This window comes from Notothenia rossii, assembly GCF_949606895.1.
Source record: "Notothenia rossii genome assembly, chromosome: 8".
In the NCBI taxonomy this organism is placed as follows: Eukaryota; Metazoa; Chordata; class Actinopteri; order Perciformes; family Nototheniidae; genus Notothenia; species Notothenia rossii.
The window spans coordinates 71107087-71223810 of NC_136906.1; the positions used below are offsets into that span (position 1 = coordinate 71107087).

Sequence of the window (116724 nt, forward strand, 5' to 3'; positions counted from 1 at the left end):
TGGGGGAGGAGGAGGCTGTGGAGGAGGCTGTGGAGGAAGAGGTGGGGGAGGAGGAGGCTGTGGAGGAGGCTGTGGAGGAAGAGGTGGAGGAGGAGTGGGTGGATGAGTTTGAACATAGCTCTGTTCTGATCTTAAAAACGACGAGCAGACCATCCTTGTTGAAGAGGTTCAACGCCTTCGTCAGCGGCCGCCCGAACATCCCAGAGTACATAGTCTACTTCAGTAAAGGTGGACAGGTGGGGGAGGAGGAGGAGGAGGAGGGAGCTGTGTAGGAAGAGGTGGGGGAGGAGGGGGGGGGGGCTGTGGAGGAAGATCAGTTATTAGAACAGTTATTAGATCAGTTATTAGATCAGTTGAGTTATTAGAACAGTTATTAGAGAAGGTAAGGAGTCAATTTTAATGAAATGTAATGTCACTGTATCGGGTTCCCCTGTGTCTCAGGGTTCCCCCGCATTGTGACAGGATTTGGGATCATTAAGCGTTCCCAGATTCTGTCATCATGAAAAAAAGAACACCCCTTCCTTTCTGCTCTGTGGGTTTTGATAATGTGCCACTATGTCAAAAAGTCAAAATCAGGTTTATTGTCAACATGTCTCCATGTGTTATACATACAGAAATCTCCAGATACCGTTTCCCGCAGTCCCACAGTGTGACACATAGAACAAGATACAAAAAGGGCCTAGATAAACGGGGTATAAAACTAAGTAATAGTATTAATAAGTGTTGGTTAATAATATATCATTTTAAAAACACAATCCACAGAGCATGAATTGACATTAATGCAAGTATTTTTTGTGCAAAATAGAAAACATTTCAAAGCACAGTTTCAGTGCAGTAGTAGCGGAGATGGGTAGAAAAGTGACTGGTAATGGATGAGGGAAGGTTGTGTGTGTATGTGTATGTGGGGGGAGGGGTTAAAGTCCAGGACCATTTGGGGCAGGGGGGAAAGGTGGGAGGCAGGGTGGAGAGGTCAGCGGAGAGATGTCAGAGGGGGAGGGGAGATGTCAGAGGGGGGAGGGAGGGAAAGAGAGGGAGGGAATGTGAATTCATGTTTTTAAAGCTTTCCACTAATTAACTGTTTACAATGAGAGTTCAAATGGCATTTATGTTTATTCTGAAAAGTATCGCAAAAATAAAAATAATTATTGAATTTATTGGAAGTGTAATATATTTATTGTATATTTTTGTTCTTATGTATGATATTTTCTCCATTATATACAACTATGTTAGTGATCTATTTTATGAAATAAGTGACAGAGCACTGGAGCTCTGTGATTGGATCATCTCTCGTCCAATCACAGAGCACTGGAGCTCTGTGATTGGATCATCTCGTTATTATGGTGGGACTTTTTCCTTTTTTAAATTGAATAATTACAGACTTTTACTTTGAAGTTCTTGATCTTTGCTTTTTTCGTTCTATAATAGAGTCGGGTTACACACACACACACACACACACACACACACACACACACACACACACACACACACACACACACACACACACACACACACACACACACACACACACACACACACACACACACACACACACACACACACACACACACACACACACACACACACACACACACACACACACCTTTTTTTGCCTGGTTTTCTCTTTGTTTCCTCTCTGAAAACCACACCTGGACATCAGCAGGAGAGGACTCTTTAAAGTAGAGACACTACATACTGATATACACCTGAACATCAGCAGGAGAGGACTCTTTAAAGTAGAGACACTACATACTGATATACACCTGAACATCAGCAGGAGAGGACTCTTTAAAATAGAGACACTACATACTGATATACACCTGAACATCAGCAGGAGAGGACTCTTTAAAATAGAGACACTACATACTGATATACACCTGAACATCAGCAGGAGAGGACTCTTTAATGTAGAGACACTACCTACTGATATACACCTGAACATCAGCAGGAGAGGACCCTTTAAAGTAGAGACACTACATACTGATTTACACCTGAACATCAGCAGGAGAGGACTCTTTAAAGTAGAGACACTACATACTGATACACACCTGAACATCAGCAGGAGAGGACTCTTTAAAGTAGAGACACTACATACTGTTACACATCTGAGCATCAGCAGGAGAGCACTCTTTAAAGTAGAGACACTACATACTGATATACACCTGAACATCAGCAGGAGAGGACTCTTTAAAGTAGAGACACTACATACTGATATACACCTGAACATCAGCAGGAGAGGACTCTTTAATGTAGAGACACTACCTACTGATATACACCTGAACATCAGCAGGAGAGGACCCTTTAAAGTAGAGACACTACATACTGATTTACACCTGAACATCAGCAGGAGAGGACTCTTTAAAGTAGAGACACTACATACTGATACACACCTGAACATCAGCAGGAGAGGACTCTTTAATGTAGAGACACTACATACTGTTACACATCTGAGCATCAGCAGGAGAGCACTCTTTAAAGTAGAGACACTACATACTGATATACACCTGAACATCAGCAGGAGAGGACTCTTTAAAGTAGAGACACTACATACTGATATACACCTGAGCATCAGCAGGAGAGGACTCTTTAAAGTAGAGACACTACATACTGATATACACCTGAACATCAGCAGGAGAGGACTCTTTAAAGTAGAGACACTACATACTGATATACACCTGAACATCAGCAGGAGAGGACTCTTTAAAGTAGAGACACTACATACTGATATACACCTGAACATCAGCAGGAGAGGACTCTTCCTGCGTCAGAAATCCGTCTTTTTCGGTGCAGCAAAACAGCAGCGGTTATTTTTTTTATTTTTTTTTTATTCTTTATTTATTTGGGGTCACATTATAGTATAGTATAGTTTTTCAAATCGTATATTTTTAGAGACCCGAAAGCAGCAGCGGTTCTTTAAAGGCTTAGCTTGGCCCTAGATTCATAAACACAAGTATAATATTAATGTTCAGAAAAGGTGTGGTGAATGGACTGAACAAATCGCTGTACATACCGATCAGGCAGAGAGGAGAGAGTTTCATGCTCAAAAACAAAACGTGACTACACGTAAGTATGATGGAGAATTTGCGGAACTTTACCTGAAGCCAGCTATTCTCCTACAACATACCTACGCCGGTGGCGGAAGCAAAACACGGCAAGAGCAGAAGTGGGTAGGTCTGGGCACCAACGAACAAGAGGCCGCCAGCTAGAAGCCTCTGCCCCTTTATAGGGTGCCCCCTTGGAGGTAATAGGCTTAGAAGAATATGCCTTACAACAGCATTTACTACTCATCCTGCTACATTAAGATGATTGATGGCTACTGCCATATTTGCATAATTATCCTCTGAACCTTGACAAGTGCATGTTTTAGGCTGGGCACGAAATCTCCCCCCCCCCCCTACTTATAAAATAGCACTTTACCTCTGCTTACACCTATATGCCATTTTATATGCTGTGAGCTTATTATCGAGCCTTCATTGTAAGAGTCTCGGGTATACTGTATGTGCGTATTCCACTGTAGCGCCCCATACATTAATTGGAAACCCTAGTTTGTACATGTTCAATACATTTGTAACACTGTACACATGAACGTTTCTTTTTTCGGTTCACCAAAAAAAAAAAAAAATCTCACTCCAAGCTGAACTCAAATGTTGGCAGCCCTAATAAACAGTGATCACCACAGACTTCACATTTCCTGTGGAAATATGACAGTGTTTAAAGTCTCTAAAACAATACATGTAAAGAAATGACAAAATGAGAGAAACACGATGGACGTTCGCCGGGGAAACAGAATTTGACGGATAGCAGAATAAGCGCTAACACAGCCTACAGACTTGCTATACATCGCCAAAAATTGAACAAACAGTACCTGGACTGTAAGCAGGAAGAGATACACTTTGTATACAGTTATGCACATTTGAAGTTCTGGTTTTTAAACTTAGTGAACATTTCCAAGTATTTGAGGGTTGTCTTGCTCCATTGGCTGTGAATGTTAAGGTTTGTTGTGTTTCCTAAAGGTGGAAGTGAGGACACTCAAAAACATCCAATCACGTTTTAGTATGTCTCAAGTAGGCGGGGCTTATCAATGGGGCAATAATAACTTCAGAATGTATTTCATTTAGCACCTAACACAACTTATCATTTTGTTTATTATACAAGATATCATTTCTACATATGTTGATGATTCTCTGCATTTTGTGGGAGTTATGAGGGTACTGGTTGACACAAAACCTGCTTTTACAGTTGACCACAGAAGATGCAACACATTGATAAAAGAGCCTATGAATAAATGTTGCTTTTATTTTTTTTGTATTTGTTTATTTTTCAAAATACGTGAGTCATTATTGTCATCCATCAATATAAAAGGCAGTACAGTACAGATAAAACTGGTGCAAATGACAAAATGTAAACACTTCAGAAAATATTCAGAGGTTAGACAGAATAATTGCCCCAGAGGAGATCTGCTTTCGGCGTGTTGAGTCGGTGCTTCTTCGCTCTGCAAAACAAGTAAAGATTACCAGCTGCACATCCAGATCGACTACATTTGATCAGACTCAATCACTTACCCCTTTTTACACCTGCAGGTCTTGAGTAGCTCTGACCTGGAGGATGCACGCACTGGCCTCTGCAGGAACCATCTGCCTGGCTGCTCGTGTCACAAATCACTGCATCACAGTGGACATAGATCTGTGGACAGACAGGATGATTTATTACATAGGGCTACATGCAGCAGTGGCCAAAAGACTCCTGATTTGGATTTACAAGTCTTACCTGGTCTTTCAGAACCTCGTCATCTTTAGTGAACGTGAACATCTTTACAGAGAAGCGCTTGATGTGGGACGGGACTAAAACTCTGGAGTCACTCACAACGGGATGGAAAACTGTTGCATAGCTGTCATCGCGATTCTCACAGCTAGTGAAGGAATTTGAAAGTTAAAATAAAGCTGCCATTAAATGAAATTAGAATGCTTTTTAGTGGATCATTAAGACAGTGTTTACACAACTCACTTCTGACCAAAGGTCTCAGTCGAGAACATGTAGTAGTTAGTTTTGCACAACCTTACCTGTCCACAATGATGTCCCAGCTTGGCAGAGATGTCCGATCTTCATAAAGGGTTGCCCAACAGTTCTCAGCAATGAGTTCCAAGTGCGGGTCGGTAGAATGCATCAGCTCCACCTCAAAATACAGAGGCTGCCGCAGATATTTCACCACTGGATAATCCTCTGCTTGGTAGAAGAGCTCGTAGGATGGATCTGCAGAAGAAGAGTCCCGTTAGAGAAAGGAGGCCTGGACATTTACAGTGTTTTGTATGCATGAACAAGATGTTGTAAAATTCCACCATGCCTTGGGCTAGCCTCATCTGCACCATCAGCTGCCCGGCGCCGATCTCTGCAGCGGGCTCATAGGTTCTTGGTTTAGCGCTGAAGGCAACAGTCCGAGTCTCATTGACCACATAGAAGCAGGAAATGGTTTGCCTATTAGGGGAAAAATAAAATATATAAACGCATACATTGAAGGTGTTCATCTCCAATTATACAGAATCAAATATTTTACCTGTAATCAGGATCAACTGGTGATGTGTTGGCTGCTCCTTTGGCGTTGTTGTAAGACAGGCGGATCTCATTTTCATACATCATGTAGTTGTCAAAGAACTATTTAACAAAAACGCATTAACATTTGACAAAAAGCCCTTTTGATATTTAAATGTGATTCACACTCACCGTTCTGGTGGTTCCACAGGTATCCACACTGAAGGAGAAATATGCAAAGCGATCGTCGCTGAACTGTGGTGTGCAGGACTGGTCCTTTAGCGTCAGCTGACTTGGCTCCAGATTACGAGTCGATTCAACCTTCACAGCCACAGCGGTCATTGTGCCATTGGGGTGGCACTCTGGAGGAAGAAGCAGGCAATGTGTAAAGCAACAAAAATCCATCAATTAAAGCAGCAAATATACTTAGATGTCACATCTTACCAGTTGCTTTTAAGGGGAAGTAGCAAGCCAGATAGAGATCAGCAAGCACCCAGTCGTTTGCACGATCCAACAGAAGCAGGTCAATTCTGGATTTGACTGATTCTGCAGTGAGCAGCTGTGGAAAAGAAAGTAAAGTTGGCCAATGCAGAAGATCTATGGTGGGATGTTGTAGTTTTGACATACCTCGAAAACAGCGTCCTTGGCAGTGTATGGCAGAATGAGGCTGAGGTGTGTGCCGTTCTCATAGAAATTGTAGTCTTCAGCCATCTCAGCCGTCAGCTCTCGAGGTCCAACGATAGCCTTGAAATTAGAGCCGTGACTCCCGAACTTCACGCTGATGTGAAACTGGTTCTGGTCACAGGTGCCAGCCATGATGGGTAGCACTAAAGCAGCAAAACATGCATTATCCATTTGATTGTGTAGCTTTTACTCCAATATGTTTGCTTATGATAAAGATATTGTCAAAAGCTAATTCAATATGATCTCACCAACATCCTGCAGAGAGGCCTGCAAGTCGACCGGGAGCGCAAACGGAGTTTCTTCAGGCAGGATGATCAACCCAAAGATCAGAGGGAGGAAGTAGGATGTAACCATGCGCTCAGGATTCTGCAACAAATGAAATAAAATCTCAGCAACACTCAAAATATGCTGGTACAAAGTGATATTTTGTATCTTGTCACATACATGTTTTAAGACAACATCAGCATCAAAGGGCACTTGAAGAGAGAAAATCTTGGAGCCATTAGCCAAGCTGTGTTCCTGGACTGTGAAGCCTTTGGCATTGCTCTCCTCAACAGTGAGGACCCCGGTGGAGAAGGTGATGTTCCTCAGCTCAACGTCATGGAGGAAGGTTCCCAAGAGAACGCTGAACACTCGAGTCTCTGGGACAGTGTCTGAGGAACAGAAAGTGGCAGGTTTACAAATTCTAAACCTGCCTGAACGTTGATAAAGAACAATTGAGTAGTTGGATTGAGTGCTATTTAAAAGTGCTCTTTGTAAACAAAAGTGGATTTTGTACTTGGCTTCAAATCCCATCCAAATACTCCATTTTGCAAAAACTGAAGACCTTATTTAATGGGTTTAGCAGTCTTTAGGATATATCCGAGCAAGCATGAGTTCAAATGTTAAGCCAATTTAGCTCTTTTTTTGTTGCCACTTTTTTCATACTCTTACCATCCTGGACTTGGGGAGGTTGAGGCATCAGAGGGGTCATGATGGGGAACAAAACCTTGTATCTGGTATCATCTTGGGTGTCATCTTCCCTCCACAGTACCTCTAGCATGGGCTCCACGAAGTAGGTGGTGTGGTACTGGTCATCTGGGGCATGGCTCTGCAATAATTCATGACATTTCAATAAAACATGCAAATGCACTAGTGACTCTTGCATTTCTAATCTAGAGATTTCCCCCAACCTTGTAGTAACCATCAGGCGAGCCCACTGGGATCTCGACGACGATGTGGAAGTCTGTGGTGCTCAGTGTGTACCCCCGTGCGACCATCTGAGATCTATCAAGCCTCTGCCCGTTGATGCCCATGTGCATTTCTGAGACTGTAATGCTGCCGTCCAACAGAGGAGTCACACGGCGAGGTACGTGCCAAGAGATCATATCCTCGGTGAAGAGGACGCCACCTGTTAATGACAAAATGGAGCTGTTGAGGTTAACTGTGCAACTATTAAGCTTACTGTGAAGGCAATATGTTGCTCAGGACTCACCTTTGGGACAAGCAGCTGCCAAGTTCACTACATTCAGACCCTCTGGTGCCATGTAGTAGGTGCTCACCCTGAAAACTTCCATGGGGACTCCAGCCACCTAAAGAGAGGAGAGGTTTAATATAATTGACAAGGAGGGAAAGGAAAGAAACACTGTATAGGAGTGTGTTGCTTACATCCTCTGAATAAGTCTCTGCTGTATTGTACGGGCTTCGCATAACCAGACGACTAGAGGTAGTTTTGGCAGCGTAGCCGGATTGTTCAGCCTCTTGCAGCACCATGGCCACTGGTTCTGGGGTGTAAAACGTCATCTTCCAGATGCCTTGTGATGCACCAGAGGCCTACAGGAAAGAACAAATAATAATTAAATCCTCATTGGTGTAGGGAGGAATTAATCTGTAGTATCTGAACAGTTTAATGCAACATACTTCAGGATTGGCGTTGAGCTTGTCGTCTTCAACATCCCGAGTCTGACCCTTAGCTTCAGCGTCAAGGTTAGCCATGTGGTGCGAAACCTAAAAAAGGAAATGGTGGTTTTAGCATTTGTTTCCATACACACAAGACGGTGGAATCATCAATGTAAAGATGACCTACTTCCATGTAGTTCCTGTCGCAGAGGATCTCCCTGGAGGCCCAGCGAGTGTAGCTGCAAGTCTGATACACGTCATGACTGACCACGTCTGATGGATTCTCGCCGTACATCTGGAGTCTCAAGCCAACGTTAAATGTAGCATCATCCTATAAATATAACAAATTAAGAGAAAATCCCTAATATTCTTTGGTTCCAGCTTTTTTGTCATTGAAAATGTAATATCCTTGCCTTCAGGGACACATTTGAAGTCTAAATGGATATTTGTGTATGTAACAAATGAGTCAAGAAAGTACCTAGTAGATGAATACAGTTTTAAGTGGAGCAGTGTTAACATTTTAGGGATGTACCAAACAAAAAAGGGAAATGTACTTTGTGTCTTTTAAGGGTAAGGGGTTAAAAATTAAATTCAGGGAAACACAAACATGGGAGCTTGTTGAGCCATTAATTCAGTCACTCGGGACAGAATTAGCACATGTGGCCCCAACTAAATTTGGTAGAAAATGACATTGAATGCTGTTAAACCACTTTAGCTCAAAACAAACCTTGTTGTCCACAAAGCAGCCCATCAGGGAGGTGTAGATTCTGGTGTTACCCCACGGGTCAGACTCCATGCTGTATCCACACTGAGCAGCCATGCTAGGTGTCAACAAAATGTGCTTGGTGCCATCTGAGGGGAGAGAATAAGCTTTGTCAGGGAGCCCTTTCCTCAGTGATGAACCAATCAGCTCATTATTAGCAGTGTAAGTACTTACTGATAGCCTCCACTTCAAGCTGGTTTCCCACTGCTAAAGCCTTGTCCAACGACAGTCTCATTACATTTGCGGCACAGTCAGACCTTAACCCACTGCCTGTTAAAAGAAAAGGCTTGTGAGGAGAATTTAAACCGACTTAATATGCTGTATAAAATGACTTCATGAGAATTGAAGCTTACTTGATTGTGAATTTAGCTTCACATTAGGCCTGGCTTGACCCAAGATGATAGCTGCAGCCATCCATAACAAGCTTGAACACATAAAACACATCATTTTGAGACAATTAAGTATACACATAGAAAGAAATCTACAAGAAATGTAACTTACATGTTCCCAAGCCTCAGCATGGTGCAGTTTGTAAGCAGCAAAACCCAAAACTACAAGAATACAGTCAGTATCAGAGTGTGTCAATGTCCAGCACACCTTCCAACAAAAACACAAGTCTAAAAGGAAGGGGACTGGATGATTAACTGAGACATCAGCAGTTGCTTTATATTCCACTTAACGACAAAGCACAGGTGAGGCTTGTTAAGGATTCTCCACGCACGCACGCACGCACACACACACACACACACACACACACACACACACACACACACACACACACACACAGGGGGAGGTGATGTATGCCTAGTTTATTAAGAACATATTTTAAAAACATATGTATGGAAAGGAAAAACACACATTCTTCAGTAGTGTCAAAAAAGTATTTATTGTTCAGCAAAAGTAGATTTGTATTTGATATTATACATATATTACATTTTTATATTTCAAGAAGCAACAAAATAATCCACAATTAATAATAAATTCCACTTTTCCTTAAAACCACATATGCTTTTGTGGATTTTTGCCTTTGAGCCTCTTTATTATGACTGTAATCTAATATTTGATTATTGTTTGTGCAAATTCTCAAACCTCCTTGCAAGATGATGCACTAACATTTATTACAGACAGTAAAACCCGAGCTCATCGTTCTACCCGGGTCGATCAGTCTGCTCTGTCCAATTATGCAATGATATATGTTCAGGCCATAACAATATGTTCCAACTGGAAGAGTGTTGAGTCAGTGCAGAAGAAGGAATAATCAATGCTCTGCTTAACAAAAACCATATCAAAATGTTGCACCCATCCCTGTGGGATTTCTACTTGGTTTCATAGGTTCTAACTGAATGTTTTTGCAGCAATAGTTTTATTTTCATTGTTTCTGTTCCTTGTGTAGGTTATTTTTTATGTGGTTTGTGTTTACTTTAAGGTTCATCTTCATTCTGATATCTTTAATCAAATGGTTCATGTTCAGATCAAATACAATTCCAATTTTCTATACGATAGCTGTACATTATTGTAAATAATTTGAAAAAACTTGACCGATTTTTTTCTTCAAGCCAACAGATTTCAGGAATTATAAAAAGGTAAATTCTATAGTTTATGGAGTTGTCAGTATCCCCTGTCTATCTTGTGCTGCTGGTCCAGAAGTGTCTGTTTCAGGCTCACTTTGGCATCTTCAAAATCTGGATTCATCTTCAATACTTGTTTGAAGTCACTCTTGGTGTCATCGAAAAAACTTGTAAGACATTACAAATGTTAATAGATAAATGTCATGATATGTAAAGTATTGCCAAACTAGCTCATTAAGAGTCAGCAGTTTGTACACAGCTCCATCTGGTGTTAAAAGAAGAACATACCAACTGACTCAAACACAAATGAACCCATCTAATGCTGCGATCACACCACAACACAGTTAATGACAGATGTTATAAATCTATATTAAAAGAGAGCTGGTTGACTTTTCAAGAAAGAGTCACTGCCAAAAGGTATTCTGCTAAAACAACCAACAGGAAGCTTGTGGAAAGGCTATTTAAAGAAAGCTTAGTTTCTAAAGTTCACTGAGCCAGTGCTGTGCTTTTTTGATTTATTGTTTTACCAATCTATGTAGCCTATCTACTGTACCACAATGTGACTCCAAATCAATGCAGCATTGTATTAATACACCTCTTTTTTATAGGATTTTAGTCGACCTATTCTATTTTATTTTGTTTCCTTTCTGGCATCATGTGAAGCATTGTCCCCCCAAAGCAAACCAGATATTAATCCTACACTGGACAAATATGATATTGAAGCCAATGAACATTGCAGCCAATAAAGAAACTGCATAGTTGTCATGACTGTGTGGGAAACTTCTGAAGCAATTGGAGTCGGGACTCAGAGAGACACGAGGAGAGCTTGAGCTTTGATGGCAAACACTGACGGTTTATTTGGAGCTTCTGCCAGAGAATTCACAAGACATGTCACGGGCCACGATCTGACCACACGGTTGAGATGCAACAATCAATTCTGAAGAACTCTGCCCCATATTTAGCTAGTTCAGAGAGAATAATCAACATTCTTCAATAGATAGACGAAACCAGCCCGGTATCAAGGCAAGACGTGAACATGTGAGGATTTACCATGCTGGTATGAGGTGTGATTAGTGGCAAAGAACAGATAACTAAGATGACTGAGCGGAGAACTAACGTGTCAACGTGCGCCAACGCCTCCATCAATTTTGAATGGGTTGAAGTAGAATACCGGCGACGTCACGACAATGTCAGACGTCACGGCGACGTCGTAGTTTGGAGAGTGTTACACACACACACACACACACACAATGTTTGTATTTAGTCTCCTGATTTTAAATGCCCTAGTATGGTTTTGTCACCATTTCCATAGCCCACCAAAAATATTTTCCACCAGCCGCCACTGGATACGGCCCACTCTTCACATGTCTCTGCTGTCGAGCCATTCGCATTGAAATGTTGGACGACCTGTCCGCAGATAGCTTCATTATTGGCCTGCGTTGCTTTATTGCCATAAGAGGAGCAGCGCGTCAGATAAGATCTGACCAAGGAACTAACTTTATGGGAGCCAAAATGAGCCAACTCAAGCTCTTAAGCAACTGGATGTTAACCGTCTTAACACATTCTTAGCTGAGAAGCAATGTGATTTCGTCATGAACACTCCGCATGCAAGCCATGCAGGAGAATGTTCTTCGTTTTGACAGCGAAGCAGTTAGGCAACGTCTTCGTGAGCTGCTTAACAAAGACTATGCTCGCTCTATCTACGGTTCCACAGCCACACCCTCAAGTCCACGCTCCAACTCCAGCCATCACTCTGTGTGCTCCATCGTAGCCGCCAAAAGGGCAGACGCTGCAGCAGAGTTAGCAGCGAAGGAAGCAGAGTATGAATTGCTGTTGGAAGAGGAACAACTAAAAGGGAAGGATTCAACTCCTAGAGGAGCAACAAAGGAGAGAACTTGAAGCTCAGAGACGTGAGTTGGAAAGATTGAAGGCAGAAAAGAATATAAGAGCTGCACGAGCTAGACTTGTAATCTATGACCAGGAAGTAATGCAGGAACATGTCTATTCTTCTGATATCGACCGTAGAGAACAACATGTATTTCCACAGCAATATGTGAATACAGCTGTCATCCAGCAGCCCACTAATGTTGCAGTGACAACATCAACTCCACAGACAGATGTGACTTACTTGGCTCAAGCAGTCCATGATAGCATTTCTCTGAACAGGCTCCCAATACCAGAGCCAGGTGGCTGTATTCACTGGTGACCCGATCCATTTCATTGAGTGCAAGGCTTCATTCACATCACTCATAGACAAAAGGAACATTTCTTCAGCTGATAAACTGCACTATCTGAGAAAGTATGTAGGAGGTCCAGCCCGAATAATTCTTGATGGCATCTTCTTCAGAAGTGATGAGGAAGCCTATAAGGATGCATGGAGCCGTCTCAACCAAAGGTAGGGTCAGCCCTATTGCGCTGCCCCTTTAAGAGGGCCTGCAAAGGGTTTTGCACTGTTTGTCCATAAACGCTTGCCGTAGTTTCCTGTTTCTGACTGTCTATGGAGCACATGGGTTTCCTGTCAACAAAATCCTTGCTCAAGTCCTAGGGTCTTTATGTCTTTTTACAAAATGGAAATGAAAATGGAACTTAATCAGTAAACATCCAAAACTGAGCTGCTGTCTCCTGGGTGTTTATTTCCGTGTTAAGCTATCTGCCAAGCCTGCAATCCAAAAAGTATTCTTGCAAGGGCAGAATAGTAAAAAGACACCACACCTGTAGGATTTGCCACAGAAGATGGGATACCAGTAGAAACAACCGCATTCTTCTGTCATCAAAGCTACAGTCACATGATGGCAGACAACAATGATGATTGGGAAACATGATCCCAATGCTCCAACACCTCACGTTCAAGCCGCATGTCCTCAGTCGACACCATGGCAGCTAGATCTCATGCAAAAGCAGAGGCTGCACGTGTCCAGGCCTCTTTTGCACAAAGAGAAGCTGACATGATTAAAGCACAGGCATCTATTGATGCTGAAGCTACAAGAAAGAGAGCGGAGCTCTGTGCGCCTACGACTTCCCAGGACTATGACAGTACATCCCACCTTCCACGTCAGTAATATTGATAAAAGCCAGTGGCCCCGTCTCAGGTAGACTATTTTCATTTCCTCTGTCTCACCGGAAGTTGATTTGTCTGCGCCATCTTGAGTACCGTCCCATGGCTCTTATTTCTGCCGGAGGAGCGAGGAGCGAGGAGCGATAATGGAGGAGCGATAACCGAGGAACCACCAGACCATCCTCCGATGAAATCCTCAGATACTCGCCCCGCCCCCTTACTGTGTATCGCTCACTGATTGGACGATGCAGCGCATGCACTGATCTGATGCTTCTTGTCATGAGAGCCGTTTCCCAGCGGAATGAAGAAAATACATGAAACTCACGAGAGTCACTCCTCAGTTTATACCTTGTTTTGTTTCAATTAATGTATAATTTAGTTACAAATATGTGATATATCTGAACAAAAAAGTGGTCAAAATTAATTGTATTAATTTGTTGGAAACATTTTCATGATCGCTTTTTTCGTTTTACATTTTCATTTATTGTCATTTCCATTCAGTCAGTAAGTGCTATTAAAATGTTAATGAGCTACAATCCACACAAACAAAGTGTGCAATCCAATGAATGTTAATCTAACTGGGTTTTGATAGATAACATAACATTCTCTCAATTATTTTATTTCTATTGTGCACTCTAATCAATATTAATCAAACTATTGTTCGTTTATACATTTTAAGAATGGCATTTATCTTTTTTGAGAATGTGTTCTTATTTTATTTTATTTATTGGGGTCTACAACAGATGATACAAATGTTTGTGTCAGTAAATGTGTAGGCGGGGGTGTTTGTGAAAACAACGGGGACAGAGCATGGACAGAGCTGTCACTTCACTACCCGATCTGTCCCCCTGCCCGATCGGTACTGCGCATGTGCGAGATGGAGAGCTCCGGACGGCAACCCAAGATGGACACTTGACACAGTGGCTTTTAGCAAATCTCAAAAAGACAACGAGAGAGAGATGAGTTATTGTTATTACAACGTGACTTAACTATTATTTAACAACTCTTTTTATTGGGTTCTTTTATTTGGGGTTAAGTACATTGTCAGAATAAGTGAGAAATTAATGTAACTTCTGTTAGACAGCCATATGCCATAAATGTTTGTAAACATTCACAGTAAATATTTATTCAGTATAATAGCTGTAAAAAATAAATCATTATTATATTAATATTGACAATAACGACCGACCGTCGGGGTAGCATTTGCTTGGCATTTCCGGTTATTTCTCCACTGGTTAACATGGGTTAACAATACCGTGTAATTGTCACGTTTGATGGGACGAAATTGTGACATCTTCACGTCTCCCATGGTAAATCGTCACATGTTCACGTCTTGCTGTGATACCGGGTTGCCCAGAAGAAAGCACAGTGTGGTAATCCTTCATATCATAATAGCATTCTCTCTTAAAGCTGAAGCATTTAGTGGGATATTTCAGATAAATCATGTCATTATTTTATATTTTTGGTGTCCAAAACAATTGACAATAATGATATTATTTTGCTTATAGAAAATATAACCATAGAAAATAAAAATAGTGCTATCAAACTCATCTTCACCAATGTTTATTGTGTATCTTTTGGGGAAATCAAGTAATGTGGAGAGTGTCAACATTACTGTACAACAAATAACCAATAAATTAAAGGATGTTGAGATATAAGGTGTTGGATTTTTTACAAAATAATAGGCGCTTTCACACCGGACTACTTTTCCCCGTACTTTTCCCTTTTAGTTCCGATAGTTCCTGGGATTTTACATTCACACCAAAAAGAGAACTTAGTTCATGAGAACTTTTACCCCCTTTTCAGTCCCTGCTAGAGAGCAGGTACTTTCCTGGGGAGAAAAAGGTTCCAATTTCTGAATTGCAAACCACGCCCCGTAAAAGGGAGCGGTGGAGATGAGGAGGTGTCGGCGTTCTGCCGATTTACTCGGAAGACTTCAGTACAAGCTGCTGGGAGTCCCACCTGAGCAGTGGGTTGTGGCTCTGCTTCAGGCTGTGGTTCCCGAGAGTCTAATACCCCTTTCACACCAACGCGGTTCCAGGGCCACTTCGGAGCTGGAGCTTGAAAAGCACCGTTTTTTCCTGTTCACACCGCAGCGGAGCCGCCTCTAAGCTCCAGAATTCGATTTGTTTCAAGCACCAAAAAGTTGTCGGTCTAGTGCAGGGGTAGCCAACGCGGTGCCCGCGGGCACTAAGTCGCCCGCAGGGGGGAAATTGGTCGCCCGCGTGCATGTTCTAAAAATAGCACAAGTCACCATGGAGCTCCGTCGAAAAAAATTATTGAATACATTTTTATTTTTAAAATGACAATATTGAATATAACATTTTAAAAGCACACATTTTGTATGTACATATGTAAGTGAAATGGAGATTTGGTGCGTGAAATCGAACTCTGAACCCAGATAGGTTCAGAGTTGAACTCCACGCACCAAATCTCCGTTCCACCTTTAGCTGAGACAAGCTAGCATGAGCAGCTACGATCATGGGCCTCATCTCACACACACACACACACACACACACACACACACACACACACACACACACACACACACACACACACACACACACACACACACACACACACACACACACACACACACACACACACACACACACACACACACACACACACACACACACACACACACACACACACACACACACACACACACACACACACAGCAGTGGTGAGGATCTCAGCCTGCCACTGACGTTCAACCAGAAAACATCAGCTGTTAGCAGTTAGCAAACAGAGATCACAGCTCCTCGTATCTGTTCAGAAACTGGACAAAAGTTAAACAAGTACAAACCACAGACTGTCTGTGTCATGGCGAATACAGTCGCTGGTTTATTTATGTCTGTAGGCCGTTGTTATGAGTGTGGAATGAACATACAGTATACAACGTTAGCTTAGCCTGGTCGACCCAATCTCCATTCAGAAAACAAGCATTTTAAAAGGTTTTTCCCCTGCCGTCTTGTCTGCAGACTTGTCAAGCATGAATTCATGGTTTTTACTAACCGGTATCAGTATGTTGTTACTTCGGCATCATTTAGAAACGTGTATTACAATTTAATCACGGTAAAATATGTTCATTTTGTTGTAGTTGTAGCTCCCGAGCCAGCGCGTCTTGTTTGAATGATGCGAGTAAACACAGCTGGCAGCAGCGGTGAAACTCGAGCGATTAGAGCGAAGTCGCGTCCGGTGTGAACGCTGCATTACAACGACCCCTGATAGATCTCGCGAGAATGTGTATAAATATAGATACATTTTCATAACAAAACAATGGGGTTGCTATAGCAATGGTAAATCATTGTTAATAATTATTGTGAGGAATAATTAACATTAACATGTGATCAGACAGTCCTTCACATACAGTAAATTAATATGTATTCTGATTATTATTAATAATAATATTATCATTAAAGGTGAACCGTGCAATTATGTTATTCAGGAAGTTTGTATCAAACAAGTAGCCCTTCGTATTACTCTGTACCCTTGAAGTAGCCCTCGGTGACAAAAAGGTTGGTGACCCCTGGTCTAGTGTGATTGCGCAAGCACGGGTGCCAGCAGGGACTGTGTTGTTAGCATCTGGTGCTAGCTGCACTAACGGACATAAGGAGCTGTTTGTTCCACAATACGCTGGAGAGGAGAGTCCTCTCCTGTCAGACTGAGAGGCTCAGTGAGCTAAACAAGGACTCTCTCAGTGTTTAGATAGTTAACTTTAGTGTAAGTTATCTCAGCGGGTCTCAAACGGTTTGGTCACAAATTATTCAAAAGATTATTTCCGAGGCACAGCTTCATATGATCATTATTGTTGTACAAAAAATTAAGAGAATAAATTAAAAACAGGTATGAAATACTGTATGACAGTAAAACAAGAATACAGTTTAAAAGGGGAATGATTTGTAAAATATCCAAAACGAAAAAGTAAATCTGTTTACAGTTCTGTTTCATATGGGTGTTGAGAGATGTATCCATAGATCTCTTAATGTTGCTCTCTAAGTGCAACAGATTGATGCATTTAACTTCAATATTAAAAAAAGATCTTCCGCCCCTAGAGGAGGTGAGGTCTGCCCGCCCCATTTTTGCGCTTTACCCCTGCTTACACCTATATGCCGTGAGCTGATTATCGAGCCTTCCTTGTAACCGCCACAGGTACACTGTGTATGGGCGTGTGGAGTGTTGCAGTAGAAAGTTCCACTGAAGCGCCTGGTACCTTAATGGGAAAACCCCACATGTTTGAGCAACCTCTATGAAACGTCAAGCTACCCCACAGCACCCCCTAAAGAAAATCTCTGGCCCAACCACTGTGGGCTAAGCCCCAAATTCTTCCAGGTCCAGGAAACGCCCCTGCTACAAAAAAAAAAGTAAGTGTATTATCCTCCCTGTTATTCCGATATGCTTCAAAATGTAAAGTGTTCTTCCTTGGTTCATCTTACACTCTGACACCAAGTTTCATTTATATCTGACAGGTAGTTTTTCTGTAATCCTGCAGACAGACACCCTGACCTCCTTGTTTCATGCAGTTTTAATTGTGTCTTGTTGCCCCGATGATTATGTCAATGATCTGGGAATATGTACAAATGTAAATGCATACAGAAACCTGCCCTTTAATCATTAAAGCAGGCATTAAATGTAAATACATAATTATCTAGGAGGTGATTCATATATCTAAGTAGTAGTCATTTTAAAACAATCACAGAGGCTTTAACAAATCTATGAATACTTTTGGATGGGAAAAAGTGTGTTGTGCCATTTCTTGTCCTTTTGTATGCAAAATATTATTAAATGAGCTTGGAGAACTAATCTAAAGTGCATGAGAGTCATAGGGATTGATTAAACTGCTCCACAGGGATTTCCCCAAATTAAATGCTAATTGATTGAATCGAGCCAATTAAAGCAGGCCTGCCTGATAGCTGCACACAGCAGAGTTTAATCTCTCTGTAGAGTCTTTGTAAACTGCCTCCAGTTTCATCACTACACGAAAACTAAATGATAATAAGTGAAGAACACTTCTGGAGGTCGCTCGTTTAATTTCAGTATCTCGTGTCTCTACTTTAAAGAGTCCTCTCCTGCTGTTGTTCAGGTGTATATCAGTATGTAGTGTCTCTACTTTAAAGAGTCCTCTCCTGCTGATGTTCAAGTGTACATCAGTATGTAGTGCCTCTACTTTAAAGAGTCCTCTCCTGCTGATGTTCAGGTGTACATCAGTATGTAGTGCCTCTAGTTTAAAGAGTCCTGTCCTGCTGATGTCCAGGTGTATACCAGTAGGCCTATGTAGTGTCTCTACTATATATAGTCTTCTCCTGCTGATGTCCAGGTGTATACCAGTAGGCCTATGTAATGTCTCTACTATATATAGTCCTCTCCTGCTGATGTTCAGGTGTATATCAGTATGTAGTGTCTCTACTTTAAACTGAGAGACACTGAATGCCTATGCACCACCGTAGAACCGGGCCTGGCTCAGTACTTTAACTTCCTGTGTTTAGGGATCAATAAAGTATTTTTTATTGATGTTTACATTTCTTAATATGATTTGAACAAAACAGCGTTGCCAGGCAACAGCACGGTCAGCTGCTGTCAATCACTCCTTATCTAGAATGGAACCTTCAGACTGGTGACCTCATCACTGGCTTTGGTCTCTGAGATGGAACCTTCAGAATGATGACCTCACCACTGGCTTTGGTCTCTGAGAATATACAGAGTCTGTGAGAGTCTGCAGAGTCTACAGGTATATCTGAGAGACAGGTCATCACAGCATGAGCAGCAGAAACAGGGTTTGTGGTCAGCAAACATTAGGATACTTTCACGTATAGTTTAGTCAGGTCATATTCACAGGTGAACAACACTTAGTCAATTCACTAGACCTTAAAGTCCAAGAAGTACATTTAGCCCCTGTTAGCTAAACAGCAGCTCATTCATAGAGATGGAGGACAACAGAGAGCAGCTGGCGGTCAGTTCTTCAGATATTCCATCAGATGTTCCTTCAGAAGTTCCTCTGAAGAAAGATCAGCCTCCAGTGAAACCAAAGGGCTGCAAAGTACATGAGTTTATGATCCAGCTTCTGAAGAAACAGGTTCAGGACGGGAAGCTGGAGCTGGAGAGGAGTTTAAGAAGAAAGAATGAGGAGAATATGCAGGACCAGGCCTCTCAGACGGAGGAGGAAGACCTGAAGGACGAGAAGGAGGAGAAGATGCAGGAACAGGCCTCTAAGAAGGAGGAGAAGAGAGTCTTAACCAATGAGGAGCTGAACAAGAAATATTTAGAGCTCCTCAAGTGGTGCCAAAAGACCAAAAGAGAGATGGACGCTTTGCTAGAGGAGAACCAGGACCTCACAGAACCTAAAGAACCTTGTGAGGAAGTAAAGGATGGAGAAATAGATGCGTTGCTAAAGGAGAACCAGGATCTCACTGAACCTTGTGAGGAAGTCAAGGATGGAGAGATAGATGCTTTGCTAAAGGAGAACCAGGATCTCACAGAACTTAAAGAACCTTGTAAGGAAGTCAAGGATGGAGATATAGAAGCTTCACTAAAGGAGAACCAGGATCTCACCGAACCTAAAGAACCTTGTGAGGAAGTCAAGGATGGAGAGATAGATGCTTTGCTAAAGGAGAACCAGGAACTCACAGAACCTAAAGAACCTTGTGAGGAAGTCAAGGATGGAGAGATAGATGCTTTGCTAAAGGAGAACCAGGATCTCACCGAACCTAAAGAACCTTGTGAGGAAGTCAAGGATGGAGAGATAGATACTTTATTAAAGGAGAACCAGGATCTCACAGAACCTAAAGAACCTTGTGAGGAAGTCAAGGATGGAGAGATAGATGCTTTGCTCGAGGAGAACCAGGATCTCACCGAACCTAAAGAACCTTGTGAGGAAGTCAAGGATGGAGAGATAGATGCTTTGCTAAAGGAGAACCAGGATCTCACAGAACCTAAAGAACCTTGTGAGGAAGTAAAGGATGGAGAAATAGATGCGTTGCTAAAGGAGAACCAGGATCTCACAGAACCTAAAGAACCTTTTGAGGAAGTCAAGGATGGAAAGATAGATGCGTTGCTAGAGGAGAACCAGGAACTCACTGAACTTAAAGAACCTTTTGAGGAAATAAAGGATGGAGATATAGAAGCTTCACTAAAGGAGAACCAGGATCTCACAGAACCTAAAGAACCTTGTGAGGAAGTAAAGGATGGAGGGATAGATGCTTTGCTAAAGGAGAACCAGGATCTTAAAGAACAGAAGGAACATTTTGAGGAAGTAAATGTTTGTATGGAGATTGAGCGGAACATCTTGAGGGATGACTTGGAGAACCTGAACCTGAGATGGGTAAAGGATGGAGAGATAGATGCTTTGCTCGAGGAGAACCAGGATCTCACAGAACCTAAAGAACCTTGTGAGGAAGTAAATGATGGAGAGATAGATGCTTTGCTAAAGGAGAACCAGGATCTCCCAGAACCTAAAGAACCTTGTGAGGAAGTCAAGGATGGAGAGATAGATGCTTTGCTCGAGGAGAACCAGGATCTCACAGAACCTAAAGAACCTTGTGAGGAAGTAAATGATGGAGAGATAGAAGCTTCACTAAAGGAGAACCAGGATCTCACAGAACCTAAAGAACCTTGTGAGGAAGTAAAGGATGGAGAGATAGATGCTTTGCTAAAGGAGAACCAGGATCTCACAGAACCTAAAGAACCTTGTGAGGAACTCAATGATGGAGAGATAGATGCTTTGCTCGAGGAGAACCAGGATCTCACAGAACCTAAAGAACCTTGTGAGGAAGTAAAGGATGGAGAGATAGATGCTTTGCTAGAGGAGAACCAGGATCTCACAGAACCTAAAGAACCTTGTGAGGAAGTAAAGGATGGAGAGATAGATGCTTTGCTAGAGGAGAACCAGAATCTCACAGAACCTAAAGAACCTTGTGAGGAAGTAAAGGATGGAGAGATAGATGCTTTGCTCAAGGAGAACCAGGATCTCACCGAACCTAAAGAACCTTGTGAGGAAGTAAAGGATGTAGAGATAGATGCTTTGCTAAAGGAGAACCAGGACCTGACAGAACCTAAAGAACCTTGTGAGGAAGTAAAGGATGGAGGGATAGATGCTTTGCTAAAGGAGAACCAGGGTCTCACAGAACCTAAAGAACCTTGTGAGGAAGTAAAGGATGGAGGGATAGATGCTTTGCTAAAGGAGAACCAGGGTCTCACAGAACCTAAAGAACCTTGTGAGGAAGTAAAGGATGGAGAGATAGATGCTTTGCTAAAGGAGAACCAGGATCTCAAAGAACAGAAAGAACCTTGTGAGGAAGTAAAGGATGGAGAGATAGATGCTTTGCTCGAGGAGAACCAGGATCTCACAGAACCTAAAGAACCTTGTGAGGAAGTAAAGGATGGAGAGATAGATGCTTTGCTAAAGGAGAACCAGGGTCTCACAGAACCTAAAGAACCTCACGAGGAAGTAAATGATGGAGAGATAGATGCTTTGCTAGAGGAGAACCAGGATCTCACAGAACCTAAAGAACCTTGTGAGGAAGTAAAGGATGGAGAGATAGATGCTTTGCTCAAGGAGAACCAGGATCTCACCGAACCTAAAGAACCTTGTGAGGAAGTAAAGGATGTAGAGATAGATGCTTTGCTAAAGGAGAACCAGGACCTCACAGAACCTAAAGAACCTTGTGAGGAAGTAAAGGATGGAGGGATAGATGCTTTGCTAAAGGAGAACCAGGGTCTCACAGAACCTAAAGAACCTTGTGAGGAAGTAAAGGATGGAGGGATAGATGCTTTGCTAAAGGAGAACCAGGGTCTCACAGAACCTAAAGAACCTTGTGAGGAAGTAAAGGATGGAGAGATAGATGCTTTGCTAAAGGAGAACCAGGATCTCAAAGAACAGAAAGAACCTTGTGAGGAAGTAAAGGATGGAGAGATAGATGCTTTGCTCGAGGAGAACCAGGATCTCACAGAACCTAAAGAACCTTGTGAGGAAGTAAAGGATGGAGAGATAGATGCTTTGCTAAAGGAGAACCAGGGTCTCACAGAACCTAAAGAACCTCACGAGGAAGTAAATGATGGAGAGATAGATGCTTTGCTAGAGGAGAACCAGGATCTCACAGAACCTAAAGAACCTTGTGAGGAAGTAAAGGATGGAGAGATAGATGCTTTGCTTAAGGAGAACCAGGATCTCACTGAACCTAAAGAACCTTGTGAGGAAGTAAAGGATGGAGAGATAGATGCTTTGCTAGAGGAGAACCAGGATCTCACAGAACCTAAAGAACCTTATGAGGAAGTAAAAGATGGAGAGATAGATGCTTTGCTAAAGGAGAACCAGGATCTCACAGAACTTAAAGAACCTTATGAGGAAGTAAATGATGGAGAGATAGATGCTTTGCTAAAGGAGAACCAGGATCTCACAGAACCTAAAGAACCTTGTGAGGAAGTAAAGGATGGAGAGAGAGATGCTTTGCTAAAGGAGAACCAGGATCTCAAAGAACAGAAGGAACCTTGTGAGGAAGTAAAGGATGGAGAGATAGATGCTTTGCTAAAGGAGAACCAGGATCTCACAGAACCTAAAGAACCTTGTGAGGAAGTAAAGGATGGAGAGATAGATGCTTTGCTAGAGGAGAACCAGGATCTCACAGAACCTAAAGAACCTTATGAGGAAGTAAAAGATGGAGAGATAGATGCTTTGCTAAAGGAGAACCAGGATCTCACAGAACTTAAAGAACCTTATGAGGAAGTAAATGATGGAGAGATAGATGCTTTGCTAAAGGAGAACCAGGATCTCACAGAACCTAAAGAACCTTGTGAGGAAGTAAAGGATGGAGAGATAGATGCTTTGCTAAAGGAGAACCAGGATCTCACCGAACCTAAAGAACCTTTTGAGGAAGTAAAGGATGGAGAGAGAGATGCTTTGCTAAAGGAGAACCAGGATCTCAAAGAACAGAAGGAACCTTGTGAGGAAGTAAAGGATGGAGAGATAGATGCTTTGCTAAAGGAGAACCAGGATCTCACAGAACCTAAAGAACCTTGTGAGGAAGTAAAGGATGTAGAGATAGATGCTTTGCTAAAGGAGAACCAGGATCTCACAGAACCTAAAGAACATTGTGAGGAAGTAAAGGATGGAGAGATAGATGCTTTGCTAAAGGAGAACCAGGATCTCACAGAACCTAAAGAACCTTGTGAGGAAGTAAAGGATGGAGGGATAGATGCTTTGCTAAAGGAGAACCAGGATCTTAAAGAACAGAAGGAACATTTTGAGGGAGTAAATGTTTGTATGGAGATTGAGCGGAACATCTTGAGGGATGACTTGGAGAACCTGAACCTGAGATATGGAAATCTCCTGAAGACGCAGATGAAGCATGAAGCAGAGATGGACATCTTGAGAAAGGAGAACCAGGATCTGAGAGAACTGAAGGAACCGTGTGCTGACGACAAGGATGTGGAGATCGTCACTTTGTTGAGGATCAACAGAAAGCTCCATGTGGAGAATGAGGAGAAGGATCTGGAGATCGCCCGCCTGCGAGAGGAGATCCGGACGCTGAATCTACGATGTGGGGTGGAGGAGGAAGAGGAGGGGGAGGAGGAAGAAGAAGAGGAGGAAGAGGAGGGGGCTGTGGAGGAAGAGGTGGGGGAGGAGGAGGCTGTGGAGGAGGCTGTGGAGGAACAGGTGGGGGAGGAGGAGGCTGTGGAGGAGGCTGTGGAGGAAGAGGTGGGGGAGGAGGAGGCTGTGGAGGAGGCTGTGGAGGAAGAGGTGGAGGAGGAGTGGGTGGATGAGTTTGAACATAGCTCTGTTCTGATCTTAAAAACGACGAGCAGACCATCCTTGTTGAAGAGGTTCAACGCCTTCGTCAGCGGCCGCCCGAACATCCCAGAGTACATAGTCTACTTCAGTAAAGGTGGACAGGTGGGGGAGGAGGAGGAGGAGGAGGGAGCTGTGTAGGAAGAGGTGGGGGAGGAGGGGGGGGGGGGGCTGTGGAGGAAGATCAGTTATTAGAACAGTTATTAGATCAGTTATTAGATCAGTTGAGTTATTAGAACAGTTATTAGAGAAGGTAAGGAGTCAATTTTAATGAAATGTGGTCTGAAAACCACACCTGAACATCAGCAGGAGAGGACTCTTTAAAATAGAGACACTACATACTGATATACACCTGAACATCAGCAGGAGAGGACTCTTTAAAATAGAGACACTACATACTGATATACACCTGAACATCAGCAGGAGAGGACTCTTTAATGTAGAGACACTACCTACTGATATACACCTGAACATCAGCAGGAGAGGACTCTTTAAAGTAGAGACACTACATACTGTTACACATCTGAGCATCAGCAGGAGAGCACTCTTTAAAGTAGAGACACTACATACTGATATACACCTGAACATCAGCAGGAGAGGACTCTTTAAAGTAGAGACACTACATACTGATATACACCTGAACATCAGCAGGAGAGGACTCTTCCTGCGTCAGAAACCCGTCTTTTTCGGTGCAGCAAAACAGCAGCGGTTATTTTTTTATTTTTTTTGTATTCTTTATTTATTTGGGGTCCCATTATAGTATAGTATAGTTTTTCAAATCGTATATTTTTAGAGACCCGAAAGCAGCAGCGGTTCTTTAAAGGCTTAGCTTGGCCCTAGATTCATAAACACAAGTATAATATTAATGTTCAGAAAAGGTGTGGTGAATGGACTGAACAAATCGCTGTACATACCGATCAGGCAGAGAGGAGAGAGTTTCATGCTCAAAAACAAAACGTGACTACACGTAAGTATGATGGAGAATTTGCGGAACTTTACCTGAAGCCAGCTATTCTCCTACAACATACCTACGCCGGTGGCGGAAGCAAAACACGGCAAGAGCGGAAGTGGGTAGGTCTGGGCACCAACGAACAAGAGGCCGCCAGCTAGAAGCCTCTGCCCCTTTATAGGGTGCCCCCCTGGCGGTAATAGGCTTAGAAGAATATGCCTTACAACAGCATTTACTACTCATCCTGCTACATTAAGATGATTGATGGCTACTGCCATATTTGCATAATTATCCTCTGAACCTTGACAAGTGCATGTTTCAGGCTGGGCACGAAATCTCCCCCCCCCCCCCCCCACTTATAAAATAGCACTTTACCTCTGCTCTCTATATGCCATTTTATATGCTTTGAGCTGATTATCGAGCCTTCATTGTAAGAGTCTCGGGTATACTGTATGTGCGTATTCCACTGTAACGCCCCATACATTAATTGGAAACCCTAGTTTGTACATGTTCAATACATTTGTAACACTGTACACATGAACGTTTCTTTTTTCGGTTCACCAAAAAAATAAAAAAAATCTCACTCCAAGCTGAACTCAAATGTTGGCAGCCCTAATAAACAGTGATCACCACAGACTTCACATTTCCTGTGGAAATATGACAGTGTTTAAAGTCTCTAAAACAATACATGTAATGAAATGACAAAATGAGAGAAACACGATGGACGTTCGCCGGGGAAACAGAATTTGACGGATAGCAGAATAAGCTCTAACACAGCCTACAGACTTGCTATACATCTCCAAACATTGAACAAACAGTACCTGGACTGTAAGCAGGAAGAGATACACTTTGTATACAGTTGTTATGCACATTTGAAGTTCTGGTTTTTAAACTTAGTGAACATTTCCAAGTATTTGAGGGTTGTCTTGCTCCATTGGCTGTGAATGTTAAGGTTTGTTGTGTTTCCTAAAGGTGGAAGTGAGGACACTCAAAAACATCCAATCACGTTTTAGTGCGTCTCAAGTAGGCGGGGCTTATCAATGGGGCAATAATAACTTCAGAATGTATTTCATTTAGCACCCAACACAATTTATCATTTTGAGTTTTGTTTATTATACAAGATGTATTTTCTACATATGTTGATGATTCTCTGCATTTCTGGGAGTTATGAGGGTACTGGTTGACACAGAACCTGCTTTTACTAATTTGTCATTTCCTATTGACCACAGAAGATGCAACACATTGATAAAAGAGACTATATGAATCAATGTGGCTTTTATCTTTTTTTGTATTTGTTTATTTTTCAAAATACGTGAGTCATTGTCATCCATCAATATAAAAGGCAATACAGTACATTCATTGATAAAACTGGTGCAAATGACAAAATGTAAACACTTCAGAAAATATTCAAAGGTTAGACAGAATAATTGCCCCAGAGGAGATCTGCTTTCGGCGTGTTGAGTCGGTGCTTCTTCGCTCTGCAAAACAAGTAAAGATTACCAGCTGCACATCCAGATCGACTACATTTGAGCAGACTCGATCACTTACCCCTTTTTACACCTGCAGGTCTTGAGTAGCTCTGACCTGGAGGATGCACACACTGGCCTCTGCAGGAACCATCTGCCTGGCTGCTCGTGTCACAAATCACTGCCTCACAGTGGACATAGATCTGTGGACAGACAGGATGATTTATTACACAGGGCTACATGCAGCAGTGGCCAAAAGACTCCTGATTTGGATTTACAAGTCTTACCTGGTCTTTCAGAACCTCGTCATCTTTAGTGAACGTGAACATCTTTACAGAGAAGCGCTTGATGTGGGACGGGACTAAAACTCTGGAGTCACTCACAACGGGATGGAAAACTGTTGCATAGCTGTCATCGCGATTCTCACAGCTAGTGAAGGAATTTGAAAGTTAAAATAAAGCTGCCATTAAATGAAATTAGAATGCTTTTTAGTGGATCATTAAGACAGTGTTTACACAACTCACTTCTGACCAAAGGTCTCAGTCGAGAACATGTAGTAGTTAGTTTTGCACAACATTACCTGTCCACAATGATGTCCCAGCTTGGCAGAGATGTCCTATCTTCATAAAGGGTTGCCCAACAGTTCTCAGCAATGAGTTCCAAGTGCGGGTCGGTAGAATGCATCAGCTCCACCTCAAAATACAGAGGCTGCTGCAGATATTTCACCACTGGATAATCCTCTGCTTGGTAGAAGAGCTCGTAGGATGGATCTGCAGGAGAAGAGTCCCGTTAGAGAAAGGAGGCCTGGACATTTACAGTGTTTTGTATGCATGAACAAGATGTTGTAAAATTCCACCATGCCTTGGGCTAGCCTCATCTGCACCATCAGCTGCCCGGCACCAATCTCTGCAGTGGGCTCAAAGGTTCTTGGTTTAGCGCTGAAGGCAACAGTCTGAGTCTCATTGACCACATAGAAGCAGGAAATGGTTTGCCTATTAGGGGAAAAATGAAATATATAAACGCATACATTGAAGGTGTTCATCTCCAAGTATACAGAATCAAATATTTTACCTGTAATCAGGATCAACTGGTGATGTGTTGGCTGCTCCTTTGGCGTTGTTGTAAGACAGGCGGATCTCATTTTCATACATCATGTAGTTGTCAAAGAACTATTTAACAAAAACGCATTAACATTTGACAAAAAGCCCTTTTGATATTTAAATGTGATTCACACTCACCGTTCTGGTGGTTCCACAGGTATCCACACTGAAGGAGAAATATGCAAAGCGATCGTCGCTGAACTGTGGTGTGCAGGACTGGTCTTTTAGCGTCAGCTGACTTGGCTCCAGATTACGAGTAGATTCAACCTTTACGGCCACAGCGGTCATTGTGCCATTGGGGTGGCACTCTGGAGGAAGAAGCAGGCAATGTGTAAAGCAACAAAAATCCATCAATTAAAGCAGCAAATATACTTACATGTCACATCTTACCAGTTGCTTTTAAGGGGAAGTAGCAAGCCAGATAGAGATCAGCAAGCACCCAGTCGTTTGTACGATCCAACAGAAGCAGGTCAATTCTGGATTTGACTGATTCTGCTGTGAGCAGCTGTGGAAAAGAAAGTCAAGTTGGCCAATGCAGACGATCTATGGTGGGATGTTGTAGTTTTGACATACCTCGAAAACAGCGTCCTTGGCAGTGTATGGCAGAATGAGGCTGAGGTGTGTGCCGTTCTCATAGAAATTGTAGTCTTCAGCCATTTCAGCCGTCAGCTCTCGAGGTCCAACGATAGCCTTGAAATTAGAGCCGTGACTCCCGAACTTCACGCTGATGTGAAACTGGTTCTGGTCACAGGTGCCAGCCATGATGGGTAGCACTAAAGCAGCAAAACATGAATTATCCATTTGATTGTGTAGCTTTTACTCCAATATGTTTGCTTATGATAAAGATAATGTCAAAAGCAAATTCAATATGATCTCACCAACATCCTGCAGAGAGGCCTGCAAGTCGACCGGGAGAGCAAAAGGAGTTTCTTCAGGCAGGATGATCAACCCAAAGATCAGAGGGAGGAAGTAGGATGTAACCATGCGCTCAGGATTCTGCAACAAATGAAATAAAAGCTCAGCAACACTGAAAATATGCTGGTACAAAGTGATATTTTGAATCTATAATGTCACATACATGTTTTAAGACAACATCGGCATCAAAGGGCACTTGAAGAGAGAAAATCTTGGAGCCATTAGCCAAGCTGTGTTCCTGGACTGTGAAGCCTTTGGCATTGCTCTCCTCAACAGTGAGGACCCCGGTGGAGAAGGTGATGTTCCTCAGCTCAACGTCATGGAGGAAGGTTCCCAAGAGAACGCTGAACACCCGAGTCTCTGGGACAGTGTCTGAGGAACAGAAAGTGGCAGGTTTACAAATTCTAAACCAGCCTCAACATTGATAGAGAAACATTGAGTAGTTGGCTTGAGTGCTATTTAAAAGATCTCTTTGTAAGCAAAAGTGGATTTTGTACTTGGCTTCAAATCCCGTCCAAATACACCATTTTGCAAAAACTGAAGACTTTATTTAATGGGTTTAGCAGTCTTTAGGATATATCCGAGCAAGCACGAGTTCAAATGTTAAGCCAATTTAGCTCTTTTTTGTTGCCACATTTTTTTTTCATACTCTTACCATCCTGGACTTGGGGAGGTTGAGGCATCAGAGGGGTCATGATGGGGAACAAAACCTTGTATCTGGTATCATCTTGGGTGTCATCTTCCCTCCACAGTACCTCTAGCATGGGCTCCACGAAGTAGGTGATGTGGTACTGGTCATCTGGGGCATGGCTCTGCAATAATTCATGGCTTTTCAATAAAACATGCAAATGCACTAATGACTCTTGCGTTTCTCATCTAGAGATTTCCCTCAACCTTGTAGTAACCATCAGGCGAGCCCACTGGGATCTCGACGACGATGTGGAAGTCTGTGGTGCTCAGTGTGTACCCCCGTGCGACCATCTGAGATCTATCAAGCCTCTGCCCGTTGATGCCCATGTGCATTTCTGAGATTGTAATGCTGCCGTCCAACAGAGGAGTCACATGGCGAGGTACGTGCCAAGAGATCATATCCTCGGTGAAGAGGACGCCACCTGTTAATTACAAAATGGCGCCGTTGAAGTTAACTGTGCAACTATTAAGCTTACTGTGAAGGCAATATGTTGCTCAGGACTCACCTTTGGGACAAGCAGCTGCCAAGTTCACTACATTCAGACCCTGTGGTGCCTTGTAGTAGGCGCTCACCCTGAAAACTTCCATGGGGATTCCAGCCACCTAAAGAGAGGAGAGGTTTAATATAATTGACGAGGGAAAGGAAAGAAACACTCTAGAGGAGTGTGTTGCTTACATCCTCTGAATAAGTCTCTGCTGTATTGTACGGGCTTCGCATAACCAGACGACTAGAGGTAGTTTTGGCAGCGTAGCCGGCTTGTTCAGCCTCTTGCAGCACCATGGTCACTGGTTCTGGGGTGTAAAACGTCATCTTCCAGATACCTTGTGATGCACCAGAGGCCTACAGGAAAGAAAAAATAATAATTAAATCCTCATTGGTGTAGGGAGGAATTAAACTGTAGTATCTGAACAGTTTAATTCAACATACTTCAAGATTGGCGTTGAGCTTGTCATCTTTACCATCCCGAGTCTGACCCTTAGCTTCAGCATCAAGGTTAGCCATGTGGTGCGAAACCTAAAACAGAAAATGGTGGTTTTAGCATTTGTTTCCATACACACAAGACGGTGGAATCATCAATGTAAAGATGACCTACTTCCATGTAGTTCCTGTCACAGAAGATTTCCCTGGAGGCCCAGCGAGTGTAGCTGCAAGTCTGATACACGTCATGACTGACCACGTCTGATGGATTCTCGCCGTACATCTGGAGTCTCAAGCCAACGTTAAATGTAGCATCATCCTATAATATATAACAAATTAAGAGAAAATCCCTAATATTCTTTGGTTTCAGCTTTTTTGTCATTGAAAATGTAATATCCTTGCCTTCAGGGACACATTTGAAGTCTAAATGGATATTTGTGTATGTAACAAATGAGTCAAGAAAGTACCTAGCAGATGAATACAGTTTTAAGTGGAGCAGTGTTAACATTTTAGGGATGTACCAAACAAAAAAGGGAAATGTACTTTGTGTATTTTAAGGGTAAGGGGTTAAAAATTAAATTCAGGGAAACACAAAAATGGGAGTAACCACTTTAGCTCAAAACAAACCTTGTTGTCCACAAAGCAGCCCATCAGGGAGGTGTAGATTCTGGTATTACCCCACGGGTCAGACTCCATGCTGTATCCACACTGAGCAGCCATGCTAGGTGGCAACAAAATGTGCTTGGTGCCATCTGAGGGGAGAGAATAAGCTTTGTCAGGGAGCCCTTTCCTCAGTGATGAACCAATCAGCTCATTATTAGCAGTTTAAGTACTTACTGATAGCCTCCACCTCAAGCTGGTTTCCCATTGCTAAAGCCTTGTCCAACGACAGTCTCATTACATTTGCGGCACAGTCAGACCTTAACCCACTGCCTGTTAAAAGAAAAGGTTTGTGAGGAGAATTTAAACCGACTTAATATGCTGTATAAAATGACTTAATGAGAATTGAAGCTTACTTGATTGTGAATTTAGCTTCACATTAGGCCTGGCTTGACCCAAGATGATAGCTGCTGCCATCCATAACAAGCTTGAACACATAAAACACATCATTTAGAGACAATTAAGTATACACATAGAAAGACATTTACAATAAATGTAACTTACATGTTCCCAAGCCTCAGCATGGTGCCGTTTGTAAGCAGCAAAACCCAAAACTACAAGAATACAGTCAGTATCAGAGCTTGGCAAATGTCCAGCACACCTTCCAACAAAAACACAAGTCTAAAAGGAAGGGGACTGGATGATTAACTGAGACATCAGCAGCTGCTTTATATTCCACTTAACGACAAAGCACAGGTGAGGCTTGTTAAGGATTCTCCACACACACACACACACACACACACACACACACACACACACACACACACACACACACACACACACACACACACACACACACACACACACACACACACACACACACACACACACACACACACACACAGGGTGAGCTGATGTATGCCTAGTTTATTAAGAACATATTGTAAAAACATATGTATGGAAAGGAAAAACACACATTCTTCAGTCGTGTAAAAAAATATTTATTGTTCAGCAAAAGTAGATTTGTATTTGATATTATACATATATTACATTTTTATATTTCAAGAAGCAACAAAAATAATCCGCAGTTAATAACAAATTAAACTTTTCCTTAAAACCACATGTTCATTTGTTGATTTTTGCCTTTGAGTCTCTTTATTATGACTGTAATCTAACATTTGATTATTGTTTGTGCATATTCTCAAACCTCCTTGCAAGATAATGCACTAACATTTATTACAGACAGTAAAACCCGAGCTTATCGTTTCACCCGGGTCGATTAGTCTGCTCTGTCCAATTATGCAATGATATATGTTCAGGCCATAACAATATGTTCCAACTGGAAGAGTTGAGTCAGTGCAGGAGAAGGAATAATCAATGCTCTGCTTAACAAAAACCATATCAAAATGTTGCACCCATCCCTGTGGGATTTCTACTTGGTTTCATAGGTTCTAACTGAATGTTTTTGCAGCAATAGTTTTATTTTCATTGTTTCTGTTCCTTGTGTAGGTTATTTTTTATGTGGTTTGTGTTTACTTTAAGGCTCATCTTCATTCTGATATCTTTAATCAAAGGGTTCATGTTCAGATCAAATACGATTCTAATTTTTGATACGATAGCTGTACATTATTGGAAATAATTTGACAAAACTTGACCGATTGTTTCTTCAAGCCAACAGATTTCAGGATTTATAAAAAGGTAAATTCTATAGTTTATGGAGTTGTCAGTATCCCCTGTCTATCTTGTGCTGCTGGTCCAGAAGTGTCTGTTTCAGGCTCACTTTGGCATCTTCAAAATCTGGATTCATCTTCAATACTTGTTGGAAGTCACTCTTGGCGTCATCGAAAAAACCTGTAAGACATTAAAAATGTTAATAGATAAAAATGTCATGATATGTAATGTACTGCCAAACTAGCTCATTAAGAGTCAGCAGTTTTAAGTTATGGGCATCATGAGAACAAGTGAGTACACAGCTCCATCTGGTGTTAAAAGAAGAACATACCAACTGACTCAAACACACATTAACCCATCAAATGCTGGGATCACACCACAACACAGTTAATGACAGATGTTATAAATCTATATTAAAAGAGAGCTGGTAGACTTCTCAAGAAAGAGTCACTGCCACAAGGTATTCTGCTAAAACAACCAACAGGAAGCTTGTGGAAAGGCTATTTAAAGAAAGCTTAGTTTCTATAGTTCACTGAGCCAGTGCTGTGCTTTTTTGATTGATCATTTTACCAATCTATGTATCTACTGTACCACAATGTGACCATGTGACTCCAAATCAATGCAGCATTGTATTAATACATCTCTTTTTTATAGGATTTTAGTCGACCTATTCTATTTAATTTTGTCTCCTTTCTGGCATCATGTGAAGCATTGTCCCCCCAAAGCAAACCAGATATTAATCCTACACTGGACAAATATGATATTGAAGCCAATGAACATTGCAGCCAATAAAGAAACTGCATAGTTGTCATGACTGTGCGGGAAACTTCTGAAGCAATTGGAGTCGGGACTCAGAGAGACACGAGGAGAGCTTGAGCTTTGATGGCAAACACTGATGGTTTATTTGGAGCTTCGGCCAGAGAATTCACAAGACATGTCACGGGCCACGATCTGACCACACGGTTGAGATGCCACAATCAATTCTGAAGAAATCTACCCCAGACCCATGTATTTAGCTAGTTCAGAGAGAATAATCAACATTCTTCAATGCAGTTTGGTTTTCGTGCTCACCACTCAACTGAGACAGCTAACTGTGTCTTTGTGGAAAAGGTTAAATCTATGTTGGACACGAGCCCATATGTAGGTGCTGTCTTCCTTAATCTCAGGAAGGCTTTTGACACTGTTGACCACCAAGTGCTCCTTACAAAGCTGACGTATTTCAATTTTTCGGCAGATTCAACACAGTGGGTTGAGTCTTACTTATCGAACAGAAAACAGTCTGTTTTGGTCAACGGTACCAAATCCCCCTATCTTGTCAACCCTGTTGGGGTTCCACAAGGTTCCATTCTTGGACCATTACTGTTTTCTCTGTACATTAATGACTTGCCTAATGTATGTCCTGATTTGAATGTACAAATGTATGCCGATGATGCGGTCATCTTTGTACAGTGGAAAAATACTGAACAAATATCATCCTTTCTCTCAAATGCATTGGACAAGGTTCGACACTGGCTGAACAACATTTGCTTACAGTTAAATGCAAAAAAAACAGTATGCATGATGTTCAGTAAACGACCAGTCAAAATCGAAGGATCCAATGTGTTTTTAAACGGAGCAGAATTGGAACTAGTCCCCCACTTCAAGTATCTTGGAGTCATACTGGACTCAAACTTGACTTTTAAGAAACATATCAAGAAAGTATCCAATACCGTTAAATTCAATTTGAAACAAATCAGACTTTTCTTAACTGTCAATGCTGCAAAGTCAAACCTCCACTGTATGATTCCATCCCACATTGAATACTGTTTTACAAACTGGTCGTTTGCTTGTGCTACAAACCTGAAACCAATAGAACAGCTGTACAAGAGAGCTATCAAAGTGTTTGACAGAAAGCCAAATTCATACCACCACTGTACCATCCTTTAAAAACACAATTTCTTGAGTTTTGACGATTTAAAGTCTTTTAAAAGTATGTGTTTTTTTTATAAATGTTTACATTCCCTTAGGGGAATTCATCCACAAAAAACACAATGGATGCTTCATAGGTCAGAAACCAGAGGAGACTGTGAAGTCCACCATAGACGGACCACTTTTGGACAAAATGTCCTCTCCTTTAAAGGCAGCTCATTCTGGAATAGCCTCCCAACTGAGTTACGGGATTGTCCCACTCTCAATAGCTTTAAAGGTCAACGAAAAGAATGATTGAGAAATAAACAGACGTGCAGTCACCGCTAAAAAACAGATAAAGTAATTATCGTAGGTGACTTTAATATTCATGTTGACGATGATAAAAATAGCCTTACTGTTGCATTTAACTCTATATTAGATTCTGTTGGTTTCTGTCAGAGTGTAAATAAACCAACCCACTGCTATAATCACACTCTCGACCTTGTTCTGACTTATGGTATTGAAATTGAGCAACTATTAGTCGAACCGCATAATCCTACTTTATCTGACCATTTCTTAGTAACTTTTGAAGTACTGTTACTAGACTACAAAGCATTAGTCAAAAGCTCCTACAGCAGAAACCTATCTGTTAGTGCTATAGCCAAATTTAAGGAAGAGATTCCACCAATACTTAACTTGATAGCATGTCTGCATGTAAGGGAGGAAACTTATACAAAATGTACACCACCCCAAATTGATCATGTTGTTGATAGTGCTACAGATGCGCTGCGAATAAAATTAGACTCTGTTGCTCCTTTGAAAAAGAAGAAAATAAAACAACATAGATTAGCTCCATGGCATAATGCAGAAACCCGCAAAATAAAGCAAAAGTCGAGACAACTTGAAAGGATATGGCGTTCGACTAAACTTGGTGAATCTCGTTTAATTTGGCATATTACTCTCAATGAATATAAGAAAGCACTGCGTAAAGCGAGAGCAGCATACTACTCTTCATTAATAGATGAGAATAAGAATAATGCAAGATTTATTTTCAGCACTGTAGCCAGGCTGACAGAGAGCCACAGCTCGACTGAGCCTTCTATTCCCATAGCACTCAGTAGTAATGATTTTATGTGCTTTTTTAACGATAAAATTGTTACTCTTTGAAACAAAATCAATGACCTCTTGCCTTTGACCAGTATAGTATTATCAACAGCTCCCGGAAACGTAAGTTCTAATATTACACTAGATAGTAAACTAGAATGCTTTTCAGCCATAAACCTTGAACAATTAAATTAAATGATTCTCTCTTCTAAACCATCAACGTGTATCTTAGACCCGATTCCAACTAAGCTGTTAAAATACGTTTTTCCCTTAATTAGCACTTCTTTATTAAATATTATGAATATGTCTTTATTATCAGGCTATGTTCCACAATCATTCAAAGTAGCAGTGATAAAACTGCTTCTTAAAAAGCACAACCTCGATCCAGAGGTTTTAGCCAACTATAGACCTATTTCTAATCTTCCGTTCCTCTCAAAAATTCTTGAGAAAGCAGTCGCAAAACAGCTGTGTGATTACTTAAAAAACTATGATTTATTTGAAGATTTTCAGTCTGGCTTTAGAACACAACATAGCACAGAGACAGCTCTGGTTAAAGTCACAAATGACATTCTAATAGCCTCAGACAAGGGACTTGTCTCTATTCTTGTCTTGCTCGATCTTAGTGCTGCATTTGATACTATCGACCATGATATCCTATTGCAAAGACTAGAGCACTTAGTTGGCATACAGGGAACTGCTTTAGGCTGGTTTAGGTCCTATCTATCTGAACGCTCTCAGTTTGTACGTGTCAACGATGAATCTTCCATGCAAACCAAAGTTAGCCATGGAGTGCCACAGGGCTCAGTGCTTGGACCTATTTTGTTCACACTATATATGCTTCCGTTAGGCAATATTATAAGGAATCATTCTGTAAACTTTCATTGTTATGCGGATGATACTCAACTATATTTATCAATCAAGCCTGATGAAATTAATCATCGAAATAAAATTCAAGACTGCCTCAAGGACTTAAAAACGTGGATGACCTTACATTTTTTTTATGTTAAACACGACCAAAACTGAAGTTATTGTACTTGGCCCGAAGAATCTACGAAACAAATTATCTAAAGATATACTAACTATGGATGGCATTAATTTGGCCCCCAGTGAGACTGTAAGGAATCTTGGTGTTATATTTGATCAGGATTTATCCTTTAACACCCACATAAAATCTATTTCAAGGACCGCCTACTTCCATCTACGTAACATTGCAAAAATCAGGCATATCTTGCCTCAAAACGATGCAGAGAAACTAGTCCATGCATTTGTTACTTCAAGGCTGGATTATTGTAACTCCTTATTATCAGGATGTACCAAGAAGTCAGTCAAGTCGCTTCAGCTGATTAAAAAATGCTGCAGCTCGTGTACTAACCAGAGTTAGGAAAAGGGACCACATTACTCCTGTTCAGGCTGCCTTACACTGGCTCCCTATAGAACACAGGATAGAATTTAAAATTCTTCTTCTCGCCTACAAAGCCCTTAATGGGCAGGCGCCATCTTACCTTAAAGAACTCATTATATCCTACTGTCCTACTGGCATTGCGTTTCAAGAATGCAGGGTTGTTGGTTGTTCCTAGAGTCTCTAAAAGTACAATGGGAGCCAGAGCCTTTTCTTATCAAGCTCCACTTTTGTGGAATCAGCTTCCAGTTTGTGTTCGGGCGGCAGACACCCTATCCGTTTTTAAGAGTGCGCTTAAGACCTTCCTTTTTGATAAAGCTTATAGTTAGGGCTGATTAGATTCAGCCCCTAGTTTTGCTGCTAAAGGCTTAGTTTGTCGGGGGACATCTTACTTCTTCCTTCTCTCTGTCTATACCTGTGTACTCTCATGTTCCGATTAACCCAGCTTCCCCAAATGTCTTTCTTTTTGGTGTCTATATACGCCGGGATCCGGAGTCATGGATGATCCTGCGGTCCTGTGCCATGGATCGCGAGTCCTGGATCTTGAGTCGTGGCTGTGGTCCTGGATCATAAGTCCTGGATGGATATCCTCGTGGATTCATCTTCCTATTATACACACATGCATTTCCAAAAATGTGGACTACCTATGTTGCAAATGTATTATCTTTTCAATTTACACACGGCATCTATTGCACGTCTGTCCGTCCTGGGAGAGGGATCCCTCCTCTGTTGCTCTCCCTGAGGTTTCTCCCATTTTCCCCTTTAAACTGTGGGTTTTCTCTGGAGGTTTTTCCTTGTACGATGTGAGGGTCTAAGGACAGAGGATGTCGTATTGTCATACTGATATTCTGTACAAACTGTGAAGTCCACTGAGACATATGTAACATTTGTGATATTGGGCTATATAAATAAACATTGATTGATTGATTGATTGATTGATTAAATGCACTTTAATAAAGGGGTATCTTCTCTTGCACTTTATGTAGCACTTTATACTGTATGTCGTAGCTGCTATATTGTACTGCCATGTGGTAAATACTTGTGTATGCTGCTCTTGCTCTTTTGAACTTTTTGCATATCATGTATTTTGTTTTAGCTTTGTTTGTAAAATATAATTTTCTTAAATGTTTTATATGAGGGACTGCGGATGGAAATTAGCTCAAATCTAAATCTGGCACTGTTACGCTTGACACATTTGAATGTTTTAAGTGTTCATTACTGTGCATTGTCCCTGCCAAATAAACGATGAAATGAAACAATAGATAGACTAAACAGCTGAGGACACTGAATCACATTTGTTGTCGCTTATGGCTTGGGGTCATCAACACCCAGAGAAGGATGTGCTCCAGGTGTCCCACAGCAATAACTATCTCTGACAGAGAGTTGCCCCGTCATAAACTGGCAAAATCAACAATACGATAGGGCAGCCCCTCCTTATGGGAGATAACGGCTGCTCAATGTTGGTCAATTATTCCCCAACAATGACAATATTCATATAAAAGGTAATTGAATTCTACAAAGAGGTGTGTATCCTTCTCGTCTAGTTATGTTGTACAATGCTGCATTGATTTGGGGTCAATAGGTCACATTATATGGAAGCCATTTGTTGAAAGATTTGTTTTATATTCATATAAAAAAAATAAGAGGGACTAAAATCCACCAGAAAGGGCAGTAGAAAAGCACATGTTGCCGGCTTGAAGTCTGGGAAGAGAAGGGAAGAAGAGAAAGGAGGGAACACAGTAGGTACACAGGAGGTACAGTCAACATGTGTGTCCGTGCGGAACAATACCCCCAACCTGTAGTTCCATGAATGAATTTTGATAAACAGTGATCACTACACAAGCCCCCCCAGAATTCAGAACATGGACACAATCCTCGCGTTCGGGAGGAAGCACCACAGGGGCCGAGGAGGGTGGGGCCGCAGGCGAGGGTCGGGCCATGGAACGGGCTGTCGGAAGGAGGCCACAGGAGAGAGCAGGGGCCCAACGAGGGCGAGGGCATCCCCACCGGGGGGTGGGCCATGGAACGGGCCGTCGTAAGGGGGCCCCGGTAGGCGTCGAGGGGAACGAAGAAAACATCCGCCAGCCGTAGTAAGCTGGGTCGCTGAGCTGCGACGTGCGGACGGGCGTGAATATCCAGGTAGTCCCCAGCAGGGAGGAGCGCAACCCGGCCGCAGGCGAGCGTGCAGCAACGGCGGGCACAAAATCCCCGGGAGGCAGAAGCAGTCTCCCCGGGAGGCAGGAGCAGTCTCCCCAGGAGGTAGGAGCCGTGGACAGGCCAAACGGGGTCCAGAAGTGCGCCACCCAGGCGCCAATGAAGGCGTGGGCGAGGTCCGAAGCTGTTGCCGAGGCGAAGGAAGAGGCCAGACAGGGTCCCGAAGCACGCCACCCATGGGCCGATGAAAATGTGAGCGATGTCCGAAACCGCCTTCGAGGTGGTGAAAAAGCGAGAGGGTCCACACGAGGCCGACCAGACATGATCGAACCTCATCTCAGGCACCAAGGAAAAGCTCAAAAAGGTTGTCCTGTCCACGATCAAAAAAGAAGTGGGCGAAATTGCGAGAGTATCCACACGACTTGGGCGAATCTCCTCTCCGGCACCACCAAAAAGAGTTAAGTCAGATGTTAACAGATGGACAATGTCAGCCGTTATCCGCTAGCCGTTAGCTCTCACTCATCGTTAGCTGCTAGCCGTTAGTCGTCGTTGTTAGCCGTTAGCCGTTGTTGTTGGCCATTAGCTGTTAGCTGTTGTTAGCCGTTAGGTGTTATTGTCAGCCGTCGTTGTTAGACGGAAGTAAGCTGCAAGTCGGTAGCCGTTATTCGATGTTGTCAGCCCTGGAGTCTCTGCTAGGCGGCGTGCCTCTACCAGGGAAGGTGCCGCTGCGTGTCGGGGCCAGCACCTCAGGGGTAAAACGCAGAGCGGCCAGGAAGAACCGGTCAGCTCCTTCGGCTAAAGCGCGGGGCTCAACACTAGCCGTGTTAGCAGGCACTGTCTGGACATGCAGCCGCATGTCTGGAAGAAACAGTCCCGTGAACAAGAAGTCGGGTTCTTTCGTACCTAGCAGGTCGCGTATCGTCTCCACGTGGTTGGAAGGCTTACTGTCTCCCAGTGCCGAAACGATGTGGGAATGGCGAGCGACGTCCCCGGCCATTCCGCAGAGGACGCACCGGGCCTCAGTCCGTGTGCATGAGGCAGCCACGGACGTCTCCAAATATCCCCGGCAGTTTGATAAAAACGGCGTTTCTAGCCCTTTTCGGTCCAGTCTTGGAAACTTCTGCAAGACTTGTCAAGGTCACCAGTGTAGTGCAGAGAGAAGAGAGTCGGAGGTGGTGCATCGAAGGTGCAAAGTTGGCTTTGAGCAGCAGAAAAGCACATATTGCCGGCTTGAAGTCCGACACAACTTATAATTTTGTTTATTATACAAGATATAATTTCTACATATGTTGATGATTCTCTGCATTTTGTTGGAGTTATGAGGGTAGTGGTTGACACAAAACCTGCTTTTACAATTGACCACAGAAGATGCAACACATTGATAAAAGAGACTATGAATAAATGTGGCTTTTATTTTTTTGTATTCGTTTATTTTTCAAAATACGTGAGTCGTTATCGTCATCCATCAATATAAAAGGCAGTACATTCATAGATAAAACTGTTCCCCTGGTCCTGGAGCCAAACAATGAATAAATATACATAAGGTGCAAACGACAAAATGTAAACACTTCAGAAAATATTCAGAGGTTAGACAGAATAATTGCCCCAGAGGAGATCTGCTTTCGGCGTGTTGAGTCGGTGCTTCTTCGCTCTGCAAAACAAGTAAAGATTACCAGCTGCACATCCAGATCGACTACATTTGATCAGACTCGATCACTTACCCCTTTTTACACCTGCAGGTCTTGAGTAGCTCTGACCTGGAGGATGCACACACTGGCCTCTGCAGGAACCATCTGCCTGGCTGCTCGTGTCACAAATCACTGCATCACAGTGGACATAGATCTGTGGACAGACAGGATGATTTATTACACAGGGCTACATGCAGCAGTGGCCAAAAGACTCCTGATTTGGATTTACAAGTCTTACCTGGTCTTTCAGAACCTCGTCATCTTTAGTGAAAGTGAACATCTTTACAGAGAAGCGCTTGATGTGGGACGGGACTAAAACTCTGGAGTCACTCACAACGGGATGGAAAACTGTGGCATAGCTGTCATCGCGATTCTCACAGCTAGTGAAGGAATTTGAAAGTTAAAATAAAGCTGCCATTAAATGAAATTAGAATGCTTTTTAGTGGATCATTAAGACAGTGTTTACACAACTCACTTCTGGCCAAAGGTCTCAGTCGAGAACATGTAGTAGTTAGTTTTGCACAACATTACCTGTCCACAATGATGTCCCAGCTTGGCAGAGATGTCCGATCTTCATAAAGGGTTGCCCAACAGTTCTCAGCAATGAGTTCCAAGTGCGGGTCGGCAGAATGCATCAGCTCCACCTCAAAATACAGAGGCTGCCGCAGATATTTCACCACTGGATAATCCTCTGCTTGGTAGAAGAGCTCGTAGGATGGATCTGCAGGAGAAGAGTCCCGTTAGAGAAAGGAGGCCTGGACATTTACAGTGTTTTGTATGCATGAACAAGATGTTGTAAAATTCCACCATGCCTTGGGCTAGCCTCATCTGCACCATCAGCTGCCCGGCGCCGATCTCTGCAGCGGGCTCAAAGGTTCTTGGTTTAGCGCTGAAGGCAACAGTCCGAGTCTCATTGACCACATAGAAGCAGGAAATGGTTTGCCTATTAGGGGAAAAATAAAATATATAAACGCATATATTGAAGGTGTTCCATCTCCAATTATACAGAATCAAATATTTTACCTATAATCAGGATCAACTGGTGATGTGTTGGCTGCTCCTTTGGCGTTGTTGTAAGACAGGCGGATCTCATTTTCATACATCATGTAGTTGTCAAAGAACTATTTAACAAAAACGCATTAACATTTGACAAAAAGCCCTTTTGATATTTAAATGTGATTCACACTCACCGTTCTGGTGGTTCCACAGGTATCCACACTGAAGGAGAAATATGCAAAGCGATCGTCGCTGAACTGTGGTGTGCAGGACTGGTCCTTTAGCGTCAGCTGACTTGGCTCCAGATTACGAGTAGATTCAACCTTTACGGCCACAGCGGTCATTGTGCCATTGGGGTGGCACTCTGGAGGAAGAAGCAGGCAATGTGTAAAGCAACAAAAATCCATCAATTAAAGCAGCAAATATACTTAGATGTCACATCTTACCAGTTGCTTTTAAGGGGAAGTAGCAAGCCAGATAGAGATCAGCAAGCACCCAGTCGTTTGTACGATCCAACAGAAGCAGGTCAATTCTGGATTTGACTGATTCTGCAGTGAGCAGCTGTGGAAAAGAAAGTAAAGTTGGCCAATGCAGACGATCTATGGTGGGATGTTGTAGTTTTGACATACCTCGAAAACAGCGTCCTTGGCAGTGTATGGCAGAATGAGGCTAAGGTGTGTGCCGTTCTCATAGAAATTGTAGTCTTCAGCCATTTCAGCCGTCAGCTCTCGAGGTCCAACGATAGCCTTGAAATTAGAGCCGTGACTCCCGAACTTCACGCTGATGTGAAACTGGTTCTGGTCACAGGTGCCAGCCATGATGGGTAGCACTAAAGCAGCAAAACATGAATTATCCATCTGATTGTGTAGCTTTTACTCCAGTATGTTTGCTTATGATAAAGATATTGTCAAAAGCAAATTCAATATGATCTCACCAACATCCTGCAGTGAGGCCTGCAAGTCGACCGGGAGAGCAAAAGGAGTTTCTTCAGGCAGGATGATCAACCCAAAGATCAGAGGGAGGAAGTAGGATGTAACCATGCGCTCAGGATTCTGCAACAAATGAAATAAAAGCTCAGCAACACTGAATATATGCTGGTACAAAGTGATATTTTGAATCTATAATGTCACATACATGTTTTAAGACAACATCGGCATCAAAGGGCACTTGAAGAGAGAAGCTCTTGGCGCCATTAGCCAAGCTGTGTTCCTGGACTGTGAAGCCTTTGGCATTGCTCTCCTCAACAGTGAGGACCCCGAAGGAGAAGGTGATGTTCCTCAGCTCAACGTCATGGAGGAAGGTTCCCAAGAGAACGCTGAACACCCGAGTCTCTGGGACAGTGTCTGAGGAACAGAAAGTGGCAGGTTTACAAATTCTAAACCAGCCTCAACATTGATAGAGAAACATTGAGTAGTTGGCTTGAGTGCTATTTAAAAGTGCTCTTTGTAAACAAAAGTGGATTTTGTACTTGGCTTCAAATGCCGTCCAAATACACCATTTTGCAAAAACTGAAGACTTTATTTAATGGGTTTAGCAGTCTTTAGGATATATCCGAGCAAGCACGAGTTCAAATGTTAAGCCAATTTAGCTCTTTTTTGTTGCCACATTTTTTTTCATACTCTTACCATCCTGGACTTGGGGAGGTTGAGGCATCAGAGGGGTCATGATGGGGAACAAAACCTTGTATCTGGTATCATCTTGGGTGTCATCTGCCCTCCACAGTACCTCTAGCATGGGCTCCACGAAGTAGGTGATGTGGTACTGGTCATCTGGGGCATGGCTCTGCAATAATTCATGGCTTTTCAATAAAACATGCAAATGCACTAATGACTCTTGCGTTTCTCCTCTAGAGATTTCCCCCAACCTTGTAGTAACCATCAGGCGAGCCCACTGGGATCTCGACGACGATGTGGAAGTCTGTGGTGCTCAGTGTGTACCCCCGTGCGACCATCTGAGATCTATCAAGCCTCTGCCCGTTGATGCCCATGTGCATTTCTGAGACTGTAATGCTGCCTTCCAACAGAGGAGTCACACGGCGAGGTACGTGCCAAGAGATCATATCCTCGGTGAAGAGGACGCCACCTGTTAATGACAAAATGGAGCTGTTGAGGTTAACTGTGCAACTATTAAGCTTACTGTGAAGGCAATATGTTGCTCAGGACTCACCTTTGGGACAAGCAGCTGCCAAGTTCACTACATTCAGACCCTGTGGTGCCATGTAGTAGGCGCTCACCCTGAAAACTTCCATGGGGATTCCAGCCACCTAAAGAGAGGAGAGGTTTAATATAATTGACAAGGAGGGAAAGGAAAGAAACACTGTATAGGAGTGTGTTGCTTACATCCTCTGAATAAGTCTCTGCTGTATTGTACGGGCTTCGCATAACCAGACGACTAGAGGTAGTTTTGGCAGCGTAGCCGGCTTGTTCAGCCTCTTGCAGCACCATGGCCACTGGTTCTGGGGTGTAAAACGTCATCTTCCAGATACCTTGTGATGCACCAGAGGCCTACAGGAAAGAACAAATAATAATTAAATCCTCATTGGTGTAGGGAGGAATTAAACTGTAGTATCTGAACAGTTTAATTCAACATACTTCAGGATTGGCGTTGAGCTTGTCGTCTTTACCATCCCGAGTCTGACCCTTAGCTTCAGCGTCAAGGTTAGCCATGTGGTGCGAAACCTAAAAAATGAAATGGTGGTTTTAGCATTCGTTTCCATACACACAAGACAGTGGAATCATCAATGTAAAGATGACCTACTTCCATGTAGTTCCTGTCGCAGAGGATCTCCCTGGAGGCCCAGCGAGTGTAGCTGCAAGTCTGATACACGTCATGACTGACCACGTCTGATGGATTCTCGCCGTACATCTGGAGTCTCAAGCCAACGTTAAATGTAGCATCATCCTATAAATATAAAACAAATTAAGAGAAAATCCCTAATATTCTTTGGTTACAGCTTTTTTGTCATTGAAAAATGTAATATCCTTGCCTTCAGGGACACATTTGAAGTCTAAATGGATATTTGTGTATGCAACAAATGAGTCAAGAAAGTACCTAGCAGATGAATACAGTTTTGAGTGGAGCAGTGTTAACATTTTAGGGATGTACCAAACAAAAAAGGGAAATGTACTTCGTGTCTTTTAAGGGTAAAAAATTAAATTTAGGGAAACACAAAAATGGGAGTAACCATGTGCTTGTTGAGCCATTAATTCAGTCACTCGAGACAGAATTAGCACATGTGGCCCCAACTAAAATTTGGTAGAAAATGACATTGAATGCTGCTAAACCACTTTAGCTCAAAACAAACCTTGTTGTCCACAAAGCAGCCCATCAGGGAGGTGTAGATTCTGGTATTACCCCACGAGTCAGACTCCATGCTGTATCCACACTGAGCAGCCATGCTAGGTGTCAACAAAATGTTCTTGGTGCCATCTGAGGGGAGAGAATAAGCTTTGTCAGGGAGCCCTTTCCTCAGTGATGAACCAATCAGCTCATTATTAGCAGTGTAAGTACTTACTGATAGCCTCCACCTCAAGCTGGTTTCCCACTGCTAAAGCCTTGTCCAACGACAGTCTCATTACATTTGCTGCACAGTCAGACCTTAACCCACTGCCTGTTAAAAGAAAAGGCTTGTGAGGAGAATGTAAACCGACTTAATATGCTGTATAAAATGACTTCATGAGAATTGAAGCTTACTTGATTGTGAATTTAGCTTCACATTAGGCCTGGCTTGACCCAAGATGATAGCTGCTGCCATCCATAACAAGCTTGAACACATAAAACACATCATTTTGAGACAATTAAGTATACACATAGAAAGAAATCTACAAGAAATGTAACTTACATGCTCCCAAGCCTCAGCATGGTGCAGTTTGTAAGCAGCAAAACCCAAAACTACAAGAATACAGTCAGTATCAGAGCTTGGCAAATGTCCAGCACACCTTCCAACAAAAACACAAGTCTAAAAGGAAGGGGACTGGATGATTAACTGAGACATCAGCAGCTGCTTTATATTCCACTTAACGACAAAGCACAGGTGAGGCTTGTTAAGGATTCTCCACACACACACGCACGCACGCACGCACACACACACACACACACACACACACACACACACACACACACACACACACACACACACACACACACACACACACACACACACACACACACACACAAACACACACACACACACAGGGTGAGCTGATGTATGCCTAGTTTATTAAGAACATATTTTAAAAACATATGTATGGAAAGGAAAAACACACATTCTTCAGTAGTGTAAAAAAAGTATTTATTGTTCAGCAAAAGTAGATTTGTATTTGATATTATACATATTACATTTTTATATTTCAAGAAGCAACAAAATAATCCACAATTAATAATAAATTCCACTTTTCCTTAAAACCACATATGCTTTTGTGGATTTTTCCTTTGAGCCTCTTTATTATGACTGTAATCTAACATTTGATTATTGTTTGTGCATATTCTCAAACCTCCTTGCAAGATGATGCACTAACATTTATTACAGACAGTAAAACCAGAGCTTATCGTTTCACCCGGGTCGATTAGTCTGCTCTGTCCAATTATGCAATGATATATGTACAGGCCATAACAATATGTTCCAACTGGAAGAGCGTTGTGTCAGTAAAGAAGAAGGAATAATCAATGCTCTGCTTAACAAAAACCATATCAAAATGTTGCACCCATCCCTGTGGGATTTCTACTTGGTTTCATAGGTTCTAACTGAATGTTTTTGCAGCAATAGTTTTATTTTCATTGTTTCTGTTATTTGTGTAGGTTATTTTTTATGTGGTTTGTGTTTACTTTAAGGTTAATCTTAATTCTGATATCTTTAATCAAATGGTTCATGTTCAGATCAAATACGATTCTAATTTTCTATACGATAGCTGTACATTATTGTAAATAATTTGAAAAAACTTGACCGATTTTTTTCTTCAAGCCAACAGATTTCAGGAATTATAAAAAGGTAAATTCTATAGTTTATGGAGTTGTCAGTATCCCCTGTCCATCTTGTGCTGCTGGTCCAGAAGTGTCTGTTTCAGGCTCACTTTGGCATCTTCAAAATCTGGATTCATCTTCAATACTTGTTGGAAGTCACTCTTGGCGTCATCGAAAAAACCTGTAAGACATTAAAAATGTTCATAGATAAAAATCTCATGATATGTAATGTACTGCCAAACTAGCTCATTAAGAGTCAGCAGTTTTAAGTTCTGGGCATCATGAGAACAAGTGAGTACACAGCTCCATCTGGTGTTCAAAGAAGAACACACCAACTGACTCAAACACACATTAACCCATCTAATGCTGGGATCACACCACAACACAGTTAATGACAGATGTTATAGATCTATATTAAAAGACAGCTGGTTGACTTTTCAAGAAAGAGTCACTGCCACAAGGTATTCTGCTAAAATAACAAACAGGAAGCTTGTGGAAAGGCTATTTAAAGAAAGCTTAGTTTCTATAGTTCACTGAGCCAGTGCTGTGCTTTTTTGATTTATCATTTTACCAATCTATGTAGCCTATCTACTGTACCACAATGTGACTCCAAATCAATGCAGCATTGTATTAATACACCTCTTTTTTATAGGATTTTAGTCGACCTATTCTATTTAATTTTGTTTCCTTTCTGGCATCATGTGAAGCATTGTCCCCCCAAAGCAAACCAAATATTAATCCTACACTGGACAAATATGATATTGAAGCCAATGAACACTGCAGCCAATAAAGAAACTGCATAGTTGTCATGACTGTGCGGGAAACTTCTGAAGCAATTGGAGTCGGGACTCAGAGAGACACGAGGAGAGCTTGAGCTTTGATGGCAAACACTGACGGTTTATTTGGAGCTTCGGCCAGAGAATTCACAAGACATGTCACGGGCCACGATCTGACCACACGGTTGAGATGCAACAATCAATTCTGAAGAACTGTGCCCCAGATTTAGCTAGTTCAGAGAGAATAATCAACATTCTTCAAAAGATAGACTAAACCAACCCGGTATCAAGGCAAGACGTGAACATGTGAGGATTTACCATGCTGGTATGAGGTGTGATTAGTGGCAAAGAACAGATAACTAAGCTGACTGAGCGGAGAACTAACGTATCAACGTGCGCCAACGCCTCCATCAATTTTGAATGGGTTGAAGTAGAATACCGGCGACGTCACGACAATGTCAGACGTCACGGCGACGTCGTAGTTTGGAGAGTGTTACAGGCAGGGGCGCCGTAAGGGGGTGAAAGGTTAGGACGATTCTAAGGGCCCATGACTAGCAGGGGGCCCCAAAATGTTTAGAACATTAAGAAAAAAAATGTAAGTACCCTTTCATAAATAATTAACATTAATATAACGTTATATTGCGTAGTAGGCTACTCACTAAACTTACGATTCATTTAACTTATTTTCTTCCAAAAGTTAATTATCCAAAGCCTCTGTACGCCCCCCTCTATTTACATGTAATGGTTTGGTCCTAAGACTCCTGCCTCCAAACGCAGCACTTTTCTAGCAGAGTGAAAGCATGTGACTAAGCTGACATTAAGTAGGCTACTGTTAATATCTTCACAGAAAATTCAGAGGTTTTTCATTTCACTCCTCTTTTAGCTGACATTAAATGCAGGTACATGTTTGTCAGCTATTCATACTAAATCAGTTGTCCCTCCCCCTGGTGCCAGGACCAACATATCCATCTTCAGGCTCAGCAACACTGTCCCCCTATAAGCAGTGGCGGAGCTTGGGGGTGACTGGGAGTGGCCATGGCCACCCCCAGCTGAATCCTGGCCACCCTATTGGCCACCCCAAACACCCTCACCACGGGGTCCAAACAATTTTAGAACATTAATAAAAAAATGTTTAAGTAACCTTTCATCATTCATCAATAATTAACATTAATATAACGTTATATTGATAATGTACTCACTAAACTTACAATTCATTTAACTTATTTTCTTCCAAAAGTTAATTATCCAAAGCCTCTGTACACCCCCCTCTATTTACATGTAATGGTTTGGTCCCGCCTCCGCCTCCTAACGGCACTTTCTAGCATGTGAGCAGGGATGCTAATACTTACGTGTGTGCCATTGCGACAGACAAGACTAGTCTATTCTGAGAGATAGATGTATCCTACTGTATGGGCTGATTGTGCGTTAATCTGTTGGTAATGCCTTGGGGTTCCAGTGGGAGGGATCACTGCGCTCTTCCTCACTCGATTCAGACGAGCGAAGGCGGGAGCTGCGTGATTGTATGTCTTCACTTCTCCCACTCACTATTTCCCCTTTTAAGGTAATTACAGTATACAAAGCACTATACATCTATCAACCCATGTTATATATGTCATCTGTATTACATCACCGTGGTTCGTTGTGAGAGGAAAGTGTGTATTTTGCACTTTGTCGTATTGTTTGAAGGTTCTTGCTAACTCTGGCTAACTTTGTGGTCATTGAAGCTAGCTGCTGTATACCTTGTGGTACCGCTGAATCTGACCGTTTGTCATGTTATTAGCAGCTAAGCTAGGCACTGTTGCATTCACATGTCCATACATATGTTTTTTACCACTGTTAAAGAGCTAAAGATAAAGGAGAATTTAGTCATAATTATTAGTCCTGAAATTTGAGTGTATTCATTGTAAATGTACAAGCTTCATTTTAAAGACGGCTCGATTCAGACGAGTGAAGGCGGGAGCTGTGTGATTGTATGTCTTCACTTCTCTCACTCACTATTTCCCTTTTTAAGGGTACAACACCATGTCTCAATGACTCACAAAGTCAGGCTTTCAAAAAGAAAAGAAAGGAGAGAAAGAAAAGAGAGAGGGACTAAAGGAAGACATTATGTCACCCAGTATTTCAAGAGAAAAGGTGAGTGTGGTCCATGAGTGGTGGAAATTAGTCTGTTAGCTAAGCGTAGTCCATTGTAAATAATATTTTTTATGTTTTTTTTTTTACAAAGCTGACATTAAGTAATGTTAATATCTATATAGAAAATGCAGAGGTTTTTAATTTCACTTTGAAGGAGGTGAGCAGCATTGTGTTGAATTACATGCCACTTAACATATCTGAAGGGAGACTGGAATACAATATATATATATATATATATCAAAACAAAAAGCTAACATCTCATTTCAATTATACATTTCAAATACAGTATTTTCCCACATATTTAAGTTATATTTATTTGGATTGATGCATTCGTGTTGAGAATGTTCCATTCAAAAATGTTATTATTAAAAAGGCATTTACACCAGAAAAGATGACTATTGAGATATATTGTCAGGGATGTTAGTCTTATATGTATGCTCCAGAGGGCAGGACCTATAAACACATACTACCCCAGCCAGGGCTCGACATTATAATTGGCCCGCTGGCCCGGAAGCACTATTTAGACACCCCGGGCCAGCATAACGTACTTTCCACTTGCCCGCTCGGGCCACTAAAAATATTGTTTAAAAAAAAAATGTTTCCTGTGGTATTGGTATTTTGACTATCAATTTAGTTAAATTGTTTCGTTTATCAACGCTACAACATAGCGTTTCGTGAGTCGCTTGTCATTGTTGGGTGAAAAGCAAACAGCTGTTTGCTGCGGAGCGCAGCGCGAGCAGGCTCCCATGAGCGGGAGCGCGCTCCTTCACTACAGACTATCGCGCCACCTAACCATTCGCCAAAAATGTTTTTAATACCAGCGGTAACCGGCCAAGCGCCGGGCAAAAAACAATCTTCAAATAAAAGAAAGTCACCGGAGGAGTTAAAGGAGAGTGACAGGGAGTATGAGAAGAAGAGGGAGAGAACGTTTCAGCCAGCTTGATCGATGGAGTTGGCTTCTATGGTGCAGTGACAAGTCCTAAAACCCTTTTATAATCTATCGATTAGATTTATGATTCGAAAATTATAAAAGTAGGGTAGACATGTGGAGATTATACGGCTGAACAAAACCTGCATTTATCAAACAGGTTCGTTTTCCACAGACTTTATTTCCAGCTATTTTCCAAAACCCTGTGGAGAAGTCCCATTGCTTTTTTGTCGAGGGAACCAGCGGCTTACTTCCTGGTTTTATGACGCATCACTGCACCTCTCAATATGATGCCAATATAAACAAGGTCTTCTGTCGGCTCTGTACATCAATGCCGACCTATGCTGACAAGTAAGTGAAGAGTAGAAAATATAAAAGGTATTGGCTATAGGGAAATGTCCCAGCAGTTTAGGATAATGAAGGTTCTAATCTAATCTACGACATAGCCATTACATTTCTAACTCCTAATGACGGCAGAAAGCGCATTATACAGATAATAATACTCATAATAATAGCAGAAATGTTTTAACAATGACCACAATATAATTATTTTAAGAAAGCAAATATGATCAATTGAGGAAAGTGAGGAAGAACTGATGATTCAAATGTTGTACGACAAGTAGTAATGTAGTTAGCATAAATTACTATTGCAACAAATGTGACAGAGCACTGGAGCTCTGTGATTGGATCATCTCTCGTCCAATCACAGAGCACTGGAGCTCTGTGATTGGATCATCTCGTTATTATGGTGGGACTTTTTCCTTTTTTAAATTGAATAATTACAGACTTTTACTTTGAAGTTCTTGATCTTTGCTTTTTTCGTTCTATAATAGAGCCGGGTCACACACACACACACACACACACACACACACACACACACACACACACACACACACACACACACACACACACACACACACACACACACACACACACACACACAATGTTCGTATTTAGTCTCCTGATTTTAAATGCCCTAGTATGGTTTTGTCACCATTTCCATGGCCCACCAAAAATATTTTCCACCAGCCGCCACTGGATACGGCCCACTCTTCACATGTCTCTGCTGTCGAGCCATTCGCATTGAAATGTTGGACGACCTGTCCGCAGATAGCTTCATTATTGGCCTGCGTTGCTTTATTGCCATAAGAGGAGCAGTGCGTCAGATAAGATCTGACCAAGGAACTAACTTTATGGGAGCCAAAATGAGCTAACTCAAGCTCTTAAGCAACTGGATGTTAACCGTCTTAACACATTCTTAGCTGAGAAGCAATGTAATTTCGTCATGAACACTCCGCATGCAAGCCATGCAGGAGAATGTTCTTCGTTTTGACAGCGAAGCAGTTAGGCAACGTCTTCGTGAGCTGCTTAACAAAGACTATGCTCGCTCTATCTACGGTTCCACAGCCACACCCTCAAGTCCACGCTCCAACTCCAGCCATCACTCTGTGTGCTCCATTGTAGCAGCCAAAAGGGCAGACGCTGCAGCAGAGTTAGCAGCGAAGGAAGCAGAGTATGAATTGCTGTTGGAAGAGGAAAAACTAAAAGGGAAGGATTCAACTCCTAGAGGAGCAACAAAGGAGAGAACTTGAAGCTCAGAGACGTGAGTTGGAAAGATTGAAGGCAGAAAAGAATATAAGAGCTGCACGAACTAGACTTGTAATCTATGACCAGGAAGTAATGCAGGAACGTCTCTATTCTTCTGATATCGACCGTAGAGAACAACATGTATTTCCACAGCAATATGTGAATACAGCTGTCATCCAGCAGCCCACTAATGTTGCAGTGACAACATCAACTCCACAGACAGATGTGACTTACTTGGCTCAAGCAGTCCATGATAGCATTTCTCTGAACAGGCTCCCAATACCAGAGCCAGGTGGCTGTATTCACTGGTGACCCGATCCATTTCATTGAGTGCAAGGCTTCATTCACATCACTCATAGACAAAAGGAACATTTCTTCAGCTGATAAACTGCACTATCTGAGAAAGTATGTAGGAGGTCCAGCCCGGATAATTCTTGATGGCATCTTCTTCAGAAGTGATGAGGAAGCCTATAAGGATGCATGGAGCCGTCTCAACCAAAGGTAGGGTCAGCCCTATTGCGCTGCCCCTTTAAGAGGGCCTGCAAAGGGTTTTGCACTGTTTGTCCATAAACGCTTGCCGTAGTTTCCTGTTTCTGACTGTCTATGGAGCACATGGGTTTCCTGTCAACAAAATCCTTGCTCAAGTCCTAGGGTCTTTATGTCTTTTTACAAAATGGAAATGAAAATGGAACTTAATCAGTAAACATCCAAAACTGAGCTGCTGTCTCCTGGGTGTTTATTTCCGTGTTAAGCTATCTGCCAAGCCTGCAATCCAAAAAGTATTCTTGCAAGGGCAGAATAGTAAAAAGACACCACACCTGTAGGATTTGCCACAGAAGATGGGATACCACTAGAAACAACCGCATTCTTCTGTCATCAAAGCTACAGTCACATGATGGCAGACAACAATGATGATTGGGAAACATGATCACAATGCTCCAACACCTCACGTTCAAGCCGCATGTCCTCAGTCGACACCATGGCAGCTAGATCTCATGCAAAAGCAGAGGCTGCACGTGTCCAGGCCTCTTTTGCACAAAGAGAAGCTGACATGATTAAAGCACAGGCATCTATTGATGCTGAAGCTACAAGAAAGAGAGCGGAGCTCTGTGTGCCTAGGACTTCCCAGGACTATGACAGTACATCCCACCTTCCACGTCAGTAATATTGATAAAAGCCAGTGGCCCCGTCTCAGGTAGACTATTTTCATTTCCTCTGTCTCACCAGAAGTTGATTTGTCTGCGCCATCTTGAGTACCGTCCCATGGCTCTTATTTCTGCCGGAGGAGCGAGGAGCGATAATGGAGGAGCGATAACCGAGGAACCACCAGACCATCCTCCGATGAAATCCTCAGATACTCGCCCCGCCCCCTTACTGTGTATCGCTCACTGATTGGACGATGCAGCGCATGCACTGATCTGATGCTTCTTGTCATGAGAGCCGTTTCCCAGCGGAATGAAGAAAATACATGAAACTCACGAGAGTCACTCCTCAGTTTATACCTTGTTTTGTTTCAATTAATGTATAATTCAGTTACAAATATGTGATATATCTGAACAAAAAAGTGGTCAAAATTAATTGTATTAATTTGTTGGAAACATTTTCATGATCGCTTTTTTCGTTTTACATTTTCATTTATTGTCATTTCCATTCAGTCAGTAAGTGCTATTAAAATGTTAATGAGCTACAATCCACACAAACAAACAAAGTGTGCAATCCAATGAATGTTAATCTAACTGGGTTTTGATAGATAACATAACATTCTCTCAATTATTTTATTTCTATTGTGCACTCTAATCAATATTAATCAAACTATTGTTCGTTTATACATTTTAAGAATGGCATTTATCTTTTTTGAGAATGAGTTCTTATTTTATTTTATTTATTGGGGTCTACAACAGATGATACAAATGTTTGAGTCAGTAAATGTGTAGGCGGGGGTGTTTGTGAAAACAACGGGGACAGAGCATGGACAGAGCTGTCACTTCAATACCCGATCTGTCCGGTTATGGCTAGAAAGGATCCGTCTTGTGTAAAATTCTCGCGAGAGTTTGGCTGAATGTCACGTGGCTGAATGTTTACGTTTGGCAGGCAGCCTTTCAGTTACTATCGTTAACATCAGTGGGCCACAGCAAATGATGATGAGAAGTGAAGGATTATTTGAATTATTTGAAGTATTAAAGTAACGGGGTATGGTAGGAAAGTTAAATCTGGTATATTCATTTTGGTGTCACCTTATATATGTTCATGTGTGTTAAATTTGAAGGGACAAAGTATCTTTTCCCTCCCCCAATATATTGAGGTGAAGTCCTGGTGTGTTGAGAAGAGATGGGAGCATGGGACACCCTTATTTGGAGATAGGGCCGAAACTCTGGAATGTTTCCCTCGTAAAAGAAGGGTGTGCGATTACACATGCTTGGAGCAGATGTGTGTGTGTTTTCATTGAAGTAAATATAAGTGCTACATGATTACTGGTCAACTATACCTCTGTTCTTATTCTTTCATGTGTGGGTACTAAATGGCTACAAACATTGTGGAGAAATTAGCTTAAACATCTTTTATTACTCTATATGAAATGGAAGCAGTTTTTATGACAGGGACGAGAGAGGTGGGGGAGGGAGCGCATTCCGAGGAGTTTCAGCATATCAATTGTCAGGGGAATCGACTTGTTTTCAATAGAGGTGTGTGGTTGGTTACTTGGTATTAATAATAACAGTATGTGTAAAGGAAGCTGGAAATATACAATGTGAAACCTTTTATTTGAAGTAAAGATGTGAACAATAGCTCAAACAAATGGAGGGGCTATAGGACAAATGAGTGTGTTCTCTATATGAGGCCTGTGTGAAGTTTGACTATTTGAAAAGCATCTCTAATACTGCTTAAAAGCATAGGTAATGTGGTCCTCGTTATTATTGATGTGAAAGTAATTAACATGTATTACGTATATTTAGCCAACTATAACAACTATATCTTAAAACATACTTTTAACTTGTGTGTGGCAGCCTGAGGCGGGAAGATGGACTCAGGGACAAAGGTCCATAAAGGAGATGTGTGTGTGCTGGCTACAAGCTGCTGTGTCGCACTGATTGGGTGCGACAGGCCATGTGTTGGTCTCTGCCAATAAGATGACCTCGGGGGGAAAGCCCGCACACACCCCCTCCTGTGTTTTTAGTATGAAACCCTGTGTTTTCCCGGGGGTCGACCTCTTTTTCTTCAGGCTGACCAGGAGGGTAGGACAGGGAGAGAGCAGGAAGTACTTCCTTTGTCTTTGTGTTTGTATGTGTATTTTGGGTTGTTACTGTATATCATTAAAGCAAGATTATTGTTTAACTTGTATTCTGGTGTTTCTTAATCCCTTCCTTTTCCCGAATTCACCCAGCTTATCAAACGACACGCGGAGACGAGGTTGGTTTTCAACATCCTCCAAATCTCAAACAGAAGCTAAACTATCTATTAATTATGTCAATTACAGGGAGTGTGATTGTTGAAATAGGGTGTTAGCGGTCTTGCTGGTGTTCAAAGAAGAATGACAACACTGTAGATCACCAACACTATGGTTTATTTTTTATTCATAGGCAAGTCAACGTTGTCGCAGTAAAAGTCCCAAGATAGTTCCTGGTGCAATAAAATGTTCCCTTGCAGTGTTTTACTATTATGTCTGATGTTTCTCTATTACTATTGCTGCTGCATTAATGTGTATGTTGCATCATGTTACTGCTGTAGATGTGTTTCCGAGCCGCTCCAATTACAACGAGAACGTGACGTCATATTTACACTAGACGGATCCTTTCTAGCCATACCCGATCTGTCCCCCTGCCCGATCGGTACTGCGCATGTGCGAGATGGAGAACTCCGGACGGCAACCCAAGATGGACACTTGACACAGTGGCTTTTAGCAAATCTCAAAAAGACAACGAGAGAGAGATGAGTTATTGTTATTACAACGTGACTTAACTATTATTTAACAACTCTTTTTATTGGGTTCTTTTATTTGGGGTTAAGTACATTGTCAGAATAAGTGAGAAATTAATTTAACTTCTGTTAGACAGCCATATGCCATACATGTTTGCAAACATTCACAGTAAATATGTATTCAGTATAATAGCTGTAAAAAATAAATCATTATTATATTAATATTGACAATAACGACCGACCGTCGGGGTAGCATTTGCTTGGCATTTCCGGTTATTTCTCCACTGGTTAACATGGGTTAACAATACCGTGTAACTGTCACGTTTGAAGGGACGAAATTGTGACATCTTCACATCTCCCATGGTAAATCATCACATGTTCACGTCTTGCCGTGATACCGGGTTGCCCAGAAGAAAGCACAGTGTGGTAATCCCTCATATAATAATAGCATTCTCTCTTAAAGCTGAAGCATTTAGTGGGATATTTCAGATAAATCATGTCATTATTTTATATTTTTGGTGTCCAAAACAATTGACAATAATGATATTATTTTGCTTATAGAAAATATAACCATAGAAAATAAAAATAGTGCTATCAAACTCATCTTCACCAATGTTTATTGTGTATCTTTTGGGGAAATCAAGTAATGTGGAGAGTGTCAACATTACTGTACAAAAAATAACCAATAAATTAAAGGATGTTGAGATATAAGGTGTTGGATTTTTTACAAAATAATAGGCGCTTTCACACCGGACTACTTTTCCCCGTACTTTTCCCTTTTAGTTCCGATAGTTCCTGGGATTTTACATTCACACCAAAAAGAGAACTTAGTTCATGAGAACTTTTACCCCCTTTTCAGTCCCTGCTAGAGAGCAGGTACTTTCCTGGGGAGAAAAAGGTTCCAATTTCTGAATTGCAAACCACGCCCCGTAAAAGGGAGCGGTGGAGATGAGGAGGTGTCGGCGTTCTGCCGATTTACTCGGAAGGCTTCACTACAAGCTGCTGGGAGTCCCACCTGAGCAGTGGGTTGTGGCTCTGCTTCAGGCTGTGGTTCCTGAGAGTCTAATACCCCTTTCACACCAACGCGGTTCCAGGGCCGCTTCGGAGCTGGAGCTTGAAAAGCACCGGTTTTTCCTGTTCACAGCGCAGCGGAGCCGCCTCTAAGCTCCAGAATCCGATTTGTTTCAAGCACCAAAAAGTTGTCGGTCTAGTCTAGTGTGATTGAGCAAGCGAGCGAGAGCAAGCACCGGTGTCAGCAGGGACTGTGTTGTTAGCATCTGGTGCTAGCTGCACTAACGGACATAAGGAGCTGTTTGTTCCACAACAAGCTGGAGAGGAGAGTCCTCTCCTGTCAGACTGAGAGGCTCAGTGAGCTAAACAAGGACTCTCTCAGTGTTTAGATAGTTAACTTTAGTGTAAGTTATCTCAGCGGGTCTCAAACGGTTTGGTCACGAATTATTCAAAATATTATTTCCGAGGCACAGCTTCATATGATCATTATTGTTGTACAAAAAATTAAGAGAATAAATTAAAAACAGGTATGAAATACTGTATGACAGTAAAACAAGAATACAGTTTAAAAGGGGAATGATTTGTAAAATATCATAACGAAAAAGTAAATCTGTTTACAGTTCTGTTTCCCTTGCGCTATACCCTTGCTTACACCTATATGCCGTGAGCTGATTATCGAGCCTTCCTTGTAACCGCCACAGGTACACTGTGTATGGGCGTGTGGAGTGTTGCAGTAGAAAGTTCCACTGAAGCGCCTGGTACCTTAATGGGAAAACCCCACATGTTTGAGCAACCTCTATGAAACGTCAAGCTACCCCACAGCACCCCCTAAAGAAAATCTCTGGCGCAACCACTGTGGGCTAAGCCCCAAATTCTTCCAGGTCCAGGAAACGCCCCTGCTACAAAAAAAAAGTAAGTGTATTATCCTCCCTGTTATTCCGATATGCTTCAAAATGTAAAGTGTTCTTCCTTGGTTCATCTTACACTCTGACATCAAGTTTCATTTATATCTGACAGGTAGTTTTTCTGTAATCCTGCAGAGAGACACCCTGACCTCCTTGTTTCATGCAGTTTTAATTGTGTCTTGTTGCCCCGATGATTATGTCAATGATCTGGGAATATGTACAAATGTAAATGCAGACAGAAACCTGCCCTTTAATAATTAAAGCAGGTGTTAAATGTAAATACATAATTATCTAGGAGGTAATTCATATATCTAAGTAGTAGTCATTTTAAAACAATCACAGAGGCTTTAACAAATCTATGAATGCTTTTGTATGGGAAAAAGTGTGTTGTGCCATTTCTTGTCCTTTTGTATGCAAAATATTATTAAAAGAGCTTGGAGAACTAATCTAAAGTGCATGAGAGTCATAGGGATTGATTAAACTGCTCCACAGGGATTTCCCCAAATTAAATGCTAATTGATTGAATCGAGCCAATTAAAGCAGTCCTGCCTGATCGCTGCACACAGCAGAGTTTAATCTCTCTGTAGAGTCTTTGTAAACTGCCTCCAGTTTCATCACTACACGAAAACTAAATGATAATAAGTGAAGAACACTTCTGGAGGTCGCTCGTTTAATTTCAGTATCTCGTGTCTCTACTTTAAAGAGTCCTCTCCTGCTGATGTTCAGGTGTATATCAGTATGTAGTGTCTCTACTTTAAAGAGTCCTCTCCTGCTGATGTTCAGGTGTACATCAGTATGTAGTGCCTCTAGTTTAAAGAGTCCTGTCCTGCTGATGTCCAGGTGTATACCAGTAGGCCTATGTAGTGTCTCTACTATATATAGTCCTCTCCTGCTGATGTCCAGGTGTATACCAGTAGGCCTATGTAGTGTCTCTACTATATATAGTCCTCTCCTGCTGATGTTCAGGTGTATATCAGTATGTAGTGTCTCTACTTTAAACTGAGAGACACTGAATGCCTATGCACCACCGTAGAACCGGGCCTGGCTCAGTACTTTAACTTCCTGTGTTTAGGGATCAATAAAGTATTTTTTATTGATGTTTACATTTCTTAATATGATTTGAACAAAACAGCGTTGCCAGGCAACAGCACGGTCAGCTGCTGTCAATCACTCCTTATCTAGAATGGAACCTTCAGACTGGTGACCTCATCACTGGCTTTGGTCTCTGAGATGGAACCTTCAGAATGATGACCTCACCACTGGCTTTGGTCTCTGAGAATATACAGAGTCTGTGAGAGTCTGCAGAGTCTACAGGTATATCTGAGAGACAGGTCATCACAGCATGAGCAGCAGAAACAGGGTTTGTGGTCAGCAAACATTAGGATACTTTCACGTATAGTTTAGTCAGGTCATATTCACAGGTGAACAACACTTAGTCAATTCACTAGACCTTAAAGTCCAAGAAGTACATTTAGCCCCTGTTAGCTAAACAGCAGCTCATTCATAGAGATGGAGGACAACAGAGAGCAGCTGGCGGTCAGTTCTTCAGATATTCCATCAGATGTTCCTTCAGATGTTCCTCTGAAGAAAGATCAGCCTCCAGTGAAACCAAAGGGCTGCAAAGTACATGAGTTTATGATCCAGCTTCTGAAGAAACAGGTTCAGGACGGGAAGCTGGAGCTGGAGAGGAGTTTAAGAAGAAAGAAGGAGGAGAATATGCAGGACCAGGCCTCTCAGACGGAGGAGGAAGACCTGAAGGAGGAGAAGGAGGAGAAGATGCAGGAACAGGCCTCTAAGGAGGAGGAGAAGAGAGTCTTAACCAATGAGGAGCTGAACAAGAAATATTTAGAGCTCCTCAAGTGGTGCCAAAAGACCAAAAGAGAGATGGACGCTTTGCTAGAGGAGAACCAGGACCTCACAGAACCTAAAGAACCTTGTGTGGAAGTAAAGGATGGAGAAATAGATGCGTTGCTAAAGGAGAACCAGGATCTCACTGAACCTTGTGAGGAAGTCAAGGATGGAGAGATAGATGCTTTGCTAAAGGAGAACCAGGATCTCACAGAACCTAAAGAACCTTGTGAGGAAGTCAAGGATGGAGAGATAGAAGCTTCACTAAAGGAGAACCAGGATCTCACCGAACCTAAAGAACCTTGTGAGGAAGTCAAGGATGGAGAGATAGATGCTTTGCTAAAGGAGAACCAGGAACTCACAGAACCTAAAGAACCTTGTGAGGAAGTCAAGGATGGAGATATAGAAGCTTCACTAAAGGAGAACCAGGATCTCACCGAACCTAAAGAACCTTGTGAGGAAGTCAAGGATGGAGAGATAGATGCTTTATTAAAGGAGAACCAGGAACTCACAGAATCTAAAGAACCTTGTGAGGAAGTAAAGGATGGAGAGATAGACGCTTTGCTAGAGGAGAACCAGGATCTCACAGAACCTAAAGAACCTTGTGAGGAAGTCAAGGATGGAGAGATAGACGCTTTGCTAAAGGAGAACCAGGATCTCACAGAACCTAAAGAACCTTGTGAGGAAGTCACGGATGGAGAGATAGATGCTTTGCTCGAGGAGAACCAGGATCTCACAGAACCTAAAGAACCTTGTGAGGAAGTAAAGGATGGAGAGATAGATGCTTTGCTCGAGGAGAACCAGGACCTCACAGAACCTAAAGAACCTTGTGAGGAAGTAAAGGATGTAGAGATAGATGCTTTGCTCGAGGAGAACCAGGACCTCACAGAACCTAAAGAACCTTGTGAGGAAGTAAAGGATGGAGAGATAGATGCTTTGCTAGAGGAGAACCAGGATCTCACAGAACCTAAAGAACCTTGTGAGGAAGTAAAGGATGGAGAAATAGATGCGTTGCTAAAGGAGAACCAGGATCTCACAGAACCTAAAGAACCTTTTGAGGAAGTCAAGGATGGAGAGATAGATGCGTTGCTAGAGGAGAACCAGGAACTCACTGAACTTAAAGAACCTTTTGAGGAAGTAAAGGATGGAGATATAGAAGCTTCACTAAAGGAGAACCAGGATCTCACAGAACCTAAAGAACCTTGTGAGGAAGTAAATGATGGAGGGATAGATGCTTTGCTAGAGGAGAACCAGGATCTTAAAGAACAGAAGGAACATTTTGAGGAAGTAAATGTTTGTATGGAGATTGAGCGGAACATCTTTAGGGATGACTTGGAGAACCTGAACCTGAGATGGGTAAAGGATGGAGAGATAGATGCTTTGCTCGAGGAGAACCAGGATCTCACAGAACCTAAAGAACCTTGTGAGGAAGTAAATGATGGAGAGATAGATGCTTTGCTAAAGGAGAACCAGGATCTCACAGAACCTAAAGAACCTTGTGAGGAAGTCAAGGATGGAGAGATAGATGCTTTGCTCGAGGAGAACCAGGATCTCACAGAACCTAAAGAACCTTGTGAGGAAGTAAATGATGGAGAGATAGAAGCTTCACTAAAGGAGAACCAGGATCTCACCGAACCTAAAGAACCTTGTGAGGAAGTAAAGGATGGAGGGATAGATGCTTTGCTAAAGGAGAACCAGGGTCTCACAGAACCTAAAGAACCTTGTGAGGAAGTAAAGGATGGAGAGATAGATGCTTTGCTAGAGGAGAACCAGGGTCTCACAGAACCTAAAGAACCTTGTGAGGAAGTAAAGGATGGAGAGATAGATGCTTTGCTAGAGGAGAACCAGGATCTCACAGAACCTAAAGAACCTTGTGAGGAAGTAAAAGATGGAGAGATAGATGCTTTGCTAAAGGAGAACCAGGATCTCACAGAACTTAAAGAACCTTATGAGGAAGTAAATGATGGAGAGATAGATGCTTTGCTAAAGGAGAACCAGGATCTCACAGAACCTAAAGAACCTTATGAGGAAGTAAAAGATGGAGAGATAGATGCTTTGCTAAAGGAGAACCAGGATCTCACAGAACCTAAAGAACCTTATGAGGAAGTAAAAGATGGAGAGATAGATGCTTTGCTAGAGGAGAACCAGGATCTCACAGAACCTAAAGAACCTTATGAGGAAGTAAAAGATGGAGAGATAGATGCTTTGCTAAAGGAGAACCAGGATCTCACAGAATCTAAAGAACCTTGTGAGGAAGTAAAGGATGGAGAGATAGATGCTTTGCTAAAGGAGAACCAGGATCTCACAGAACCTAAAGAACCTTGTGAGGAAGTAAAGGATGGAGAGATAGATGCTTTTCTAAAGGAGAACCAGGATCTCACAGAACCTAAAGAACCTTGTGAGGAAGTAAAGGATGGAGAGATAGATGCTTTGCAAAAGGAGAACCAGGATCTCACAGAACCTAAAGAACCTTGTGAGGAAGTAAAGGATGGAGGGATAGATGCTTTGCTAAAGGAGAACCAGGATCTTAAAGAACAGAAGGAACATTTTGAGGAAGTAAATGTTTGTATGGAGATTGAGCGGAACATCTTGAGGGATGACTTGGAGAACCTGAACCTGAGATATGGAAATCTCCTGAAGACGCAGATGAAGCATGAAGCAGAGATGGACATCTTGAGAAAGGAGAACCAGGATCTGAGAGAACTGAAGGAACTGTGTGCTGACGACAAGGATGTGGAGATCGTCACTTTGTTGAGGATCAACAGAAAGCTCCATGTGGAGAATGAGGAGAAGGATCTGGAGATCGCCCGCCTGCGAGAGGAGATCCGGACGCTGAATCTACGATGTGGGGTGGAGGAGGAAGAGGAGGGGGAGGAGGAAGAAGAGGAGGAAGAGGAGGGGGCTGTGGAGGAAGAGGTGGGGGAGGAGGAGGCTGTGGAGGAGGCTGTGGAGGAACAGGTGGGGGAGGAGGAGGCTGTGGAGGAAGAGGTGGGGGAGGAGGCTGTGGAGGAGGCTGTGGAGGAAGAGGTGGGGGAGGAGGAGGCTGTGGAGGAGGCTGTGGAGGAGGCTGTGGAGGAAGAGGTGGGGGAGGAGGCTGTGGAGGAAGAGGTGGGGGAGGAGGAGGCTGTGGAGGAGGCTGTGGAGGAAGAGGTGGAGGAGGAGTGGGTGGATGAGTTTGAACATAGCTCTGTTCTGATCTTAAAAACGACGAGCAGACCATCCTTGTTGAAGAGGTTCAACGCCTTCGTCAGCGGCCGCCCGAACATCCCAGAGTACATAGTCTACTTCAGTAAAGGTGGACAGGTGGGGGAGGAGGAGGAGGAGGAGGAGGGAGCTGTGTAGGAAGAGGTGGGGGAGGACGGGGGGGGGGGGGCTGTGGAGGAAGATCAGTTATTAGAACAGTTATTAGATCAGTTATTAGATCAGTTGAGTTATTAGAACAGTTATTAGAGAAGATAAGGAGTCCATTTTAATGAAATGTAATGTCACTGTATCGGGTTCCCCTGTGTCTCAGGGTTCCCCCGCATTGTGACAGGATTTGGGATCATTAAGCGTTCCCAGATTCTGTCATCATGAAAAAAAGAACACCCCTTCCTTTCTGCTCTGTGGGTTTTGATAATGTGCCACTATGTCAAAAAGTCAAAGTCAGGTTTATTGTCAACATGTCTCCATGTGTTATACATACAGAAATCTCCAGATACCGTTTCCCGCAGTCCCACAGTGTGACACATAGAACAAGATACAAAAAGATAAACGGGGTATAAAACTAAGTAATAGTATTAATAAGTGCTGGTTAATAATATAATATTTTAAAAACACAATCCACAGAGCATGAATTGACATTAATGCAAGTATTTTTTGTGCAAAATAGAAAACATTTCAAAGCACAGTTTCAGTGCAGTAGTAGCGGAGATGGGTAGAAAAGTGACTGGTAATGGATGAGGGAAGGTTGTGTGTGTATGTGTATGTGGGGGGAGGGGTTAAAGTCCAGGACCATTTGGGGCAGGGGGGAAAGGTGGGAGGCAGGGTGGAGAGGTCAGCGGAGAGATGTCAGAGGGGGAGGGGAGATGTCAGAGGGGGGAGGGAGGGAAAGAGAGGGAGGGAATGTGAATTCATGTTTTTAAAGCTTTCCACTAATTAACTGTTTACAATGAGAGTTCAAATGGCATTTATGTTTATTCTGAAAAGTATCGCAAAAATAAAAATAATTATTGAATTTATTGGAAGTGTAATATATTTATTGTATATTTTTGTTCTTATGTATGATGTTTTCTCCTTTATATACAACTATGTTAGTGATCTATTTTATGAAATAAGTGACAGAGCACTGGAGCTCTGTGATTGGATCATCTCTCGTCCAATCACAGAGCACTGGAGCTCTGTGATTGGATCATCTCGTTATTATGGTGGGACTTTTTCCTTTTTTAAATTGAATAATTACAGACTTTTACTTTGAAGTTCTTGATCTTTGCTTTTTTCGTTCTATAATAGAGCCGGGTTACACACACACACACACACACACACACACACACACACACACACACACACACACACACACACACACACACACACACACACACACACACACACACACACACACACACACACACACACACACACACACACACACACACACACACCTTTTTTTGCCTGGTTTTCTCTTTGTTTCCTCTCTGAAAACCACACCTGAACATCAGCAGGAGAGGACTCTTTAAAGTAGAGACACTACATACTGATATACACCTGAACATCAGCAGGAGAGGACTCTTTAAAGTAGAGACACTACATACTGATACACACCTGAACATCAGCAGGAGAGGACTCTTTAAAGTAGAGACACTACATACTGTTACACATCTGAGCATCAGCAGGAGAGCACTCTTTAAAGTAGAGACACTACATACTGATATACACCTGAACATCAGCAGGAGAGCACTCTTCCTGCGTCAGAAACCCGTCTTTTTCGGTGCAGCAAAACAGCAGCGGTTATTTATTTTTATTTTTTTAATTATTTATTTATTTGGGGTCACATTATAGTACAAGTACAGTTTTTCAAATCGTATATTTTTAGAGACCTGAAAGCAGCAGCGGTTCTTTAAAGGCTTAGCTTGGCCCTAGATTCATAAACACAAGTATAATATTAATGTTCAGAAAAGGTGTGGTGAATGGACTGAACAAATCGCTGTACATACCGATCAGGCAGAAACGAGAGAGTTTCATGCTCAAAAACAAAACGTGACTACACGTAAGTATGATGGAGAATTTGCGGAACTTTACCTGAAGCCAGCTATTCTCCTACAACATACCTACGCCGGTGGCGGAAGTAAAACACGGCAAGAGCGGAAGTGGGTAGGTCTGGGCACCAACGAACAAGAGGCCGCCAGCTAGAAGCCTCTGCCCCTTTATAGGGTGCCCCCCTGGCGGTAATAGGCTTAGAAGAATATGCCTTACAACAGCATTTACTACTCATCCTGCTACATTAAGATGATTGATGGCTACTGCCATATTTGCATAATTATCCTCTGAACCTTGACAAGTGCATGTTTCAAGCTGGGCTGAAAACATGCACTTGTCCAGTTTTGGATAGTCTGCCGTCGTTACATTCCATTTCAAAGAGCTGTTGACGCTCGGCACTCCAACATCCAATCACAGAGCTTGAGGATTAATCACGGGGTTTGTAAAGCAAAGCGGATGTTGTAGTCCCAAATGATAGCTGAGGATTCTGGGTAATGTAGTGCAGGGCCGTCCCTGGCCAACATGAGGCCCCACACAAAGTTATATGATGAGGCCCTCTGTTTCGAGTGTCGAAGACCGTGCCACGCCACACTAATTTTGCCGCATAAGCGCATAGGTGCGCCGCATTTTCGGCTCAGTTGAGGCACCCTCCGCAAGGTGAGGCCCCCGCCGCGAGGTGAGGCCCCATGCAGTCTGCATGATCGGCCTGTAGGGAGGGACGGCCCTGGTGTAGTGTCTTCGGAAACTCTAGTGTCTAAACTCCGAGAAAACTATTTGTTTCTCCGAATCGAAGGTTAAAAACACAAAAGCATTGTACACAATTTAAACCAATCAATATTGTGTAATTAACAAGGATAGACTGATGTTTTTTAGTAGATGAGTAATGCAGATATCACTGTGTAATCATTTGACACTGAGGGGAATACTTCCGGTTTTATTATGAAAACTTCGAGACCGGAAATATTGTTTTCACCCCGTGAGGGTTGACGCCAACTTTACATGGACGCTGAGGAAGTACACTGTATATACGTCGGCCCAATCCCAAACCGCCCCCTACACCCCTACCCCTACACACTACCCCTCCGTTTTGCACGCTCGCGCAGAGGGTCCGCAACGGCGGTGTGGAGGGGGAGTGGGCTATCAAGCCATCAAACAGCGAGTCTGCATCGGTGCTGACTGGAGACCGGTCTCTACCTGGCCGGTCTCAACGCTGTGTGTCGGTCAGGTAACACGCTGTTTACAAGTAGATCCAGCAAATGTCCACTGATACATTGCGATGTTAACAACCTCATGATAACCTCATATTTTTTTTTTACTTATCGTATACCTGTGTTTAGTCTAGAAACAGGTAAATGTGTGCATTTTATTATAAAGTTGTGTATTGTAGAGCCGATGAAAGGGAGTCGGAGGCGGTGTGTTCAGTATGGAACTCCACACTTTATTATACATTTAAATAGACAAGGTGAGTACACTTGCTGCTACTGCATGTCATGCTAGCCAGAATGACAACTAATCCCGGTACCCTCACTAACGGGTCCGGGCTGCAACACAAACACACGGTGAATTATGTCCTATCACGTGTCACCACACAAGCCCCCCCAGAATTCACTCATACACAAAATCTGTGCGGCGGGGAGGAACAACAAGCCGACCACCCCGACTCCGAAGAACGGGAGCCGGGTAGGCGACCTCTGAAGGGGCGACCGCTGGAAGAAATGGAACCAGAGCCGCAGGCCCCAATCCTGTGACATGGGCCGAGGCCGGGGGGCGGCCCCGTCGCGGAGGTCGAGCCAGCACCACCGGCTGGTCCAAGTCCAGGTGAGCAGCCTTCACCCGGTCCACAGAAACTCGCTCAGCCTTACCACCCCCGTCGACCACAAGGTGTTTGTCCCCACGCTCCAAGGGCCAAGGGGCTGTAGGGGACCCTTGTGCGCGTCATGCCGGATAAACACATGCTCCGCCGAGCGGAGCTCCACGGGAACCTGGGACATCTGAGTTCCGTGCCAAGCAGTGGGGATCGGAGCAAAGGTCTCAGCGGCGTCCTGCAGGAAAGCCCGCTGGGCCGACGCCGACCAGGGAGCCGATGCATTGGGGAGGAAATCCCCCGGAACCCTCAGCGGCTGACCGTATACCAACTCAGCCGTGGAGCAATGCAGATCCTCTTTAGGCGCAGTCCTCAGGCCCAGCATCACCCAAGGCAGCCTGTCGACCTAATTACCGTCCGTAAGGGCCGCCGGCCTTGAGGGCCACCTTCATGGAGCGATGGAACCGCTCACAGAGGCCGTTAGCCTGAGGGTGGTAAGCGGTAGTCCTGTGCAGCTTAACCCCCAAACCACTCGCCATGGCATTCCAGAGCTCGGACGTGAACTGTGAGCCTCTGTCCGAGGAAATGTCTGACGGGGTGCCAAAACGACACACCCACGTCGCAATGAAAGCCCGGGCAATGTCTGCAGCTGATGTTGACACGAGAGGAACCGCCTCCGGCCAACGGGTCGTCCTGTCCACCATGGTAACGAGGTAGGAAAAGCCCTGAGAGGAGGGCAATGGACCAACCAGGTCGATGTTGACGTGGTCAAACCTCCTCTCAGGCACCAGGAAACGCTCCAAAGGGGCCTTCGTATGGCGGTGCACCTTAGCGCGCTGACAAGCCACGCACTCACCAGCCCAAGTCCTCACGTCCTTTTTAAGCCCATGCCAGACGAACTTCGCGGCCACTAAGCGCACTGAAGGCTTAACGCCGGGGTGTGACAGTCCGTGCACTGCCTCGAACACAGAGCGCCTCCAGCTGGCGGGAACGACTGGCCGCAACAAGCACGTGGAGACGTCACACAGAAGGGTAACGCCTGCGTTGCCGAACACAACGTCCTCCAAGCGCAGCCCTGCGCCCTCCACCTTCAGAACCTGGACGCCAGGGTCTGTGACCTGGTCCGCCGCCATGCGAGTATAGTCCAGGCCCAACTGGACGGCTCCGATGATGACTCTGGAGAGGCAATCTGCAACCAGGTTCGACTTGCCAGCCACGTGCTTAATGTCTGTGGTGAACTCCGAGATGCAGGAAAGCTGCCGCTGCTGACGTGCCAACCAAGGCTCCGCCACTTTAGACATGGCGAACGTGAGCGGCTTGTGGTCGACAAACGCCGTAAATTCACGGCCTTCCAGCAAAAAACGGAAGTAATAAAGTCCAAGGAGCTCTCGGTCAAAAGCGCTGTACATGCGTTCTCTGGGCGAGAGCTGGCGGCTGAAAAAGGCGAGTGGCTGCCAAGCGCCCTCCACCCACTGCTCGTGCACCATACCAACAGCGTAGTCCGATGCGTCTTTGGTCATTGAGATGGGAGCCGTGGATGATGGATGCGCCAACATCCGCCTGAGCCAACCTACTTGACACACACACACGCACACACACACACGCACACGCACATGCACACGCACACACACACACACACACACACACACACACACACACACACACACACACACACACACCACACACATATTATTGTGTAGAGTTTTGACAGCATCTATCAAACTAGATTTTTTGCCTTAATGGTCTGTTTTCTAATATTTCTTTGTTTCTGAACCACGTCTGTGTCTGCATATAATGTTCGTATTTAGTCTCCTCAGGGTTCCCGCGGGGTCTTAAAAAGTCTTACATTTAATAATCTGAATGTAAGGCCTTAAAAAGGTCTTAAATATGACCAAAAAAATAAGAAAGGTCTTAAATATGATTTATAAGGTCTTAAAAATGATCGGATTTGAAAGGTACTTCTGTGTTGCGATAGCGTCTAAATGCGTTTTGGGGAAAATGTCCGGACTGCAAAGTAACCAGTACGGTAATAGCCTTTCATTCCCCCCCAACAATTTGTATTGAATTAAATCAACATGGAACCAGTAATCACTAACTTTGTTTCCCCCGGCCCCTTATTGGAGAACACCCAGCTAGTAACCTAGCAACCAAACTTCAGCTTGCGGCAGTCAGAAACTCATGTATCTTCGAATCTACTTACAAAATAATATGGGGAAGTGTCATTTCAACCGTATTTGGTTGGAAAACATCTAATTTAGTGCTTGGTTGAAACCAGTGGAGGGGAACGTGTTTGAAGCCCGCCACACCATTTGCAAAAGAAATAAGCGTTTGTTTTGCTAATGTAGCGTTAGCTAGTGGACCGTTAGCTAGTGCAGCAGCTCCCGCAACAACACCGGGGGACCTCCGGGAGACGTTTGGGTCTACATCAACCCTAAAAGCGGAGGTGCTGTAGACGCTAAATACCGTAGCTAAACACCAATCATACAACAGCAACGATGAAATAGTGTAGCCAATTTAATTTAAGGGGTAATTTCTCAAAATGTTCCCCGTGTGGTTTATTCACCATTACAATAGCTCCACCTGAAATAATTTCCACCAGCCGCCACTGCATGGATCATAAATATATCAGCAATTACACAACATCTTCAATTTCTCTTCACAATATACGTCTCCTTGCAGTATCAATACTAATTTGGCTGACTTTTATATTTGATCCAATTGGTTGATTGGCTATATTTACACCATAACGGTGCAGAGCTGATAGAAAGGGACACCTAGTGGTTAAAGCACATTATTGAATTTTATTATTTTTATTATTAGATATTAATAGGAGACACAGACAGACAAACTAATAAAGCTTTATTCAAACATTAAAGAATACTTTAGGTTAAGGTCTTCTTTTGAGTAAGAAAAAAGCTTTGGGGGTATACATATTAAGCCTGACAAAGTACTAATATATTGCTTTCCTGCAATGTTAACTACTGTATGTTTAGGCACTTATTTTAACTGATATTATACATATGTATTATACTCTTATAAGATGTATGTAGATAGTATAAGAAATGTGCAGAATACAACAGTTTAATGGTGGAGGTATACACACATAATGATAGATGTCTTGTAATGCACTATTGAGGAACCTGCGACTCAAGTTTTTCATCTCCAACCTTGTCAGGTATTGAACATTCAATAAATAAAGAATTATGTCCCTTTCTATCAGCTGTCCACCATTATGGTGTAAATATACCAATATACCGATTGGATCAAATATAAAAGTCAGCCGAATTAGTATTGATACTGCGAGGATACTTATATTGTGAAGAGAAATGGAAGATTTTGTTTAATTTATATATTTATGATCCACGTCACATATTCAGTTTCAGCGGCAGTTATTCCTGTTTGTCTAGAAGTCTTCTCATCAGGGCTCTATAAATAGCGAACTACGGCAGATATGTAATATTTAATGCAGCCGAACCGTGTATTAAAACGCTGTTATGTGATGACCTCCAAAGAGAAAAGCAAGCAAACTCGGAATAAAGTATTATTATTATTTATTTATTTTATTCGGATTTCAACAGGAAGTCCGGTTAACTAAAATGTCCGTGCGGAACAATACCCCAACCCATAGATCCGTGGGTGAATAATGTCAATCACCACATTACACACACCCCTTCACATTTAAATTTAAATTTACATTAAAGTATTTTGTGAGGCCTTAGGGTTGTAGTTGAAGAGTTTGTAAATTATTGCGTTGCCTTGACAATAACAACCGACCGTCGGGGAGCGTTCTCATGGAGTCTATTATCAACGCTATGGGAGGTCTATGGGACGCCCTGCCCGTTGAAAACTGACTCTCAAGGGGTACCTTGTCCGTAATAGTGTGACGGGGAGGGGCCCCGACCGACCGTCAACATGTGACGGGTTGGGAGTTTATGTTTATGTTTATTAAGGATCCCCATTAGCTTTTGCTCTCGACAAAAGCTACTCTTCCTGGGGTCCGACACTTAAAACAATACAACAATAATACAGCAACATTTAGGACATAAGTCCTGACATCATTAACAACATTAAAAACATCACCAATATCATCAACAACATGTGATCAATTAAATTAAATTAGGGTTCACAGCTCACAAGGGTACATGGTCATTAGTAGATGGCCCTTCAATCTCTTCTTGAAAGAGGCTCTGGACTCTATTTCAGCAAGGTAGTTTGGCAATGAGTTCCATTTCTTTATAGCTCTATAAGTCACAGAAGATTTCAGAAGATTTGTCCTGGGTTTAGGTGCCAGTAGATGGCCTGATGTAGCTTGTCTATTCTTATGGTCATGCTCGTCTCTTGTGTAAACTATTCGATCATAAAAATACAGTGGTTTTTTGCTAAATTGGAATTTTTTTAGAAAAGTGATAACACGAGATTGCAGATGTTTCTCAACTGGAAGCCATGATAGCTTTCTATGCAAAACTCCAATATGAGTGTGCTTCGAGTCTGGCAGCCTTGTTTTGAGCTATTTGTAATTTCTGTAAATGTGTTTTTGCTGCTGATGACCATATGACCGGACAGTACTCAAGATGTGACAAAACCAGAGACTGAATGACTTGTTTCAAAGTGGTTGGTGTTACATACTTTGTACATTTTCTCGCCACAGCTATGCTCCTTCCCATTTTAGTTACGATATTGTCAATTTGCTTTGTCCACCGTAAACTAGAATCAAGAACACTGCCAAGCAATTTAGTCTCGTTTACCTGTTCCACTGGCCGACCAGCCAGTGTCAGGCTTAATTGAGGATTGCTGCTTAACATATGTCTGACAATGGTCCGAACACCATTGCTTTTGTTTTTGACACGCTGCAAACGGTGTCCGCCAAAAGTCGAGTCCAGTGTCTGTGTCATTTTTATTTGTTATAGTTTGGGAAGATTGAAAATCGGTAGGGAAAGCCAGCTAAGTCGGTAGGCTGTAGAAACATGTCAAAAGCATTAGACTACCGCCCAAATCGGTAGGGTTGGCAGGTATGCTGCTGTAGATAGCTCCAGGTATATGGTAGCTGCTGTAGATAGCTCCAGGTATATGTTAGCTGCTGCAGATAGCTCCAGGTAGATGTTAGCTGTTGCAGATAGCTCTGGGTAGATGTTAGCTGCTGCAGATAGCTCCAGGTAGATGGTAGCTGCTGTAGATAGCTCCAGGTATATGTTAGCTGCTGCAGATAGCTCCAGGTAGATGGTAGCTGTATATATGGTAGCGGGTATACTGTATGTGCGTATTCCACTGTAGCGCCCCATACATTAATTGGAAACCCTAGTTTGTACATGTTCAATACATTTGTAACACTGTACACATGAACGTTTCTTTTTTCGGTTCACCAAAAAAATAAAAAATCTCACTCCAAGCTGAACTCAAATGTTGGCAGCCCTAATAAACAGTGATCACCACAGGCTTTACATTTCCTGTGGAAATATGACAGTGTTTAAAGTCTCTAAAACAATACATGTAATGAAATGACAAAATGAGAGAAACACGATGGATGTTCGCTTTAACCGGGGAAACAGAATTTGACGGATAGCAGAATAAGCTCTAACACAACCTACAGACTTGCTATACATCGCCAAAAATTGAACAAACAGTACCTGGACTGTAAGCAGGAAGAGATACACTTTGTATACAGTTGTTATGCACATTTGAAGTTCTAGTTTTTAAACTTAGTGAACATTTCCAAGTATTTGAGGGTTGTCTTGCTCCATTGGCTGTGAATGTTAAGGTTTGTTGTGTTTCCTAAAGGTGGAAGTGAGGACACTCAAAAACATCCAATCACGTTTTAGTGCATCTCAAGCAGGCGGGGCTTATCAATGGGGCAATAATAACTTCAGAATGTATTTCATTTAGCACCCAACACAACTTATCATTTTGAGTTTTGTTTATTATACAAGATGTATTTTCTACATATGTTGATGATTCTCTGCATTTTGTGGGAGTTATGAGGGTACTGGTTGACACAGAACCTGCTTTTACTAATTTGTCATTTCCTATTGACCACAGAAGATGCAACACATTGATAAAAGAGACTATATGAATCAATGTGGCTTTTATCTTTTTTTGTATTTGTTTATTTTTCAAAATACGTGAGTCATTGTCATCCATCAATATAAAAGGCAGTACAGTACATTAATTGATAAAACTGGTGCAAACGACAAAATGTAAACACTTCAGAAAATATTCAGAGGTTAGACAGAATAATTGCCCCAGAGGAGATCTGCTTTCGGCGTGTTGAGTCGGTGCTTCTTCGCTCTGCAAAACAAGTAAAGATTACCAGCTGCACATCCAGATCGACTACATTTGATCAGACTCAATCACTCACCCCTTTTTACACCTGCAGGTCTTGAGTAGCTCTGACCTGGAGGATGCACACACTGGCCTCTGCAGGAACCATCTGCCTGGCTGCTTGTGTCACAAATCACTGCATCACAGTGGACATAGATCTGTGGACAGACAGGATGATTTGTTACACAGGGCTACATGCAGCAGTGGCCAAAAGACTCCTGATTTGGATTTACAAGTCTTACCTGGTCTTTCAGAACCTCGTCATCTTTAGTGAACGTGAACATCTTTACAGAGAAGCGCTTGATGTGGGATGGGACTAAAACTCTGGAGTCACTCACAACGGGATGGAAAACTGTTGCATAGCTGTCATCGCGATTCTCACAGCTAGTGAAGGAATTTGAAAGTTAAAATAAAGCTGCCATTAAATGAAATTAGAATGCTTTTTAGTGAATCATTAAGACAGTGTTTACACAACTCACTTCTGACCAAAGGTCTCAGTCGAGAACATGTAGTTAGTTTTGCACAACATTACCTGTCCACAATGATGTCCCAGCTTGGCAGAGATGTCCTATCTTCATAAAGGGTTGCCCAACAGTTCTCAGCAATGAGTTCCAAGTGCGGGTCGGTAGAATGCATCAGCTCCACCTCAAAATACAGAGGCTGCCGCAGATATTTCACCACTGGATAATCCTCTGCTTGGTAGAAGAGCTCGTAGGATGGATCTGCAGGAGAAGAGTCCCGTTAGAGAAAGGAGGCCTGGACATTTACAGTGTTTTGTATGCATGAACAAGTTGTTGTAAAATTCCACCATGCCTTGGGCTAGCCTCATCTGCACCATCAGCTGCCCGGCGCCGATCTCTGCAGCGGGCTCAAAGGTTCTTGGTTTAGCGCTGAAGGCAACAGTCCGAGTCTCATTGACCACATAGAAGCAGGAAATGGTTTGCCTATTAGGGGAAAAATAAAATATATAAACGCATACATTGAAGGTGTTCATCTCCAATTATACAGAATCAAATATTTTACCTGTAATCAGGATCAACTGGTGATGTGTTGGCTGCTCCTTTGGCGTTGTTGTAAGACAGGCGGATCTCATTTTCATACATCATGTAGTTGTCAAATAACTATTTAACAAAAATACATTAACATTTGACAAAAATCCCTTTTGATATTTAAATGTGATTCACACTCACCGTTCTGGTGGTTCCACAGGTATCCACACTGAAGGAGAAATATGCAAAGCGATCGTCGCTGAACTGTGGTGTGCAGGACTGGTCCTTTAGCGTCAGCTGACTTGGCTCAAGATTACGAGTTGATTCAACCTTCACAGCCACAGCGGTCATTGTGCCATTGGGGTGGCACTCTGAAGGAAGAAGCAGGCAATGTGTAAAGCAACAAAAATCCATCAATTAAAGCAGCAAATATACTTAGATGTCACATCTTACCAGTTGCTTTTAAGGGGAAGTAGCAAGCCAGATAGAGATCAGCAAGCACCCAGTCGTTTGCCCGATCCAACAGAAGCAGGTCAATTCTGGATTTGACTGATTCTGCAGTGAGCAGCTGTGGAAAAGAAAGTAAAGTTGGCCAGTGCAGAAGATCTATGGTGGGATGTTGTAGTTTTGACATACCTCAAAAACAGCGTCCTTGGCAGTGTATGGCAGAATGAGGCTGAGGTGTGTGCCGTTCTCATAGAAATTGTAGTCTTCAGCCATCTCAGCCGTCAGCTCTCGAGGTCCAACGATAGCCTTGAAATTAGAGGCGTGACTCCCGAACTTCACGCTGATGTAAAACTTGTTCTGGTCACAGGTGCCAGCCATGATGGGTAGCACTAAAGCAGCAAAACATGCATTATCCATCTGATTTTGTAGCTTTTACTCCAATATGTTTTATTTCATTTTAGAAAACACATTTTTGCATTAAGATATTGTCAAAAGCAAATAAAATATGATCTCACCAACATCCTGCAGAGAGGCCTGCAAGTCGACCGGGAGAGCAAACGGAGTTTCTTCAGGCAGGATGATCAACCCAAAGATCAGAGGGAGGAAGTAGGATGTAACCATGCGCTCAGGATTCTGCAACAAATGAAATAAAAGCTCAGCAACACTGAAAACATGCTGGTACAAAGTGATATTTTGTATCTTGTCACATACATGTTTTAAGACAACATCGGCATCAAAGGACACTTGAAGAGAGAAGCTCTTGGAGCCATTAGCCAAGCTGTGTTCCATGACTGTGAAGCCTTTGGCATTGCTCTCCTCAACAGTGAGGACCCCGGTAGAGAAGGTGATGTTACTCAGTTCAACGTCATGGAGGAAGGTTCCCAAGAGAACGCTGAACACTCGAGTCTCTGGGACAGTGTCTGAGGAACAGAAAGTGGCAGGTTTACAAATTCTAAACCTGCCTGAAAATTGATAGAGAACAATTGAGTAGTTGGATTGAGTGCTACTTTAAAAAAAAACACAATTAAAAAAAGCCACTCTTTGTATAGGCATTCAAGAAAGCCAAGTACAGTATTATCCACTTTTGCTTACAAACACACCATTTTGGCAAAAATGACCACTGAAACAGGCCTCGAGTTTGTGTCAGACTTGTTGATCCAAAGCTAGGTAAAAGTCTAACCTCTTTTTGGTCGCCAAATCCTTTTTCATACTCACTAGAAAATGTGACTTACCATCCTGGATTTGGGGAGATTGAGGCATCAGAGGGGTCATGATGGGGAACAAAACCTTGTATCTGGTATCATCTTGGGTGTCATCTTCCCTCCACAGTACCTCTAGCATGGGCTCCACGAAGTAGGTGATGTGGTACTGGTCATCTGGGGCATGGCTCTGCAATAATTCATGACATTTCAATAAAACATGCAAATGCACTAGTGACTCTTGCATTTCTAATCTAGAGATTTCCCCCAACCTTGTAGTAACCATCAGGCGAGCCCACTGGGATCTCAACGACGATGTGGAAGTCTGTGGTGCTCAGTGTGTACCCCCGTGCGACCATCTGAGATCTATCAAGCCTCTGCCCGTTGATGCCCATGTGCATTTCTGAGACTGTAATGCTGCCGTCCAACAGAGGAGTCACACGGCTAGGTACGTGCCAAGAGATCATATCCTCGGTGAAGAGGACGCCACCTGTTAGACAAAATGGAGCCGTTGAGGTTAACTGTGCAACAATTAAGCTTACTGTGAAGGCAATATGTTGCTCAAGACTCACCTTTGGGACAAGCAGCTGCCAAGTTCACTACATTCAGACCCTGTGGCGCCATGTAGTAGGCGCTCACCCTGAAAACTTCCATGGGGATTCCAGCCACCTAAAGAGAGGAGAGGTTTAATATACTTGACAAGGAGGGAAAGGAAAGAAACACTGTATAGGAGTGTGTTGCTTACATCCTCTGAATAAGTCTCTGCTGTATTGTACGGGCTTCGCATAACCAGACGACTAGAGGTAGTTTTGGCAGCGTAGCCGGCTTGTTCAGCCTCTTGCAGCACCATGGCCACTGGTTCTGGGGTGTAAAACGTCATCTTCCAGATACCTTGTGATGCACCAGAGGCCTACAGGAAAGAACAAATAATAATTAAATCCTCATTGGTGTAGGGAGGAACTAAACTGTAGTATCTGAACAGTTTAATTCAACATACTTCAGGATTGGTGTTGAGCTTCTCGTCTTCACCATCCCGAGTCTGACCCTTAGCTTCAGCGTCAAGGTTAGCCATGTGGTGCGAAACCTAAAACAGAAAATGGTGGTTTTAGCATTCGTTTCCATACACACAAGATGGTGGAATCATCAATGTAAAGATAACCTACTTCCATGTAGTTCCTGTCGCAGAGGATCTCCCTGGAGGCCCAGCGAGTGTAGCTGCAAGTCTGATACACGTCATGACTGACCACGTCTGATGGATTCTCGCCGTACATCTGGAGTCTCAAGCCAACGTTAAATGTAGCATCATCCTATAAATATATAACAAATTAAGAGAAATCCCCAATATTCTTTGGTTCCAGCTTTTTTGTCATTGAAAATGTAATATCCTTGCCTTCAGGGACACATTTGAAGTCTCAATGGATAATTGTGTATGTAACAAATGAGTCAAGAAAGTACCTAGTAGATGAATACAGTTTTGAGTGGAGCAGTGTTAACATTTTAGGGATGTACCAAACAAAAAAGGGAAATGTACTTTGTGTCTTTTAAGGGTAAGGGGTTAAAAATTAAATTCAGGGAAACATAAAAATGGGAGCAACCATGTGCTTGTTGAGCCATTAATTCAGTCACTCGAGACAGAATTAGCACATGTGGCCACAAATAATTTGGTAGAAAATTACATTGAATGCTGTTAAACCACTTTAGCTCAAAACAAACCTTGTTGTCCACAAAGCAGCCCATCAGGGAGGTGTAGATTCTGGTGTTACCCCATGGGTCAGACTCCATGCTGTATCCACACTGAGCAGCCATGCTAGGTGTCAACAAAATGTGCTTGGTGCCATCTGAGGGGAGAGAATAAGCTTTGTCAGGGAGCCCTTTCCTCAGTGATGAACCAATCAGCTCATTATTAGCAGTTGAAGTACTTACTGATAGCCTCCACCTCAAGCTGGTTTCCCACTGCTAAAGCCTTGTCCAACGAGAGTCTCATTACATTTGCGGCACAGTCAGACCTTAACCCACTGCCTGTTAAAAGAAAAGGCTTGTGAGGAGAATGTAAACCAACTTAATATGCTGTATAAAATGACTTAATGAGAATTGAAGCTTACTTGATTGTGAATTTAGCTTCACATTAGGCCTGGCTTGACCCAAGATGATAGCTGCTGCCATCCATAACAAGCTTGAACACATAAAACACATCATTTAGAGACAATTAAGTATACACATAGAAAGACATTTACAAGAAATGTAACTCACATGTTCCCAAGCCTCAGCATGGTGCAGTTTGTAAGCAGCAAAACCCAAAACTACAAGAATACAGTCAGTATCAGAGCTTGGCAAATGTCCAGCACACCTTCCAACAAAAACACAAGTCTAAAAGGAAGGGGACTGGATGATTAACTGAGACATCAGCAGCTGCTTTATATTCCACTTAACGACAAAGCACAGGTGAGGCTTGTTAAGGATTCTCCACACACACACACACACACACACACACACACACACACACACACACACACACACACACACACACACACACACACACACACACACACACACACACACACACACACACACACACACACACACACACACACACACACACACACACACACACACACACACACACACACACACACACACACACACACACACACACACACACACACACACAACAGGAAGCTTGTGGAAAGGCTATTTAAAGAAAGCTTAGTTTCTATAGTTCACTGAGCCAGTGCTGTGCTTTTTTGATTGATCATTTTACCAATCTATGTATCTACTGTACCATAATGTGACCATGTGACTCCAAATCAATGCAGCATTGTATTAATACACCTCTTTTTTATAGGATTTTAGTCTACCTATTCTATTTAATTTTGTTTCCTTTCTGGCATCATGTGAAGCATTGTCTCCCCAAAGCAAACCAGATATTAATCCTACACTGGACAAATATGATATTGAAGCCAATGAACATTGCAGCCAATAAAGAAACTACATAGCTGTCATGACTGTGCGGGAAACCTCTGAAGCAATTGGAGTCGGGACTCAGAGAGACACGAGGAGAGCTGGAGCTTTGATGGCAAACACTGACGGTTTATTTGGAGCTTCTGCCAGAGAATTCACAAGATATGTCACGGGCCACGATCTGACCACACGGTTGAGATGCCACAATCAATTCTGAAGAAATCTACCCCAGACCCATGTATTTAGCTAGTTCAGAGAGAATAATCAACATTCTTCAATGCAGTTTGGTTTTCGTGCTCACCACTCAACTGAGACAGCTAACTGTGTCTTTGTGGAAAAGGTTAAATCTATGTTGGACACGAGCCCATATGTAGGTGCTGTCTTCCTTAATCTCAGGAAGGCTTTTGACACTGTTGACCACCAAGTGCTCCTTACAAAGCTGACGTATTTCAATTTTTCGGCAGATTCAATACAGTGGGTTGAGTCTTACTTATCGAACAGAAAACAGTGTGTTTTGGTCAACGGTACCAAATCCCCCTACCTTGTCAACCCTGTTGGGGTTCCACAAGGTTCCATTCTTGGACCATTACTGTTTTCTCTGTACATTAATGACTTGCCTAATGTATGTCCTGATTTGAATGTACAAATGTATGCTGATGATGCGGTCATCTTTGTACAGGGGGAAAATACTGAAAAAATGACATCCATTCTCTCAAATGCATTGGACAAGGTTCAACACTGGCTGAACAACATTTGCTTACAGTTAAATGCAAAAAACCCAGTATGCACGATGTTCAGTAAACGACCAGTCAAAATCGAAGGATCCAATGTGTATTTAAACGGAGCAGAATTAGAACTAGTCCCCCACTTCAAGTTTCTTGGAGTCATACTGGACTCAAACTTGACTTTTAAGAAACATATCAAGAAAGTATCCAATAACGTTAAATTCAATTTGAAACAAATCAGACTTTTCTTAACTGTCAATGCTGCAAAGTCATACCTCCACTGTATGATTCCATCCCACATTGAATTCTGTTTTACAAACTGGTCGTTTGCTTGTGCCACAAACCTGAAACCAATAGAACAGCTGTACAAGAGAGCTATCAAGGTGTTTGACAGAAAGACAAATTCATACCACCACTGTACCATCCTTGAAAAACACAATTTCTTGAGTTTTGACGATTTAAAGTCTTTTAAAAGTCTGTGTTTTTTTTATAAATGTTTACATTCCCTAAGGGGAATTCATCCACAAAAAACACAATGGACGCTGCATCGGTCAGAAACCAGAGGAGACTGTGAAGTCCACCATAGACGGACCACTTTTGGACAAAATGTACTCTCCTTTAAAGGTAGCTCATTCTGGAATAGCCTCCCAACTGAGATACGGGATTGTCCCACTCTCAATAGCTTTAAAGGTCAACTAAAAGAATGGTTGAGAAATAAACAGACGTGCAGTCACCGCTAAATGCACTTTAATAAAGGGGTATCTTCTCTTGCACTTTATGTAGCACTTTATATGTCGTAGCTGCTATATTGTACTGCCATGTGGTAAATACTTGTGTATGCTGCTCTTGCTCTTTTGAACTTTTTGCATATCATGTATTTTGTTTTAGCTTTGTTTGTAAAATATAATTTTCTTAAATGTTTTATGTGAGGGACTGCGGATGGAAATTAGCTCAAATCTAAATCTGGCACTGTTACGCTTGACACATTTGAATGTTTTAAGTGTTCATTACTGTGCATTGTCCCTGCCAAATAAACGATGAAAGGAAACAATAGATAGACTAAACAGCTGAGGACACTGAATCACATTTGTTGTCGCTTATGGCTTGGGGTCATCAACACCCAGAGAAGGATGTGCTCCAGGTGTCCCACAGCAATAACTATCTCTGACAGAGAGTTGCCCCGTCATAAACTGGCAAAATCAACAATATGATAGGGCAGCCCCTCCTTATGGGAGATAACGGCTGCTCAAGGTTGGTCAATTATTCCCCAACAATGACAATATTCATATAAAAGGCAATTGAATTGAATTCTACAAAGAGGTGTGTATCCTTCTCGTCTAGTTATGTTGTACAATGCTGCATTGATTTGGGGTCAATAGCTCACATTATATGGAAGCCATTTGTTGAAAGATTTGTTTTATATTCATATAAAAATAATAAGAGGGACTAAAATCCACCAGAAAAGCACATGTTGCCGGCTTGAAGTCTGGGAAGAGAAGGGAAGAAGAGAAAGGAGGGAACACAGTAGGTACACAGGAGGTACAGTCAACATGTGTGTCTGTGCGGAACAATACCCCCAACCTGTAGTTCCATGAGTGAATTTTGATAAACAGTGATCACTACACAAGCCCCCCCAGAATTCAGAACATGGACACAATCCTCGCGTCCGGGAGGAAGCACCACAGGGGCCGAGGAGGGTCGGGCCATGGAACGGGCTGTCGGAAGGAGGCCGCAGGAGAGAGCAGGGGCCCAACGAGGGCGAGGGCATCCCCACCGGGGGGTGGGCCACAGCCGCATGTCTGGAAGAAACAGTCCCGTGAACAAGAAGTCGGGTTCTTTCGTACCTAGCAGGTCGCGTATCGTCTCCATGTGGTCGGAAGGCTTGCTGTCTCCAAGCGCCGGAACGATGTGGGAATGGCGAGCGACGTCCCCGGCCATTCCGCAGAGGACACACCGAGCCTCAGTCCGTGTGCACGAGGCAGCCACGGACGTCTCCAAAAATCCCGGGCAGTTTGATAAAAACGGCATGTCTAGCCATTTTCGGTCCAGTCTTGGAAACTTCTGCAAGACTTATGTCAGGGTCACCAGTGTAGTGCCGAGAGAAGTGAGTCGGAGGCGGTGCATCGAAGGTGCAAAGTTGGCTTTGAGCAGCAGAAAAGCACATGTTGCCGGCTTGAAGTCCGGGAAGGGAGTAAGTGAACACAGCAGGTACAGTCAACATGTGTACGTGCGGACCAATACCACCAACCTGTAGTTCCATGAGTGAATTAGGATAAACAGTCATCACCACAGGCTTCACATTCCCTATGGAAATATGACAGTGTTAAAGAAAGTCTCAAACAATACATGTAATGAAATGACAAATTGAGAGAAACACGATGGATGTTAGCTTTAACCGGGGTCACAGAATTTGACGGATAGCAGAATAAGCTGTAACACTAGTAGCCTACAGACTTGCTATACATCGCCAAAAATTGTACAAACACTACCTGGACTGTAAGCAGGAAGAGATACACTTTGTATACAATTATTCTGCACATTTGAAGTTCTGGTTTTTACACTTAGAGTGAGCATTTCCAAGTATTTGAGGGTTGTCTTGCTCCATTGACTGTGAATGTTAAGGTTTGTTGTGTTTCCTAAAGGCGGAAGTGAGGACACTCAAACATCACATTTTAGTGCGTCTCCAGTAGGCGGGGCTTATCAATGGGGAAATAATAACTTCAGAATTTATTTCATTTAGCACCTAACACAACTTATCATTTTGTTTATTATACAAGATATCATTTCTACATATGTTGATGATTCTCTGCATTTTGTTGGAGTTATGAGGGTACTGGTTGACACAAAATCTGCTTTTACAGTTGACCACAGAAGATGCAACACATTGATAAAAGAGACTATGAATAAATGTGGCTTTTATTTTTTGTATTCGTTTATTTTTCAAAATACGTGAGTCGTTATCCATCAATATAAAAGGCAGTACATTCATAGATAAAACTGTGTTCCCCTGGTCCTGGAGCCAAACAATGAACAAATATACATAAGGTGCAAACGACAAAATGTAAACACTCCAGAAAATATTCAGAGGTTAGACAGAATAATTGCCCCAGAGGAGATCTGCTTTCGGCGTGTTGAGTCGGTGCTTCTTCGCTCTGCAAAACAAGTAAAGATTACCAGCTGCACATCCAGATCGACTACATTTGATCAGACTCAATCACTTACCCCTTTTTACACCTGCAGGTCTTGAGTAGCTCTGACCTGGAGGATGCACACACTGGCCTCTGCAGGAACCATCTGCCTGGCTGCTTGTGTCACAAATCACTGCCTCACAGTGGACATAGATCTGTGGACAGACAGGATGATTTATTACATAGGGCTACATTCAGCAGTGGCCAAAAGACTCCTGATTTGGATTTACACGTCTTACCTGGTCTTTCAGAACCTCGTCATCTTTAGTGAAAGTGAACATCTTTACAGAGAAGCGCTTGATGTGGGACGGGACTAAAACTCTTGAGTCACTCACAACGGGATGGAAAACTGTGGCATAGCTGTCATCGCGATTCTCACAGCTAGTGGAGAAATTCGAAAGTTAAAATAAAGCAGAAGTTAAACAAATGAAATTAGAATGCTTTTTAGTGAATCATTAAGACAGTGTTTACACAACTCACTTCTGGCCAAAGGTCTCAGTCGAGAACATGTAGTAGTTAGTTTTGCACAACATTACCTGTCCACAATGATGTCCCAGCTTGGCAGAGATGTCCGATCTTCATAAAGGGTTGCCCAACAGTTCTCAGCAATGAGTTCCAAGTGCGGGTCGGTAGAATGCATCAGCTCCACCTCAAAATACAGAGGCTGTCGCAGATATTTCACCACTGGATAATCCTCTGCTTGGTAGAAGAGCTCGTAGGATGGATCTGCAGGAGAAGAGTCCCGTTAGAGAAAGGAGGCCTGGACATTTACAGTGTTTTGTATGCATGAACAAGATGTTTAAAAATTCCACCATGCCTTGGGCTAGCCTCATCTGCACCATCAGCTGCCCGGCGCCAATCTCTGCAGTGGGCTCAAAGGTTCTTGGTTTAGCGCTGAAGGCAACAGTCCGAGTCTCATTGACCACATAGAAGCAGGAAATGGTTTGCCTATTAGGGGAAAAATAAAATATTTAAACACATACATTGAAGGTGTTCATCTCCAATTATAAAGAATCAAATATTTTACCTGTAATCAGGATCAACTGGTGATGTGTTGGCTGCTCCTTTGGCGTTGTTGTAAGACAGGCGGATCTCATTTTCATACATCATGTAGTTGTCAAAGAACTATTTAACAAAAACGCATTAACATTTGACAAAAATCCCTTTTGATATTTAAATGTGATTTCACACTCACCGTTCTGGTGGTTCCACAGGTATCCACACTGAAGGAGAAATATGCAAAGCGATCGTCGCTGAACTGTGGTGTGCAGGACTGGTTCTTTAGCGTCAGCTGACTTGGCTCCAGATTACGAGTAGATTCAACCTTCACAGCCACAGCGGTCATTGTGCCATTGGGGTGGCACTCTGGAGGAAGAAGCAGGCAATGTGTAAAGCAACAAAAATCCATCAATTAAAGCAGCAAATATACTTAGATGTCACATCTTACCAGTTGCTTTTAAGGGGAAGTAGCAAGCCAGATAGAGATCAGCAAGCACCCAGTCGTTTGTACGATCCAACAGAAGCAGGTCAATTCTGGATTTGACTGATTCTGCAGTGAGCAGCTGTGGAAAAGAAAGAAAAGTTGGCCAATGCAGACTATCTATGGTGGGATGTTGTAGTTTTGACATACCTCGAAAACAGCGTCCTTGGCAGTGTATGGCAGAATGAGGCTGAGGTGTGTGCCGTTCTCATAGAAATTGTAGTCTTCAGCCATCTCAGCCGTCAGCTCTCGAGGTCCAACGATAGCCTTGAAATTAGAGCCGTTACTCCCGAACTTCACGCTGATGTGAAACTGGTTCTGGTCACAGGTGCCAGCCATGATGGGTAGCACTAAAGCAGCAAAACATGCATTATCCATTTGATTGTGTAGCTTTTACGCCAATACGTTTGCTTATGATAGATATTGTCAAAAGCAAATTCAATATGATCTCACCAACATCCTGCAGAGAGGCCTGCAGGTCGACCGGGAGAGCAAAAGGGGTTTCTTCAGGCAGGATGATCAACCCAAAGATCAGAGGGAGGAAGTAGGATGTAACCATGCGCTCAGGATTCTGCAACAAATGAAATAAAAGCTCAGCAACACTGAAAATATGCTGGTACAAAGTGATATTTTGTATCTTGTCACATACATGTTTTAAGACAACATCGGCATCAAAGGGCACTTGAAGAGAGAAAATCTTGGAGCCATTAGCCAAGCTGTGTTCCTGGACTGTGAAGCCTTTGGCATTGCTCTCCTCAACAGTGAGGACCCCGGAGGAGAAGGTGATGTTCCTCAGCTCAACGTCATGGAGGAAGGTTCCCAAGAGAACGCTGAACACCCGAGTCTCTGGGAAAGTGTCTGAGGAATAGAACGTGGCAGGTTTACAAATTCTAAACCAGCCTGAACGTTGATAGAGAACAATTGAGTAGACTTCTTTTTTTTTAAAAGGCACTCTTTGTAAGCAAAAATGGATTATACTGTACTTGGCTTTCTTGAATTCCTATACAAACACACCATTTTGGCAAAAATGACCACTGAAACAGACCTCAAGTTTGTGTCAGACTTGTTGATCCAAAGCTAGGTAAAAGTCTAACCTCTTTTTGGTCACCAACATTTTGTTCATACTCACTAGAAAATGTGACTTACCATCCTGGATTTGGGGAGATTGAGGCATCAAAGGGGTCATGATGGGGAACAGAACCTTGTATCTGGTATCATCTTGGGTGTCATCTTCCCTCCACAGTACCTCAAGCATGGGCTCCACGAAGTAGGTGATGTGGTACTGGTCATCTGGGGCATGGCTCTGCAATAATTCATGACATTTCAATAAAACATGCAAATGCACTAGTGACTCTTGCATTTCTAATCTAGAGATTTCCCCCAACCTTGTAGTAACCATCAGGCGAGCCCACTGGGATCTCGACGACGATGTGGAAGTCTGTGGTTCTCAGTGTGTACCCCCGTGCGACCATCTGAGATCTATCAAGCCTCTGCCCGTTGATGCCCATGTGCATTTCTGAGACTGTAATTCTGCCGTCCAACAGAGGAGTCACACGGCGAGGTACGTGCCAAGAAATCATATCCTCGGTGAAGAGGACGCCACCTGTTAATGACAAAATGGAGCTGTTGAGGTTAACTGTGCAACTATTAAGCTTACTGTGAAGGAAATATGTTGCTCAGGACTCACCTTTGGGACAAGCAGCTGCCAAGTTCACTACATTCAGACCCTGTGGTGCCATGTAGTAGGCGCTCACCCTGAAAACTTCCATGGGGACTCCAGCCACCTAAAGAGAGGAGAGGTTTAATATACTTGACAAGGAGGTAAAGGAAAGAAACACTGTATAGGAGTGTGTTGCTTACATCCTCTGAATAAGTCTCTGCTGTATTGTACGGGCTTCGCATAACCAGACGACTAGAGGTAGTTTTGGCAGCGTAGCCGGCTTGTTCAGCCTCTTGCAGCACCATGGCCACTGGTTCTGGGGTGTAAAACGTCATCTTCCAGATACCTTGTGATGCACCAGAGGCCTACAGGAAAGAACAAATAATAATTAAATCCTCATTGGTGTAGGGAGGAATTAAACTGTAGTATCTGAACAGTTTAATTCAACATACTTCAGGATTGGCGTTGAGCTTGTCGTCTTTACCATCCCGAGTCTGACCCTTAGCTTCAGCATCAAGGTTAGCCATGTGGTGCGAAACCTAAAACAGAAAATGGTGGTTATAGCATTCGTTTCCATACACACAAGACGGTGGAATCATCAATGTAAAGATGACCTACTTCCATGTAGTTCCTGTCGCAGAGGATCTCCCTGGAGGCCCAGCGAGTGTAGCTGCAAGTCTGATACACGTCATGACTGAACACGTCTGATGGATTCTCGCCATACATCTGGAGTCTCAATTCAACATTAAATGTAGCATCATCCTATAAATATATAACAACAAATTAAGAGAAAATCCCTAATATTCTTTGGTTCCAGCTTTTTTGTGATTGAAAATGTAATATCCTCGCCTTCAGGGACACATTTGAAGTCTAAATGGATATTTGTGTTAGGAACAAATGAGTCAAGAAAGTACCTAGCAGATGAATACAGTTTTGAGTGGAGCAGTGTTAACATTTTAGGGATGTACCAAACAAGAGGGAAATGTACTTTGTGTCTTTTAAGGTTAAGGGGTTAAACATTTAATTCAGGGAAACACAAAAATGGGAGCAACCATGTGCTTGTTGAGCCATTAATTCAGTCACTCGAGACAGAATTAGCACATGTGGCCCCAACTAAACTTGGTAGAAAATGACATTGAATGCTGTTAAACCACTTTAGCTCAAAACAAACCTTGTTGTCCACAAAGCAGCCCATCAGGGAGGTGTAGATTCTGGTATTACCCCACGGGTCAGACTCCATGCTGTATCCACACTGAGCAGCCATGCTAGGTGTCAACAAAATGTGCTTGGTGCCATCTGAGGGGAGAGAATAAGCTTTGTCAGGGACCCCTTTCCTCAGTGATGAACCAATCAGCTCATTATTAGCAGTGTAAGTACTTACTGATAGCCTCCACCTCAAGCTGGTTTCCCACTGCTAAAGCCTTGTCCAACGACAGTCTCATTACATTTGCGGCACAGTCAGACCTTAACCCACTGCCTGTTAAAAGAAAAGGTTTGTGAGGAGAATGTAAACCGACTTAATATGCTGTATAAAATGACTTAATGAGAATTGAAGCTTACTTGATTGCAAATGTAGCTTCAAATTAGGCCTCGCTTGACCCAAGATGATAGCTGCTGCCATCCATAACAAGCTTGAACACATAAAACACATCATTTAGAGACAATTAAGTACACACATAGAAAGACATTTACAATAAATTTAACTTACATGTTCCCAAGCCTCAGCATGGTGCAGTTTGTAAGCAGCAAAACCCAAAACTACAAGAATACAGTCAGTATCCAAGCTTGGCAAATGTCCAGCACACCTTCCAACAAAAACATAAGTCTAAAAGGAAGGGGACTGGATGATTAACTGAGACATCAGCAGCTGCTTTATATTCCACTTAACGACAAAGCACAGGTGAGGCTTGTTAAGGATTCTCCACACACACACACACACACACACACACACACACACACACACACACACACACACACACACACACACACACACACACACACACACACACACACACACACACACACACACACACACACACACACACACACACACACACACACACACACACACACACACGGTGAGCTGATGTATGCCTAGTTTATTAAGAACATATTGTAAAAACATATGTATGGAAAGGAAAACACACATTCTTCAGTAGTGTAAAAAAAGTATTTATTGTTCAGCAAAAGTAGATTTGTATTCGATATTATACATATATTACATTTTTATATTTCAAGAAGCAACAAAAATAATCTGCAGTTAATAACAAATTAAACTTTTCCTTAAAACCACATGTTCATTTGTTGACTTTTGCCTTTGAGCCTCTTTATTATGACTCTAATCTAATACTTGATTATTGTTTGTGCATATTCTCAAACCTCCTTGCAAGATGATGCACTAACATTTATTACAGACAGTAAAACCCGAGCTTATCGTTTCACCCGGGTCGATTAGTCTGCTCTGTCCAATTATGCAATGATATATGTTCAGGCCATAACAATATGTTCCAACTGGAAGAGTGTTGAGTCAGTGCAGAAGAAGGAATAATCAATGCTCTGCTTAACAAAAACCATATCAAAATGTTGCACCCATCCCTGTGGGATTTCTACTTGGTTTAATAGGTTCTAACTGAATGTTTTTGCAGCAATAGTTTTATTTTCATTGTTTCTGTTCCTTGTGTAGGTTATTTTTTATGTGGTTTGTGTTTACTTTAAGGTTAATCTTCATTCTGATATCTTTAACAAAGGGTTCATGTTCAGATCAAATACGATTCTAACTTTCAATACGATAGCTGTAGATTATTGGAAATAATTTGACAAAACTTGACCGATTTGTTTCTTCAAGCCAACAGATTTCAGGATTTATAAAAATGTATATTCTATAGTTTATGGAGTTGTCAGTATCCCCTGTCCATCTTGTGCTGCTGGTCCAGAAGTGTCTGTTTCAGGCTCACTTTGGCATCTTCAAAATCTGGATTCATCTTCAATACTTGTTGGAAGTCACTCTTGGCGTCATCGAAATCATAGATAAAAATGTCATGATATGTAATGTACTGCCAAATTAGCTCATTAAGAGTCAGCAGTTTTAAGTTCTGGGCATCATGAGAACAAGTGAGTACACAGCTCCATCTGGTGTTAAAAAAAAAACATACCAACTGACACAAACACACAATAACCCATCAAATGCTGGGATCACACCACAACACAGTTAATGACAGATGTTATAGATCTATATTAAAAGAGAGCTGGTTGACTTCTCAAGAAAGAGTCACTGCCACAAGGTATTCTGCTAAAATAACCAACAGGAAGCTTGTGGAAAGGCTATTTAAAGAAAGCTTAGTTTCTATAGTTCACTGAGCCAGTGCTGTGCTTTTTTGATTGATCATTTTACCAATCTATGTATCTACTGTACCACAATGTGACAATGTGACTCCAAATCAATGCAGCATTGTATTGATACATCTCTTTTTTATAGGATTTTAGTCGACCTATTCTATTTTATTTTGTTTCCTTTCTGGCATCATGTGAAGCATTGTCCCCCCAAAGCAAACCAGATATTAGTCCTACAGTGGACAAATATGATATTGAAGCCAATGAACATTGCAGCCAATAAAGAAACTACATAGTTGTCATGACTGTGGGGGAAACTTCTGAAGCAATTGGAGTCGGGACTCAGAGAGACACGAGGAAAGCTTGAGCTTTGATGGCAAACACTGACGGTTTATTTGGAGCTTCGGCCAGAGAATTCACAAGACATGTCACGGGCCACGATCTGACCACACGGTTGAGATGCCACAATCAATTCTGAAGAAATCTACCCCAGACCCATGTATTTAGCTAGTTCAGAGAGAATAATCAACATTCTTCAATGCAGTTTGGTTTTCGTGCTCAACACTCAACTGAGACAGCTAACTGTGTCTTTGTGGAAAAGGTTAAATCTATGTTGGACACGAGCCCATATGTAGGTGCTGTCTTCCTTAATCTCAGGAAGGCTTTTGACACTGTTGACCACCAAGTGCTCCTTACAAAGCTGACGTATTTCAATTTTTCGGCAGATTCAATACAGTGGGTTGAGTCTTACTTATCGAACAGAAAACAGTGTGTTTTGGTCAACGGTACCAAATCCCCCTACCTTGTCAACCCTGTTGGGGTTCCACAAGGTTCCATTCTTGGACCATTACTGTTTTCTCTACATTAATGACTTGCCTAATGTATGTCCTGATTTGAATGTACAAATGTATGCCGATGATGCGGTCATCTTTGTACAGGGGGAAAATACTGAAAAAATGAGATCCTTTCTCTCAAATGCATTGGACAAGGTTCAACACTGGCTGAACAACATTTGCTTACAGTTAAATGCAAAAAAAACAGTATGCATGATGTTCAGTAAACGACCAGTCAAAATCGAAGGATCCAATGTGTTTTTAAACGGAGCAGAATTAGAACTAGTCCCCCACTTCAAGTATCTTGGAGTCATACTGGACTCAAACTTGACTTTTAAAAAACATATCAAGAAATTATCCAATACCGTTAAATTCAATTTGAAACAAATCAGACTTTTCTTAACTGTCAATGCAGAAAAGTCATACCTCCACTGTATGATTCCATCCCACATTGAATACTGTTTTACAAACTGGTCGTTTGATTGTGCCACAAACCTGAAACCAATAGAACAGCTGTACAAGAGAGCTATCAAGGTGTTTGACAGAAAGCCAAATTCATACCACCACTGTACCATCCTTGAAAAACACAATTTCTTGAGTTTTGACGATTTAAAGTCTTTTAAAAGTCTGTGTTTTTTTTATAAAGGTTTACATTCCCTTCGGGGAATTCATCCACAAAAAACACAATGGACGCTGCATAGGTCAGAAACCAGAGGAGACTGTGAAGTCCACCATAGACGGACCACTTTTGGACAAAATGTCCTCTCCTTTAAAGGCAGCTCATTCTGGAATAGCCTCCCAACTGAGATACGGGATTGTCCCACTCTCAATAGCTTTAAAGGTCAACTAAAAGAATGGTTGAGAAATAAACAGACGTGCAGTCAGCGCTAAATGCACTTTAATACAGGGGTATCTTCTCTTGCACTTTATGTAGCACTTTATATGTCGTAGCTGCTATATTGTACTGCCATGTGGTAAATACTTGTGTATGCTGCTCTTGCTCTTTTGAACTTTTTTCATATCATGTATTTTGTTTTAGCTTTGTTTGTAAAATATAATTTTCTTAAATGTTTTATGAGGGACTGCGGATGGAAATTAGCTCAAATCTAAATCTGGCACTTCAAATGCTCTTCAAAACACAACTGAAAGTCCATGAAACTTGTCTTTCTGTATTTGTAAATGAAGCGCCATCTCCTGGTTAAAACCTGAAATTGAAAATCTGGCAACGCCCTCTTGGAAAATAGTGGGAGGGCCTAACATTCCTCTATACTGGTCTTTGGCAGGTCGTAGGCAGGAAGCTGGAGTCTGAAATTCAGTGCTACATCTGTAAGTGTTCATTACTGTGCATTGTCCGTGCCAAATAAACGATGAAATGAAACAATAGATAGACTAAACAGCTGAGGACACTGAATCACATTTGTTGTCGCTTATGGCTTGGGGTCATCAACACCCAGAGAAGGATGTGCTCCAGGTGTCCCACAGCAATAACTATCTCTGACAGAGAGTTGCCCCGTCATAAACTGGCAAAATCAACAATATGATAGAGCAGCCCCTCCTTATGGGAGATAACGGCTGCTCAAGGTTGATCAATTATTCCCCAACAATGACAATATTCATATAAAAGGCAATTTAATTCTACAAAGAGGTGTGTATCCTTCTCGTCTAGTTATTTGTACAATGCTGCATTGATTTGGGGTCAATAGCTCACATTATATGGAAGCCATTTGTTGAAAGATTTGTTTTATATTCATATAAAAAAAAATAAGAGGGACTCAAATCTACCAGAAAGGGCAGTAGAAAAGCACATGTTGCCGGCTTGAAGTCTGGGAAGAAGAGAAAGGAGGGAACACAGTAGGTACACAGGAGGTACAGTCAACATGTGTGTCTGTGCGGAACAATACCCCCAACCTGTAGTTCCATGAGTGAATTTTGATAAACAGTGATCACTACACAACCCCCCCCAGAATTCAGAACATGGACACAATCCTCGCGTCCGGGAGAAAGCACCACAGGGGCCGAGGAGGGTGGGGCCGCAGGCGAGGGTCGGGCCATGGAACGGGCTGTCGGAAGGAGGCCGCAGGAGAGAGCAGGGACCCAACGAGGGCGAGGGCATTCCCACCGGGGGGTGGGCCACAGCCGCATGTCTGGAAGAAACAGTCCCGTGAACAAGAAGTCGGGTTCTTACGTACCTAGCAGGTCGCGTATCGTCTCCATGTGGTCGGAAGGCTTGCTGTCTCCAAGCGCCGGAACGATGTGAGAATGGCGAGCGACGTCCCCGGCCATTCCGCAGAGGACGCACCGAGCCTCAGTCCGTGTGCACGAGGCAGCCACGGACGTCTCCAAAAATCCCCGGCAGTTTGATAAAAACGGCGTTTCTAGCCATTTTCGGTCCAGTCTTGGAAACTTCTGCAAGACTTGTCACGTTCACCAGTGTAGTGCCGAGAGAAGGGAGTCGGAGGCGGTGCATCGAAGGTGCAAAGTTGGCTTTGAGCAGCAGAAAAGCACATGTTGCCGGCTTGAAGTCCGGGAAGAGACGGGAACACAGTAGGTACAGTCAACATGTGTACGTGCGGACCAATACCCCCAACCTGTAGTTCCATGAGTGAATTATGATAAACAGTCATAACCACAGGCTTCACATTCCCTATGGAAATATGACAGTGTTAAAGAAAGTCTCAAACAATACATGTAATGAAATGACAAAGTGAGAGAAACACGATGGATGTTAGATTTAACCGGGGACACAGAATTTTCGTCTCCAGTAGGCAGGGCTTATCAATGGGGAAATAATAACTTCAGAATGTATTTAATTTAGCGCCTAACACAACTTATCATTTTGTTTATTATACAAAATATAAGTTCTACATATGTTGAGGATTCTGTGCATTTTGTTGGAGTTATGAGGGTACTGGTTGACACAAAATCTGCTTTTACAATTGACCACAGAAGATGCAACACATTGATAAAAGAGACTATGAATAAATGTGGCTTTTATTTTTTGTATTCGTTTATTTTTCAAAATAAATGAGTCGTTATCGTCATCCATCAATATAAAAGGCAGTACATTCATAGATAAAACTGTGTTCCCCTGGTCCTGGAGCTAAACAATGAACAAATATACATAAGGTGCAAACGACAAAATGTAAACACTTCAGAAAATATTCAGAGGTTAGACAGAATAATTGCCCCAGAGGAGATCTGCCTTCGGCGTGTTGAGTCGGTGCTTCTTCGCTCTGCAAAACAAGTAAAGATTAACAGCTGCACATCCAGATCGACTACATTTGATCAGACTCAATCACTTACCCCTTTTTACACCTGCAGGTCTTGAGTAGCTCTGACCTGGAGGATGCACACACTGGCCTCTGCAGGAACCATCTGCCTGGCTGCTCGTGTCACAAATCACTGCATCACAGTGGACATAGATCTGTGGACAGACAGGATGATTTGTTACACAGCGCTACATGCAGCAGTGGCCAAAAGACTCCTGATTTGGATTTACAAGTCTTACCTGGTCTTTCAGAACCTCGTCATCTTTAGTGAAAGTGAACATCTTTACAGAGAAGCGCTTGATGTGGGACGGGACTAAAACTCTTGAGTCACTCACAACGGGATGGAAAACTGTTGCATAGCTGTCATCGCGATTCTCACAGCTAGTGAAGGAATTTGAAAGTTAAAATAAAGCTGCCATTAAATGAAATTAGAATGCTTTTTAGTGAATCATTAAGACAGTGTTTACACAACTCACTTCTGACCAAAGGTCTCAGCCGAGAACATGTAGTAGTTAGTTTTGCACAACATTACCTGTCCACAATGATGTCCCAGCTTGGCAGAGATGTCCTATCTTCATAAAGGGTTGCCCAACAGTTCTCAGCAATGAGTTCCAAGTGCGGGTCGGTAGAATGCATCAGCTCCACCTCAAAATACAGAGGCTGCCGCAGATATTTCACCACTGGATAATCCTCTGCTTGGTAGAAGAGCTCGTAGGATGGATCTGCAGAAGAAGAGTCCCGTTAGAGAAAGGAGGCCTGGACATTTACAGTGTTTTGTATGCATGAACAAGATGTTGTAAAATTCCACCATGCCTTGGGCTAGCCTAATCTGCACCATCAGCTGCCCGGCGCCGATCTCTGCAGCGGGCTCATAGGTTCTTGGTTTAGCGCTGAAGGCAACAGTCCGAGTCTCATTCACCACATAGAAGCAGGAAATGGTTTGCCTATTAGGGGAAAAATAAAATATATAAACTTATACATTGAAGATGTTCATCTCCAATTATACAGAATCAAATATTTTACCTGTAATCAGGATCAACTGGTGATGTGTTGGCTAATCCTTTGGCGTTGTTGTAAGACAGGCGGATCTCATTTTCATACATCATGTAGTTGTCAAAGAACTATTTAACAAAAACGCATTAACATTTGACAAAATTCCCTTTTGATATTTAAATGTGATTTCACACTCACCGTTCTGGTGGTTCCACAGGTATCCACACTGAAGGAGAAATATGCAAAGCGATCGTCACTGAACTGTGGTGTGCAGGACTGGTCCTTTAGCGTCAGCTGACTTGGCTCCAGATTACGAGTAGATTCAACCTTCACAGCCACAGCAGTCATTGTGCCATTGGGGTGGCACTCTGGAGGAAGAAGCAGGCAATGTGTAAAGCAACAAAAATCCATCAATTAAAGCAGCAAATATACTTAGATGTCACATCTTACCAGTTGCTTTTAAGGGGAAGTAGCAAGCCAGATAGAGATCAGCAAGCACCCAGTCGTTTGTACGATCCAACAGAAGCAGGTCAATTCTGGATTTGACTGATTCTGCAGTGAGCAGCTGTGGAAAAGAAAGTAAAGTTGGCCAATGCAGAAGATCTATGGTGGGATGTTGTAGTTTTGACATACCTCGAAAACAGCGTCCTTGGCAGTGTATGGCAGAATGAGGCTGAGGTGTGTGCCGTTCTCATAGAAATTGTAGTCTTCAGCCATCTCAGCCGTCAGCTCTCGAGGTCCAACGATAGCCTTGAAATTAGAGCCGTGACTCCCGAACTTCACGCTGATGTAAAACTGGTTCTGGTCACAGGTGCCAGCCATGATGGGTAGCACTAAAGCAGCAAAACATGCATTATCCATCTGATTTTGTAGCTTTTACTCCAATATGTTTTATTTCATTTTAGAAAACACATTTTGCATAAAGATATTGTCAAAAGCAAATTCAATATGATCTCACCAACATCCTGCAGAGAGGCCTGCAAGTCGACCGGGAGAGCAAAAGGAGTTTCTTCAGGCAGGATGATCAACCCAAAGATCAGAGGGAGGAAGTAAGATGTAACCATGCGCTCAGGATTCTGCAACAAATGAAATAAAAGCTCAGCAACACTGAAAACATGCTGGTACAAAGTGATATTCTGTATCTTGTCACATACATGTTTTAAGACAACATCAGCATCAAAGGGCACTTGAAGAGAGAAAATCTTGGAGCCATTAGCCAAGCTGTGTTCCTGGACTGTGAAGCCTTTGGCATTGCTCTCCTCAACAGTGAGGACCCCGGTGGAGAAGGTGATGTTCCTAAGCTCAACGTCATGGAGGAAGGTTCCCAAGAGAACGCTGAACACTCGAGTCTCTGGGACAGTGTCTGAAGAAAAGAAAGTGGCAGGTTTACAAATTCCAAACCTGCCTGAACGTTGATAGAGAACAATTGAGTAGTTGGTAAGCAAAAGTGGATTTTGTACTTGGCTTCAAATCCCATCCAAATACACCATTTTGCAAAAACTGAAGACTTTATTTAATGGGTTTAGCAGTCTTTAGGATATATCCGAGCAAGCACGAGTTCAAATGTTAAGCCAATTTAGCTCTTTTTTGTTGCCACTTTTGTCATACTCTTACCATCCTGGACTTGGGGAGATTGAGGCATCAGAGGGGTCATGATGGGGAACAAAACCTTGTATCTGGTATCATCTTGGGTGTCATCTTCCCTCCACAGTACCTCAAGCATGGGCTCCACGAAGTAGGTGATGTGGTACTGGTAATCTGGGGCATGGCTCTGCAATAATTCATGACATTTCAATAAAACATGCCAATGCACTAGTGACTCTTGCATTTCTAATCTAGAGATTTCCCCCAACCTTGTAGTAACCATCAGGCGAGCCCACTGGGATCTCGACGACGATGTGGAAGTCTGTGGTGCTCAGTGTGTACCCCCGTGCGACCATCTGAGATCTATCAAGCCTCTGCCCGTTGATGCCCATGTGCATTTCTGAGACTGTAATTCTGCCGTCCAACAGAGGAGTCACACGGCGAGGTATGTGCCAAGAGATCATATCCTCGGTGAAGAGGACGCCACCTGTTAATTACAAAATGGAGCTGTTGGGGTTAACTGTGCAACAATTAAGCTTACTGTGAAGGCAATATGTTGCTCAGGACTCACCTTTGGGACAAGCAGCTGCCAAGTTCACTACATTCAGACCCTGTGGTGCCATGTAGTAGGCGCTCACCCTGAAAATTTCCATGGGGACTCCAGCTACCTAAAGAGAGGAGAGGTTTAATATACTTGACAAGGAGGGAAAGGAAAGAAACACTGTATAGGAGTGTGTTGCTTACATCCTCTGAATAAGTCTCTGCTGTATTGTACGGGCTTCGCATAACCAGACGACTAGAGGTAGTTTTGGCAGCGTAGCCGGCTTGTTCAGCCTCTTGCAGCACCATGGCCACTGGTTCTGGGGTGTAAAACGTCATCTTCCAGATACCTTGTGATGCACCAGAGGCCTACAAGAAAGAAAAAATAATAATTAAATCCTCATTGGTGTAGGGAGGAATTAAACTGTAGTATCTGAACAGTTTGATTCAACATACTTCAGGATTGGCGTTGAGCTTGTCGTCTTTACCATCCCGAGTCTGACCCTTAGCTTCAGCATCAAGGTTAGCCATGTGGTGCGAAACCTAAAACAGAAAATGGTGGTTTTAGCATTAGTTTCCATACACACAAGACGGTGGAATCATCAATGTAAAGATGACCTACTTCCATGTAGTTCCTGTCGCAGAGGATCTCCCTGGAGGCCCAGCGAGTGTAGCTGCAAGTCTGATACACGTCATGACTGAACACGTCTGATGGATTCTCGCCGTACATCTGGAGTCTCAAGCCAACGTTAAATGTAGCATCATCCTATAAATATATAACAAATTAAGAGAAAATCCCTAATATTCTTTGGTTCCAGCTTTTTTGTCATTGAAAATGTAATATCCTTGCCTTCAGGGACACATTTGAAGTCTAAATGGATATTTGTGTTAGGAACAAATGAGTCAAGAAAGTACCTAGCAGATGAATACAGTTTTGAGTGGAGCAGTGTTAACATTTTAGGGATGTACCAAACAAGAGGGAAATGTACTTTGTGTCTTTTAAGGTTAAGGGGTTAAACATTTAATTCAGGGAAACACAAAAATGGGAGTAACCATGTGCTTGTTGAGCCATTAATTCAATCACTCGAGACAGAATTAGCAAATGTAGCCCCAACTAAACTTGGTAGAAAATGACATTGAATGCTGTTAAACCACTTTAGCTCAAAACAAACCTTGTTGTCCACAAAGCAGCCCATCAGGGAGGTGTAGATTCTGGTATTACCCCACGGGTCAGACTCCATGCTGTATCCACACTGAGCAGCCATGCTAGGTGTCAACAAAATGTGCTTGGTGCCATCTGAGGGGAGAGAATAAGCTTTGTCAGGGAGCCCTTTCCTCAGTGATGAACCAATCAGCTCATTATTAGCAGTGTAAGTACTTACTGATAGCCTCCACCTCAAGCTGGTTTCCCACTGCTAAAGCCTTGTCCAACGACAGTCTCATTACATTTGCGGCACAGTCAGACCTTAACCCACTGCCTGTTAAAAGAAAAGGCTTGTGAGGAGAATTTAAACCGACTTAATATATGCTGTATAAAACTTAATGAGAATTGAAGCTTACTTGACTGTAAATTTAGCTTCACATTAGGCCTGGCTTGACCCAAGATGATAGCTGCAGCCATCCATAACAAGCTTGAACACATAAAACACATAATTTAGAGACAATTAAGTACACACATAGAAAGAAATCTACAAGAAATGTAACTTACATGTTCCCAAGCCTCAGCATGGTGCAGTTTGTAAGCAGCAAAACCCAAAACTACAAGAATACAGTCAGTATCAGAGCTTGGCAAATGTCCAGCACACCTTCCAACAAAAACACAAGTCTAAAAGGAAGGGGACTGGATGATTAACTGAGACATCAGCAGCTGCTTTATATTCCACTTAACGACAAAGCACAGGTGAGGCTTGTTAAGGATTCTCCACACACACACACACACACACACACACACACACACACACACACACACACACACACACACACACACACACACACACACGCACACACACACACACACACAGGGTGAGCTGATGTATGCCTAGTTTATTAAGAACATATTGTAAAAACATATGTATGGAAAGGAAAAACACACATTCTTCAGTAGTGTAAAAAAAGTATTTATTGTTCAGCATAAGTAGATTTGTATTTGATATTATACATATTACATTTTTATATTTCAAGAAGCAACAAAAATAATCCGCAGTTAATAATATATTCCACTTTTCCTTAAAACCACATGTTCATTTGTTGATTTTTGCCTTTGAGCCTCTTTATTATGACTGTAATCTAACATTTGATTATTGTTTGTGCATATTCTCAAACCTCCTTGCAAGATGATGCACTAACATTTATTACAGACAGTAAAACCAGAGTTTATCGTTTCACTCGGGTCGATTAGTCTGCTCTGTCCAATTATGCAATGATATATGTTCAGGCCATAACAATATGTTCCAACTGGAAGAGTGTTGAGTCAGTGCAGAAGCTCTGCTTAACAAAAACCATATCAAAATGTTGCACCCATCCCTGTGGGATTTCTACTTGGTTTCATAGGTTCTAACTGAATGTTTTTGCAGCAATAGTTTTATTTTCATTGTTTCTGTTCCTTGTGTAGGTTATTTTTTATTTGGTTTGTGTTTACTTTAAGGCTCATCTTCATTCTGATATCTTTAATCAAATAGTTCATGTCCAAATCAAATACGATTATAATTTTCGATACGAAATGTACATTATTGGAAATAATTTGACAAAGCTTCACAGATTGTTTCTTCAAGCCAACAGATTTCAGGATTTATAAAAATGTATATTCTATAGTTTATGGAGTTGTCAGTATCCCCTTTCTATCTTGTGCTGCTGGTCCAGAAGTGTCTGTTTCAGGCTCACTTTGGCATCTTCAAAATCTGGATTCATCTTCAATACTTGTTGGAAGTCACTCTTGGCGTCATCGAAAAAACCTGAAAGACATTAAACATGTTCATAGATAAAAATGTCATGATATGTAATGTACTGCCAAACTAGCTCATTAAGAGTCAGCAGTTTTAAGTTATGGGCATCATGAGAACAAGTGAGTACACAGCTCCATCTGGTGTTAAAAAAAGAACATACCAACTGACTCAAACACACATTAACCCATCAAATGCTGGGACCACACCACAACACAGTTAATGACAGATGTTATAAATCTATATTAAAAGAGAGCTGGTAGACTTCTCAAGAAAGAGTCACTGCCACAAGGTATTCTGCTAAAACAACCAACAGGAAGCTTATGGAAAGGCTATTTAAAGAAAGCTTAGTTACTATAGTTCACTGAGCCAGTGCTGTGCTTTTTTGATTGATCATTTTACCAATCTATGTATCTACTGTATCACAATGTGACCATGTGACTCCAAATCAATGCAGCATTGTATTAATACACCTCTTTTTTATAGGATTTTAGTCGACCTATTCTATTTTATTTTGTTTCCTTTCTGGCATCATGTGAAGCATTGTCCCCCCAAAGCAAACCAGATATTAATCCTACACTGGACAAATATGATATTGAAGCCAATGAACATTGCAGCCAAAAAGCATAGTTGTCATGACTGTGGGGGAAACTTCTGAAGCAATTGGACTCAGAGAGACACGAGGAGAGCTTGAGCTTTGATGAAAACTGACGGTTTATTTGGAGCTTCGGCCAGAGAATTCACAAGACATGTCACGGGCCACGATCTGACCACACGGTTGAGATGCCACAATCAATTCTGAAGAAATCTACCCCAGACCCATGTATTTAGCTAGTTCAGAGAGAATAATCAACATTCTTCAATGCAGTTTGGTTTTCGTGCTCACCACTCAACTGAGACAGCTAACTGTGTCTTTGTGGAAAAGGTTAAATCTATGTTGGACACGAGCCCGTATGTAGGTGCCGTCTTCCTTAATCTCAGGAAGGCTTTTGACACTGTTGACCACCAAGTGCTCCTTACAAAGCTGACGTATTTCAATTTTTCAGCAGATTCAATACAGTGGGTTGAGTCTTACTTATCGAACAGAAAACAGTGTGTTTTGGTCAACGGTACCAAATCCCCCTACCTTGTCAACCCTGTTGGGGTTCCACAAGGTTCCATTCTTGGACAATTACTGTTTTCTCTGTACATTAATGACTTGCCTAATGTATGTCCTGATTTGAATGTACAAATGTATGCCGATGATGCGGTCATCTTTGTACAGGGGAAAAATACTGAAAAAATGACATCCTTTCTCTCAAATGCATTGGACAAGGTTCAACACTGGCTGAACAACATTTGCTTACAGTTAAATGCAAAAAAAACAGTGTGCATGATGTTCAGTAAACGACCAGTCAAAATCGAAGGATCCAATGTGTTTTTAAACGGAGCAGAATTAGAACTAGTCCCCCACTTCAAGTATCTTGGAGTCATACTGGACTCAAACTTGACTTTTAAGAAATTATCCAATACCGTTAAATTCAATTTGAAACAAATCAGACTTTTCTTAACTGTCAATGCTGCAAAGTCATACCTCCACTGTATGATTCCATCCCACATTGAATACTGTTTTACAAACTGGTTGTTTGCTTGTGCCACAAACCTGAAACCAATAGAACAGCTGTACAAGAGAGCTATCAAGGTGTTTGACAGAAAGCCAAATTCATACCACCACTGTACCATCCTTGAAATACACAATTTCTTGAGTTTTGACGATTTAAAGTCTTTTAAAAGTATGTGTTTTTTTTATAAATGTTTACATTCCCTTAGGGGAATTCATCCACCTTTCATGAGGTCTTGGTTCACAAGACCTCATGAAAGACGACACACGAAGTGAGGATACCCGGCCCAGAGGAAGCCCGGGGTCCCCTTCTGGAGCCAGTCCCAGAAGGAGGACTCGTCGGCGATCGTCTGGTGGCCCGAAAAGGCGACGTGGGCAACACCTCCGCTTCTCCGTCCCGCGGGCCCACCACCTACGGGAAACAGCGATGGGGTCGGGTGCGCTGCCAGAAGGGTGGCAGTGAAGGCAGAGGGTCTCGACGGACCAGACCCGGGCGACAGAAGCTGGCTTTGGGGACGTGGAACGTCGCCTCTCTGGGGGGGAAGGAGTCGGAGCTTGTGCAGGAGGTGGAGCGTTACCAATTGGATTTGGTTGGGCACACCTCTACGCACAGCGTCGGCTCTGGAACCTTACTTCTGGATATGGGTTGAACTCTATTCTTCTCCGGAGTTGCTCAAGGTGTGAGGCGCCGGGCGGGTGTGGGGATACTCACAAGTCCCCGGTTGGGTGCTTCGTTGTTGGAGTCTACCCCTGTGGAGGAGAGGGTTGCCTCCCTACGCCTGCGGGTTATGGGGGGGAAAACTCTGACTTTTGTGTGTGCTTATGCACCCAACAGCAGTTCAGAGTATACAGCCTTCTTGGAGACCCTGGAAAGAGTCCTGTATGGGGCTCCTGAAGGGGACTCTTTAATCTTGCTCGGAGACTTCAACGCACATGTGGGCAATGATGGAGACACTTGGACGGGAGTGATTGGGAGGAACGGCCCCCCTGATCTGAACCGGAGTGGTGGTTTGTTACTGGACTTTTGTGCTAGTCATGGATTGGCCATAACAAACACCATGTTCGAACATAAGGATGCTCATAGGTGTACGTGGTACCAGATCACCCTAGGCAGAAGGTCCATGATCGATTTCGTTATCGTATCATCGGACCTGAGGCCGTATGTTTTGGACACTCGGGTAAAGAGAGGGGTGGAGTTGTCAACTGATCACCATCTGGTGGTGAGTTGGGTCGAGTGGCGGGGGAAGCCTCTGGATAGACCTGGTAAGCCCAAACGTGTAGTTCGGGTGAACTGGGAACGTCTGAAGGAGGCCCAAGTTCAGGAGGCCTTCAACTCACACCTCTGGCGGAGCTTTTCGGGCATTCCTGTGGAGGTTGGGGACATTGAACCAGAGTGGTCGGTGTTCAAAGCCTCTATTGCCGAAGCCGCGGCGGGGAGCTGTGGTCTCAAGGTCCTAGGTGCCTCAAGGGGCGGTAACCCTCGAACCTCCTGGTGGACACTGGTGGTCAGGGAAGCCGTCCGACTGAAGAAGGAGGCCTTCAGGGATTTGTTATCCCGGAGGACTCCCGAGGCAGCTGCAAGGTACCGACAGGCCCGAAGGGCAGCAGCCTCAGCCATGGCTGAGGCAAAGCAGCGGGTGTGGGAGAAGTTTGGAGAAGACATGGAAAAGGACTTTCGGGCGGCACCAAAGTTGCTCTGGAAAACTGTCCGACACCTCAGGAGGGGGAAGCAAGGAACCATCCAAGCTGTGTACAGTAAGGATGGGACGTTGTTGACCTCAACTGATGGAGTGTTAGGGCATTGGAAGGACACTTTGAGGAACTCCTGAACCCGACAACTCTGCCCTCTATGTTAGAGGCAGAGCTGGAGTAGGACGGGGGATTGACACCAATCTCCCGGGGGGAGGTCACTGAGGTTGTCAAACAACTTCAAAGTGGCAAAGCCCCGGGGGTGGATGAGATCCGCCCAGAAATGCTGAAGGCTCTGGGTGTTGAGGGACTGTCATGGTTGACACGTCTCATCAACGTTGCGTGGAAGTCGGAAACAGTACCGAAGGAGTGGCAGACCGGGGTGGTGGTTCCCCTTTTTAAAAAGGGGGATCAGAGGGTGTGTGCCAATTACAGAGGCATCACACTACTCAGCCTCCCCGGGAAAGTTTACTCTAAGGTACTCGAAAGGAGGGTCAGGCCGATTGTCGAACCTCAGATTGAGGAGGAACAATGCGGATTCCGTCCTGGTCGTGGAACGACAGATCAGCTTTTTACTCTCGCAAGGATCCTGGAGGGGGCCTGGGAGTACCCTTATCCAGTCTACATGTGTTTTGTAGACTTGGAGAAGGCGTATGACCGGGTTCCCAGGGAGTCACTGTGGGGGGTGCTGCGGGAGTATGGGGTGAGGGGGTCTCTACTCAGGGCCATCCAATCTCTGTACTCCCAAAGCGAGAGCTGTGTCCGGGTCCTCGCCAGTAAGTCGGACCCATTTCAGGTGAGGGTTGGCCTCCGCCAAGGCTGCGCTTTGTCACCAATCCTGTTTGTAATATACATGGATCGGATTTCGAGGCGTAGTCGTGGGGGGGGGGGTCTGCAGTTCGGTGGACTAAGGATTGCACCACTGCTTTTTGCAGATGATGTGGTTCTGATGGCTTCATCGGTCTGCGACCTTCAGCTCTCATTGGATCGGTTCCCAACCGAGTGTGAAGCGGCTGGGATGAGGATCAGCACCTCCAAATCTGAGGCCATGGTTCTCAGCAGGAAACCGATGGACTGTCCACTCCAAGTAGGGAATGAGTCCTTACCCCAAGTGAAGGAGTTCAAGTATCTCGGGGTCTTGTTCTCGAGTGAGGGAACAATGGAGCGTGAGATGGGTCAGAGAATCGGAGCAGCGGGAGCAGTACTGCAGTCGCTTTACCGCACCGTTGTGACGAAAAGGGAGCTGAGCCAGAAGGCAAAGCTCTCTGTCTACCGCACCATTTTCGTTCCTACCCTCACCTAGGGTCATGAAGGATGGGTCATGACCGAAAGAACGAGATCGCGGGTACAAGCGGCCGAGATGGGTTTTCTCCGCAGGGTGACTGGTGTCTCCCTTAGGGATAAGGTGAGAAGTTCGGTCATCCGGGAGGGACTCGGAGTTGAACCACTCCTCCTTCGCGTCGAAAGGAGCCAGTGGAGGTGGTTCGGGCACCTAATTAGGATGCCACCTGGGCGCCTCCCTAGGGAGGTGTTCCAGGCACGTCCAGCTGGGAAGAGACCAAGGGGTAGACCTAGAACCAGGTGGAGGGATTATATCTCTTCGCTGGCCTGGGAGCGCCTTGGGATCCCCCAGTCAGAGGTGGTTGATGTGGCCAGGGAAAATAAAGTTTGGGGCTCTCTGCTGGAACTGCTACCTCCGCGACCCGACCACGGATAAGCAGGAGAAGATGGATGGATCCACAAAAAACACAATGGACGCTGCATAGGTCAGAAACAAGAGGAGACTGTGAAGTCCACCATAGACGGACCACTTTTGGACAAAATGTACTCTCCTTTAAAGGCAGCTCATTCTGGAATAGCCTCCCAACTGAGATACGGGATTGTCCCACTCTCAATAGCTTTAAAGGTCAACTAAAAGAATGGTTGAGAAATAAACAGACGTGCAGTCAGCGCTAAATGCACTTTAATAAAGGGGTATCTTCTCTTGCACTTTATGTAGCACTTTATATGTCGTAGCTGCTATATTGTACTGCCATGTGGTAAATACTTGTGTATGCTGCTCTTGCTCTTTTGAACTTTTTTCAAATAATGTATTTTGTTTTAGCTTTTTTTGTAAAATATAATGTTCTTAAATGTTTTATGAGGGACTGCGGATGGAAATTAGCTGAAATCTAAATCTGGCACTTCAAATGCTCTTCAAAACACAACTGAAAGTCCATGAAACTTGTCTTTCTGTATTTGTGAATGAAGCGCCATCTCCTGGTTAAAACCTGGAATTGAAAATCTGGCAACGCCCTCTTGGAAAATAGTGGGAGGGCCTAACATTCATCTATACTGGTCTTAGGCAGGTCGTAGGCAGGAAGCTGGGGTCTGAAATTCAGTGCTACATCTGTAAGTGTTCATTACTGTGCATTGTCCGTGCCAAATAAACGATGAAATGAAACAATAGATAGACTAAACAGCTGAGGACACTGAATCACATTTGTTGTCGCTTATGGCTTGGGGTCATCAACACCCAGAGAAGGATGTGCTCCAGGTGTCCCACAGCAATAACTATCTCTGACAGAGAGTTGTCCCGTCATAAACTGGCAAAATCAACAATATGATAGGGCAGCCCCTCCTTATGGGAGATAACGGCTGCTCAAGGTTGGTCAATTATTCCCCAACAATGACAATATTCATAGAAAAGGCAATTGAATTCTACAAAGAGGTGTTATCCTTCTCGTCTAGTTATGTTGTACAATGCTGCATTGATTTGGGGTCAATAGCTCACATTATATGGAAGCCATTTGTTGAAAGATTTGTTTTATATTCATATAAAAAAAAATAAGAGGGACTGTTGTGGATATTTTAAACTCGTCAACACTGTAAAGATGTACAATGAGAGTAATCAATAATAAACTGGTGAAAGCAGGCAGCGTTGTCTTTTAAGATCTTTATTCGAGGCGCCTCGAAGGTACATGTCTCACAGAGTATAGAGTAGTCTGCAGGAGTGCACACAGGGTATAATATGTGTGTGTGTTTTATAGAGGACTGATTGCTGTGCAGGAAGTAAAAGATAAGACAACTACAGAAAACTATTATCTTACAATCCTCCCTTAGGGAGGGCCGCATTCTTCAGGTACGACCTTGGCGGGATGCTCCCTTGTGGTTCAACAGGTTGAGTTGCTCCAATACAATTTCTAAGCATAATATAATCATTTGGCTTTACCATATAAAGTAACATAAGAAATTGCCACTACATTCCCCCCCTTTTGATCATATTTGATCAATCAAGAAAATAAAACAAATGACAGGATAGACTGATATAACACATCAATGAATACACTCCATCGCTGGTTTAAGTAAACACAGCATAAACATATCATGGAAAATGGCTGTTTTTGTGGAGGACAGACTCCGTATGTAAAAAGCAAAAGAATACTGAAAAGAGGGAATGGCAATTTTACACACAATTTTACAGTTCAGTGTCTGACTCTTCAGTGTCGGAATCAGTGGGGGCTGAATCTGGGTTGGTCGTAACTTTGTCAATGGTTTGAGGTAGAGCGGTGTATTGTACGAATGCAGAGGAGATCATACTAGAAAAACATTTCTTCATGAGGGGAACTACACAGCATGTACAACAGAGGAGCAAGGCTAAGATGGTGAGGAGTGGCATGACTATTCTGGCCAGCCAACCTTCCCACCCTCCCGATGTGAGCCAGGACCACCAGTCCCAGCCTACAGGGTCGTAGTCCACATCGTCAGCCTTCATGTCTGCCAGAAGTGCGTTAAGGTGTTGTATGGTGCGAGTCATGTTCTCTGATATGTCTGGAATGTATGTGCAACAAGAGTCTCCAATAACGTGACATAGGCCCCCCCCCTTGAGGCAAACAGAATATCTAGAGCAAATTGATGTTGTATTAGCATATTTCTAGTTGCTACCATAAACGGATTCAGTGCCTGAAAACCTTGAGTAACTTCGAAAGTGAGGTTTTCCAATCGTGTGTGTATTTTGTCTATATTATGAGCGTTATTCACGGAGCCCCACCAGGGGAACGCCCCGCTGAAACCCTTCTCGCCGTGAGATGTCATTGAAGCCCTCTTAGCCCTATGGTGGTCGGGATGTCTGAATTCTGGATAGTGGTGTGTGGTATGCATCAATGAGTCGAGAACGGTGATTGCTGGAGTCAAATCCACTAAGGTGCACGTGCCCGTCCAAAAGGGTGCTAAGACTTGATATAACTTGTTTCCGCACAGCCACACATAGTCTTGCGGAGCCCCTGCCCCAGCATCGGTAGGCCATGCTAGGAGAAGAGAGGTATGCGTGACATTAGGGAATGCTTGGGACGAATTGATTCTATCGGGAAATCCTTTTACTAGACAGTCTTTGAGATTGAATTTTTCAGCGCCGCATGTGTTTTTTATGATACGAGTACAACCCGTGGTTGTGCCAAGGTGTAAGCCTATGCGGTTTTTCCTTCTACTAATGCAGAGACTATGGGTAAGGTTTTCTAGACGGCTGGGGTGAACGCGTGCCACCGGGTCGTACAATTCGAAGGAGTTAGTCATCATCTCGGTGGAGTTTATTGCGCGCAGTGTGGCGTTCGCCATGTGCTCACATGGTGCTAGTGTAACTGCCATCTATTACATAGCAGATGTAGCCGTCTGCCCGCCCCAGCTTCCTAGGGTTGGGGCAAGGGAAGTAGTTACACGGGTCTAACTGCAATGTGCTATTTTCCTATTCTCCCAGAGTAATGTTACCAATCCCTGCTTTGATAAGCCCCTTTGACCATACGGTTCTCCCGGATTCCCCAACGTACCTTTTTGCTACTTTGATTAGAGGGTTGTGTACTAACCATGGATACATGAAGTAAAAAATAAGAGGGACTAAAATCCACCAGAAAGGGCAGTAGAAAAGCACAATGTTGCCGGCTTGAAGTCTGGGAAGAGAAGGGAAGAAGAGAAAGGAGGGAACACAGTAGGTACACCGGAGGTACAGTCAACATGTGTGTCCGTGCGGAACAATACCCCCAACCTGTAGTTCCATGAGTGAATTTTGATAAACAGTGATCACTACACAAGCCCCCCCAGAATTCAGAACATGGACACAATCCTCGCGTCCGGGAGGAAGCACCACAGGGGCCGAGGAGGGTGGGGCCGCAGGCGAGGGTCGGGCCATGGAACGGGCTGTCGGAAGGAGGCCGCAGGAGAGAGCAGGGGCCCAACGAGGGCGAGGGCATCTCCACCGGGGGGTGGGCCACAGCCGCATGTCTGGAAGAAACAGTCCCGTGAACAAGAAGTCGGGTTCTTTCGTACCTAGCAGGTCAAGTATCGTCTCCATGTGGTCGGAAGGCTTGCTGTCTCCAAGCGCCGGAACGATGTGGGAATGGCGAGCGACGTCCCCGGCCATTCCGCAGAGGACGCACCGAGGCTCAGTCCGTGTGCACGAGGCAGCCACGGACGTCTCCAAAAATCCGGCAGTTTGATAAAAACGGCGTTTCTAGACATTTTCGGTCCAGTCTTGGAAACTTCTGCGAGACTAATGTCAGGGTCACCAGTGTAGTGCCGAGAGAAGGGAGTCGGAGGCGATGCATCGAAGGTGCAAAGTTGGCTTTGAGTAGCAGAAAAGCACATGTTGCCGGCTTGAAGTCCGGGAAGAGAAGGGAAGAAGAGAACACAGTAGGTACAGTCAACGTGTACGTGCGGACCAATACCCCCAAAATGTAGTTCCATGAGTGAATTATGATAAAACAGTCATCACCACAGGCTTCACATTCCCTATGGAAATATGACAGTGTTAAAGAAAGTCTCAAACAATACATGTAATGAGATGACAAACTGAGAGAAACACAATGGATGTTAGATTTAACCGGGGTCACAGAATTTGATGGATAGCAGAATAAGCTGTAACACTAGTAGCCTACAGACTGCAGACTTGCTATACATCGCCAAAAATTGACCAAACGGTACCTGAACTGTAAGCAGGAAGAGATACACTTTGTATACAGTTATTCTGCACATTTGAAGTTCTGGTTTTTAAACTTAGAGTGAGCATTTCCAAGTATTTGAGGGTTGTCTTGCTCCATTGTTGTGTTTCCTAAAGGCGGAAGTGAGGACACGCAATCCCATTTTAGTGCATCTCCAGTAGGCGGGGCTTAACAATGGGGAAATAATAACTTCAGAATGTATTTCATTTAGCGCCTAACACAACTCATTTTGTTTATTATACAAGATATAAGTTCTACATATTTTGAGGATTCTCTGCATTTTGTTGGAGTTATGAGGGTACTGGTTGACACAAAATCTGCTTTTACAATTGACCACAGAAGATGCAACACATTGATAAAAGAGACTATGAATAAATGTGGCTTTTATTTTTTATATTCGTTTATTTTTCAAAATAAGCGAGTCGTTATCGTCATCCATCAATATAAAAGGAAGTACATTCATAGATAAAACTGTGTTCCCCTGGTCCTGGAGCCAAACAATGGAAAAATATACATAAGGTGCAAACGACAAAATGTAAACACTTCAGAAAATATTCAGAGGTTAGACCGAATAATTGCCCCAGAGGAGATCTGCTTTCGGCGTGTTGAGTCGGTGCTTCTTCGCTCTGCAAAACAAGTAAAGATTACCAGCTGCACATCCAGATCGACTACATTTGATCAGACTCGATCACTTACCCCTTTTTACACCTGCAGGTCTTGAGTAGCTCTGACCTGGAGGATGCACACACTGGCCTCTGCAGGAACCATCTGCCTGGCTGCTTGTGTCACAAATCACTGCATCACAGTGGATATAGATCTGTGGACAGACAGGATGATTTATTACACAGGGCTACATGCAGCAGTGGCCAAAAGACTCCTGATTTGGATTTACAAGTCTTACCTGGTCTTTCAGAACCTCGTCATCTTTAGTGAAAGTGAACATCTTTACGGAGAAGCGCTTGATGTGGGACGGGACTAAAACTCTGGAGTCACTCACAACGGGATGGAAAACTGTGGCATAGCCGTCATCGTGATTCTCACAGCTAGTGAAGGAATTCGAAAGTTAAAATAAAGCTGCCATTAAACGAAATTAGAATGCTTTTTAGTGGATCATTAAGACAGTGTTTACACAACTCACTTCTGACCAAAGGTCTCAGTCGAGAACATGTAGTAGTTAGTTTTGCAGTACATTACCTGTCCACAATGATGTCCCAGCTTGGCAGAGATGTCCTATCTTCATAAAGGGTTGCCCAACAGTTCTCAGCAATGAGTTCCAAGTGCGGGTCGGTAGAATGCATCAGCTCCACCTCAAAATACAGAGGCTGCCGCAGATATTTCACCACTGGATAATCCTCTGCTTGGTAGAAGAGCTCGTAGGATGGATCTGCAGGAGAAGAGTCCCGTTAGAGAAAGGAGGCCTGGACATTTACAGTGTTTTGTATGCATGAACAAGAGGTTGTAAAATTCCACCATGCCTTGGGCTAGCCTCATCTGCACCATCAGCTGCCCGGCGCCGATCTCTGCAGCGGGCTCAAAGGTTCTTGGTTTAGCGCTGAAGGCAACAGCCTGAGTCTTATTGACCACATAGAAGCAGGAAATGGTTTGCCTATTAGGGGAAAAATAAAATATATAAACACATACATTGAAGGTGTTAATCTCCAAGTATACAGAATCAAATATTTTACCTGTAATCAGGATCAACTGGTGATGTGTTGGCTGCTCCTTTGGCGTTGTTGTAAGACAGGCCGATCTCATTTTCATACATCATGTAGTTGTCAAAGAACTATTTAACAAAAACGCATTAACATTTGACAAAAAGCCCTTTTGATATTTAAATGTGATTTACACTCACCGTTCTGGTGGTTCCACAGGTATCCACACTGAAGGAGAAATATGCAAAGCGATCGTCGCTGAACTGTGGTGTGCAGGACTGGTCCTTTAGCGTCAGCTGACTTGGCTCCAGATTACGAGTAGATTCAACCTTCACAGCCACAGCCGTCATTGTGCCATTGGGGTGGCACTCTGGAGGAAGAAGCAGGCAATGTGTAAAGCAACAAAAATCCATCAATTAAAGCAGCAAATATACTTAGATGTCACATCTTACCAGTTGCTTTTAAGGGGAAGTAGCAAGCCAGATAGAGATCAGCAAGCACCCAGTCGTTTGCACGATCCAACAGAAGCAGGTCAATTCTGGATTTGACTGATTCTGCAGTGAGCAGCTGTGGAAAAGAAAGTAAAGTTGGCCAATGCAGAAGATCTATGGTGGGATGTTGTAGTTTTGACATACCTCGAAAACAGCGTCCTTGGCAGTGTATGGCAGAATGAGGCTGAGGTGTGTGCCGTTCTCATAGACATTGTAGTCTTCAGCCATCTCAGCCGTCAGCTCTCGAGGTCCAACGATAGCCTTGAAATTAGAGCCGTGACTCCCGAACTTCACGCTGATGTGAAACTGGTTCTGGTCACAGGTGCCAGCCATGATGGGTAGCACTAAAGCAGCAAAACATGCATTATCCATTTGATTGTGTAGCTTTTACTCCAATATGTTTGCTTTTGATAAAGATATTGTCAAAAGCAAATTCAATATGATCTCACCAACATCCTGCAGAGAGGCCTGCAGGTCGACCGGGAGAGCAAAAGGAGTTTCTTCAGGCAGGATGATCAACCCAAAGATCAGAGGGAGGAAGTAGGATGTAACCATGCGCTCAGGATTCTGCAACAAATGAAATAAAAGCTCAGCAACACTGAAAATATGCTGGTACAAAGTGATATTTTGAATCTATAATGTCACATACATGTTTTAAGACAACATCGGCATCAAAGGGCACTTGAAGAGAGAAGCTCTTGGCGCCATTAGCCAAGCTGTGTTCCTGGACTGTGAAGCCTTTGGCATTGCTCTCCTCAACAGTGAGGACCCCGGAGGAGAAGGTGATGTTCCTCAGCTCAACGTCATGGAGGAAGGTTCCCAAGAGAACGCTGAACACTCGAGTCTCTGGGACAGTGTCTGAGGAACAGAAAGTGGCAGGTTTACAAATTCTAAACCAGCCTCAACATTGATAGAGAACAATTGAGTAGTTGGCTTGAGTGCTATTTAAAAGTGCTCTTTGTAAGCAAAAGTGGATTTTGTACTTGGCTTCAAATCCCATCCAAATACACCATTTTGCAAAAACTGAAGACTTTATTTAATGGGTTTAGCATTCTTTAGGATATACTTTCATACTCTTACCATCCTGGACTTGGGGAGGTTGAGGCATCAGAGGGGTCATGATGGGGAACAAAACCTTGTATCTGGTATCATCTTGGGTGTCATCTTCCCTCCACAGTACCTCAAGCATGGGCTCCACGAAGTAGGTGATGTGGTACTGGTCATCTGGGGCATGGCTCTGCAATAATTCATGACATTTCAATAAAACATGCAAATGCACTAGTGACTCTTGCATTTCTAATCTAGAGATTTCCCCAACCTTGTAGTAACCATCAGGCGAGCCCACTGGGATCTCGACGACGATGTGGAAGTCTGTGGTGCTCAGTGTGTACCCCCGTGCGACCATCTGAGTTCTATCAAGCCTCTGCCCGTTGATGCCCATGTGCATTTCTGAGACTGTAATGCTGCCTTCCAACAGAGGAGTCACACGGCGAGGTACGTGCCAAGAGATCATATCCTCGGTGAAGAGGACGCCACCTGTTAATGACAAAATGGAGCGGTTGAGGTTAACTGTGCAACTATTAAGCTTACTGTGAAGGAAATATGTTGCTCAGGACTCACCTTTGGGACAAGCAGCTGCCAAGTTCACTACATTCAGACCCTGTGGTGCCATGTAGTAGGCGCTCACCCTGAAAACTTCCATGGGGATTCCAGCCACCTAAAGAGAGGAGAGGTTTAATATAATTGACAAGGAGGGAAAGGAAAGAAACACTGTATAGGAGTGTGTTGCTTACATCCTCTGAATAAGTCTCTGCTGTATTGTACGGGCTTCGCATAACCAGACGACTAGAGGTAGTTTTGGCAGCGTAGCCGGCTTGTTCAGCCTCTTGCAGCACCATGGCCACTGGTTCTGGGGTGTAAAACGTCATCTTCCAGATACCTTGTGATGCACCAGAGGCCTACAGGAAAGAACAAATAATAATTAAATCCTCATTGGTGTAGGGAGGAATTAAACTGTAGTATCTGAACAGTTTAATTCAACATACTTCAGGATTGGAGTTGAGCTTGTCGTCTTTACCATCCCGAGTCTGACCCTTAGCTTCAGCATCAAGGTTAGCCATGTGGTGCGAAACCTAAAACAGAAAATGGTGGTTATAGCATTCGTTTCCATACACACAAGATGGTGGAATCATCAATGTAAAGATGACCTACTTCCATGTAGTTCCTGTCACAGAAGATCTCCCTGGAGGCCCAGCGAATGTAGCTGCAAGTCTGATACACGTCATGACTGACCACGTCTGATAGATTCTCGCCATACATCTGGAGTCTCAAGCCAACGTTAAATGTAGCATCATCCTATAAATATATAACAACAAATTAAGAAAAAAAATCCCTAATATTCTTTGGTTCCAGCTTTTTTGTCATTGAAAATGTAATATCCTCGCCTTCAGGGACACATTTGAAGTCTAAATGGATATTTGTGTTAGCAACAAATGAGTCAAGAAAGTACCTAGCAGATGAATACAGTTTTGAGTGGAGCAGTGTTAACATTTTAGGGATGTACCAAACAAAAAAGGGAAATGTACTTCATGTCTTTTAAGGGTAAGGGGTTAAAAATTAAATTCAGGGAAACACAAAAATGGGAGTAACCATGAGCTTGTTGAGCCATTAATTCAGTCACTCGAGACAGAATTAGCAAATGTAGCCCCAACTAAACTTGGTAGAAAATGACATTGAATGCTGTTAAACCACTTTAGCTCAAAACAAACCTTGTTGTCCACAAAGCAGCCCATCAGGGAGGTGTAGATTCTGGTATTACCCCACGGGTCAGACTCCATGCTGTATCCGCACTGAGCAGCCATGCTAGGTGTCAACAAAATGTGCTTGGTGCCATCTGAGGGGAGAGAATAAGCTTTGTCAGGGAACCCTTTCCTCAGTGATGAACCAATCAGCTCATTATTAGCAGTGTAAGTACTTACTGATAGCCTCCACCTCAATCTGGTTTCCCACTGCTAAAGCCTTGTCCAACGACAGTCTCATTACATTTGCGGCACAGTCAGACCTTAACCCACTGCCTGTTAAAAGAAAAGGTTTGTGAGGAGAATTTAAACCGACTTAATATGCTGTATAAAATGACTTAATGAGAATTGAAGCTTACTTGATTGTGAATTTAGCTTCACATTAGGCCTGGCTTGACCCAAGATGATAGCTGCAGCCATCCATAACAAGCTTGAATACATAAAACACATCATTTAGAGACAATTAAGTACACACATAGAAATAAATCTACAAGAAATGTAACTTACATGTTCCCAAGCCTCAGCATGGTGCAGTTTGTAAGCAGCAAAACCAAAAAGAATACAGTCAGTATCAGAGTTTGGCAATGTCCAGCACACCTTCCAACAAAAACACAAGTCTAAAAGGAAGGGGACTGGATGATTAACTGAGACATCAGCAGCTGCTTTATATTCCACTTAACGACAAAACACAGGTGAGGCTTGCTAAGGATTCTACACACACACACACACACACACACACACACACACACACACACACACACACACACACACACACACACACACACACACACAGGGTGAGCTGATGTATGCCTAGTTTATTAAGAACATATTGTAAAAACATATGTATGGAAAGGAAAAACACACATTCTTCAGTAGTGTAAAAAAAGTATTTATGGTTCAGCAAAAGTAGATTTGTATTTGATATTATACATATATTACATTTTTATATTTCAAGAAGGAACAAAATAATCCACAATTAATAATAAATTCCACTTTTCCTTAATGTGCTTTTGTTGATTTTTTGCCTTTGAGCCTCTTTATAATGACTGTAATCTAACATTTGATTATTGTTTGTGCATATTCTCAAACCTACTTGCAAGATGATGCACTAACATTTATTAAAGAGAGTAAAACTTATCGTTTCACCCGGGTCGATTAGTCTGCTCTGTCCAATTATGCAATGATATATGTTCAGGCCATAACAATATGTTCCAACTGGAAGAGTGTTGAGTCAGTGCAGAAGAAGGAATAATCAATGCTCTGCTTAACAAAAACCATATCAAAATGTTGCACCCATCCCTGTGGGATTTCTACTTGGTTTCATAGGTTCTAACTGAATGTTTTTGCAGCAATAGTTTTATTTTCATTGTTTCTGTTCCTTGTGTAGGTTATTTTTTATGTGGTTTGTGTTTACTTTAAGGTTCATCTTCATTCTGATATCTTTAACAAAGGGTTCATGTTCAGATCAAATACAATTATAATTTTCGATACGATAGCTGTACATTATTGTAAATAATTTGACAAAGATTCACAGATTGTTTCTTCAAGCCAACCGATTTCAGGATTTATAAAAAGGTAAATTCTATAGTTTATGGAGTTGTCAGTATCCCCTGTCTATCTTGTGCTGCTGGTCCAGAAGTGTCTGTTTCAGGCTCACTTTGGCATCTTCAAAATCTGGATTCATCTTCAATACTTGTTTGAAGTCACTCTTGGCGTCATCGAAAAAACCTGTAAGACATTAAAAATGTTAATAGATAAATGTCATGACATGTAATGTACTGCCAAACTAGCTCATTAAGAGTCAGCAGCTTTAAGTTCTGGGCATCATGAGAACAAGTGAGTACACAGCTCCATCTGGTGTTCAAAGAAGAACACACCAACTGACTCGAACACACATTAACCCATCTAATGCTGGGACCACACCACAACACAGTTAATGACAGATGTTATAAATCTATATTAAAAGAGAGCTGGTAGACTTCTCAAGAAAGAGTCACTGCCACAAGGTATTCTGCTAAAACAACAAACAGGAAGCTTGTGGAAAGGCTATTTAAAGAAAGCTTAGTTTCTATAGTTCACTGAGCCAGTGCTGTGCTTTTTTGATTGATCATTTTACCAATCTATGTATCTACTGTACCACAATGTGACCATGTGACTCCAAATCAATGCAGCATTGTATTAATACATCTCTTTTTTATAGGATTTTAGTCGACCTATTCTATTTAATTTTGTTTCCTTTCTGGCATCATGTGAAGCATTGTCCCCCCAAAGCAAACCAGATATTTATCCTACACCGGACAAATATGATATTGAAGCCAATGAACATTGTAGCCAATAAAGAAACTACATAGTTGTCATGACTGTGCGGGAAACTTCTGAAGCAATTGGAGTCGGGACTCAGTGAGACACGAGGAGAGCTGGAGCTTTGATGGCAAACACTGACGGTTTATTTGGAGCTTCGGCCAGAGAATTCACAAGACATTTCACGGGCCACGATCTGACCACACGGTTAAGATGCCACAATCAATTCTGAAGAACTCTACCCCAGAGCCATGTACCCTTATGAAATGAAAATATATTGTAATATATTGGTAAATGTAATACAATATACTGGATCATACATTTCCATATATGGGAAAGTGGTCCTTATATTTTTAAACATATTGCAATATATGCATGGACCATGTATGGCTATATATTGATACATAAAAAAAGATATTATTGCAACTAAAACAAAAACTGCTCTATACATTTATATATGTAATAGTTTTATTGAAACACTCATTTATCTTTCATGAGTTACACAAGTTAACATAAAGTTGAACAGATATTCATAAACAGTTATCTTACTTCGTTTTGTATAGTTATCCACTTTATGAACATATGTTTGATGGTATATATTAAAAAAGTACAAATACTCCATTGTCCATTGAATGATGAAAATAATATACAGTTTATAAATATATACAGACACACACATATATGCACGTATATATATGCATATGTAAATATATATATAGTGTATGTATATGTATATGTATATATATATATATATATATATATATATATATATATGAATGAGAAAAGTAATAGCCATCGATTCCCGACCGAGCTTAAGTTTCTGCGATGTTCAATGCGGGAGGAGAAGAGGGCCAAAATACCGGCGGAATAATAATAATAATACAT

At 42.8% G+C, this 116724-nt stretch overlaps 7 protein-coding genes across 8 annotated transcripts; all 7 read right to left on the reverse strand.

Moving 5' to 3' along the window:
* Positions 1–4281: 4281 nt before the first annotated feature.
* Positions 4282–9484, reverse strand: LOC307015249 (uncharacterized protein). Its single transcript, XM_079643755.1, has 21 exons — positions 9350–9484; positions 9202–9272; positions 9023–9118; positions 8813–8937; positions 8273–8416; positions 8107–8193; positions 7855–8019; positions 7682–7778; positions 7380–7597; positions 7141–7297; positions 6652–6860; positions 6456–6573; positions 6151–6350; positions 5968–6082; positions 5716–5885; positions 5549–5646; positions 5339–5469; positions 5058–5247; positions 4765–4906; positions 4560–4680; positions 4282–4489 (listed from the first exon to the last, which is right to left on the reverse strand). The coding sequence occupies exons 1-21, from the start codon at positions 9367–9369 to the stop codon at positions 4419–4421; spliced, it is 2745 nt and encodes a 914-aa protein (XP_079499881.1). The 5' UTR covers positions 9370–9484; the 3' UTR covers positions 4282–4418.
* Positions 9485–26473: 16989 nt separating this feature from the next.
* Positions 26474–31610, reverse strand: LOC307015248 (uncharacterized protein). The gene is made up of 21 exons (XM_079643754.1): positions 31458–31610; positions 31310–31380; positions 31131–31226; positions 30921–31045; positions 30469–30612; positions 30303–30389; positions 30051–30215; positions 29881–29977; positions 29579–29796; positions 29340–29496; positions 28848–29056; positions 28648–28765; positions 28343–28542; positions 28160–28274; positions 27908–28077; positions 27741–27838; positions 27531–27661; positions 27250–27439; positions 26957–27098; positions 26752–26872; positions 26474–26681 (listed from the first exon to the last, which is right to left on the reverse strand). Exons 1-21 carry the CDS (start codon positions 31475–31477, stop codon positions 26611–26613), a joined length of 2745 nt encoding a protein of 914 aa, XP_079499880.1. The 5' UTR covers positions 31478–31610; the 3' UTR covers positions 26474–26610.
* Positions 31611–40504: 8894 nt separating this feature from the next.
* On the reverse strand, positions 40505–45790 carry LOC307014312 (uncharacterized protein). The gene is made up of 21 exons (XM_079642185.1): positions 45634–45790; positions 45486–45556; positions 45307–45402; positions 45097–45221; positions 44550–44693; positions 44384–44470; positions 44132–44296; positions 43959–44055; positions 43657–43874; positions 43418–43574; positions 42927–43135; positions 42727–42844; positions 42422–42621; positions 42239–42353; positions 41987–42156; positions 41820–41917; positions 41609–41739; positions 41328–41517; positions 41035–41176; positions 40830–40950; positions 40505–40759 (listed from the first exon to the last, which is right to left on the reverse strand). The coding sequence occupies exons 1-21, from the start codon at positions 45651–45653 to the stop codon at positions 40689–40691; spliced, it is 2745 nt and encodes a 914-aa protein (XP_079498311.1). The 5' UTR covers positions 45654–45790; the 3' UTR covers positions 40505–40688.
* A 27174-nt stretch (positions 45791–72964) lies between these two features.
* LOC307015245 (uncharacterized protein) lies at positions 72965–78247 on the reverse strand. Its single transcript, XM_079643750.1, has 21 exons — positions 78091–78247; positions 77943–78013; positions 77764–77859; positions 77554–77678; positions 77004–77147; positions 76838–76924; positions 76586–76750; positions 76413–76509; positions 76113–76330; positions 75874–76030; positions 75353–75561; positions 75157–75274; positions 74831–75030; positions 74648–74762; positions 74396–74565; positions 74229–74326; positions 74019–74149; positions 73738–73927; positions 73448–73589; positions 73243–73363; positions 72965–73172 (listed from the first exon to the last, which is right to left on the reverse strand). Exons 1-21 carry the CDS (start codon positions 78108–78110, stop codon positions 73102–73104), a joined length of 2745 nt encoding a protein of 914 aa, XP_079499876.1. The 5' UTR covers positions 78111–78247; the 3' UTR covers positions 72965–73101.
* A 4174-nt stretch (positions 78248–82421) lies between these two features.
* LOC307015246 (uncharacterized protein) lies at positions 82422–114171 on the reverse strand. 2 transcript variants are annotated; one of them, XM_079643751.1, is made up of 21 exons: positions 114046–114171; positions 113898–113968; positions 113719–113814; positions 113509–113633; positions 112952–113095; positions 112786–112872; positions 112534–112698; positions 112361–112457; positions 112059–112276; positions 111821–111977; positions 111390–111598; positions 111190–111307; positions 110885–111084; positions 110702–110816; positions 110450–110619; positions 110283–110380; positions 110073–110203; positions 109792–109981; positions 109499–109640; positions 82746–82866; positions 82422–82675 (listed from the first exon to the last, which is right to left on the reverse strand). In XM_079643751.1, exons 1-21 carry the CDS (start codon positions 114063–114065, stop codon positions 82605–82607), a joined length of 2745 nt encoding a protein of 914 aa, XP_079499877.1. In that variant the 5' UTR covers positions 114066–114171; the 3' UTR covers positions 82422–82604. The 2 variants fall into 2 exon arrangements, with proteins under 2 accessions (XP_079499877.1, XP_079499878.1); XM_079643752.1 differs by lacking the exons at positions 82422–82675; positions 82746–82866 and adding exons at positions 108959–109223; positions 109294–109414.
* Positions 82906–87688, reverse strand: LOC307014313 (uncharacterized protein; the record flags this gene model as incomplete). The annotated part of the gene is made up of 19 exons (XM_079642186.1): positions 87560–87688; positions 87412–87482; positions 87233–87328; positions 87023–87147; positions 86470–86613; positions 86304–86390; positions 86052–86216; positions 85879–85975; positions 85577–85794; positions 85338–85494; positions 84841–85049; positions 84645–84762; positions 84342–84541; positions 84159–84273; positions 83907–84076; positions 83739–83836; positions 83529–83659; positions 83248–83437; positions 82906–83092 (listed from the first exon to the last, which is right to left on the reverse strand). The coding sequence occupies exons 1-19, from the start codon at positions 87577–87579 to the stop codon at positions 82906–82908; spliced, it is 2598 nt and encodes an 865-aa protein (XP_079498312.1). The 5' UTR covers positions 87580–87688.
* LOC307015247 (uncharacterized protein) lies at positions 93000–98257 on the reverse strand. Its single transcript, XM_079643753.1, has 21 exons — positions 98109–98257; positions 97961–98031; positions 97783–97878; positions 97573–97697; positions 97023–97166; positions 96857–96943; positions 96605–96769; positions 96432–96528; positions 96130–96347; positions 95891–96047; positions 95431–95639; positions 95235–95352; positions 94910–95109; positions 94727–94841; positions 94475–94644; positions 94307–94404; positions 94097–94227; positions 93816–94005; positions 93523–93664; positions 93318–93438; positions 93000–93247 (listed from the first exon to the last, which is right to left on the reverse strand). Exons 1-21 carry the CDS (start codon positions 98126–98128, stop codon positions 93177–93179), a joined length of 2745 nt encoding a protein of 914 aa, XP_079499879.1. The 5' UTR covers positions 98129–98257; the 3' UTR covers positions 93000–93176.
* Positions 114172–116724: the final 2553 nt, after the last annotated feature.

Coding starts and splice junctions, on each gene's coding strand:
- LOC307015249 (XM_079643755.1), bottom strand. CDS start 9,369: ATGCTGAGGCTTGGGAACAT. Junction 8,020..8,106: donor AGCTCAACGCCAATCCTGAA/GTATGTTGCATT, acceptor TCTTTCCTGTAG/GCCTCTGGTGCATCACAAGG. Junction 6,574..6,651: donor CTGATGTTGTCTTAAAACAT/GTATGTGACAAG, acceptor CATTTGTTGCAG/AATCCTGAGCGCATGGTTAC.
- LOC307015248 (XM_079643754.1), bottom strand. CDS start 31,477: ATGCTGAGGCTTGGGAACAT. Junction 31,381..31,457: donor ATGCTGAGGCTTGGGAACAT/GTAAGTTACATT, acceptor TATGTGTTCAAG/CTTGTTATGGATGGCAGCAG. Junction 31,227..31,309: donor GAAGCTAAATTCACAATCAA/GTAAGCTTCAAT, acceptor TTCTTTTAACAG/GCAGTGGGTTAAGGTCTGAC.
- LOC307014312 (XM_079642185.1), bottom strand. CDS start 45,653: ATGCTGAGGCTTGGGAGCAT. Junction 44,471..44,549: donor GCGACAGGAACTACATGGAA/GTAGGTCATCTT, acceptor TTCATTTTTTAG/GTTTCGCACCACATGGCTAA. Junction 40,760..40,829: donor ACCTGCAGGTGTAAAAAGGG/GTAAGTGATCGA, acceptor CTTGTTTTGCAG/AGCGAAGAAGCACCGACTCA.
- LOC307015245 (XM_079643750.1), bottom strand. CDS start 78,110: ATGCTGAGGCTTGGGAACAT. Junction 77,148..77,553: donor GCTGCTTTGTGGACAACAAG/GTTTGTTTTGAG, acceptor ATATATTTATAG/GATGATGCTACATTTAACGT. Junction 74,566..74,647: donor CTTCCCCTTAAAAGCAACTG/GTAAGATGTGAC, acceptor TTCTTCCTTCAG/AGTGCCACCCCAATGGCACA.
- LOC307015247 (XM_079643753.1), bottom strand. CDS start 98,128: ATGCTGAGGCTTGGGAACAT. Junction 96,770..96,856: donor AGCTCAACGCCAATCCTGAA/GTATGTTGAATC, acceptor TCTTTCTTGTAG/GCCTCTGGTGCATCACAAGG. Junction 93,439..93,522: donor ACGAGGTTCTGAAAGACCAG/GTAAGACTTGTA, acceptor GTCTGTCCACAG/ATCTATGTCCACTGTGATGC.
- LOC307015246 (XM_079643751.1), bottom strand. CDS start 114,065: ATGCTGAGGCTTGGGAACAT. Junction 112,873..112,951: donor GTGACAGGAACTACATGGAA/GTAGGTCATCTT, acceptor TTTCTGTTTTAG/GTTTCGCACCACATGGCTAA. Junction 111,599..111,820: donor ACCTCCCCAAGTCCAGGATG/GTAAGAGTATGA, acceptor TCTGTTCCTCAG/ACACTGTCCCAGAGACTCGA.